The 144,179-nt window shown below is 46.5% G+C and overlaps 1 protein-coding gene and 1 long non-coding RNA gene across 8 annotated transcripts; one reads left to right on the top strand and one right to left on the bottom strand.

The window, feature by feature from the left end:
- Positions 1-29,354: 29,354 nt before the first annotated feature.
- Positions 29,355-132,561, bottom strand: ARHGDIB (Rho GDP dissociation inhibitor beta). Of its 7 annotated transcripts, none has more exons than XM_085601013.1 (6): positions 132,492-132,561; positions 117,423-117,608; positions 76,373-76,456; positions 75,495-75,571; positions 33,340-33,403; positions 29,355-30,762 (listed from the first exon to the last, which is right to left on the bottom strand). In XM_085601013.1, exons 2-6 carry the CDS (start codon positions 117,598-117,600, stop codon positions 30,563-30,565), a joined length of 603 nt encoding a protein of 200 aa, XP_085457139.1. In that variant the 5' UTR covers positions 117,601-117,608; positions 132,492-132,561; the 3' UTR covers positions 29,355-30,562. The 7 variants fall into 7 exon arrangements, with proteins under 7 accessions (XP_085457139.1, XP_085457138.1, XP_085457136.1 ...); XM_085601012.1 differs by lacking the exon at positions 132,492-132,561 and adding an exon at positions 131,815-132,229; XM_085601010.1 differs by lacking the exon at positions 132,492-132,561 and adding an exon at positions 131,453-131,537.
- Positions 52,370-64,846, top strand: LOC146833308 (uncharacterized). Its single transcript, XR_014960221.1, has 3 exons — positions 52,370-53,199; positions 60,437-61,133; positions 62,872-64,846. It is a non-coding gene; the product is annotated as an uncharacterized LOC146833308 (long non-coding RNA).
- Positions 132,562-144,179: the final 11,618 nt, after the last annotated feature.

Genomic DNA, 144,179 nt, shown 5'->3' with positions numbered 1-144,179 from the left:
GTACAGTATCACAGGCTGTTACTAGTTGTCCCTGTGGAGTTGTAAAGGGACCTCTATTAGTCACATGAGGTACAGAATCCTTAATGCATTTAAAAACAAAAAAAGATTGCAGTGAAGCATATGTTTTAATTTGTTTTTATTGGAAGTAAGATGCTAAATAAACAACAACGGTGCATTTTTAAAATGTAAGCTAACGAAAATCTCACTTCCAATAAAAACAAAAGGAAATGGATGCTCAGTTGCAAGCTTTTTCTTTATAAGTGCATTAATGGTGCTGTACATTATGTGGCTAATAGAGGTCCCTTCACAGCTCCACAAGGACACCTAGTAACAGCCTGGGGTACTGCACCCTTTTCTTGCTTTGTGACTTTTCTTTTATTACTTATGCTACTGCTGGGATATTGTTTGGAGAAAAAAAAACAATCTAAGAAACATTATCATTTGCACCAAAATCCACGTCACAGTAAATACCCTTTTAAATTTCAGCAGATTTGACCTGCCAAAATGTAATGAAGAGTGAGATCTGTATCGCACCCGGCAATTACCGGGGGCCATAAAACATCATCCCACTTATGATGGTGATCCCTGTGCCAACAGGTGTTTGCCCAGGGATCACAATTTGACAGGCCACTTAAAAACCAGGCCCAGTGTTTTATAGTCCTTTACTTATACATGTATCAAACATAGCAGACCGTATACATTTAAAGGGTGTAATGAACTTGCTATATTTCCTACTCATTGTTTAATACATCTTAAATAAACAGTTACAAGCATAGTTGTTCATAATGACTTGAATAGCTTCAAGTTATTGAAGTCATTTTGGTGCCCTTAAACTGGGTTCTCTTTTAGTGGGTGTGGTCTCCTTTCCTTTTCCTGCATTAATTCAAGATCAGTGAACCACCAAACTGTATTTAGTGCCTTACAAGCCCCATTCTGACTAACTGATGCCCAGCTGTCAACTGGACACCATCGCATTATTTTAACAGACCTTCGGTAGCCACCAAGAACTTTTTATAATTGAGTTTGTCCCCTGTGCCGTTTTAGGTCGCAGATTTTTGGGCTTTACTATTTTTTGGTCGATCTTGCCAACACTCACAGGGGCTCAACCCCACCGAGTCTGACACCCAGGGCCACCTGGAAATCAAGAAAGAGGAAAGGCATATCAAAGTAAATGTGCCACATTTTCTAAATAAAATATTGCAGTAAACTTGAAGACCTACAGAGGATACTGAGATCACGAAAAACCCTTCCAGATGGGAAAGTGTAAAAATGTTCTTAGCATTCATTTCTACGCAAGGTATTTCCCTTCCTCTCACCTTTCTGTCCATACAAATGGCTCCAATTGTGAGGAAACTGCAAGTGCACAAATCCTGGAACAGTGATCCAAGTATAAAAGTGAGTAAGTTGTGCCTGATTTTATCCGTATGCTGGTGTCTAGCATACATGTTTTTGGTACACTGTTCAATTGCTCCCTCGGCTCTGGCATTATGCCATTGCAACGGCAATCTGAGACTCTCTAATGTCTTAAAATACAGCTTTAAACCCCAATCATTTGAGCAACTATAGGCTTATTGTTAACTCTTTTTTGGGCAAAATCATTGAAAAAATAGCCTTTAACCAGCTGCAGGTATTCATTCGAGCAGCATGAGCTCCTGGAGAACTACCAGACTGGCTTCCGCCCTGGAAGAAGCACCGAATTGTTGATCGTGTGACAATCTTCCTAGGCTGGCTGATGATGGTGATGTAGGGTCCTTAATTTTATTAGACCACTCTACAGCCTTCCACACCATTGGCCATGCGCCACTCACCGGCATACTTTCGGATGCACCGAACTGGATTATATTTGTTTAGCAAACCGTCAACAATCTGTCAATGCTGTCCCAGAGCCAGAACTCTCAGTTATGGCATCCCTCAAGGGTCTATCTACCTCAGGATAAATTACTTCATCAAGCTGAGTCACATTTCCATAGGTTTGCCTGTGACACCGAATTGGTCTTTGGTTGGCTAATTCATCAGAATTACAAACATCCTCCTCCTTTTGTCTTTGATTCTCTTTGACTTGATGGTGGATGGCTGCCAACATCATGACACTGAACCCATTAAAACAGTACTTCTTTTAACATCCTCTTGCTCTTTCGGTCTTACACCATCTGAAATGGCTAACCTCCATTGGTGCTACACCTATACTGGTCTCCTCTGTTTGTAATGGGCATCCATATAGATGACACACTTTATCTTAATTGTCAGATGGCGAAAATTATTAGCACCTATTTTTAACAACTAAAACCTCAATGATTTCTTCTTACATTCATTGACAGTCTCCATCATCCTCCAGTCATCAATGCCCTAGTCCAGTCTAGGCTGGACTATAGCTTTAGAGCCATGTATAGTGGGCTCTACCGGCTATTAAAGGCCCACTCCAGCATTAAACAACAAGGGAGCAGGCCTTTAATGGCTGGTAGAGCCCACTACACGGGGCTCTAAGGCTATTAGAATATTCTGCTCCTAGGGGGCAGAATGTTCTAATTTGTAATGCAAAGGCCTCAAGGAGGCTGAGGAAGTTGAAATCCCTTCGGGCTCCATGAGTCCTTTGTTCACAGTAACAGCTGTGAACAAACATTGGAATGTTGATGCTCCGGGCTTCTACCAGCTATTAGAAGTCCGGAGTACGCCATTGTCTTCAATGGAGCGCTCAACATTACAATGTTCTAATATGTGCGCCATTCTTTCCCTTCTTCCCTGCTCTCTTAACTCCCCCCAGCGGTGATCAATGGAGCATTCAGAATGCTCCATTGTTCCATGATGACTGCTACAGATGAGGCTTGGGTGTCGGCCTGCCAAGAACTGCTGTAGCTCATCACTGCTTTATAATTATTTTCTACACTTCCTTGCCTGAGTGGTTACTACAAATATTGTTGACAAAGACCAGTGACCTTCTGTCACTGTACTGGACGTAACACAGGCCAGGATACAGCTAACCTCTTCCTGATGCAAGAACACCTTGGATAAAGCATGATTTTTGCGAAATAGTCTTGCTTGATCAAATCTGCCCATATGCGTGTTATTAACAAAAAACAAATGACTAATGTTGTGAAAACGTATTAATATGGGTGACTCATTACAAGTTTACGTGAAAAATGTGCAAGAACAAAGCACAGCGCGTGTAATAATGATAGTAGCATTAGACATGCAGAAAGCATGCATAAATAAAGTATTCTTTTATGTGGACTAAAATCATTATGAGATAAAAAGACTTAAAATAAAATGATGCATTATAAAAGCTTTCATGTAGAATTATGAAATAATAATAACAAGAACGTTTATGGAAAATGTAACGTGAAATTTCTTTTTTTTATAACGTGAGAGAGACATAATAATTATCAATGAGTCTAATTAGATTATCCTTATAAGTGTAATCAGAATAATGAATCTTTTGCCATAATTAATTTTCTTATGTATTTTCTTTGTACTTCCTTATAATGAAGTGTCTTTTATTTCCTAGAAAATTGCCGGTTTGCAGTTCATGGTTTTCCTATGAAGGCCTCAAAATCTTGCTGGAGTGATTTTCTTTCTTAAAATGTAGGTCGTGAAGAAATGTATTTTATCCATCACTAGTTCTGAAATGCCGTTTAATTTGTTTAGCTGTGCACAAGTAATCTTTAGGAATTTCCTCTCAGTGCTGAATATATTTCTGTGAATGATTTTGTCAACAAATGTTGCAAGCTATAGTGGAGTGTGCTTGAGGACGTGTATAAAGTTGCAAGATTCTTTTCCTGCTTCCGCGGAAGGATGACATCTTTCAAATTAAACAAAAGACTGCTTGAAAAGAACCTAGATGAACTGAATGGGAAGATGATCACCTTATTCTGAAAACCAACAAGACCGTGAAGAGGTCTTGAAAAGTAACATTAGGGGGTTGAACATTTGACATTAAGAGTATAATTATTTCTGCAAGAAAGAATTCTAGTAGTAGCTGTTTCTATGAGAGGAGAGCCTTGCTGCTATTTTTCTCTGTGCTACTCTGGCTGGCTGCTGTCTTTGCAAACCTGACTGAAGCTGTCCAGATTTACTTAGCACTTCACCGGCTGGTGATGTTGCCTTAAGCTGTACCTTTCCGGCCAAAAGGTTAGCTCTTCTAACTATTGCATGCTGTGCATTAGTTTTCATTGATCTAGGTTCATAAGTAAATAAAACTGCATTTGATATTGCAATGATCTATTTCTTTTGTCTCTTTTTCTCTCCACTCACGCCTGTTATTGATATTTTGATGAATTCATTATAAACTGTATATCTCTTTTTTGTGATTCTACCTGTCACATTGGACAAATGAAGAAATTTATGATGTTTTCTATTATATTTGTTTATTGACCATTGCATATTCTGAAATTTTTAGATAAAAGTAACGTGATAAGTATTCAGAGTTTGTCGTTATTGATGGGTTATAGACAGATTTGTAAATATTGACAAATGTTGTTAGATTAGGCATGTCTTTCATTTAGGGTCCTCATGAAGGGATTTACATCCGATTTCTTTATTATCAAGTCCCTATTAGCTCTACAAAAAGGTTCGTCGGAGGACCTGGTTTTGTAAATGTTTATTGAGTCCTTATAAGCCCGAACTCCTGGTTATAGAAGATCTAGTAATATTGAAATTAGTGATATCATATATGGTAATAAAAATACACAGTTTCTGCTGCATCAGTTTCTGGTAGTCGCATCAGATGGTTATTAAAGACTAATCATACTAGGTAATGAAGAAGACAGAACTTGTAGGGACAGACGTTTGTTAACTACGTATCTTTTTGTTATATGTTGTGGTTCATCGTGTACCTAAATGGAATTGAAGTAACAGGTCCGTCATTGACCTAAGATCCCGGGATAAGCCTAAGGGCGGACTTAGTGTGGCATACACGAAGGGAAGTGCGTTGTCTACTGTTGATGAAGTACTGAGAAATGGTCGTATTGTTGGTATTGCACAGGGAATCTTGAGGTAGGAATAGTGGAGATTTATTTGGGTACCTTCGAAAAGCACATCTGGAGAAGTCCCGAGAGTTTTCACTTGAGTAAGGGTAAAATCGTGCTGGTCGAGCTTTTGCTGGAAGTGAAAGAAAATCTTGGAGTGTAAGTTTCTATCGAATTATTTCTTTAGTTGAGCAGACAAGCTGGTATTTTATGTAGTCGGTTTGTTAAACACTATGAAAACCGCTGACGCTGATCTTGTGAAGGGAGGGTTAGTCGCAGTAGAGATACTGACGTCACAAAAGTGCAGCGCTGGTATTGGACAATTGATGTGAAATCGTCACCGAAAGTGCTGCGCTGGTATTGGTCAGTTGGTGTGAACCGCACTGGGATTGGACAGTGTGGTTGATTCTGGTTGGTAGTTGAGAATCATAATATGGAAGAAGAATAGTTGAAGAATAACTTATATAGTTTAGTGTTAGTGTAGAATAATCATGAAGGTATTACAATTGTTGAAGACTTTATTTAGTAAAGATGTGCTTATACCCATTAGAGAAGGAATTTCTGTACCTCCTGAAGGAACACCCGCTTCTTTTATGTCATTACAACGGGGTTACCCACACTTGGTTAGAAAATTGGAAGAAATACACTGAGCAAGACGGTATTTTAGCATTTCCAGAGAATGGTACTTTTAATACTAGAATTTTAGAGAATCTAAGGAGACAGATGAATGATTCGAGACCTACTCCTAGACCTATGCAGTATGAAGCTCTTGAAGAATGGGTACATTAAGCATACAAATAAGAAAAAAATAGAAATCAGATTAATTACAAGAATACTGTGAATAGATATTCAGGAGCAAAATGGGATACCCAAATAAAAAAATGCAGAAGAGATGTAGCAGAAAGAGCAAGAATGTTTCCAGTAATGGTAGCCGAATCTAAAGAATGAGAAAAATGTAAGGAGAAAAGAAGAATGCTGAGGAACAAAATTCTAAAAGTACTGATGTGATTGAAGGTAATGATGACATAGATGATGGATTTTTTAAATGAAATATTAAATAATAGACCTCCTCCATATGAAGAAGAACAGGACAGGATAGAGACAAATTATTTGCCAAGTGCTCCACTGATTCAGATAGAAGCCCTTCAAGAGAAGAATTCTGTAAATATAAGTCAGGATCAGAATTGAGTTAGACAAGATTTTGTATGGAAAATAACACAAATTTATTTGAATCCAGAAGTTTTGTCAGTTCTAGTAACTATTGGTCTGATAGTTCCATTATACAATGATGGACAAGGTATTTCTCAAGTGCATGCTCTAACAATAACTGATAGGAGTATGAATGAAGTTCCTACAGTATACAGAAAAATAAGCGAGACTAATCAAGGAATAACTGGTAATACTAGAACAAATGTGAGTGTAGGGTCAGGAGATTCAGAACAGTTGATTAATATCTCAGAAAGGATTATGGAAACTCCAAAGCGAGGTATAAATGTAGATCCAAAGAGGCTATTACAGATTGAGAAAAAACATAATAATGCCTACATCAGGATCAAAAAGTGGAGCAAGTGAAAATATTCAGAAATCATTAGGTCTTTCACCAAAAGAATTGAATGAATGGATAAGAGAAATAGCACCTTGTTGTAGTGTACAGAATGGAAATACTTCAGGTGTAGATGTGAGTAAATTAAAAGTAGATTTGGAAGAAATTATTCTTGGTACGATTAGCCCAGATAGATTAGGTAAATCTCAGGATGAGGCATTACTATTTATGTGTAAAAATATTACCAAGAAAGCGAAAGCTCTATATGAAAAATTTGCTGAAATTGCACAAATGTATGGAGGTGACATAGAGAAGTCTAATGCCTAACAAAAGACATATAGGTTAGATTTCAGTGATAAAGATTTGGAGAATTTGAATGCTCAGGGAAATGTTTGCAAAGAAAAGAATTAATTATTACACTAAAATGATGGGGAGAGTTAGATCGCTGGAAAGGAAAATGGACTAAAAAGAAGGAATATACAACGACTTCAGTGGCTTTACCATTGTATCCTGTGAGAGAGTCAAGGCCAGATCAGCTGATGCTACGGTATATCCGATGAGTGACGTACCAGGAGACGGGTTTGCTCATGTTTCATGGTCAAGGCAGGATATATTGTCATTTACAAATGATTTCCCAAGATTGAGAGAGAAACCAGTGGAATGGTACAAACAGGTAGGAGGTTTGTCAAAGTTTCAAAAGTATTGTGGAAGGATTTGGATGGCCTGTTTGATATTGTAGTTCTAGCTGATTTGTGGGCGGAGTGTAAAATTGATGTGGATTGGCCAAAAGAAGAATATCCAATAGATTCAAAAACAGGAGCACCATTTGTAGGGGTCATGAAAATATATAACCAGGTCATTACTTATTTGAAAGAGAAGATTTCACCAAAAGAAACAGATAGGGTGAAAATAGACAGAACTACTCAAGAATTGAAACAGTCAGTGCATGCTTACAAGTGTTTAAACGGTACAGTGGTATTGAGAACATCACTGATAAAGAGATGGGGCATTTTGTATATAGATTTGTGTATGGATTGAGACCAGAAATTAGTTTTATGATTCAGCAGCATTTAATTTGTTGGCAAAGCAAGACAATCGATGAAATTCTTTGTTATTCGAAATATTGTAGTGATGACATTGAAACCAGACACAAAAATTTAAAGGAAAAATTAATGTTATCTTGAATGAAAGCTGCAAAGAAAAGAGGATTTGTGAATGTAGATTACGTAGAAGATTACCAAGGGGTTGGTCAGACTACTACTGGTATGAGAGGTGTATTGAATGAAAATGCTGTGACACAAGTTATACTGATTTCGTAAGGGAGAGGGTCGAGATTTTGCTGGAGTTGAAAGAAAATTTTGGAGCATATTTTTTATCGCATTATTTCTTTAATGGAGCAGACAAAACTGGTATTTTATGTAGTCTGTTTGTTAAAGACTTTGAAAACCGCTGACGCTGATCTTGTGAAGGGAGGGTGAGTCGCTGGAGTGATACTGTTGTCAAAAAAGTGCTGTGCTGGTATTGGAAAGTTGATGTGAAATAGTCACAGAAAGTGCTACGCTGGTGTTGGTCGGTTGGTGTGAACCACCCTGGGATTGGACAGTTTGGTTGATTCTGGTTGGTAGTAGATAATTTCATTACTACAGGTGTTGTGCTTTGTCTTGCACTTTTTTCACGTTAACTTGTAAAGAATCACCCATATTAATACGTTTTCACACCATTAGTTATTTGTTAATAACACATATATGAGCAGAATTGATCAAGTAAGATTATTTCGCAAAAAATCATGCTTCATCAGCCCCCATTAGATGGCGACTCAAGCCATCACACAATCTACAAAATCAGATTACGATCTGATTTGTTTCAGAATGAGATTGTTTTCATCTGTTTCAACCTAACACCCTCTACATCTCTCATTACTTCATAATAAGCTCCTTTCCTGTCTTCCATTTCTATTGTGTCTTTCTTTCTTTTTCTTGTTCCATGCACATTTATATATCAAGATTACCATTAGTACGCCAGTAGCAAGTTCTTTACTTGGGTCACAAAATTGAAAAAGGAATCAGGAAAGTGTCTCAAAATCGGAATAATGCAATTTTGCAAATCCACCAAAAACGCAGAAAGAATTTTGAATGTTTGTGTGAATGTTTGGATATTGCAGACAGTGGATTAACAGTTTTTCCTTGATAGCAAAGCAATTACAAAGACTGGCACACAAAGACGTGTCAGATCCAATACATTTTGATTATGAATGCACAAAAGCGTTTGTGGAGTTGGGAGACAGTTTGTGTCGAGCACCCACATTTGGAATGTTGGATTTCAATAAGTATTTTGCATTATTTTGCAGCGAACGTGACGGATGTGCACTTTCAGTTCTAACGCAAATGCATGGAACAGCACTCCGTCCAGTGGCATATTTCTCTGCCACATTGGATCCTGTGGCTGCAGCTTCACCTGGTTGCTTAAAAGCAGTTGCTACTACTTGTATGAGCTTGGAACAAAGTGAGACGGTTGTGATGGGACATCCATTGAAGGTGTATGTGCCACATTCAGTTGAAATTTTGTTAACACGAACACGCACACAGCATCTTACAAGCAGTCGGTTAACAAAATATGAAAGAGTGATTTTGGGAGCTGAGAATGTGACAGTGACAAGATGTACAAATTTGAGCCCAGCTACCTTGTTGCGAAATACGTGTTGTGAAGTGTAGTGAATGAGGCAGACATGACGGTTTGGATGTTACTGAATTATGTACAAAACCGAGACCTGGCATACAGGACACCCCTTTGTCTGAATCAGATTTTGTATTGTTTGTAGATGGATCATGTTTGAGAGATCTAGAAGGTACTTTACAAGCTGCGTATGCAATTTGTACGGTGGCGAGTGTTATTGAAGAATCATGGTTGAAAGGAGTGAGTTCAACACAGGTAGCTGAATTGGTTGCGCTAACAAGGGCATGTTGTTTTGGAAAGCATATTTACAGATAGCCAATATGGTTTCGGAGTTGTGCATGACTTTGGGCAGTTGTGGTCCCAACACGGATTTTTAACCTCTTTGTGTTCACCAATACGAAATGGAAAGTGAGTGAAAGATCTGTTGATGGCATTACAATTGCCGGCACAGATTGGGGTGGTGAAATGTTCCGCACATAAATCCGGATGTGATTATGTTACCGTTGGCAATAGATATGCTGACAAAATTGCATGTTATTTTGCTCAAAATTCAATTACTATCAATAGGGAGCAATTGAAAGGACGATCTGATTAAGCAGAATGTAGTCTAATGTTTTCATCTGTTGTACACGGAAAGAAATTAGACAATTGCAAGATACAGCTAGTGATGAAGAAGGAGAAAATTGGATCAAAGCAGGTTGTACGTGCAGGGCAGATGATGAAGTGTGGATTCACACTGATGGAAGACCAATAATACCAGATAGTCTATTGTCCCAGATGGCACACGTTTGCCATGGTCCTACACCTGTGGGTAGAGATGCTATGATTAGACTATTCAAAACAAAACTGGTTTAATCCCAAGTTTAGAGTTATTGCAGAAAGTATCTGTCAAAGGTGCATAACTTGTCAGCAACAAAATGCAGGGAGGAAAACAATTGTCTGTTTGGGTCAAATTGGAAAAGCAGCAAGTCCATTTACATGCATGCAATTAGATTTCATTGAGATGCCTCCTTGAGATGACTAAGATATGTTCTAGTGATTGTATCTCTGTTTTCTCGTTGGGTTGAAGCGTATCCAACAAGACAAAATGACAGCTTAACAGTTGCTTAGAGAGAAAATTCCTAGATTTAGATTTCCAGTATCATTAGAATTTGATAGAGGAAGTCACTTTAATTCTAAAATAATTCTGATGATTTGTGCAGCATTGCAAACTGAACAAAAACTACATTGTGTTTATCGACAAGAAGTATCAGGTGTGGTCGAGCAAGTAAATGGCACAATAAAGTCTAGACTTGCTAAGGTTTGTGCATCCACAACACTAAAATGGCCAGATGCATTACCATTGGTCTTGATGAGTTTAAGAAGTATTCCTGGCAGAAGAACTGGACGCTCACCTCACAAAATTGTGATGGGAAAGGCTAGGAGACAGCCAACAGTCCCAGCAAATCAACTGAAGAATATAACTGATGATTTAGTGCTCGATTATTGCAAAGGATTGGCTGATGTAGTGTATTCTGTGTCTCATTAGGTTGGAGGAGTTGAAACAACAGCACGACAGGTTTAAGCACACGATTTGAGCCCTGGAGAGTGGGTGCTCATCAAGAAACACGAACGAAAGCCATGTTTGGAACACCGATGGTATGGGCCATATCAAGTGATCCTTGTGACAACAACAGCAGTTAAATGTGGTGGCTTGCCTAATTGGATACATGCAAATCATACAAAACGAGTCCCATGTCTGCCTGAAAGCACAGAGTCAGTTGAAGGTGAACAAGCAGAAAGAAAGAAGCCCGAACAGACTGAGAAACAAGTAAAGTGAGCACAAGCTCCTGGGTATCGTAACACTGTCTTGTTGATGCTGAAAGAGAGTTGGTCCCTAACAGAAAAAAAGAAGAAAAAAAAAAGGAATTAGCTAAGAGAAGTTTCGAATCAAATGAAATAGAGTGTTTCGGGGAATAGAGCAAGAAAGGGTGACAAATGGCCTAGAGGAGTCAAGAAAAGTGAAATACACCTTAAATGAAAAGGTTCTAGGAACAAAAATTGGAATATCTAGCCAATCTGAACGAAGTGATACTGAAGAAGAAAGCACAGTGCGCAGAACAAAAAGAGCAAAAATACCAAACAAGAAATATATAGCACCTGAATGTACGTATTTGGCTGCTGCAACAAACGTTTGGGAAAAAGAGACAATCGAATCATGTTACAAATACAACTCATCATATGAGCCACCCTAAACAAACCCTGTTAAAGAAAAAGGGTGCAGAAAAAGAGAGGAGATTTTCTGAATAAATCGAATAGTGGGCTGAAGCATGAAAAGTCTCGAAAAGTGTGAGGATACTCAAATCAAACAGAAAGTTTTGACTAAAGATTTTTAACTAGTTTTTAAAACTGAAAAGATTTGACTAAAGTTTTTTACTTGTGTTTTGATTTTTATAGTTTTTTTAATAAAATGGCTAGAAATGAGACTGGTAATCGAAGTCAGGGTTTAACTAGGCGAAGATGTTTTAATGCTTGCTTTATATGTATCCTTATAATGTTGTTCGTCTGGGTAACATTAATTCTAATAGTGCCTTATTTTATGTACTCTACTAGAGTTAATACTACTAATAATCATGTTGATATATGAATTAATGAAAAGAAAGATCTGAAAGAAGATCCAGAGACGAATATTGAAAAACTAACAGGGAATTACTTACATCAAGATAAATCCATTAATGATTTTTCGTTAAATGTCTTTACAAAATTGTTGTATGGATTTGTAGACACTATGGATGCAAGAGATTGTTATGTATGCATGCAATTACCATTGTCTGTGTCGGAAGGAGTGACCTATCACCACCTTCCTTTAACATATGGTATTTTGTGTAGTGTACTAACTAGCTTATTCTATGGGAAGGAACAGTTTTATTACTTTTACTCTAATTATGATCTAGTGTTTTCAGAAGTCCCTATTAAGAAGAACATGAATATAGTAAGTAACGCAATGAATGCAGAATACATGGGTGATTTTTGTCATACTACTAAATCAATAGATACTGTATATACGCATCAAAATAATTTGACCTGTAGCTTACATAGTCTAGATATAGAATTTATAAATACTGTAGAAGATAGGCAACAAGATTTTAAGACAAAAGCTGTAGAACAAAAGACTAATATACCTCCATGGGCTCATAGGGAGGGGAATTACAAGAAAGGTGAGACATATGCTGCAATGACTCTAGACTGGCATCACAAAGGGAAGCTAACAAATATTTCATTGGTTTTAGTGAATGTGAACATACCTTCCCAATTACAAGAGGTTGGGGATTAAGAGGTTGGACTGATTCTGTTTATCCTGAAGTTTATTATGAGTGTGGTAGAAATTCTTTTCATAGATTGCCACAATCTTACCATAGATTGCTATGGGTGTTGTTATCTGGGTGTAGTTTTCCCAAAGGTCTACCATGTGGATAAAATCATGGAACCAATGAAAGAAACTAACACAGAGTAATATTGGAATTAGTGCTGCTGAAATAGTGGGTGATATTTTTGGTGCATCAACAGACACTGCTGGTGGGTTTTTAATGATAGATACAGAAATGGTTGCCATAAGATCAATGGTTTTACAGAATCGACTTGCTCTTGATGTATTATTGGCAAAAGAGGGTGGAGTCTGGAGTATGTTGAAGATTCAACAATGCTGCACTTATATCCCTGACAAAAGCAACTACTTGGAGGGATATATCAGTAACATTACACATTTGCGTAATGATTTAACTGAACTGAAGGTTGATGGTGCATGGGAAAAACTTAGTACGGGATTTTCTTCAGTAGGTAATTGGTTTTTAACATTTAGTAATAGCTTGTTAGGGAGAATACTAACAACAATAATTACTATTGCTACTGACGTACTAAAGGTAATCTTGATATATAAATGTACAAGCAAAACACTAGAGACTAAACGTAGAGCAAGAAAAGGGAAGAGAGAAGAAATAGAAGACGGGAAAGGAGCTTATTATGAAGTAAAGATAGATGTAGGAGGTGTAAGGTTGAAACAGTTGAAAACAATCTCATTCTGAAACAAATCAGTTTGTAATCAGATTTTGTAGATCAATCAATCATGGTATTTGTAAAGTGCACTACTTACCAGTGACGGTCTCAAGGCGCTGGGGGGTGGGGAATGCTTCTACTGCTCAAAAAGCCAGGTCTTGAGGTGTCTTTTGAAGGTCAGTAGGTCTTGGGTCTGCCATAGGTGGGTGGGGAGGGTGTTCCATGTCTTGGCGGCAAGGTGGGAGAACGATCTGCTGCCGGAGGTCGCTCTTTGGATGCGGGGGACTGTGGCGAGGGCGTGGTCAGCAGAACGGAGCTGGCGGGTGGGGGTGTAGAAGCTGAGTCGTTTGTTGAGGTATGCTGGGCCGGTGTTTTTTAGAGCCTTGTGTGCGTGGGTGAGGAGCTTGAAGGTTATCCTCTTGTTGATGGGGAGCCAGTGCAGGTCTCTCAGGTGGGGTGTGATATGGCTGCGGTGAGGGGTGTCGAGGATCAGGTGTGCTGAGGCGTTCTGGATGCGTTGAAGCCGTTTCAGGAGTTTGGCCGAGGCTCCTGCGTAGAGTGCGTTTCCGTAGTCCAGTCTGCTGCTGACGAGGGCCTGGGTGACCGTTCTTCTTGTTTCTTTGGGGATCCACTTGTAGATCCTGCGGAGCATGCGAAGGGTGTTGAAGCAGGAGGAAGAGACAGCGTTGACCTGCTTCGTCATGGAGAGGGTGGAGTCGAGGATGACCCCTAGGTTGCTTGCTTGGTCGGTGGGTGTAGGAGCTGTTCCCAGTGCGGTGAGCCACCAGGAGTCGTCCCAGGCCGACGGGGTGGATCAGAGGATGAGGACCTCCGTCTTGTCCGAGTTCAGCTTCAGTCGGCTGTTCCTCATCCATTCAGCGGCAGCCTTCATTCTTTCGTGGAGGCTGGTTTTGGCAGTGTGGGAGAAGGTGTCCTTGGTGAGGGAGAAGATCAGCTGGGTGTCATTGGCGTAAGAGATGATGTTGAGGTCGTGCAGTCGGGTGACGTGGGCGAGCGGTGCCATGTAGATGTTGAACAGCTTTGGGCTGAGGGATGACCCCTGGGGTACACCGCAGATCTCGGACGCTCTGTGTTCTGCCTGAGAGGAAGGAGGTGGCCCAGTCCAGGGCCTTCTCTTGGATCCCAGCATCGTGGAGGCGTGTGTGTAGTGTGCGGTGGCAGACCGTGTCAAAGGCAGCTAATAGGTCCAGGAGGATCAGGGCCGCGGTTTCTCCGTTGTCTAGCATGGTCGTGATGTCATCGGTGGGGGCGATGAGGACAGTCTCGGTGCTGTGGTTGCTGCGGAACCCGGACTGGGACGGGTCCAGGATGCTGTTCTCCTCGAGGTAGCTGGTCAGTTGTTTGTTGATGGTCTTCTCGATGACCTTCACCGGGAACGGGAGCAGGGGATGGGCCGGAAGATCTTGAGGTCCGCCTTGGGTTTCTTGAGTAAGGCGTTGATCTCGGCGTCCTTCCAGCTCTCCGGGAAGGTTGGTGTCTCGAAGGAGATGTTGATGGCTTTCCGGAGATGGGGTGCGATGGTGGTGCTGGCTTTGTTGAAGATGTGGTGTGGGCATGGGTCTGACGGGGATCCGGAGTGGATGGTGTTCATGATCTTGATGGTGTAGTCGTCGTTAATGTTGGTCCAGGAGAGCAGGCGGTTAGTGCAGATGGTGGTCGTGGGGGCGGAGGTCTCAGTGGTTGTCGGGGCGGTCATGGCGTTGAAGCTGTTGTGGATGTCTTCGATATTGCGGTGGAAGAAGGTGGCCAGCGAGTCGCACAGGTCCTGTGAAGGTGGGATGTCGTTGGGGTTGGAGCTGGGGTTGGAGAGTTCCTTCACGATGTGGAAGAGCTCTTTGCTGTTTTGTGTGTTGTTGTCTAGGCGGTCTTTGAAAGAGGCCCTTTTGATGGATTTGCTGAGGTGATATTGTCTGCGGGTGGCGTTCTTGTGGGCTGCGTAGCTGTCTGGTGTTCGTTCACGGAGCTTGTTCCTCTCTAGCTTTTGGCAGGTTTGCTTGGAGGCCAGGAGGTCTTCAGTGAACCAGCTGGCTTTCTTGCTGGTGCTGCTGTTGGGAGCTTTCTTGAACGGGGCGAGGGTGTTGGCACAGTTGTCGATCCACTGTCTGAGGTTGCGGGTGGCGGTGTCAGGGTCGGTGGGGACGACGGGTGGGCTCTGGGCAAGTGTGGTGGTTAGCTGGTCTTCTGTGACTTTGCTCCAGCAGCGGCGAGGCATCTGTTGGGTGCGGTGGTGCGTGGTGGGTTTTTGGAAGGTGAAGTGGATGCAGCGATGGTCGGTCCAGTGGAGTTCAATGGTGTGGCTGAAGGTGACGTGGGGGCTTGCGGAGAAGATGGGATCAAGCGTGTGGCCGGTGGAGTGGGTGGGTGTTGTGACGAATTGTCTGAGTCCAAGGTTGGCTAGGTTGTCGATCAGGGTGGAGGAGTTGGTGTCGTTGTTCTCGAGGTGGAAGTTCAGGTCCCGAGGAGGATGTAGTCTGTGGAGGCGCGGGTGCTGATGAAGTCGGCGATGGAGTCGCTGAACTGTGGTCGGGGTCCCGGGGGTCTGTAGACGAGGGTTCCTCTGAGGGTGGTGTTGTGGTTAGTGTAGGTCTGGAAGTGCAGGTGTTAGGCGGTGCTGAGGGTGTCGTCGGTGTTGGTCGAGACTCTGAGAGTGTTCCTGTGGACGATGGCGATACCTCCTCCTACTCTGTTTGTGCGGTCCCTGCGGGTGATCTTGTAGCCTTCCGGGACAGCTATAGCGATATCGGGTGCCGAGGAGGGGTTCAGCCAGGTCTCCGTCAGGAAGGCGACGTCTGGGTGGTTGAGTCGAGTAGGTCCCAGAGTTCGACGGCATGTTTGCGGGCAGAGCGTGTGTTGAGAAGAAAGCATCTGAGGTGGTTGGCTTCTTTCCTGGTTGGTGGGTTGGCGGGCCGGATGCTGCTGAAGCTGCAGTTCCGGCAGGAGAAGGGGCCTTTGGTGCGCTTCGGGGCAGCCAGGAAGCAGGTGTGTGATCGTCCGGTGTTGAGTGCATGGAGGGTGCTGGCATCGTAGCAGTGTCGGGTGTCGTGGCGGTCAGGGGTTCTGGCGCTGGGCGTGGTCCAGCCGCGGACGAGCACAGACAGGCTTGCCTTAGGCGCGCCTCTGGCACGCCTCTGGCGCGGCCGTGCAACGACTGCCATGTAAGGGTAGGTGGGAGGGAGGAGCAGCTGGGAGGCGGGAGCGGTGAATGGGCGAGCGGGGGGGCTGGGCCACAGGGGACGCAGCGGCAGGAAAAAATGGGCAGAAGCAGAAAAAGCAGCAGTACCGGCCTACCAGACTACCGAGGTCGAGGAGCCTCGAACCTGCGGTAGTGGTGGAGACAGGCAGCGGGGGTCCATAGAGGCACTGGTGGAGCTGTGCGGCGTGGGGGGAGCGACCTGCCTTAAACAGGGTCAAGGGTCACTCTCCTCACCGCGCAGCGACTACCATTTAAGGGTAGGTGGGAGGGAGGAGCAGCTGGGAGGCAGGAGCGGCGAATGGGTGAGCGGAGGGGCGGTGTCGCAGGGGACGCAGCGGTGGGAAAAAAACGGGCGAAGCAAGGGGTAAAGAAGGCAAAAGACGGGCAGGGGGGCACAGTAAAAAGGGAAAACCAAAGAAATAAGATTACACAAGGCAAAATACACAGGCAATTTACAACAGGCAGAATTGTGTGATGGCTTGAGTTGCCATCAAATGGGGGATTGATGAAGCATGATTTTTGCTAAATAGTCTTGCTTGATCAATTCTGCCCATATGTGTGTTATTAATAAAAACAAATGATGAATGGTGTGAAAACGTATTAATATAGGTGACTCTTTATAAGTTTACATAAAAAATGTGCAACACAAAGCACAACACGTGTAGTACGGAAAGTAGCATTAGACATGCAGAAAGCATGAATAAATATTATTTTATGTGGACAAAAATCATTATGAGAGAAAGCGACTTGAAATAAAATGATGCGTTATATAAGGGTTCATGTAGAATTATGCAATAATAACAAGAATGTTTATGGAAAATGTTATGTGAAATGCCCATTTATTTTCTTTATAACATGAGGGAGACATAATAATTATCAATGAGTCTAATTAGATTATGCTTATTAGTGTAATCAGAATAATGAATCTTTTGCCATAATGAATTTTCTTTGTACTTCTTTATAATGAAGTGTGTTTTATTTCCTAGAAAATTGTCGGTTTGCAGTTCATGGTTTTCCTAAGAAGGCCTCAAAATCTTGCTGGAGTGATTTTCTTTCTTAAAATGTAGGCCATGAAGAAATGTATGTTGTCCTTCACTAGTTCTGAAATGCTGTTTAATTTGTTTAGCTGTGCACAAGTAATCTTTAGGAATTTACTCTCAGTGCTGAATATTATTCTTCTGTGAATGATTTTGTCAACACATGTTTCAAGCTGTAGTGGAGTGTGCGCGAGGACGTGGATAAAGTTGCAAGATTCTTTTCCTGCTACCCTATTTTGAAAACCAACAAGATCGTGAAGAGGTCTTGAAAAATAACATTAGGGGGTTGGACATTTGACATTCAGGGTAAAATTATTTCTGCAAGAAAGAATTCTAGTAGTAGCTGTTTCTGTGAGAGGAGAGCCTTGCTGCTATTTTACTCTGTGCTACTCTGGATGGCTGCTGTCTTTGCAAACCTGACTGAAGCTGTCCAGATTTACTTTGCACTTCACCGGCTGGTGATGTTGCCTTAAGCTATACCTTTCCGGCCAAAAGGTTAGCTCTTCTAACTATTGCACGCTGTGCATTAGTTTTCGTTGATCAACGTTCATAAGAAAATCAAACTGCATTTGATATTGCAATTATCTATTTCTTTTGTCTCTTCTTCTCTCCACTCACGACAGTTATTGATATTGTGATGAATTCATTATAAACTGTATATCTCTTGTTTATGATCCTACCTGTAACATTGGACAAATGAAGAAATTTATGATGTTTTCTATTATATTTATGTATTGACCATTTCATATTCAGAAATTTTTAGATAAAGGTAACTTGATAGGTATTCAGAGTTTGCCGTTATTGAAGAGTTAGTGACAGATTTGTAAATATTGACAAATGTTGTTAGTTTAGGCATTCCCTTCATTTAGGGTCCGCATGAAGGGAATTACATCAGTTTTCTTTATTGCCTAGTTCCTATTAGCTCTACAAAAAGGTTCATCAGAGGACCTAGTTTTGTAAATGTTTATTGAGTTCTTATGAGCAAGACATTCTTGTTATAAAAGATCTAGTAATATTGAAATTATTGATATCATATATGATAATAAAAATACACCGTTTCCGCTGCATCACCTTCAGCCAGCATGTGGTTGTCAAAAACCAGATACAGCTTCCAGTGAAATACATTGGTTTCACTAGAGCTGCTAACACACCTTGGAATGATCATGAACATATTACTCCTATCTCAGAACAGCAGCATTAACTTCCAATTTGTTGTAAAATTTTGGGAAAACCCATGGTAATTTCCCATCATACCATCTATCAACAGGTCTTAGATTTTATGGGCAACACATTTTCTTGGTACATGCCCTGCAGATCACCGTTCAGCTCTACACTGTCTACAAATAATTTTAAAATTCGTACAGTGACTCATAGTGACAGGGAGCTCTCTGTGGTTGCAGCCAAAATTTGCATTTCTTTGTCTCTCCAGACTTAGGGTCATATGTATGATGTATTTTACCACTCCCTAACAGCCCATCCGGCCGTTTGCGACCGATAAAATGCATTTTACTATGTACAAACCCTATTTTGTGAGTCGGTAACCTATTACTGACTTGCAAAATAGGGCTGGTGAGTCACTATTAGGAAGGCAGTGCCAAAGGCATCCCTTCCTATTAGCGAGTCACAGGGGGATGTACGATTGCATTACGGGCGCAAAACAGTCACAAAACAATCACAGTTTACAGCCAACTTCAAGTAGGTGGTAAGTCGGCGACAAACGGGAGGGGCAGCAAAACTGACTGGCAGCAAAAACGTTTAAGAGCACGTAGTGGTCCACGGATGACTGCTTACTCTTAAAAAATGAAACAGAAACATTTAATTTTTCTTTTTGAAATGCATCCCGTTTTCCTTTAAGGCAAATGGGCTGCACTTAAAAAAAAGTTGCTTTATTTAAAAGCAAACACAGACATGGTAGTCTGCTGTCCCCAGCAGGCCACCATCCCTGTGTTTTACCCATTCCCAATGGGCCTAAAATTGCGACCTGCCTCATGAATATGGATGAGGCAGGTCCATTGCAACCCTATTGGGAATCAATAAAGTGTCTGAGACACATTACTACATTTTAATTTGCGAGTCGGAAAAAAACGCCATTAGAGACTCGCAAAATGAAATGGTAATAACTAAATACATTTTGTAAATTGTTAAAAACTTTCTTATTCCCCAACAAGAAGCAAATGGCCTTTCCGTCAATAAGGCAATAGCTCTTTTTAGCGCTAATAAGTTTTACAGACTTAGGCCCTCATTACGTTTGGCCTGGAAAATGGGCAGGTATTTTCCCACCTACAGAGTTACTGATTGATGACAATCAGCTTTAGAGCTGGACTTTGAGGATTCTCTAAGAAATAAGGAATAATTGATAATTCTGAATCAGATTCCTCCAGCCATGCCTTATTTCACCCAGATATTTCGGCTGCTATTTGCAGTCAACCAAATCTGTGGTGCCACTCTGGATCGCATCATTCCCATGGGATCGGAACTGTTACAAGCCTCATCGGAATTAAGTAGTCACTAGTAATGAGAGCCTTATGGTGTCATTGCAAATACCCCGGACCACCGCCCTTTACGGCCAGACCCCTGGAGGTAATGTTACCAGGGTTCCCATTAACGATAGCGGCGTGAAGTTAGTGGGCATTCTGAGTGGAAGTGCGAGGTTCCACGCAGAAATGGAGAATTACTGGCTGAATTACAATCCAGGGTTAAATTCACCCAGTAAATCTCCATTACTCTCAGAGGTTTCCCCCCCCCCCGAGTTATCAGTTGATTTGAAAAGCTGAAAGATCTGGGGCAAACAAGACATGCTCATGGAGTTTCCGCAGACCTCATAATTTTGATGGTCTCATTAGAATTAATGGGACACTTGTAGTGAGATATCAAGAATGAAGCCATATGTTTTGTATTGATTATCTTGAGGTGTGGACCCTTAGCAACAGCACTGTGCTGAAGCGACAAAAGACAGTCTTTTGCCATCCAGAGGTAGTCGGCAGAAGTGCAGGGTTAGCCTTGCACTACATGTCATTCACTTCTATAGGACTTCCACTAAATTACAGTATACTTAACTATTTACTATGCATTGCAATTAAGTACTACACTGCGTAAACTCTTCACACACATTTAAAAACACACTGCCCCTTGAAGATTTCTGTCTAACGATTAGGCACTGGGATCAATGCAGATGCAGTGGGTATTCATATGGGACACCACGTCACTATCTGAACCCAGCAGCACATTGAGCATGGCACTGCACCACCCACACCAAGAACTTTACGATCATCATCAACAGGAAACTCAACATGACCGTCCAGGTCAATGCCATCACCGCCTCATGCTTCCATAACCTGAAGATGCTGATTTTTTTTTTGTATATAGCTCCCACTCGGCACCCAGAAAACTGTCATGCAGGCCCTGATCACAAGCAAGCTGGACTATGGGAACACCCTGCGGGGATCAACAAAAAACCCACCAGAAGGCTGTACAGCATTCATATCTCTGTGGCGGGAATCACTCTCAACCTCCCACACCACACTCACATCAAAACACATCTGAAGGAGCTCTACTGGCTCCCTAGTCACAGAAGTCCTCACCCACACTTTCAAGGCACTATATAACACTGGATTAGCATACCTTAACAATTGCATCTGCTTTTGCAAACTTTCCAGACGCCACCGCTTCAGGCCTCTGTAGTATTCTTGGTACCACACCGCTTCGCAAAACCCAGTGTAGAAGGTTAGTGTGGAGCTAACATTCAATAGAACACTAAGTATTTTGCTTCAATGTGGCAGACATATTAAATAATGAAACATTAGAAGTGAATACCACAACAAAGTCGGCATTTTGAACTGGGAGGCATTGTTGTAGATCTTGTAGCTCTACCATGACAGCCATTTCAGAAAATTGCCGACCGTAATGAACCACTTAATTTTCATATTCATGTTTTGAAGCAACAGTGACGTGCACACCTAACAACCGGTAGGACATACATTCTGGATATTACACATGATGATGTGCCTACCTTTACAGGTGTTATGAGATACAAGCTTTGAAGTACCTGTAAAGTTTCCTCTGGGACAGTGTTGGACTTGGCCCTTCTGGCAAGTTCACCCCTAAAACTTTTTGCATTTATCATAGCCTTTTTCCTATGTTGTATTAGTGGTTTTAGGCCTCTAGGCGCTTTTACACTGTGTCCCAGTGGAAAGTGCGTGCGCTATGTGTATGTTTTGGTGAGACTGACCTGCCCTCCCATAGGAATGCATGGGGGATCTGAGTGACCGTGTTAAGTCCTGATGTGAGAGGAGTACAGGGTCGAGTTTGGTATGTGCGAACTCCTGAGATTGAATGCTGCGCGATGATGTGTGCAGCGTTACTGTGTCTAGTGTAGAAGTGCCACTTCTAGAAGCTGGCATATCTGTGTAATAAATGTGAAGTGACTGTCTGGCTTGTGATTGGCTGGTGTGCCTGGCTCCAGGAGTCAGGATGGGTCTGCCCCGGTGGTGAATGGAGAGAGCTGCATGTTGATGGCAGGGAGGAGTACACCTGGGACCTGAATAGGGCTGGGCTTTCCCTCCACAATGCTGGTTCCACCCCCTGTGGTGCATCTAATGTCCGTGGCCTGTCCTGTGAATAGGAAGAGGGGCTGAGCAAAACAAAGTGCTCAGGAACCAGTTGCATCTGGTTCGCCCCTTCCCTGCACCTTTGGAGACAAAGGATTTTGTGTATAAAAGAGGGGCTGTGACCCCATGAAAATGTTCTTGGACTAGAAACTACCAGGGGCGTGCTGCTGCTGGGGCTCAGGGGAAGGCTTGCCTCCCTGGGCCCTGCCCAGCCCCTGGAAGCCCTGGATGCTGGAGGACTTCTTTTGGACCCTCCTGCCTGGCCTGAGGATGGCTGGGAGACTGCCTTGCCCTGAAAGCCTTGCCCCACAAAGACTGGCTGCTGTTTGACAGACCTGCTGCGTTTCTTTTATTTTCTGAAGATGAACTTGTGCTCACAGCGATCTCCAAGGGCCTGGAAGTGAGCTGCCCCCAAGTGCGTCCCGTATCGCTGGACTGCCGCGAAGCCGACCTGTGCCTGCCCGCACCCGTGTGACCCGCTCTGACCACGAGCCGTGCCCACACCGTGTCGCTGGGCTGCCCACACCCACTTCGCCCTCCTCTGAAGGGTGCACTGTTCTGGCTGCCCGCACCCGTGTGACCCACTCTGACCACGAGCCGTGCCCACACCGTGTCGCTGGGCTGCCCACCCCGCTTTGTGCTGTTGAGGATAGCGGGTGCCCACCACGCTTGGCGTTTGTATTCAAGGGCCGGTGCCCACCCCGCAATTGCTGGTGTACTACGCGGGAGCCTTCCCCGCTTATTTAATTATTTGGTTGTAAGCAGGAGCCCACCCTGCTTTATCGCCAAATTTGGAGGGAGCCTACCACTCATGGCTCTTTTCAACTTGTAACCGAAGCGGGTGCCCACCCCGCGTTTCCCCGCCGCGGCCTGAGCCGCATTCGAAGATTGCCGCCGAGCCCGCGGCCCGCCTGGTTGTGGGCGGGGCCGCTGGACGGAAGCAGAAGTGCGGCCGGTAGCTGTGCTGCATGTTGGGAAGAACGGGAGCCTACCCCGCCTCCCCGAGTACTGGTGACGAGTCCCGGGTCCCAGGTGAAGAGGTGACTGCCGCTACCCCAAGATGCTAGAGGTGGGACTCCCGGAGTGAAGAGGGAGCCCCGCGGTGCCAGCAGAAGAGAGAAGTCCTCCCCTCGTCAAGAGCCAGTGATTAGAGATGGCTACGGGGGAAGGCTGGGCGCATTGTTAGTGCTGATCGCAGTACTGTGCTGGACTATTTTCTGAGTGGCCCCCGCCTGATAGGGGGTCACTCCAACGAAGGGGGCATGTTTTGACTGTTGGTGCTATAAGGGCCCAGAGGGGCCCGTGCTGTTCCCCCGTGCCCCTACCAGTGGTGATGTTCCCAGCTGCCCCACCTGACAGTGGGCAGCTGTACCGATGGGGGTAATATAGTTTAAGAAACCCCAACGGGGCCCAGAAGGCACCGTTCGTCCTCCCCCTCCACAGTACTGGGGGACATGTTGTTTTTAGAGCCTAGGTGGCTCCCACGTTTTGACATTATTTCAAGGGCCATTGAGAGCCCATACCTCATATTTGACTTCCCCAGCTGCGCAGCACTTAGTGCCAGCTGCAGCGTTTAGGCCCTGTGCTTGTCCCCAGCTGCCCAGCAAGTAGTGGGTAGCTGCTACGTTTAGGTTCTGGCGCAACCAGGACCCTAATGTGATTGCAGTACTATTGTGGTTTAATGCTTATGGTGTTAGGAAATGTACTGGGTGTAGTATGTTTTGCGCACCCTGTGTTAATGCTTATGGTGTTAGGGAATGTACTGTGTGTAGTATGTTTTGCGCACCCTGTGTTTTATACCTCTAGGTATGATTTCTGCATAGGAGGTTGTTTTACCTGTTTAGGTTTATGTTAGGGAGATTATACTTCCCTGTGTGATATACGCCGCTAGTGTAATTATACTTAGGAGGTAAGGTCTAATGCGTTGACTTATAAGAAATTGCATAATGTGTTTATGCCCCTGTGATGTATACAGGATAGGTTTTATACCTGATTCTATTGTGATAATGCTGAGGTAATTATTGCGTCAGTAGTTACTGGTTGTGCTCTACAGTTATAATTTGTGTTACAGTTGGTATATGTTCTACATTTACAATTGGTGATTTGTGCTAATTCTGACAGTGGTCCATGTGGCGCTGTCTTGTGTAAATCGTCCCCTGTAAAACTCTGCCCAGTGCCAGTTGGCACAGTGTAAATTATGTGATTATCATCTAATGTGTTTATTATAATACAAAGGCTATTTTTTATATATAACCTTGTGTGGAGTTTCTTTTGTGGTGGGCCTAGGGTGTTGTTGCTGTGTGCGCGCGCAAACGCTTTACACATTGCCTCCGGGATAAGCCTGACTGCTCGTGCCAATCTACCAAGGGGGTGAGCAGGGGTTATCTTTGGTGTGTAACTCCCTAGCCCTGACTTAGAGTGGTGGTCTCTGCCTGGCTTTGGCGCAAGCCTTAGCTAATCAGAGATCCCATTTCTAACAGACAGCAACCTACAGAGGTTGTATTCTCTCCCATTTTTTATTTTACTGTGATTAGTCTTCACTTTGCAGTCAGTGACGCCCCCCCCCCCGATATTTTTGGGCAATCCAGGGGAGCCACCCACTCCCGGGAGGCAGTGGTTTGACGCTTATGAAATTCCTAGGCATACGTTTTTAAGAGAACACAAAACCCCATTGAGGATCTCTGCTTTATGCAAACTAGTTGTTGAATGTCAATTAAAAAAATTCCGTGGCCAACTCATTTGTTACCAATTCATCAGCCATTGTACTCATAGAAGTATATGGCAGAAATGTATTCCTTTAGGTAACCCCTTGTTGTTGGAGACCATTCGAATAGCTAAAAAAAATTGAAACATCTTTTAAATCTGCTAAAGAATTAAATGATAAAAGCAGTGAACATGTGAATCATGTTCATTGTAAGGAAAAAGCTGGAGAGGGAAAATACATCAGCAAACAAATTTGTTCAGTCAGTCGAATTCATTTTTTAAACAGACTTATATATGCTTCAGGTGTGGGAATCAATCTCACACAAAAAGTGCCAAACCATGTCCAGCTAAAAACAAGTGTTGCAGACTCTGTAATAAGTTGGGGCATTTTGCTAAGGTGTGCCAAGGCACCAAAAAGGAGGTCAAGGAAGCTGTGGTGTCTGAAGACAAGGAGAGTGAATCTGAAGATCTTAATAGTGAAATGCAAGATATGGTCATTGTGGTGTGTGACTGTGAAGTGAAAAGTGGTGATATGGCTGAGTGTGTAGATCCCTATGTAGATATTCAAGTTGGAGACAAAGACGTGTGTACTGGTTGACTCACGTGTGAGCATCACCATGATTATGCAAGAGTTGTTTCATTCCATATGGAAAAACAGACCATTCTTACCTCCAGACCGATCACCAGTGACTTATGAAGGACGTAGGATTGAGTTGCTAGGTTATTTAGAAGACATTTTGGTTTTTAATGAAAGGCACATTCAAGGTAAAATCCAGGTGGCAGTTAGAGGTCTAAACATACTTGGGTGGTTCCATCTGGGTATGTTTAGCATGGTTTTAAGGCCTGGAGCAAAGGAACAGGTTTTAGTGATCAGAAACACCAGCATAGTCAAAGAAATGCTGAATGTTGCCCCATGGGTTTCCTCATGGGAACTAGGAAAGAATATAGGTTTTAAAAAAACAGGATTAAAATCAAAGAGGGTGGTACACGTTAAACAAATTGAGAGGGGTACCTTTCAGTGTGAGGGATGACCTAGAAAAAGAACTGGAAACTTTGTGAAAGAGAGGCATCCGAGAGCCTGTGGAGTCATCACTCTGGCTCTCCCCATTGGGGGTGGCATGCAAGAAGATAGGGGAGTTGAGGGTATGCGTTGAACTTTGCGATCTCAACAAAAAGATATGGGTGGACTCTCATCCTCTTCGAAGATAAACAAAATACTGACCTCAGTCCCTGGTGCAAAGTTCTTTACCAAGCTTGATTTAGAATCTGCATACCACCAGATTGAGTTAGATCCGGAATCCCATAATTTTACTGCTTTCATCTCCCTGTGGGAAACGCATCAGTACTGTCATGCAATCTGGTCTGACGTCAGCTGCTTCAGTATTCCAATGGGTGATGTTTACTTTACTCAAGGGGACTAGAAATGTAGCCATCTTTCAGGATGATGTTTTGATATACGCCCATGATCGACAAACGCATGATGCAGTATTGAACCAATCGCTCAACATTTTTCAACAGTGGGCATTGTTTTGAAAAAGGGAGAAATGTGAATTTTTAAAAGAAAGGACAGTATTTTGGCCATGTGATTTCTAGTTCTGTTATTCAACCTAAACCTGGGATGGTCAGTGCTATTCTAATAGCACCACTTCCAACCTCACAAAGTTGATGTTAAGGATGTTCCTTCGACTGACAGTATTTATTATATTCACGTTTCATCCCAGACTACTCATCTATGGTTAGATCCATTTCTAATCTACTAAAAAAGAGCGTTCAGCTTTGTTAGGATGAGGAATGCAAGGCAGCGTTTGACTGGGTGAAGTCTCAGTTAACCATCATCAAGCCTCTCAAGCCGTATGAACCCCTACTCAAATGTATCTTGACGGTTGATGCCAGCAACCTAGAATTAGGGGTTGTAGTGACACAGTGATTGAGGAAGGAAGAACACACCATTGGGTTTGCTTCCAGAGTGCTTCATGATGTTGAATTACACTATTCAGTCACTGAAAAGGAGCTGTTGCCATGATGGTGGCTCACTGAGAAATTTCTGAGCTATCTGTAGGTAGGCGTTTTGTGTTGCAAATTGATAACAAGCTATTGGTGTTCATTGTTGGAGGTAAAACTTAAAAAAAAAACACATACGGCATTGCCAGGTTTTCCACAAGACTTTTACAGTTTAGATTTGTTGTTGAACACATTCCTGGGGGAGGAAGTGGGGGAACATCAAGGCAGACTGTTTGTCTCCTTTTCCCAGTAAGGTGCGCATGCATGAGCAGGAGGAACGTGAACTTGAATCTGTCAAAGATGGCGTTGAGGATGAAGGTTGTATTATCTCAGCAGTAGAGGTGGAGAAGTAATGTCCTTTCCAGAGGCAAAATGGAAGGCTGCCACTAGTCAAGATGCTATGCTTAGTATCCAAATATATCAAGGAGGGTTGGCCTAAGGATAAAACTCTTGCTTTCAGTATCCAGCCGTTTAATAAAGTGTCTGAAGAATTGTGTCTGGAGAATGGGTTACTTATGAGACTTGACAAATAGGTTACTCCCGAGAGATTCAGGATGTTGATAGTAAAAAGTGCCCATGAAGGTCATTTGGGAGCCACGTTTACCATTCTTAGCGCACGTTCTGCATTCTGATAGCCGCAGATGGACAGGGAGGTCGATCTGCTGGTCAAAGATTGCGTTGTATGCTCAACAAGTGACCAAAACTCTGAAAACGTCTAATCCCATTAAATGACCCGCTGGGCAATGGTTAAACTTTGGAATTGATTTAATGGGGCCATTCAATTCTCTTCTCAGTTAATCATCTGACACTTTAGTTCTCATTGATTACTACTTGAAGTGGCCAGAGATTCTAATTGTTGGAGAACCGGATTCCAAATCAGTGCTGAATTTTCTTAAAGATGTATGGAGAGAAGGTTTTCCCAGAAATCTTGTTTTTTGACAATGGAGTACAATTTGTTTAATCTGACACAAAAGAATTTCTGGAAATGAGCAATAGTAGGCATCTCACAAGCTCACTCTATTACCTTCAAACCAACGGTCTACTTGAGCATTTCAGCTGTGTGTTGGCAGTGAGTGTGTGCTGGGCTTTATATAACATGCATCTTGTTAACACAGCGGTGCAAACCATGTTGTGGTTCTACAGGACCATGTCTCAGGCATCAACCAACATTCTCCCCCTTCAGCCTGCTTAAGGGTAGGAAATCTACAACTCAATTCAGACCTGCATGGATGCGAAGATTGTTGAATCAGAATATGTCTATTGAAAGCAGCTGCAGTCCAAGCAGGTAACAGCGGTGGGGCCCTGTAAGGGGGGGGGGGGCATTTCGAGGGACGATTCAGAGGGAAAATTAAATAAATTATTACGTTTCCCTCTCCATCGTCCCTCGAAATCCCCACTTACCCCGCCCCACCGCTATTACCTGCACAGATCGTTGCTGATTGAAGTTTTGCCATGCTTGTGACAAATAATGTAACCAATGCCATACGCAAGCAAAAATTATGATATGAAAAAAGAAAGGGGATGCAAAGTTCTCCGAACCTGTGGTGGCTGACAAATATGTGGCAGTGCCTTTAGTGTTGAGGGTTGTCATTGGTGGAATCTTGCTAGAGTACTAAAGGTTTTACACAGACAGGATACGTTTCAACTTTCCATTGTTGGAAAAAACGTGTCTCCACAGGGTAATTCTGAACATGGTAACAGATTAAAAAAACAGTGAACAAAGATGCAGTGAACAGTACGATTCTCAAGCTGTGCGGAGGAGTGTACGAGAGCGTAGACTTCAGGTGAGGTGATCCGCTGTAATTCTTTTTTGATATTTATTGCAGATTTTGTTTCCAATAGGTTTTGCAATCAAGCTTCTTAGGTTTTTTACTATTGTCAATTGACTTGATTTGCTTTTATATGTCAGGCACTGTATTATCCATATTGTTTAATTTATTTGTACTTGGTCGCTTTTTTGGGTGAACTATAGTCTCCATGTTTGGTGCTTTTACATATATGTTGACATGTTTTATTAGTGTATTGAAAAGCTGTGCAGAAAATGTTTTGTTATGAAAGGAAAAGACCCATGTAGTAGTCTGGGCTCCTCACTGCCTCGTGACGTCCACTATACTACACTGGTGTGGGATAAAACAGGTGGGTTTTGAACAGATTAGGAGTTAAAAGAGCTGAGGCGTATGGTGTCTACATGGCTAGCAGCTCGGGTGGTTTCTACCCTTTGTACCTTACAATAAAACATTAACAATACAAACCTGGTTCCGTAAGGTTATTACTACAGACTCTTACTTTCACAAATACAAAAAATCAGATCTGGCGGTCGAGCCTTAACCTTAATCGCTCCTAAAGCATGAAACGACCCCGCCGCTACAAATTAGAGCCTCCTCCTCACTTCTTAAATAGCACAAGAAGTTGAAGACATGGCTTTTCAAGTAGTCCCACAAGGCACTAGGTGAGCCTAGACTCACACTTGGGCTGCAGCAGCAGGATACCCTCCAAGGTGATAGTGCGCTCATCAATTCTGTAAAACAATATAACATCATGGCCCTCGGGTTCTGATACTAAGAATACCACACCACATTGGTGGAAAATAGACAGCAATCTCTTTATTTTGGCGCACACTGTGCCATGTTGAGACAGGTATAGTAAAGACAGGGTAAGCAGACTAGTAGCAGACTAAAGTATCTGAAGCACTTAGTGAGTTTGGTGGACATCATGTAATTGACCGGTTCCTCCTATTGCAATAAAATCACGGTGGCAGAGGAAGTGCATGTTTAATCATGCCAAGTGGTTACATACTCAAAGGACTATTTGGAGGTGACTGCCTGGTGAAGAGATATGACAAATGGTAGGCAAGGGGTGCACTATCTTTAGCTATAATAATAGGCAGGATAAGTTAAGTTCCATTCCAAAGGCATTTTTGCATAACACAGTGTAATATTCAGGGGTGCAACTTCATATCGATATATATCTAACCCATGCAAATATTTATGCACATTAATACATAACTGGGGCAATCTATACCCAGCCTATTTGAACTAGGCTGATCCATAGGGTAGGTCAAGGGCACATAGATGGCCAACCGGCAGGTACTTGGATCCCACAGAGCTTCTTGGCACATTCCATCAGTGTACGGCACAGTCTATGGCTGCAGTATGGGTATGATCAGCAATGTCTTCGGGTGCACAGCATATACCAGGGGTGCACAGCACAGTCTCTGGAGTGCAATTGAGTGGAGTGCACTAATGCAGATCAAGTAGAGTTTCAACTTCACATGCCTTATATTACTGGGTGTGAAGAGAAATAAGGCATGAAGAGCCTATGTACCTCTGGAGGGTACTAATACCAGGAGACCGAGTCCTGGGAGTGACTAAGGATGTAAAAAAGGAGTCCTGAAAAAAGCGCCAGGACAATTAGCTGACCCTGGCTACTAGTCAGGATGGAATGGCCACTAGGACATAGAAAAAAACAGGATGCCTTAGGTGGGCAGGCAGGACATTGTCCTGATCACTGATCAACACAGAAGATTTGGTGGACAGACTGAAAAGAGTTCATGGATGGCCGACAAGACATAGCATCTTTGATGGATGGATGCGAATGCAATATCTCTGTTGGACCAACAAACAAGGTGCTGGACAGACAGGACACAGCATATTTGATTGATAGGCAGAATATATCATCTTTGATGGACAGACAGAAAACAGCATCTCTGGTACACAAACAGATATGGGGCCTTTGATGGACAGACAGAATGTGGTGTTCTTGCTGGGATGTCTGCGGTGGTGGGGCTGTACTCAGTCAGCCCATTCTTTGCGGATGGACAGGTTCCACTCCCAGGATAGGTGGTCATGCTTGTCATCGTCAGTGAAATAGGACTTGTTGAGGTAAGTTCCACGGGAGATCATGCCTTTGGGTGCCTCCTCCACTGGTGTCAGGAACTCATATTCCTCTGGTCGTGGGCCGTAACTGCCCACCATAAAGGTAGCTTTGTCCACTGTGGAAAGAAAGAAAGTAGAGGGATTGTCATTAACAGTTCTGCAGTACATCATGATCCAATCAGCATTAATACAACCTTCACACTACCAGCCTTAATGTAGCCGATCCCACCTGAACCACTGACCAATATGAAGATATTCTCCAACTCCTACTCCTCATGCTCAAGGCCACTGGGAAATTCTGATGACCTAGTACTAAGTCACGAAGCGGTCATGACTTGAGTCTTGGAGATGATCTCTTAATGCTTTTAAAACTCCTTTCTGAACTCTGTGGGATCCTTTCAACTGAGCTTACCTTCCTCCGATGACTGCTCACCAGATACTTTGGCATCCTGAGTTCATACTTGCACCATTACCACCCACCCATTACTGCCTACTCACTGTTCAAAATAAAAGCTGGTCCACCATACTCAGCCACTAATTAAAGGCATAATTTATGAAATAATGCCTCACAAGAATATTGTTCTTGGACATAAAAAGAGTCCTCTAAGGAAGTCTGAAATAAGAGCAGATTGGATGAAACATGTTGAAATATTTAGTGTACAAGCGTGGACGCAGGATGTAAGGTTAGAAGCTAGTAGTGTACGTAGATATTATGTTTACATGTTTTAGGTCTCAACTACAGACGGCTTCAGTAGTCTGTTGTCAAAGACTATGGGCCTGATTCACAAAGGTAAACGTACATTTTTGTGCAAGTTTACGATTTTTTTTACAATTTACAAAGTAATTTTATGAGTAGCACATAAAAATATGGACAGTCGCAAAGATACTTCTTATAAAACTGCTTTGCAAATTACAAAAAATCATAAACTTACACAAAAGTGTAAGTTTACCTTCGTGAATAAGGCTTCTAGAGTTTACAATATTCATAAAGCTGGCTTGGGTCTGCTTCTTACTGCTAATTGCATAGTTGATTCAGCTCCTGTTATTCATTTGATGGCTTTGCTGTCAGTTTTTGATCTCGCCTGCACTGTGGACTATTGCTTTCTTACCAATTTTCATTGGTGTAAATATCTATTCCTGCACTCGTCACATCAGGAACTTTTTTGGGTCCCATTTTACTGTGTTACTTTTTTCATGGTTTGATGGGAACAAATCTGTAGGAGAGCTCTGCCATTAGTATCTCACCCTTATCCATTTGTCTGACGCTCTACCAAACCTAATCGCCCCAACTTTCTCCCACTCTTCTGTTCACTCTCTCCCCTGCTTCCCTCTTGGCCAATACTTACCCACCCTTCCTGAGCTCTCCCTTGCGCTCTAGAATCTGCACGCTCTTTATCCTTTCCACTTCGCTGGCTCTTCCACCCCTCCCCTTCTTACCCCTGCACTTTCTACGTGGCAATTTCTTTTTTATAAAACCAGGGCATACATGGTCACACATGGGTGGCTGTCTTGGAATGTTTTTTGTCAAAGTAAAACAAAAATCATTCCAAGATGGTCGCCGATCCATGCAAATTCGTGTGGATGCACCGCTGGCCCTCTTGGAATGCTTTGTTATACTTATTGGCAAAACCCAATACATCTGGAGATGAAGTATCACAAGGCACATGAGCACATGAGCACTGGCAAAGCCAATGGGTTTGTGCCCACAAATTAAAGTTGAGACCTATTGGCTTTGGCAATGCTGGTTTGCCTATACTTTTCAGAACACTATTACCTCCATGCAAGGGCATGGGAATAGTATTAGTTTTTGTATCTTTCTATAACATTTTGTGGATATCATTAAAATCTACTTGTAGTAAAAAAGACTATTAAAAGAAAGTCATGAAATAATTTCCTGCTATGTCATGAACTAGTGAGTACAGCTTCATATTCATGTGATGTGTAAATAAAAGATGAAATTCCAGCCCAGTTGTGTTTATTCTTCATGACCTCTTCACCATACTGACCTACCTGGGCCTTGCCCCGACAGTGTCCTACTGCTCCAAGGACTCCACCTTTGGGTGGGTGGGAGGACGGTCAGTGTTAGTAGGTAGACCCATATGTTCAGCCTGTGCCTCATATGGGGCTTGCGGTGGTGGCCTGAATATGTATCGAGCCTTCTCATTGGCTGTGTTTTGCCCTGAGCCTCCATTGTGGATCTGAGGCATTCAACCCTTCACTTGTTTGACCAGCAGTCAGGAACAGTGACCACCATACACAGCCAGGAGATGGTACCGGGGCTACCAGACCAATCCCTAGCCCATCTGACTTCGGGTTGGTAGCTACTGTCCTGTTATCCCACCCTTCACTGATCTGTGACCACCTAGCACTCTTCACACTGAGCTGTGCATTCACCCTCCTATGCCAGAAAAAGCCCCAGCACCATTCTCATTTGCAACTCCAGTTCGCTATAATCCATGATCCCTGATCACATCCAACCAGTGGCGTAAACAGGGCACCATGGACCTGAGTAAAGGCAAGGAAAACAGGGCCCTGGCTGCTTGTTGGGTAGGCAAAGACAGCAATAAACTGGGTTCAGTTGCGCCCTCATGCCCCTGGGCCCCGGTGCCACTGTGTCTACTGTACTATTGAAAGTACAGTACAGTACATTCTTTCCTGGTCGGTCGTTAATGCTGCAACCCATTGGCACTCACCTTTGACTCCAGTCCGATAGGTGTGCTGTACATATTTCAGCCCCGACACGATCTCCTTATTGACCTGAAACCAGAAGTAAAGGTTAATCAGTGAGTAGAAAAGGGAGCCAGGCACATGAGAGATTCTAGGCACACCCCTTAGGCTTGACGGGTCGCCTCCCTTGCCCTTTTCCTCGTGTTCAGCCAGTAGTGTCCTGCTGGACACGTTCTAGTGTCTCAGCAGGCATAAGTTTACCAGCCACTCCCTTGACGGCTCGCCAAACACACACACCTCACACTCATCCAACACAGTGACGTGGGTCTGCTAACAAACGTGCCCAAGTGCATGCGCTCGTGGCCAGTTAATTAAGCATACTCATGGTGTCTGCGACAATTATTTCTATAGGATGCGGACCTAGGGCACACGATTTTACAATGGTGGCGAGAGGTCTGACCCCCACATGATGTGCCGCCTCGCTCATCAGCTGTGAAGGTGGAAGAGAACTACCGTAGACACTGCCCCAAGATGAGGTTGAACTCACTGCCTGCATTAAAGAGAAAATGGTGATCCCCCAGCACCTCACTGCATTTGCTACCGTTCGCCTGCTGAGGGACTGTGCAAAGCGAGCGGCACAGTCAAGCAGAAACAAGTGCCTTGGTCAAAACACCAACGAACGTGCACAGCAAGGTATGCCAGGTTCCACGCAACGCCCCTGCCTGGTGAAGAGCCCATAAGCTACCTCAACCTGCCACAGTTTGTCCCGGCGTGAGGGGGAGAAATGAGCAGCGCTCTCCCAACAAAGCCATGCATGCGTACCTCCAGGGAGGCAAGTACATCGGCACATGTAGACCCTGCAGAGTACTCTGTAAGTACCTGCCAGCCGCACCACTGATGCATGGAGCCTGAGGCAGGCACTGCCACGAGAAATGAGTGCCCCTTGCTCAGCATGGTTGGCGGTGAAGGGATGTTTGGGGGGCAGCCGAACGTAGTGAGGTCTTCTCCCCGGGCAGTTTGGGAGGGGTTAGGGATGGCCGGATCAGCCATTTTGTGGTTTTGGCCCTTTTTGGGCGTAGCCCAATTCTTATATAACCCTGAGGGGATTTGCCAGCCACCATTTTAGGTTTTGGTGACCTGGTGGCTGGCAGCAGGGTAGCTAGTAATAGTTTTCTTGGCTGTTTAATTAGCTGTTTTCTTGGCTGTTTGATTAGCTGCGTTTAGCGAGTTAGGCATAGTTATGCAGGATTATAAGGTCTTGGAGGCGGTGCGCCTGCTGAGCGAGGCAGGCCGCCCTTGATGTATTAACCCCTTCAGCTGTGGACCTTTTGCCCCTTTGCGACAGATGCGCTCCTCAGCCCTTGGGCCACACCCTCGCGCACTCTCGTCGGAGCCTCAGAATGCGCACGAGGTTCTGATGCGTCTGGGGACAAAGGGACTCACGTCAGGAAAGACATGGCTTGGCAGTTCGGGCTGGACTGTTTCCATGAGGCACAGGGTCAGACTGATTTGCATATGGCCATGTCTGAACTGGAGTGGCAGAGTGGGCTAAAAAACGGTGATGGATTAAATCCAGATCAGTTGACTGGGGGTGAGTGCTTGCAATGTTCAACACTCCGTCCATCATTTCCTTTGGTTTTGCTTTGTTCGCCATAAGTTGGCAGGGTATGCTCAGACGCGAGTCCCTTGCTCACTTTGCCACTGGATTCAAGCAAGCCTGGCTGAAGATGGCTCAAATGCCAGAAACCGGTCCTAGGAAGCTTGTTTACGGTCCAGGGGAGATATTGCTTGGCAGTTCGGGCTGGACTGTTCCCATGAGGCACAGGGTCAGACTGATTTGCATATGGCCATTTCTGAACTGGGGTGGCAGAGTGGGCTAAAGAACGGTGATGGATTAAACCCAGATCAGTTGACTGGGGGTGAGTGCTTGCAATCTTCAACACTCCGTCCATCATTTCCTTTGGTTTTGCTGCTTTCAAGGGAAACCTACCTGGGGAGGGGAGGGTAGGGAAATACCAGAAGGTGACAGGCAGGGGGTCCTGCTGGGATGTCAATAAAGGGCTGTGCACGTACAAACTTTGCGGATTTTGCCATAAGTGCTCAAAATGCAGGGGGAAACATCCCTTGGTCAACTGTTTTGGGGGAGGGGTGTTTCAGCAAATGAGGCAGCAGTGGCAGCGGGGTGGGGAACACAGGGGGGCGTCAGCAAAAGAACATTCACAGGTTGTACAAGAGAAATTAGACAAAAAGGTGAGGGAAGGGAAAATGGCGGGCCCTTTCCCAGATTGGCCTCTGGACAACTTGATTGGGGTGGTGCCCAAGAAAGAACCTGGACATTATCATGGCCAGAAGGGTGCTCGGTGAATGATTTTATTGATGAAAAGGAAGCTACTGTTTCTTACTCTTCAGTTGACGTAGCCATATCACTGGTAGTGACAGCGGGCGCAACGGCGGAAATGGCAAAATGCGACATAAAATTGGCTTTCCGTTTGGATCCAGTCCATCCAGATGAATGGGATCTTCTGTGTATCCATTTCAATGGTAAATGGTACGTGGACAAGGCATTACCGATGGGCTGTTCTATGTCATGCTCATTGTTTTAGCACCTTTCTGCAGTGGTTGTTTTCAAAAAGGACGGGGCACGTGCTTGTGACCCATCGCTTGGATGATTTTTTTCTTTATTGGAATCCCCGGCTCCACGGAGTGCCCAGGAGGCCCTGGAAAACTTCAAAGAGCTGACGGAGGAGTTGGTAGTGCCATTGGCACCCGAAAAGACGATGGGCCCCGGCACGGCACGGTCTTTTCTTGGAATTGAGATTGACTCCAGAAAAATGCAAGCCCGGTTGCCGGATGATAAAAGGATTAAAATGCCGGAATTGCTTAACGCCATGCTGGCACTGGAAAAAGTAACAGTCAAAGAGATACAGGCCTTGCTAGGGCATCTCAACTTTGCATGTAGGGTAGTAACAGTAGGGAGAACCTTTTTCAGGAGGCTTGGTAGGGCATTAGTAAGGAACAGATTGCCTCATCATCATGTGCGTCTCTCTGCAGGCGTAAAAGAAGATTTGAGAATGTAGCGAGTTTTTCTGTAAACTGACAATGGCATTCCACTGGCACGGGAGGGGGATCTCATTTGGGATGTGCAGATATTTGCAGATGCAGCAGAGGTTTTGGCCTCTACTGGCAGGGGAAGTAGAGGCCGACAGCATGGAAGGAAGGGGGTAGATCCATTGCATTTCTGGATTTCTTCCCCTTAGTTGTGGCAGTGACATTATGGAGTAGTCAGCTTGCACATTGGAAGGTGACTTTTAGAATTGATAATATGACGGTTGTAGAGATTGTGAACCGTCAGTCCGCAAGGGACGAACAAGTGTTACAGTTGCTGAGGGTATTTGTCCTAGGTTGTTGCGTCAGGATATAGAGTTCAGAACACTGCACGTCCCAGGTGTGGACAATGACATAGCAGATGCTTTGTATTGTTCGCAGTGGGGGAGATTCCGTGGTTTGCCAAGGACGCCAACAGGATCCCGACGTCCATGTTGCAGCAGTTGTGGTAAGTAGGCAAAACACAGGATGCTACAACTGGTGGTAGGATCACTGGATAAGTCTACTAGGATGGCCTATAACCTAACATGGAGGGAGTTTTCACTGTCAGGAGCCTAGCGGCACTCAAATGAGTTGCAACGAAGGGACAATGTGATTCAATTTATCCTGGATTGACCCCAGGGGGTCAATTGCAGGAAAATTAGCATTCATGGGTAAATTGCTCTGGGGTTACATGCTTTCAGCGGGTGAATTGGGCGCAAGGATGCTGGTAGGGTGGGCCAGGGAGCATGGCCAGCTGAATCTGGTCAGGGGCCCCTTGTCGTGGCAGTTGCTGAGAGGAGTACTACAGATTTGGCCAAGGATTTGCACGGACGCTTTCGAGTCATGCCTGTTGTCCACATTGATGGTGTGGATGTTTTTTGGTGCATATAGAGTGTCTGAGTTGTTCAGGTACAGAAGGGGTGGGAGGATCAGGTGGGAAGAGGTAGTCTTGCGCGATGCAGTGATAAATATATGCTTAAAAAAGCCCAAAACGGATAAGATGGGCAAGAGAACATGGTTGCTGTTGCAGGCTCCATTGCCTAAGCTTACTTGCCCTTATAGATGGGGGCTTCACTGGCGAACAGCATTCAAGGATATCGGGGAGTCCGTTTTAGTGAATGGGAAAAGAGTTACAGCCTTCCATCTGCTAGCGGTGCTGAGGAAGGCACTAAGGGAATTGGGCATAGTCAGTGCAGGTTTTGGGACACACTCTTTCCGGATTGGTGCAGCATCAGAGACAAGCAATAGAGGGTGGGGACAGGGTGTTATTATGCGCTTGGAGAGGTGGTCCTCGGATTGTTATAAGCGATACTTGCGCTGCAGGGATAAGGAATTTAGCGCGGTTGTTAACAATGCATAAGTTCACGCAATGTTTCTTGTTTCAGGTTCAGTGGCTGGCCCCCCTTTCGTTGGAATTATCAATCTGGGTTGTGGGACACTTCTTCGTGAAGTGGGCGTACGTAGAGGCATGAATAAGTTATTTCAGACTGTTGGAAAACCACTCCCACACTAGAAGGGGTGGTGGTGGACTTCCCGAACACACTGTGGTAGCTTGGCTCGAGTGGTCAGGAATCAGGCACCGTGCTAAGCATACAATATACCCATACAATAACCATGCGTGCATCCGTTCCAAAAACGACTCTACACCGTAAAAATTATGAAAATATCTCTCTTTATCTTTTTCTCTTAGTTGCTGATTGGAAAAATAAATAAGTCAATCACAATATACAAATTTTAAATAGTGCAGGTCAAATAAATACTGTCTGAAGATTCAATAAATAGGGGTGATCATAAATATAAAGGACATAAATATAAGTGCAGGTAATACAGGCAATTAAATATTCGGAGGCAATAAATACTGTACCAATAAATATTGTGCACCAACAAGTCCTGTGGACCAATAAATATAGTAAAGCAATAAATAGGTAAAACACAATAAATACAGTGCCCCCAATAAATAATTAAAAGTATACAGCAACACTCATGTAATCAGATCACTTTTCAATTCCTAAGGGCTGATTTGGCCCAGGCACAGCTTGTAGGGTTGTGGAAGGCTTGAGGGGGGCTACTCCCTGGCTGGGACAAGGCTGAGGCCTAAACTGAGGTAGATCAAGGGGGGAATACCAGTGCCCTGGCTTTCTCTCTCCACACAACCTCTCTAGGTTAGTCCCAGTTCACCCCTGGCACAGTCAGGTTGGTTTCAGCACCTCCCTAGCCCCTTAGAGTAGTCTCTCAGGTCTCCACAGGGCCTTAGGCGCCCTCTACTCCACTTACTGCCCTTTTTCTGATGCTCCGACGCCGCTGGAGTCGTGTCGATGCCGTGAGGCGGTTCCGGTTCGATCTCGGCGGCCTCGGCACAATGTCAGTTCTTTGACGACGCCGGTAGGCGGTTCCGGTCCGATGTCGGCGGCCTCGGTTCGATCTCGACCTCCGATTCGACGGCGTCGGGCAGTCTCTACTCGATGTCGACTTCGGGCGGCTCCGGTCCGATGGCGCTCTCGGCTTCGATGACGTCAGCCGGCCTGGCCTCGATGTCGACTTCCGGCGACTCCGGGGTGCGATCCTCACCCCCGACCTCCGGTGCTCCTCCTCTCAGGTTCCGGGCGACTCCGGAGTGCGATCCTCACTCCCGACCTCCGGTACACTTCACCTCGGTCTCCGACGACTCCGGAGGGCGGACTTCACTCCTCCGATGACGCCGCTCACTCGACCTCGGTTGACTTCCTCCTCGACCTCTGGTATTCCTCACGACCTCCGTCGGCGCCCTCTTACGACCTCAGGCGGCTCCGGGTACGACGTCTGCTTCTTCAGTCAGCGCCGCTTCTCCACCTCGGGCTCCAGGTCTCAGGCTACTCGACGCCGGACTCCAGGGAAACCAGTTTCCAGGTCAGGATCTTGCTGCTTTCTGTTTCTAAGGCCTGTTCCTGCTGTCCAGGTCCTTAGGATGAGTTTTTCTGGCTTCTTCCCACACAGGGCTACAGGCTGGGATCCATCAGTAGGGACTAGTATCAAGGGTGGGTTTATGGACCCCACTCCAGGCACAAGTTTCCACCCCTGCTGCTTCACTCCTTCCTCCTTCACTGTTGTGCTGCTCTCCCTTCACCAGTCAGGTGCCAACTGCCAGCTCCAACTGCCAACACTCTGTCTTAACCTCCCAACATTCTAAACCGCCTCCAACTGTCACAGAGTTCTGGAATGTTCTGGAAGGTGCTGGTAGGTTCCAGTGGATGCTGGTGATGTCACAGGTGGCCACCATTTTGTGCTCCAGGCCCTCAGACAGAAGTTTCAGGGTTAGCTAAAATGGCTCCCTGAATCTGTAGCAACACGAAAAAGTCTGGTGGTTCCCAAAAAGGAAAAATTCAAACAGGGTTTGAGGCAAAAGTGGGACAAAATAAATAATGATGAGGAGGGACCACCCAAAGGGCTGACAGGTCTAACACGCGTCCCCCCCAGCTGAAAGTGGGGAGAGCTACCCAACCCCTTGGGAGTTCTCATCACTAAGGCGGAAATACCTTGAGAGACCGTCTGCATTGGCGTGGTCCACTCCAGGCCGATGTTCCACCTGAAAGTCCATCCCCTGTAGGGAAATAGACCACCTCAACAACTTGGGATTCTCCCCCTTCATCTGCATCAGCCAGCGAAGGGGTCTGTGGTCGGTCTGAACCAGGAAGTGCGAGCCAAACAGGTATGGCCGCAACTTCTTCAGAGCCCATACCACTGCAAAGGCTTCACGCTCTATTGCACTCCACTTCTGTTCCCTGGGAAGTAGTCTCCTGGATAGGAAGACCACGGGTTGATCCAGGCCCTCTTCGTTGAGTTGCGATAACACTGCCCCAATGCCATGTTCCGATGCATCTGTCTGGACAATGAACTTCCTGGAAAAGTCTGGGGCCCTTAAGACCGGGGCCTCGCACATGGCTTTCTTCAATCTCTCAAAGGCTTGCTGACAAGCCTCCGTCCAGACTACCCGTCGAGGTTGTTTCTTGGACGTGAGCTCCGTGAGGGGGGCTACGATGGTACCGTACCCCTTCACGAAGCGGCGGTAATATCCCGTGAGGCCCAAAAATGCTCGGACCTCAGTCTGTGTCTTGGGGGGTTCCCAGGCCATGATGGCCTCGATCTTCGCCTGGAGGGGTTGCACCGCTCCCCTACCCACCAAGTGTCCAAGGTACACTACCGACCCCTGCCCGATCTGGCACTTGCTGGCCTTGATCGTCAATCCAGCTTGTCTCAGGGCCTGGAGAACAGCTTGCAGGTGACGCAAGTGATCCTCCCAGCTGTTACTGAAGACGGCTATGTCATCCAGATAAGCAGCAGAGAAACTCTCCATTCCGGTGAGGATCTGGTTTACCAGGCGCTGAAACGTGGCAGGTGCGTTCTTGAGCCCAAAGGGCATCACACAGAACTGGTAGTGGCCATTGGGCGTGGAGAAGGCTGACCTTTCCCTTGCTCCATCAGTCAAAGAGATCTGCCAGTACCCCGAAGTAAGGTCAAAGGTACTTAGATATTGGGCAGCTCCCAGCCGGTCAATCAATTCATCCGCCCTAGGGATCGGATGAGCATCAGTTTTTGTCACTGAATTCAGTCCCCGGTAGTCCACACAGAACCTCAGTTCTGGTTGGGCACCCGGTGGTGCAGCTTTTGGTACTAACACCACCGGACTGGACCAGGGGCTGCTAGAAGGTTCAATCACTCCTAGCTCCAGCATCTTAGTGACCTCACTATGAATGCTGGCCTTCACCTTGTCTGACATCCGGTAGATCTTGGACTTCACAGGTGGGCTGTCTCCTGTGTCCACGTCATGGACGCACAGGTGAGTCCTACCCGGGACAAGGGAGAACAACGAAGAGTACTGCCCCAGGACCTGGCGACAGTCCTCCTGCTGTTCAGGAGTTAGAGATGGGGAGAGAATCACTCCCTCCACCGACCCATCCTTTTCTTGAGACGCAAACAGATCAGGGAGAGGCTCGCTTTCCACGTCCTCTCCTCCGTCAGTCACCATCATCAAGATGACTTCGGGCCTCTCGTGGTGGGGTTTGAGGCGGTTGGCATGCAGCACCCGCAGGGGCTGACGAGGGGTCTTCAGGTCCACCAAGTAGGTAGCCTTACCCTTCTTCTCCAACACCTCAAAGGGTCCTGACCAGCGATCCTGGAGGGCACTAAGCTCTCCTGGTTCGATCACCCACACCTTCTGGCCCGGCTCCAACTCCACCGGGTGAGCGTTGTGGTCATACCACGCCTTCATCACTGCTTGGCTGGCTTCCAAGTTGTCAGAAGCTTGCTTCCACAACTTAGCCATTTGGCTCCGGAAGGCCAGCATGTAGCTCACCACATCCTGGGGGAGCTTTCTGGGAGTTCTTTCCCATCCGTCTCTCACCAGGTTAAGAGGTCCACGTACAGGGTGCCCATACAGAAGCTCGAAGGGGCTGAAGCCCACTCCCTTCTGTGGCACTTCCCTGTATGAAAAGAGTAAACAGGGTAGGAGGACGTCCCATTTCCTCCGCAGGCTTTCAGGCAGACTTCTGATCATGCCTTTTAAGGTTTTGTTAAACCTTTCCACCAGACCATTGGTCTGGGGGTGGTAAGGAGTTGTGAACCGGTAGGTCACTCCACACTCCTTCCACATTGCCCGCATATATGCTGACATGAAGTTGGTCCCCCTGTCGGACACAACTTCCTTGGGAAAACCCACTCGGGTAAAGATTCCCATCAGGGCCCTAGCCACAACAGGTGCTGTTATGGTCCTCAGAGGTATTGCCTCTGGGTACCGTGTGGCATGATCCACCAGAACCAGGATAAACCTGTGACCAGCTGTAGTTGGTGGATCTAATGGACCCACAATGTCGATGCCCACCCTTTCAAAGGGGGTGCTAACGACAGGAAGTGGTTCCAGGGGAGCTTTCAGCTTCACCCCTGTTTTCCCACTGGCTTGGCAAGACACACATGTCCGGCAGTAGGTATCGGACGACACTTTCATCTGAGGCCAATAAAAGTGTGGGACAAGACGGGCGAAGGTCTTGTCTTGCCCCAGGTGTCCTGCCAATGGTATCTCGTGAGCCAACTCCAAAAGGAAGGCTCGATAACGTTGAGGAACTACCAAGGCTCGTGACGATCCATGTAGGGGTGCCTTGGGTTCACTGTAGAGGAGGCCATCCTCCCAGTAAACACTGTAGTTCCCTTCAACGTTCCCTGCTGCCTGGGCTTCGGCCTGTCGCCTCAGCCCCTCAAGGGTAGGGCACTCCCTCTGGCCCTGGCAGAATTCCTCCCTGGACGGGCCTCCCTCCACGTGCCACTCGGCCGGGATGGGTAGGTCCTCCAGGTTGGTAACGTCCCCCTCCGCAGACTCCTGGTCCACCACCTCCGGTGGCCTATCCGTCCTATGGGGTGGAGACGCCGAGGCAGGCTCCTCCTGTCCTCGGTTCTTCCCTTGACTGGCAGCTGGCTGGGCCTTTGTTCCAGGCTCCAGCCGGAATGAACTCCCTCTTCGGGTAGTCGCGGACCTTGTGCTAACACAGGCCCAGTCAGGTGTACCCAGCATCTCGGTGTGAGTCCGGTATTCCACCTCCTTCCAAGCGTTGTGCTCCATGTCATTCCCCAGCAGACAATCGACTGGCACGGCAGGGCTTACGGCAACTCGAAGTGAACCTGCAACCCCCCCCCATTCAAAGGGAACCTCGGCCACGGGATAGTGGCCTGTTCTGCCGTCAGCCATCGCAGCTGGGTGGAGTACATCGGGAATTACCTGCTCTGGAGACACCAGCTGGCTACGCACCATAGTCATACTGGCTCCTGTGTCTCTCAGAGCCTCCCCTCTTTGGCCGTTGATGGTGATCCACTGCCCATACTTTGCGGTATTTGCGGGCACCTGGATCTTAGGAACCATCTCCCGTTCTCCCAGGGACACTAAAGTGACACCCGCCCACTCCCTTCCCTTAGTTAAGGGCATCTCCTCCCCGAGCACTACACTAGCTACTCCGGGGGTCTTTCCTCCAGTGGGAGGGGGTGATCGTTTCTGACACTTCGGATCTCCTTTATAGTGTCCAACGCCACCGCACTCGTAGCAATGGACAACACTTGGCTGCTGACTCTGGCCAGGATTAGGGTTTCTGGGTGGGTTAGCCCTAGGGGTGAATCCTGTTCCCTTTCCTTGGAAGCTATTTTGGGGGCTTTTGGAGAACTCCTTTTTCTTTTCCCCTCCCTCTTTCTTCTGGGGGGCGCCCTGTCCGGCCTTTTGAGTATCCCCTCCAGTCCCCCTTGTGGACACCCGGGTACTAGCCCAAATGTCCACCTCCTCAGCAAGCTTCCGGGGACTGGTCAGCTTGCTATCCACCAGGTGTTGCCGCAGTTCAGGGAAACATTTCTCGAGCAGGTGTTCCTTCAGTACTAGGTCAAACAACTCCTCGTAGTTCCTCACTTCACTGCCCTGAATCCAACCTTCCAGTGCCTTCTTTGCATAGTCCAGGAAGTCCACCCAATTCTGTGTGCCCAGTTTGTGACTACCCCTGAACTTCTGTCTGTACTTTTCAGGTGTTAGTCCAAACTTTCTGATGAGCGCCAGTTTCATGGTGGGGTAGTGGGTCTGCTCATCCTCTTCGAGGGCCAATAAAGCATCCCTACCAGCTGGAGGCATGTACTTATACAATCCCCCTCCCCAGTACTTCTCTGGAACCCCATGGGCCCTTAACGAGACCTCATAGGCCGCTAGCCACTTGGCGATATCATCACCCAACCCATAGCTAGCTACTATGTCCTTTGGCAGGTAGGGTTTGGATTCCCTGGTGATCTCTTGGTCTTTGCTGCCACCATTAGGAACAGTTGGTGCCCCAATTCTTAGGATCTGAAGCTCTATCTCTTTCAGTCTTATCTCATGAGCCATCTTCTGTTTCTCCGTCTCATGAGCCATCCTCTGTTCCTCCTTCTCCTTCTCCAGCTTTGCTAAGTCCCATGTGAGCTGTCTTTTCTCCCTCCGATCTGCTAACTCCACTTCGGATAAGCCCCCACTAGAGACAGTGCTGCCCTTCCTAGAAAGTGTCCTGGGCCCTGCTGACAGGTTCCCCACCTCAGGTTGGTACATCTCAGCCCCCTCGGGGTCAGGCTCTCCATCCCTGTCTTCCTCCTCAGCCTTGCTTTCCCTGCGTGCCTCCCCCCAAGCCCTTAAGCTGGTTTGGAGTGCACCCTTCTTTGCTCCTGGGGGACAGTACACCCCCTCCCGCTGGCAAAACTCCCTGAGTTGGGCCACAGTGTACGTTTCTAGATTTTCTAGTACAAACTCCATCTCGCCCACTCAGGTTAGAGGACAGGTTTTGTGCAGTAACAATGCAGGGGGGTACCTTTAATAATACCTCCTCCCACCACCAGAGTAAATTTGGAAAAAACTAAATCCCACAATTAGGAAGGCCGCTTTGAGAAAACTCCCGGTGTAGGCCTATGGACTACCCACAGTTATTGTTGAGTATATGTAGGCACAGCTCTATCCCACCACTGAACACCAATTTATGTTGGAAAACCACTCCCACACTAGAAGGGGTGGTGGTGGACTTCCCGAACACACTGTGGTAGCTTGGCTCGAGTGGTCAGGAATCAGGCACCGTGCTAAGCATACAATATACCCATACAATAACCATGCGTGCATCCGTTCCAAAAACGACTCTACACCGTAAAAATTATGAAAATATCTCTCTTTATCTTTTTCTCTTAGTTGCTGATTGGAAAAATAAATAAGTCAATCACAATATACAAATTTTAAATAGTGCAGGTCAAATAAATACTGTCTGAAGATTCAATAAATAGGGGTGATCATAAATATAAAGGACATAAATATAAGTGCAGATAATACAGGCAATTAAATATTCGGAGGCAATAAATACTGTACCAATAAATATTGTGCACCAACAAGTCCTGTGGACCAATAAATATAGTAAAGCAATAAATAGGTAAAACACAATAAATACAGTGCCCCCAATAAATAATTAAAAGTATACAGCAACACTCATGTAATCAGATCACTTTTCAATTCCTAAGGGCTGATTTGGCCCAGGCACAGCTTGTAGGGTTGTGGAAGGCTTGAGGGGGGCTACTCCCTGGCTGGGACAAGGCTGAGGCCTAAACTGAGGTAGATCAAGGGGGGAATACCAGTGCCCTGGCTTTCTCTCTCCACACAACCTCTCTAGGTTAGTCCCAGTTCACCCCTGGCACAGTCAGGTTGGTTTCAGCACCTCCCTAGCCCCTTAGAGTAGTCTCTCAGGTCTCCACAGGGCCTTAGGCGCCCTCTACTCCACTTACTGCCCTTTTTCTGATGCTCCGACGCCGCTGGAGTCGTGTCGATGCCGTGAGGCGGTTCCGGTTCGATCTCGGCGGCCTCGGCACAATGTCAGTTCTTTGACGACGCCGGTAGGCGGTTCCGGTCCGATGTCGGCGGCCTCGGTTCGATCTCGACCTCCGATTCGACGGCGTCGGGCAGTCTCTACTCGATGTCGACTTCGGGCGGCTCCGGTCCGATTGCGCTCTCGGCTTCGATGACGTCAGCCGGCCTGGCCTCGATGTCGACTTCCGGCGACTCCGGGGTGCGATCCTCACCCCCGACCTCCGGTGCTCCTCCTCTCAGGTTCCGGGCGACTCCGGAGTGCGATCCTCACTCCCGACCTCCGGTACACTTCACCTCGGTCTCCGACGACTCCGGAGGGCGGACTTCACTCCTCCGATGACGCCGCTCACTCGACCTCGGTTGACTTCCTCCTCGACCTCTGGTATTCCTCACGACCTCCGTCGGCGCCCTCTTACGACCTCAGGCGGCTCCGGGTACGACGTCTGCTTCTTCAGTCAGCGCCGCTTCTCCACCTCGGGCTCCAGGTCTCAGGCTACTCGACGCCGGACTCCAGGGAAACCAGTTTCCAGGTCAGGATCTTGCTGCTTTCTGTTTCTAAGGCCTGTTCCTGCTGTCCAGGTCCTTAGGATGAGTTTTTCTGGCTTCTTCCCACACAGGGCTACAGGCTGGGATCCATCAGTAGGGACTAGTATCAAGGGTGGGTTTATGGACCCCACTCCAGGCACAAGTTTCCACCCCTGCTGCTTCACTCCTTCCTCCTTCACTGTTGTGCTGCTCTCCCTTCACCATATTTTTACAGAACAAGGGAACCCAATAGGTAGTTGAGGACCTTGGGTAATTGATGATTTTAAACAAACAGTGGTCCTCAATTTGGTTTAAGGAATGGGGGGGATGAATATAGTACAGAATCGAAACTATATTTTTAGGAATGTCCAGCCGGACATCCAATTTAATTCTTCAATGAAAAAAATAACAATACTCAACAGTAAAACAGAGGTGGGACACAGTCCTGTATCCGTAGGGGGAAGAAAACAAATACAGAGCAAACAAACAATACAGGCAGGACAAGCAGAGCTTAATTACGAAATCCAATGTTTTAAGCTTTTCTTTCTACAAACAGTGCACTTTTTTTCATAATGGACTGATGTGCATGCTGTCTAGATTGGGGTCGACGACGTTTCGATCCTATTACAAGGATACAAGGATCATCATCAGGACGAGACAATGAACAAGCCTGGTGTTTAAAGGAATTGCCTGAGGAAAAACATGGAAAAATGAAAGGAAGGAAGAGAGAGAAGGGAAAATTTAAGACCAGAATATGGCAGCGCGGAATAAATTACCGTCATGGTGTTCAGTGCACATGCTACATGTGACTTCATGCAGTTGCTAGAATGCAAACGAGTGAGCTAGTGAACTAAAGTCAGGTGCCAACTGCCAGCTCCAACTGCCAACACTCTGTCTTAACCTCCCAACATTCTAAACCGCCTCCAACTGTCACAGAGTTCTGGAATGTTCTGGAAGGTGCTGGTAGGTTCCAGTGGATGCTGGTGATGTCACAGGTGGCCACCATTTTGTGCTCCAGGCCCTCAGACAGAAGTTTCAGGGTTAGCTAAAATGGCTCCCTGAATCTGTAGCAACACGAAAAAGTCTGGTGGTTCCCAAAAAGGAAAAATTCAAACAGGGTTTGAGGCAAAAGTGGGACAAAATAAATAATGATGAGGAGGGACCACCCAAAGGGCTGACAGGTCTAACACAAACGAATTCCTGGTTTTAATGATAAACTGTTTAAAGTGTCATGGGAAGGAAAAGGGGGCATGTTGTGGAAGGAGCCGACTCTGTGCCTTAACGGTCTGCTAGTTGGGGGGGGGGGGTCGGTGTCTGGACAATTTGGTCATACATTTGAGTGAAAACGATTTGTGTAAAGAGAAGGGCACCGGCCTGATGAGAAGTATGAAGGGGGACTTAGCACTTATTAAACAACAGTGGTCAGGATGTTTTGTGGTATGGACTGAGTTTGCACCTGGGTCTGGAGGAGCCAGGAGGAAGCTTAATACGGACAGGTCTTGTTTTTGTAGGGAATTGAGTTTTGGTAGATTGATTGGTGCACAGAGATATTCGTTTTGATTCAGTGGAATTTTTTGAAAGAAACGGGGTCCACTTGTCAAGGCTGGGGATGGACCTTTATTTGTTGGAAATTAGGGAGGTGTTAGCCAGAACGTTAGATGGTCAGAGCCACCCTAGAAAGTAAGAGGCCTACAGGACGGGGGGGGGGGCAGAAAAAAGGGGGCTAGGCAGTAGTGGTCGTCACCCCCTTTCTCCTGGGTGGCGGGGTTTTGAAAAGTTGGCCAGGGTTGGCACAGGTTTTTGGTTAAGTATTGGAAGTTTGTGAGCAGGGGCAGGAAAAGGGTAGGCAGGTAGTCTAAGTTTCAGTTGCAGGAAGGCAGGTAGGGAACGGGGTGTCATTAGGGGAAAAAGTTTTAACTGCAATACTGTGTAATGTTGTTGTTATGTTAATGCCAGGGTGGGGCAACTTTTGAGGGAATCATTGGGGCGGGAGGGGGAGAGTCAGGGGTCAGCTATTCGTTATATAGCGAGGCTTTAGTTTTGTAAGGCAGTTGCCAGTTGGTTATTTTGTAATAATCACCTGTTTCAATAAAGCGGCCTTTTTCACACACAAAATGGGTCTTGGTTTGGCATGCCCCCCTTTCTCCCAAGGGGGGTTTAGGGGACAGCCAAACGTAGTGAGGTCTGCCCCCCGGGTGGTTTGGGCTGGCCGGGTCGGCCATTTTGTGGTTTTGGGCTTTTTTGGGCGTGGCCCAATTATGGCCCATGTAGCCCAATGCTTATATAATCCTATGAGGGGATTTGCCAGCCACCATTTTAGGTTTTGGTGACCTGGTGGCTGGCAGCAGGGTAGCTAGTAATAGTTTTCTTGGCCCCGCCCTCCCATCCCTCTTTTTAAGAATTTTAGCTGGGTGGAGTCTTTGGGGTTTGTTCTTTAGTTTAGGCCAGGTTTGTGGAGACAGGTGCATAAGGGATCTTATGGAGGTTTTCGTTTGGAACAGGTGCTTGCGGGGTTTTGAAAAGAGGCCAGGGTTGGCACGGGTTTTTGGTTAAGTATTGGAAGTTTGTGAGCAGGGGCAGGAAAACGGTGGGCAGGTAGTCTAAGTTTCAGGATAGACGTTTGTTAGTTACAGTTGCAGGAAGGCAGGTAGGGAACCGGGTGTCATTGGGGGAAGAAGTTTTAACTGCAATACTGTGTACTGTTGTTGTTATGTTAATGCCAAGGAGGGGGAACTTTTGAGGGGATCGTAGGGGCAGGGGGGGGGGAAATCAGGGGTCAGCTATTCGATGTATAGCGAGGCTTTAGTTTTGTAAGGCAGTTGCCAGTTGGTTATTTTGTAATATGGATCTGTTTCAATTAAGCGGCCTTTTTCACACACAAAATGGGTCTCGGTTTGGCTTGCCCCCCTCCCTCCCAAAGGGCCTGCGACTGATTGTCACTGGTGGGAAAGGAGTGAGTGACCCCTCCCCACGCTTCCTGTCCCATTCCCAAGGCCCAACAAGCTGCCCTGCCTGCTTCCTGCCGTCCCAGAGAGAAAAGAAAGGGGGAGCGCCTTCCCAATGAGGCAGAACTGTGCACGGTGTACTGTTGCAGATCCCGCATGCAGGAGCTCATATTGCCCTCAACTACCCGTGAACAGTGCGGCACGAACAGCAGGACAGGACTGCACCTACCCAGCATGTAGGGAAGGATGAGCGCGGGGAGGTATACGCATCCATACCAGGCACCTCCTTGCCGACGCCAGGAAGTGCAGAGATCTCCCACAGCGGCCCACCTGCAGGAACAAGATTGGGCGCTCCTGCATGGAGCAAAACCTAGCACCTTCCTGCACAGAGCACTACATGAGCAGCAAAGGCCCACTGATTCTGTAACTGACGCAGTATATGAAACTGCAGCTGCAGGGCCACCTAGCTGCTGTTTCGCCACACCGCACCCGGCAATAGTGACAAACCTGAAGCAGCCCCCGGGATATAACTGTAAAAGAGACATACCACCTGGCATGTGTACAGAGCCTGCAATGCACGACCTCACCTGAAGCAGTGCATGCAGAGGCGACTCCAAGGAGGCCTACGGCACCATCAATCACGGCCCGCAGTAGAGGACAGCTGCCCTGGCCTGTCAGTAGTGGCTACAGTGCCACCTAGTGGACAATTGTGGTACCACACCAGAAAATGACAGCAATCTGCAATTGAACAGCCCCAACGAGGCAGCAGAGACTCATGCCATGCATAACCTGGTATTGCATGGTACAAACCCCACACCATCGCCTCCAATGCCCTGCACTCCCAAGCAGCAACAGAGAGTAGACTGGCCAAGTGGGCTGCCTATTTCCTGAAGAGGAGAAGGACTGTATACCACAGCAAAGAGGCTCTGCTAGACAGCTAGCAAGCCACAAAGAATACTGTGCGCTGCACATGCCCCCCTAGCGCAGTCAAGAAGACGGCGCTGCATGCCCCATTGTGATGAATTGCCACCACCACAAGAAGAGCAGGGGCAATCTCACAGAAACAAAGCAAGTTACAAAAAGAGCCTGGTTGCCCGCCAGGTGCCTGCAAATAAGATGCTGCACATGCACAGCGCACCCCGGAGAAAAGAGGGGAGTAAAGGCCTACTATTGCCTGAGTGCAGGATGAGCGTCTACATCATAACTGAAACACAGTCCTGCAGTAGGCCAGAGACTAAGCAGGGAGTGCCCCCAAAACTGCCTTAAGACTGTGTCGCACATCAGCCCATTACAGGCTTGTCGAGAGTCGCACATTCCCAAGTGGCAAACGGCTACCACCGCAATATGACGAAGAGAATGTGGCACAATGCCACATCATGAGGAAAAAAAGAGTGACATTCATGTCACCCTGAAGAACCGGACGACCACAGATGCGCTAGAAAGATCAACAAGGGGACAGTATGAGGACTCACTCAAAAGAGTGCACCCGCAGACACAAGACAGCCACCAAGGTGGAGCGATATCCCTGGAGACAGCTCAATGGGAGAACCACATGTAAGCAGCCAGCAAGCACAAACTGTGTCTCTCCCACTATGTCAGTTCCCGAGCGTTGGCAATTTGAGTCAGATGGCATCCCTGCTAGCAACCTCAAATGCCACAGGAGAGGAACAGCACCAGCAAGGACACCGAGCTACATGGCTGCAAAGCCCGCCAGTAATTTTCACTCCAGGCAAGTTCTCAACACCTGTCGACCAGGTGTAATGGCAACCACATCATCATTGCCATGTGCATCACCCAATCCAGCGAAGGAGCAACTCATTATCAGGGTGGAGCCTTGCACCTGCAAAGCACCAAGAGACTGAGGCGCCCCTGGCAAGACTTGTCATCACAGTGTGCAGATGCCCCAAGAGAAGACTCTGAAGCGGGTCTCCACCGATTAACCATGGTTAAACTGTTTGATACCAACAGTATCACGGCGAGAGCACACAGGCCTATCTAACAGTGCATAAGTGGACATTGATCCAACGGACAGGCTGCCAATGAATCCAGACTCTGTCTACACCGTGTTCGTGCCCAGTGGTAGCTGGTTAAATTAAGGACATGTGGCGAGATGCCCAGGTGCTCCCAGCTGCACCTGTCCACCATGTCCTGTGGATTGCCTCTCAAGACTGAGAGACTAAGTGGTGTCTTGTGTGCATAGTTTTATTTCCATAGGTTGGTCTTGTTTTGGTTTTAATAAAGTTTGAGAGGAATGTAGTGGCCTGCTGTGTTAGAATAGAAAGGATTTTGGTATTGTTCTATGTAAGTTAGCATTCGCTGCACCATTTTGTATTTTGGTGCCATTTTGAATCATGATCAAAACTAATCCTTTGCTATTTCCGAGAAATGGCCTTATCTAGGTTATGTTTCTTCAAAGCTCAGATTTGCTACACTAGTGAATGCACAGTTCTTATTAGCGCATACCTTTCCCTTTAGATAGAGGCCTTCTCCCACTTTAGTGGTGGGCACGGGCAGAATGAGCTTGACTGATAGTGTGTTCCCAGCGTCAGAATCGAAACTTACTCTTTGTATTTCTCTGTTCAGCTGCATCTGCCTGGAAAATTCCATGTTGGGTGTGCCTACATTGATCCTGAAATTTACATAATGTATCTTTATGCTTGCTGATGTCAGTTCCTCTGCATCACTCCTAACTGACTAGGCAGACTGGGCTCCACTGTGAATGTACCTGAATAAATTGATATTGGTTTGTATTCTCTACTGTCTGACCAACTCTTAATTTGGTATGGAAGGCTGAGAGGTGGTCGTGAGTGACCCGGGTGACCCTAATCAGGCCACTTCCTTCAGTTGGCACCCGAATAGGGACTCCTTCGGGTGAGTGAACCATCATCTACCGCGGACGGGGGAGGTCGAGGCCATCGTCGGGTCGGACTGACGGTTCAGGGATCCCTGTACGAGAAGCATTGATTGCTCGCAGCTCCCCCTTCTGTCTGCCGGATGGTGCCTCGCCCAGCGGTTATCCCAACTGGAGTCCTCAACGGTGAAACCCTTGGATCTGACCATTTGGTCTGAAGAGTTAGCAGTGGAGAATTAGTTGGTTTGACCTTCATAGATCAGGTGAGTTTTTTTTGGTTCTTTGTGGATATGGTACCATTTTGGTTTGCATTTGGTGCGGTCTGAAGACCGTCTTTGGGATAAAAGCTTTTGCAATTGTTTTTGCCAGGCATAAAAGACTGAACTTGTTTTCTTTTTTTTTTAAAAACCCTGGATTCAGCAAGTTGTTCTCATTGTGCTGTCGTTCTGCAGATGCTCGATTGGAAAAAGCTCAGCTGACGCCTCCAGAAGGCACTCCAAATTTTGATATGTATGTGAAGCATGGTCCTTGCCCTATTATGTTTAGTACATTATGGCACAAATATACAAGGGAAAATACCGAGTTGCAGTGGCCGTTAATGGGCACTTTCGATGAAAAAAAGATTGGTGGGTATTTACAGGAACAGTTATTTAAAAGACGAAGTAGACTGTCTATGTTTGATTCCCTCAGAACGTGGCAGAAGACAGCTAGGCAGAAATGACTGCAGTCCGAGAAAGAGGCCCGGTAAGGTAAAATGCAGACATTGACTCAGAAAGCTGTGGCATATGACCTAAAAACAAGGAAACTGAGTTGAGTGTGAAGACAGGAGGTTTTGATTACATATTGATAAATCGTATTTGGCTCAGGAGGAAACTGATACTTTTGTGGAAGAATTTTTGTACAACCGACCCCCACCCCCACATGCTCCGCAAAGGATATATCCTACTGTCCCTGTGCCATCACAGCCACCTGTTACAGCTGTCCTCTCTGTTCCTGTATCAACCGCTGTTGTTTCAATTGCTGTGGCTTCGGCTACTCCTCCTCCTCTTTCTTCTGTTTCTCTGCCGTCTGTGGCAACAGTGACTGTTAGTACTCTTGCCACTCCTATTGTCTCGTGGCAACAATAGGGGTTCTGGCTCCAACGCAGTAAGGCTGCGCCAATACAAGAGTCAACAAAAAAATGCCAGTACTGCACTTCAATTCAATAGTTTCTGCTAATTGAGTAACAATCCTCAATTCGGAAAGACCAATCTTTTAGTCTGGTTTCTTATGAACATTTCTTTTTATTTTGGATTTTATTCCTAAAGTTTTTTTCTATTTTTTGTTGGACCTTTTTTAAACAAAAATTATTTTTTCACAACAAATAGAGACTTGAAAGGTATATACAAAAAACATCCAATATATACAAAGACATCAAAAAATGTCACAACTCACATATAATGTATATCACTTTACAAAATATTTAGTGGACACATTAAACATTCAAAGGACAACATTAAGTGCACTTAGAGACATGAACATACAAGACTAAACAAATTGACGACACATTAACAAATACAGCCTGTTCAGAAACAAGTGTAAACGCCCTGTGTTAAATAATGTTTTTTGAGAACAGGTGCGGATACTAGTGATTAGTACAAAATTTGTTTGTTCATATTTTCATATAATAGACCATCAGATAATTCAATTTTTAAGTTGTAATCCTGGGGAGATTGGTCTATTTGAGAGAACGGAGGTAAAGAGAACAGGGGTCGACGCGTTTCGAATCCCTTATGTAGCAGGGATTCTCATCAGGACCGTGAGGATTCAATCTACAGAAAAAATAATAAAAACATTCTGTCAGTCATACTCACAACACTCGACTTCAATCAATCACGCACACTCTCAGATCATACCTGTATTTATGATTCAGTGGTCGGTCTCCCAACAAAGTGTCTAATCGTGTAGCTGTAATGTTAAGAATTCAATGGGCATAATTAGTGTTGGTTAGCCAGTAAAAGGGAAACAATGATGACGTTCGTTAATCTGGGTACTTACATAGAGATGCGGTATGACCGCGTGGTCAGTTACTTATTGTCAGTTTCTTCAAACAATTCTGTAATGAAAAAAAGAAGAAATGTCCTATTTACTTTGGCGAAAAAAGGGGGGCACGCAGATGCTCATATTTAAAATGACCGGCTTAGTGGGGCGGGTATAATCGAGCTCTTAAGTTTGTTAGCACGCAGCAAGCCTGATTTCTAGGTGAGGGTGTGCCAATAAATGGAGTGGTTTGGCGTTCGGTAGCGTTCATTTAGGAAGAATGTAGAATTCACTTAGGCACTTCTGCGTTCTGTAATTCGATGGTGTGTCTATGCTCGTGTTAAATGACAGATTTCGTCAGGCGGCATTCCAAGTGCACGGATGGGTTGAAGCTTTTCGGCTGCGCGCTAAGGAAATCTTACCGGTATTAGTTTCTCAAGTCTCCTCCATACGCGTCTACGTCCATCACTGAGGCGCGTTTGTGATTATCCCGGTTGACCCGGTTGTATAAGTGATTGGAGCCTGCTGCTAAGGCTTCTGGGAATCGTAGTTTTAAGTTTTGAACATGTTGTGCTGATTGCAATATTTGTTTAGGGGTATGTAAAAGTGTGGTCTGGAAGTTTTTTGAAAAAAGCTGTTACTTAGCAACCCGTGTAAGTGCATTGTAGATCGATTGTCTAGTGGTGGAATATGTCATTGCTGTCCAATGTATCCATGAATTCTTGCCACAGTAGATGTAAAATGGAGGGAGAGAGAAAAAACCACTATGTTCATAAGTTATAAAGTTCCGACATTTCGTTCAAGCCCTGAGTGGCCGAGTTGAATTTTAGGATCAGCATTGCTTCTCGTTGCTTTAGTTTGGTCTCTAGATCTCCGCCCCTCTGGTCATGCTCTAACTTCGAAATGACGGTCCATCTGAAGTCAAGGTCTCCGTGTGACTCGTCAATCCAATGTTGTACAAGGGGTGCTGTGGTGATTTTTTTCTTTATTCTTGATTTATGTTGAGAGATTCTCTGTCTGATTTCCTGATTTGTTTTCCCTATGTACAATTTGGGGCATGGACATAGGATGGCGTAGATCAAGTTTTTTGATTTACAATTCGTAAAGGTGTTGTGTTTCCATGAGATTCCTTCATGTTGGAATACATTCCCCTCAATTGTGGAATTACAACACATGCATGTTCCGCACTTCTTATGTCCTGTAACAGGAGGTAAATTGACAAATTCACGTATTGTGGGGGTCTTCTTGACAGGGACGGCTGCCCTAATGATTTGGTTCGCAATGCTCTTATCTTTTTTGAAGGCGAAGAGTGGTTTGGCGTTCAACTGTATGTCAATATCCTTTATTAGATGCCAGTTCTGGTGGATGACCTTTTTGAGAAAATTAGATGATGCCCCAAAGGTAGTGACACATACTGTGCGCTCGAGTTTTTTCTTTTCTTTCTTTCTCAGGAGTTCTTCTCGTGGTGTCCACCTCGCGCGTTTGATTGCTTGTTTAACCAATTTAGATGGATATCCCCGGTCTAAAAGTCTCTCCATGAGCAAGTTTGCATGGTACATATACTCGTCTTTAAATGAACAATTTCGACGTATACGGAGAAATTGGCCTATTGGTAAATTTTCTTTCAGACTGCGCGGGTGGTTACTTGAGAAATGCAAGGATTTGTTGCGGTCAGTCTCTTTTCTGTAGAGGGTGGTCACCAACTGTCCATCTGTGCAATAAACTTCCACATCTAGAAAGGAAAGTCTTGTGGGTGATGACTGGATACTGAATTTGATGTCCATTGTGCGACTGTTGAGCCATCCATGAAAGTCAGTTAATTGTTCCATTGTGCCGGACCATGTGAAAAAAATGTCGTCAATGAAACGGACCCAGCCCCCTATCCATTGTGAGAAGGGGTTGTTATTGTGTACGTATCTGTCCTCATATACACTCATAAAGAGTATAGCCAGCTCCGGGGCAAAGGGACAGCCCATGGCTACTCCCTTTATTTGGAGAAAGAAGTCCTCATGGAATTTAAAGTAGTTTTTAGTTAAAGCCATTCTAGGCAATTCCAAAATGAAGTCCGTAGGAATTCTTGCTGGACGATCTCTTTTATCCAAGAAGATTTCCACCACTTCCAAGGCCTGATCTTGGGGAATTTGGGTATATAGTGAAACTATATCCATGCTTACTAGTAAATCCTGTCCTTCGGTAAATGGTAATTGTTGTAATTTACACAGAAAATCTGAGGTGTCTCTCAAGAAAGATTGTACTGTCAATGTGAAAGGTTTAAGGAAGAAGTCAATAAACTTGGAGATGGGTTCAAAAAGTGAATCGCACCCAGATATTATGGGGCGGCCTGGTGGTGTTTTGGCATTCTTATGTACCTTCGGAAGTACATAGAACAATGGTGTTCTTGGGTGTTTGTTGACTAGATAATTGAATTCTTGTTTGCCCAAAAAACCTTGTTCAAACCCATTCTGTAGAATTTTTTCAAGTTCTCTCTGAAATTCAGTCGTTGGATCTGATCGTATTTTCCGATAGCATTCTATGTCAAGTAGCTGTCGATTGGCTTCCGCTATATATTCGTTGGTACCCCAAATAACAATCGAACCGCCTTTGTCGGCTTGCTTGACTATAATATTCTCATCATTTCTGAGAGAAAAAAGTGCATCTTTTTCCTTTTTAGACAAGTTATGTTTGGTAAAAGATTTGTTCTTTTTTTCTTCTGAGGCAATAGCTGACAACACAGTTTTCTCAAAGTATATCACTTCTTTATGTATTTTAAAAGCTGGTGGACAACCAGCTTTTAAAATACCTAAAGAAGTGATATACTTTTTTCTCTCAGAAATGATGAGAATATTATAGTCAAGCAAGCCGACAAAGGCGGTTCGATTGTTATTTGGGGTACCAACGAATATATAGCGGAAGCCAATCGACAGCTACTTGACATAGAATGCTATCGGAAAATACGATCAGATCCAACGACTGAATTTCAGAGAGAACTTGAAAAAATTCTACAGAATGGGTTTGAACAAGGTTTTTTGGGCAAACAAGAATTCAATTATCAAGTCAACAAACACCCAAGAACACCATTGTTCTATGTACTTCCGAAGGTACATAAGAATGCCAAAACACCACCAGGCCGCCCCATAATATCTGGGTGCGATTCACTTTTTGAACCCATCTCCAAGTTTATTGACTTCTTCCTTAAACCTTTCACATTGACAGTACAATCTTTCTTGAGAGACACCTCAGATTTTCTGTGTAAATTACAACAATTACCATTTACCGAAGGACAGGATTTACTAGTAAGCATGGATATAGTTTCACTATATACCCAAATTCCCCAAGATCAGGCCTTGGAAGTGGTGGAAATCTTCTTGGATAAAAGAGATCGTCCAGCAAGAATTCCTACGGACTTCATTTTGGAATTGGCTAGAATGGCTTTAACTAAAAACTACTTTAAATTCCATGAGGACTTCTTTCTCCAAATAAAGGGAGTAGCCATGGGCTGTCCCTTTGCCCCGGAGCTGGCTATACTCTTTATGAGTGTATATGAGGACAGATACGTACACAATAACAACCCCTTCTCACAATGGATAGGGGGCTGGGTCCGTTTCATTGACGACATTTTTTTCACATGGTCCGGCACAATGGAACAATTAACTGACTTTCATGGATGGCTCAACAGTTGCACAATGGACATCAAATTCAGTATCCAGTCATCACCCACAAGACTTTCCTTTCTAGATGTGGAAGTTTATTGCACAGATGGACAGTTGGTGACCACCCTCTACAGAAAAGAGACTGACCGCAACAAATCCTTGCATTTCTCAAGTAACCACCCGCGCAGTCTGAAAGAAAATTTACCAATAGGCCAATTTCTCCGTATACGTCGAAATTGTTCATTTAAAGACGAGTATATGTACCATGCAAACTTGCTCATGGAGAGACTTTTAGACCGGGGATATCCATCTAAATTGGTTAAACAAGCAATCAAACGCGCGAGGTGGACACCACGAGAAGAACTCCTGAGAAAGAAAGAAAAGAAAAAACTCGAGCGCACAGTATGTGTCACTACCTTTGGGGCATCATCTAATTTTCTCAAAAAGGTCATCCACCAGAACTGGCATCTAATAAAGGATATTGACATACAGTTGAACGCCAAACCACTCTTCGCCTTCAAAAAAGATAAGAGCATTGCGAACCAAATCATTAGGGCAGTTGTCCCTGTCAAGAAGACCCCCACAATACGTGAATTTGTCAATTTACCTCCTGTTACAGGACATAAGAAGTGCGGAACATGCATGTGTTGTAATTCCACAATTGAGGGGAATGTATTCCAACATGAAGGAATCTCATGGAAACACAACACCTTTACGAATTGTAAATCAAAAAACTTGATCTACGCCATCCTATGTCCATGCCCCAAATTGTACATAGGGAAAACAAATCAGGAAATCAGACAGAGAATCTCTCAACATAAATCAAGAATAAAGAAAAAAATCACCACAGCACCCCTTGTACAACATTGGATTGACGAGTCACACGGAGACCTTGACTTCAGATGGACCGTCATTTCGAAGTTAGAGCATGACCAGAGGGGCGGAGATCTAGAGACCAAACTAAAGCAACGAGAAGCAATGCTGATCCTAAAATTCAACTCGGCCACTCAGGGCTTGAACGAAATGTCGGAACTTTATAACTTATGAACATAGTGGTTTTTTCTCTCTCCCTCCATTTTACATCTACTGTGGCAAGAATTCATGGATACATTGGACAGCAATGACATATTCCACCACTAGACAATCGATCTACAATGCACTTACACGGGTTGCTAAGTAACAGCTTTTTTCAAAAAACTTCCAGACCACACTTTTACATACCCCTAAACAAATATTGCAATCAGCACAACATGTTCAAAACTTAAAACTACGATTCCCAGAAGCCTTAGCAGCAGGCTCCAATCACTTATACAACCGGGTCAACCGGGATAATCACAAACGCGCCTCAGTGATGGACGTAGACGCGTATGGAGGAGACTTGAGAAACTAATACCGGTAAGATTTCCTTAGCGCGCAGCCGAAAAGCTTCAACCCATCCGTGCACTTGGAATGCCGCCTGACGAAATCTGTCATTTAACACGAGCATAGACACACCATCGAATTACAGAACGCAGAAGTGCCTAAGTGAATTCTACATTCTTCCTAAATGAACGCTACCGAACGCCAAACCACTCCATTTATTGGCACACCCTCACCTAGAAATCAGGCTTGCTGCGTGCTAACAAACTTAAGAGCTCGATTATACCCGCCCCACTAAGCCGGTCATTTTAAATATGAGCATCTGCGTGCCCCCCTTTTTTCGCCAAAGTAAATAGGACATTTCTTCTTTTTTTCATTACAGAATTGTTTGAAGAAACTGACAATAAGTAACTGACCACGCGGTCATACCGCATCTCTATGTAAGTACCCAGATTAACGAACGTCATCATTGTTTCCCTTTTACTGGCTAACCAACACTAATTATGCCCATTGAATTCTTAACATTACAGCTACACGATTAGACACTTTGTTGGGAGACCGACCACTGAATCATAAATACAGGTATGATCTGAGAGTGTGCGTGATTGATTGAAGTCGAGTGTTGTGAGTATGACTGACAGAATGTTTTTATTATTTTTTCTGTAGATTGAATCCTCACGGTCCTGATGAGAATCCCTGCTACATAAGGGATTCGAAACGCGTCGACCCCTGTTCTCTTTACCTCCGTTCTCTCAAATAGACCAATCTCCCCAGGATTACAACTTAAAAATTGAATTATCTGATGGTCTATTATATGAAAATATGAACAAACAAATTTTGTACTAATCACTAGTATCCGCACCTGTTCTCAAAAAACATTATTTAACACAGGGCGTTTACACTTGTTTCTGAACAGGCTGTATTTGTTAATGTGTCGTCAATTTGTTTAGTCTTGTATGTTCATGTCTCTAAGTGCACTTAATGTTGTCCTTTGAATGTTTAATGTGTCCACTAAATATTTTGTAAAGTGATATACATTATATGTGAGTTGTGACATTTTTTGATGTCTTTGTATATATTGGATGTTTTTTGTATATACCTTTCAAGTCTCTATTTGTTGTGAAAAAATAATTTTTGTTTAAAAAAGGTCCAACAAAAAATAGAAAAAAACTTTAGGAATAAAATCCAAAATAAAAAGAAATGTTCATAAGAAACCAGACTAAAAGATTGGTCTTTCCGAATTGAGGATTGTTACTCAATTAGCAGAAACTATTGAATTGAAGTGCAGTACTGGCATTTTTTTGTTGACTCCTATTGTCTCAGCATCCCTGTCTCCAGCCCTTACTCCTGCGATGCAAACGCCAGCGACGATTGTTTGTGCCTGTTACTTCTGTTGCTTCTCCCTCATTTGTTCTTCATCCCCGACATTTGTAGGCACCGAGGCCAGTTTGTGGGTTTGAGGATAGAGACTTGGTAAAAATGTAAGGATCTTGTACGGTCTGTGGTGGGGGATGAAGAGAATAAGGTAGTAGCTAATCAGGCTGCACAGCTGGTCGTAATTCCATTTATAGTGTGGAGGATGTCTGGGATGTGTTGAAAGATTATGAGCCTTTTATACAGCAGCATGCTGTTAAGCATATGTCCTCTACATTAATTGGTCTTTGGAAGCAACACTTTGGGATGCTGTGCTGCATATTTTATTTGATATTAAAGAACGTGTGTATACTAACAGTATGGACCCAGCTCAAGTTTTCAGTGACATTACCACATTGGTTCTCTATAGGAGCAGGTTGCATGAGAAGAGTCCTACTACAGTGTCTCAGTTTCCAATACGAGAAGTCCATCCTACATATCACCCAGAGATACAGGAGTTGACGGACCGACTTGGTAATGTTACTCTAGCTGCAGTGGCGGCCAGGTTTCAGGAACAATTGGTTTATACTCCGTGGAAAAGAAGAGAGGTTTTGTCCCTTAAGACTCATTTGACCGATCCTAGAAAAAATCCTACTGCTTATTATAAGTAGGGCTCCCGGTTTTCCGTATTTACGGATTTCTACATATAAATACAGACGGAAATCTATATTTCCTTTGTCTGTATTTATATTTAGAAACGGCAAAATACTAGAAAACGTTGCCACACTGCTGTGCTCGAATCCAGCCATGCCCCCTTCCTGCTGCTGGAATTTCCATCCCAGGCGCGCACACAGCCGCACCCGAGTACTTCACAGGTCTTTTTAAAGACCATTTGCTTGTTAACGAGGCTTTATTGTTCTTTCACCCCATGATGTCACACGGCAGCGTGAGTGCTTCGGACCGACATAGCTGTGCATGCAATTCACGCTCAGAACCAGGCGTCTAAAGATAGGAGGAGGAGACAGAAGAAAGGTGCCACTTTAATGATTGTCCAGATCACCATGGTTGTCATTGTATAGCCGGGAGTTTGGTAGAAGGGGCATAGCTGCAGGGTGCTTGGTTTCACGGCTAGGTGTGAGGCGATAAGAATGCCGGCGGTACAATCTGAAACCTCGGCAGCTATTAGCAGAGAAGGAGCGGACGCTCCCCTCCCGGGGTTTTGAAAACAGGTTTTGGCAGCAGAGAGCTCCCAAGCGACATGCCACGTCCTTAAATGATATATATAAGTCTTTTGCAGGCATATTTGCGATTGTCCAGATGCATTATAGGAGGGGTAGTTCTGACACGGACACATACATTTGTTAGGTAACTGGCTTCCATGAAAGTAATCACCCGAGTAGAATGCTTATTGGGGTTCGAATTAGTGTTTGCTGCACTTTCATCTGGCTTTGTAAGTCATTATAGCTGCAGTATGAGTCAGCATTCAATTATCGGCAGAGCGCTTTTCATTTCAGAAATGCATTCCAGGTCTGAGGGGAGACAGAGGTTCTTTTCACTTTTATGACGATATAACTGCAGCGTGTTTTAAATGTCAAATAGTTTGTTAAAGACTTTATATTTTTATAAATGTTAAATATACAGGCGGCATATTTAGAGTGTTTGGCGTCTCATGTGTAATTTATGAGGTTTCTCAATTAGGCTGGCAACATATAGATGTTTTGGTTTTTTCATGTTTAAACTCTTCACCCACACAACATTTATTCATGTGACTATGTATATTTTGTATGTGCATTGCGCAGCATTTAATCCATTACCATAGCACTTGTGAAATGTAGAGGGTTTGAAGTGAGACACGTAGTAGGTTGTTTATGTTTACTAATGCCTTAAGTGGGAGTGACTATTTAATGTGACAATGACGTGGCATGTAGCTTGGGATCTATCTATCTGTCTGTCTATCTACACACAAACACACCACCACCAATATAGGTAACCTTACGTACTTTGTGTGAAAACCGTAGACACTTGAAGGCAGATTTCTACCTAGTTTTAGATGGAAATACAGAAGAGCTGGCACATGTTTGCTCCTGATAAGTGCTTGTACTCTATCCTAAAGTGTTTTTATAGCAAAACTGAGAAGCACAGGTACTCTCCTTTTGAAATTACTCAGTACCGGACCATTTATAGCACTGCTAAAGCCACAACAAATCACTAGTTTAAGTGAGCGCATGTGTGCATTGTTAATTTAAATAAATGTGGAAAAATACTAGCTGTAGCGTCGTTTTTTACTTACGGCAAAAATAAATGTGGATAAATACAGAAAAAATGCCCAAAAAATAAATATGGATAAATACAGACGGAAATGGCAAAAGAATAAATACCATGAAACCGGGAGCCCTAATTATAAGGAACTGACTGAAGCTGCTTCCTCAACGGTAATGACTCTCCCTGATATTGAAATATTTTTGGGTCTTCTTGTTCTGGTCGATATTTGGCGGGAGGTACATACTCAAGATAATGTTCCGGAGTTGGGTGGTACTTGGGATCAAATTAAAACATGGGACCAGGAGAGAAAACCAGGTGATAAGCCCCGAGTGGAAATTTTAGCGTTGCTAGGCCGCATATTAACTATATGCATTCCCTTCGTCCACCAAGAAAAGTGGTCTGGGATAAATTGTAGGCTTGTCGACAAAAGAAAGATGAGTGTGTGTCTGATATTTTCACTTGGTTTGAGGATACATTTTTGGATTACAGTGGGCAGGATTTGTCTATTGAGGGGGGTGCTTGGTTGTTAATAGATTTGTTTCTAATTTACTTTCTGAGATTGCGACTCGATTGCAGGCTTCTGAAAGTACCTGGTCCACCTAGTCCCCTTCTGTTATTTTAAATATGGCCCAATATTATGAACATCTAGACAATGAGGAGAAAGAAAGGACAGAGAAAAAGCAGAAGGATTTAAAGACAAAGGTGTTGTTGCAGCAGGATTTTAAAGGGCAGAGAACGTGGTGGTCCTGACAGCCAGCTTCCACGTACTAGTAGACAGCCGAAAACGACGCCTCTGTGACCGAATCAGTGTGCGTATTGTAAAGAGGAGGGTCATTGGCATAGCGAGTGCCCTGTGCTTTTGCAGAAGGTGGCGGTCCCTAGTGGACGAGATTCTCGTGGACGGGGTCGTGGAGCTGGTGGGGCTGACAGGGTTCAGAACGCTGCAGCCTCATAGGGTCGTTCTGATAATTACTTTGATGATCCTCGGGATGGACAGTACTATCATGATGATTATATGGATAAATCCACAGGAATGTCTTACAGCTAGCCAGGGACAGAGTGGGGGACCAGTTCCGATACCTGTAGACCAGCATGGTCCTTATGTGACAGCGGAAGTGCACGGCTCGACGAAGACATTTTTGGTGGATACAGGTGCGACAAAAAGTTCTGTTTCTCGAAATATGGTCCCTGGGGCGGCTGTCTGGCCAGAATGTTTTGGTAGGTTTTTCTGGTGTACCGGTTGTAAGCCCCATTTCAAGACCCCTTGCATTGACTATTGGTCCCTTTACTGTGGATTCGCCATTTTTGTTGAATTGCAATGAGAATTTGATGGGTTTGGACTTGCTGAAGAAATTGCATGCTACAATTTATTTTTCTCCGGCAGGTGTTTATATGATAATGGGCAAAGATGTAGTTGGTGCTAAACAGTGTTTGTCCAAGGATGCGCCTCTCCCTGCTGAATTTGTTGATGTGCCACCTACTTTGTGGGCGACAGGTGATACCGATATGGGACTGCTACACATACCACCGGTTTCGATAATAGTTAAGGACAATGCTATTTTGCCTCGTAGTCCTCAGAATAAAATACCACAGGCAGGAGAGCGAGCCTTATTGCAAATTATTCACGATTGGATCAAGAAGGGGGTGGTTGAAGAGACGTTTGCCAATATTTGTAATAGCTCCATTCTTCCAATTCTTTAACAGACACCCTCAGGTTCCCTTGATCATCATGAAGATGTTTATCGCTTTGTTATTGATTTGCACGAAGTTAATACAATAGTGGTTCACCAGTTTCCAGTGGTCCTAGACATTACTACACTTTTGACGATGATTCCTTACCCTGCTAAATTATTTTCTGTCATTGATTTGAAGAATGCATTTTTCAGTATTCCTATTCATCCAGATAGTTGCCATTTGTTTGGGTTTACGCTAGCTGGCAGGAACTTTAGGTTCTGTCGAGCTTCTCAGGGCTATACTAAGAGTCCAAGTATTTACAGTCAGGCTTTAAAGAGTCAGTTTGATTTCCTTTCGCTCCCTACAGGTTATGTATTGGTGCAGTATGTTGATGACTTGCTTATCACTTCCGATTCAGAGCAAGGTTGTAAAGATAGTACAGTCAAATTATTGTTACATTTGGCTCATCATGGACATAAGGTTTCTCTTTCTAAATTCCAGTATTGTCGACAGGAGATTACCTATTTAGGTCACCTACTGTCGAAGGAGGTTAGGAGACTAAACTCGGAGTGCATCAGTACCATTGTTAAAATGCCCATTCCACAAACTCAAAAAGATGTGCGCGCTTTTATAGGTATTACTTCTTACTGTCGCCTGTGGATACTCAACTATTCCTTACTAATCAAACCCTTGCTTGCACTAACGAGTAAAGAAGTGCATGAGCCCTTGCCTTGGATGCCAGAATGTCAGCAGTCTTTTGAGCAATGGAAAACTACGCTTTGTTCGGCTTCCGTACTTGGCACCCCGGAATATAATAAATCGTTTGTGTTGTACGTCCATGAGATGGCTGGTTGCGCGCTTTCTGTTTTAACACAAACATTTGGAGATCAGCAACAGCCGTGTGCTTATTTCTCTGCTGTTCTTGACCCTGTCGCAAAAGCCCTCCCGAGTTGTCAAAGAGCGGTCGCGGCCGTGGCCACTTCGATCAGACAATCGGCTGGACTTGTACTTGATACTGACCTCACAGTCATGGTACCCCATGCTGTGGATACACTTTTGAATAAGACTAAGATACAGCACCTCACCAGTGCACATCTGACTGGCTATGAATTGACTTTGTTTGCTAAACACATCACAATCAAAAGATGTGCAACTCAGAATCCAGCAATGTTATTGCCCCTCCCTTCTGAAAGTGATAAAGTCGACAAACATGACTATCTTCCGGACGGAAGAAGAGACGAAAGGACGAGTAGACTTGACTGATGTTCCCTTATCTGGCTCACAAGGGGAACTATATGTTGATGGCTCTTGTTTTAAATTACCAGATGGCACTACAACTGCTGCCTATGCTATCACCAAACTGCGCACAGTAGTAGAGACATCACGGGTTCCCTATCAATCGGCTCAAGCTGCTGCGCTTGTTGCCCTAATACGAGCTTGCGAATTGAGTGAGGGACTGGTTGTCAATATTTATACTGACAGTCAGTATGCATTCGGAGTTGTGCACAATTTTGGGCAACTCTGGGATGAGAGACAGTTTCTTACTTTGTATGGCACTAAAATTCAGCATGGGCACCTTATATTGAGGCTTTTGTCTGCTTTGGCACTCCCTAAGAAATTGGCCATAGTAAAGTGTAGCGCCAACCAGAAAAATCGCTGATGATGTAGGTAGGGGAAATGTTTTTGCAGATCAGACAGCGAAGGAAACGGCACAGACTAAAATGAAAATAATATTTGTAGGAGGTCCCGCTAGGTAGGTGCCTGAAGTTACCATGTTTGAGGACACATTTGAGAATGTGAAAGAGATACAAAGTGAGGCCACAATAGAGGAGTTAGAAGTGTGGCAAGAAAGTTCAGCACAATTGAACGATGAGGGATGTTGGGTTGATAAGTCAGGAAAGCAGAGATGGATGTTGCCTGATGCATATGCTCTTTCTGTAGTCACGATGACCCATGGCCCAGCCCATATTAGTGCTAAGGGTATTTGTAAGTTGTTAAACCCTGTATGGCAAAATGACAAAATTTTGAAGACAGCTGCACATTTGGTGAAGTGGTGTGCATGATGCACAATCCTGGAAAGGGTACCCCTACACCGCCTGGAAATTTTACACCACCCACTTTCCCTTTTGAGGTCCTTCAGATGGATTACATAGAGTTAGAAAGGTGCAATAATTTGAAGTATATTTTGGTGGTTGTCTGTGCATTCAGTAAATGGGTTGAGGCTTATCCCACTAAGGAAAATACGACTGCAAAGGTACTCCTGAAGGAGTTCTTTCCTCGTTTCAGTTGCCCCATTTGATTTGGAGTGATAACGGAAGTCATTTTAATGCCAAAGTGACATAGAATGCCCATGCACACGTTACGAGTAAGTACTGTATCAATACAGGAAGTAATGGTAAGAACAGCAGTATAGACACAAATTACAGAAATCCAACACGTTTCTTTTTCTTGGTTTAATATGATTCCGTTGCCCAGCCAACACGTGTTTCGTCCGGGTGTAAGACCCACGACTTCTTCAGGGCATCAGGCGCAACGTGAACAGTAAGTGGATCTCTCCGCCGGTTATAATTCCGTCCCGGCTGTACGGGAAAAAAACATGTAATGGTCACTAATTGGACGAGTTACACAGGGGTGAGTAGCCCAAGTGAGTAAGGACCTGTGAGACGAGTGCGTCTGGGAGTGTAGTTGGAGTCCGGTTCGAACCGGACACGACGATATGGAGTATCCATTGTTGATACTCCATACCCTCCTCACCCACGCACACAAAGCGCTACACGACCAAGGCCCGAGCTACCTCAACAGCCGAGTCAACTTCTACGCTCCCAAACGCCACCTCCGATCAGCCAACCTCGCTCTCGCCGCCGTCCCCCGCATCCGAAGAGCGACCACAGGAGGAAGGTCCTTCTCCTACCTGGCCGCCAAGACCTGGAACTCCCTCCCGACCGACCTGCGCCTGACCCAAGACCACCTCTCCTTCAGGAAGAAGCTGAAGACATGGCTGTTCGAGCAGTAGCGGCACCCCCCCACCCCCAGCGCCTTGAGACCCTACGGGTATGTAGTGCGCTCTATAAATGTCACTGATTGATTGATTGATTATCTTGTTCAGTTAACTGAAAGTTTGCGTTTTATTCACCAAAAGGTCTGGGAAGCCCTGCAAGTTACACCAAACCGGCCAGGACATGACATTAAGCCCGGGGACTATATCCTTGTAAAAATATTTCAGCGGAAGAAGTGATTGGAGCAGAATTGGAAAGGACCAGAGCAGGTCCTCCTAGTTACGCGTACAGCAGTCAAGGTCGCTGGCCGTAAGAACTGGGTACTGTCGCAGGATACCTTTACCTTTGCCCTATGACCAGTGGGTGAAGGATGGAATAGGGGACTCAGAGTGTGAGACGGTGCCTCGGTTCGTCCCCTTCAGCGAAGCCAGGTTGACTTGGACGCAAACGGATGAGGAAAATGATTAAGTGCTAAATGCAGCAGTTCCTATGGAAATATGAGCTATCCAGGAACCCCTTTTTGTTGATCCTTCTGTGCCTGGAGTCACTAGGTACAATCTGCACCCTCGGCTGAGGGGCCGTGAACCAAAAGAGAAGAAAGATTAGTTAGGGATAGACTGTGTAAGTTAGGGTGTACTTTGCTATAGTACCAACAGAGTTAGTTTGGGGTGATGAGAAATGTGTGCACTGTTTGAACACTGGACAGGATAGATCAAAAGTATCTCCTTGGAGGTAAATTATCCTGGTCGATGTGGGAACACAAGCTTATGACAGAGCAAGCTGCACCGCTGGTGCTCAAGAGCGCCAACTTTTTGATGGACAATAAAAGCCTGTACCAGTGAGGCTCCGATAGACACTGGGAACTTGTATATTTCTCTCGCTTACATTTTGCTCCCATTTTATTGTTTATTATGCATCCCTGTGGTAGACTGGTTGCTGCAGAAGAGCAGCCAGTGATTCCCCCTATTTATACACGTGTATTTTGGTCTACAAGGAAAATGATATTATGTGTTGTTCCTATGAGTTTACTCCTATTGATCTTAGGTAGGGAGTCAAGGGTTTTAGAACGTGATCAGACTGTATCGTCATGCATTAATGAGAAGCTTTTTTCTCAAGTTCGAGAAAAAAGGGCAGCCCCAATGAATATATTTTTAGATACACACAAGAGAATCTTCGGAGAAGGGACTGCTTGTTATCCTACTGAATCTGTCACAAGTTTATGGCCTGCTTACCCATTGTCACTTGTCAATTATACGTATACCCGCCCATCACAATTCGCAGAGGTATGGGTGAGTTTGGTATGGGGTATTCCGGCCCATGTCTATATTACAGAAAGTCGAGAGGGAAGGGGTATCTGGGGTGTGAAAATAATACGTATTGTGATCATTTATATATGAAAGAACAGAACGTTACCTTAGTGGGCTGGCATTACCAAGATTTAACTGTCACCCAAAAAGCTGGTTATTATCCTGCATGTTGTCCGATAGTGAATAGTACTGACGCATTTCTATATATCAATTGTTCCGGAATAGTATTGTTTAAAAATACGCTGTCCTTAGTGAAAGATAAGGATCCGAGTACCTTTGGAATGAACACTAGATATGCTCCAGTAGATTATGAAGGTCCACTTCATGCACACCCAGGTTTTTATTTTCTGTCTAATGGTACTTACTCAAATGTTTATAATGGTACAGATGATGTTGCTCCCCTAGATCTTTTGACTGGGGGAGAATGTTTGCATTGCCAGCATTCCGTCCATCATTGTTTGCTGTGACACTTTTCGCCCTAAGTGCACCAGGTATGCCCAGACGTGGGTCCTGGGCTCAATGTGCCACTGGAACCAAGCAATCCTGGCTGAAGAGGGGTGAAACCCCGAAACTGGTCCTAGGATGCTTGTTTCTGGTCCAGGGAGGACCTGGCTTGGCAGGTCAGGCTGAACTGTTCTCATGAGGCACAGGCTCAAGACTGATTTGAATATGGCCAGGTCTGAACTGGGGTGGCATGGTGAGCAAAAGAATGATGGATTTAACCCAGGTCTCTTGACTGGGGGTGAATGTTTTGATTTGTTCTGCATTCCGTCCATAAATTGTGTGTCTTTTGCTTGTAAGTATAGTAAGCCAAGTGTAAGATGGGTAAAAAGAACAGTGACTGCAGAGTTTTGTGATGGAGTGACCGATTTGGAAGTCAACAATTACAGTAATGGGATCACTTTCGGATACATTCTCTCCTCCATAATTACGTTTGGTGGTATTGCTATGGCCAGGGGTGAGAGAGCTAGAGAATACCTCGGATGTAAGCTGCAGATATTGTCTAATTCTACAGTAGCAGCTTTACATGACATCACCACCCAATTGGAAAGTATGCGAATATATATGCAGTTGATTTCATCCTAGCTAAGAGTGGTGGTGTGTGCGCAGTAGTAGGAGATCAGTGTGTAGTCGGGATCACCAATATGGAAAAGAATATTACCTAACACATTTTAGACATTCTAGAAAATATTAAAGGAATGGAAAGTGGGAAATGGAGTTGGTCACTTTTTGGCGGTAGGGGCTGGATCCTTGAAAAGGTGAATAATTTCATCATAATTTTGGTCTCTTGCTGTGTCCTTGTTCAGTGTCTTCCCTTTTGTTCCTCTCCTAAGAAAAGTATATGGATTCATGACACAAATGCTGTAATTATGTTGCAGAAGGAGGTAGATGATTTGATGCACATAGATGAGGGCATCTTCGAGACTGCTTCTCTCCTTTCAGCCTCCTCATGCTAAAAGGAGGGTCTGTTAGAATAGAAATTATTTTGTTTGTTTATTGCTCTATGTAAGTTTGAATTTGCTGCACCATTTTGTATTTGGGTGCCATTTTGAATCATAATCGAAACTAATCCTTTGCAATTGCTGAGAAACTGCCTTTTCTAGGTTGTTTCTGAATGCACCGTTCTTATTAGCACATACATTTCCCTTTAGATAGAGGCCTTCTCCCACTTGTCTAGTGGCGGGCACGGGTAGAATGACCTTGACTGATAGATAGTGTGTGCCTGACATCAGAATCGAAACTTACTCCTTGTATTTCTCTGTTCAGCTGCATCTGCTTGGAATATTCCATTGTGGGCATGCCTTCGTTGATCCTGGAATGTACATAATGTATCATTATGCTTGCTGATGTCAGTCCCTCTGCACCATTCCTAACCGATTGGACAGACTGGGCTCCACTCTGAGTGTACCAGAATAAACAGATATTGGTTTGTATTCCCTACTGTCTGACCGACTCTTCATTTGGTATGGAAGGCTGAGAGGTGGTCGTGAGTGACCCGCGTGACCCTAATCGGGCCACTTCCTTCAGCTGGACACGTTCTAGTGTCTCAGCAGGCAAAAGTTTACCAGCTACTACCTTGAGGGCTGGTCACACACACACATCTATCTGCCACAGGCATCACAAGTGATGTGGGTCTGCTAATAAAAGGGCCACAGTGCACGTGCTAGTGACGAGATAACTAAGCATACCCACAGTGTCTGTGTCAATCATTTCTATAGCATGTGGTGTAGGGCCCACGATTTTACACAGCCTCCCCACCCCCGCAGATCTGAGACTGAGGGTTCCAGGGTGCCTTGCAGTAAATCTCATCCAGTGAAGAGGGAGACTCAGGGCAATGGGACAGACTGTCAAACCTGGCTGCCTAAAGGGCAGACAGACTCCGATACAAGGACAGACAGACTGGGATAACAGGGATAGACAGACGGGAAAACGTAGGCGAATCAGACACGAATATAGGGAAGGGACACACCAACTCAGATGCAAGAGAGAGACAGACTCAAAATAAGGAGACAGGTGTGTTGGGGTACTGGGGAGAGGCAATCTCCAATACAAGGGACAGAGTCTGGGATATCGGAGAGAGACAGACTGGGATGCGGATGATACACGGACTAGAATGCAGGGGATAGATAGACTGAGATGCAGGGGAAAGACTGAATGGGATGCAGGGGATACATAGACTGACTGGGATGGAGGGGACACACAGGGATGCAGGGGATAAATAAACTGGGATGCAAAGAGGATAGACTGGGATGCAGGAGAGAGACAGACTGGGATGCAGGGGATAAATAGGCCGGGATGCAGGGGAGAGACTGACTTGGATGCAGGGGATAAATAAACTAGGATGCAGGAGAGAAATAAACTGGGATGCAAAGGGGATAAATAGACTGGAATGCGGGGAAAGACTAACTAGGATTCAGGGGATAAACAGACCAGGATGCAGGGGATAAATAGACTGGGATACAGGGGACAGACTGACTCGGATGCAGGGAACAGACTGGGATGCAGGGGGATACAAAGACTAGGATGCAGTGGAGAGAACGACTAAGATTCAGGGGATAAACAGACTGGGGTGCAGGGGATAAATAGACTGGGATGCAGAGGAGAGACTGACTAGGATGCAGGAAACAGACTGGGATGCAGGGGATAAATAAACTGGGATGCAGGGGATAAATAAACTGGGATTGCGGGGATAAATAGACAGATGCAGGGGAGAGACTGACTGGGATGCAGGGAACAAGACTACGATGCAGGGGATAATTAAACTTGGATGCAAAGGGGATAAATAGACTGGGATGCAGGAGAGAGACTGATTGGAATAACTGATGAGACATTCATTGTTACACACCTCAGAGGGGGATGAGCGCTGACTGGATTTAGGATTTGCATCTGTGAACACCTGGTGAAACACAGATTCCTGGAGTGGGTGCATTAGTCCACTGAGCAACCAGACACCTGGGATACTGCGGAGAGAAGAACTGGGATACCTGAGAGAAACAGAATGAGACACCGGAAGCGACAGATTGAGACTCCAGGGAGAGACAACTGCAATACCAGAGAGAGATAGGCTGAGAAACCACAGATAGCCCGACTGAGATACAGGAGAGACATAGACTAGGATACGAGAGAGAGAGACTGACAATTACCAGGTGCAACAGACTGACATACCTGAGAGAGCAGACTGTGATACCCGAGAGACTGGCATACAGAGGAGAGGCCAGTGTGTGAAAGACTGAGATACCTGGGGCAGACAGACTATGGTAAGGGGGAGAAGGGCTTGGGGACTTGGATTCTGGAGAGATGCAGCCTAAATACTAGAGAGACAGACTGAAATGCTAGGGAGAGACACCCCAGGATACCAGAGGTAGACTTGAGAATCATAGCAGAGATAGTGCACGATATAGGGAAGAGACAGACATATACTAGAAAGACAGGATCGGAATGGGAACACAATTAGGCCTGGGCACCCAAAGAGGAAGTTGCCCACATTTGTGGATAATGACTTGTCATGAAACATTGCTTAGTATTAGGAGTAATGTTGGAAGAAATCTCTGATAAATTAAGCTTTCTAAACTCATGGGGTCAGTAGCATTGGCCATAGATGCACCACTTGACACACCATTATTCCACTGCAACTCATCCACTGGTCTCCTCACCTGATCTTCAGTCCTATAAATTTCTCTACTTTGGGTGACTGAATGTGTTAGTCACCTATTGGTGCCTTAGTCTGTGATTCTCACCCCAAAGATCCGAGTATCCTGTATTATATCCAGATAAAAGGGAGAAACTGACTGGGATTCAGGGGCTTATGTTCAACCTCAAAGAACCAGGGGTCTTCCTCTTTTGGTTGTCACTGAGGAGCCTGTCCGCAAGCGATGTCCTTGGGGATTGCATACAATTTCGTACTTGATGTCTTATGTATTGTGGGTAGAGACTTGATCTGAATATGGAAAAGCTGCAGGAATTCACTCCAAATGACTTTCTTTCTCTTTGTCTCTGTACCCCTTTCTTACTTGCTGTGTGCATCTCTCGCATCCACTATCACTTTTTAGCCCTCTCTCTAGTTCTTTATCTCTCATACTCTAATCTTTTCCTCTCCTTGGTGTCTCTCATTCTATCTATGTACTTCACTGAGTCTCTCACAATTTCTCTCTCTTTTTTTGCTATCTTTCTCTCGGTCTACAAATTCCCATCTCTCTCCCACTCCTGTCTCCCCTGTGGGCTCTTTCTTCAGTTAATTGTATAGTTCTCAGGCCCTTAGTCCTCCTGTCATTTTGTATCTCCTTGAAGTTAAAGTACATTTTTCAGTCTTGCATACTTTTCCATTTTCTCCTGTCTTGCTCTCATGTCAGCCTCTTTCACGTCCCTCTGCCCCTTGAATTTCTTTGTACTATACTTAATGTTATATTCATATGTGTCCTCTTTATTGCTTTGCCGCAGACAGTAACAGAAAGTCCTCATGGGTCTGGAGGCAGCGTTTACACCAATGGAGAATCCACAGGGGAAATTTCGTTTACCATTCCATGATTAAGGAAATTCCACTGGTGGATTGTAATCTACATTTAGCACTACCTCCTGGAATGCCAACAACCTATAAACTAAGCCCTAGACTGAGGGAGAGAATTAGGATAGTGCATATGAGTAGTAACCATCCTTTCTTTTTTCTTGTAGACCAGGAAACGTTTGACACCCTCGTCTGCTTTCCTCTCCTCTCTATCATTTCCTTCGCCATTCACTTTTTTTGTAGTTTTATATAGCGCACACTCTACCCAAAGGTATTGAAGTGCTTTACAGGTATACATTAATTTTGTTTAGGCACTGGGATATTTAGTGATATGCCCAGAATCACAGAATGTTGAGCCGGTGCTGAGACTCAAACCTGGTTCTCAAGTTCCAAAGTCGGCAGCTCTGGTTATTATGTCACATCCTCTACCACTTTCCTGCCTCCCTCTTCTCCACTTTGGCTTTCCAGCTTTCTCTCTATCTTTAACAATTCATTAACATCTCTCCACTGTCTTTCATCACTTCTTCTCCCTAATCTCTTCCCCCTCACTCCCACCATCTGCCTGCATCTCTAGCACTCTTCACCTCTCTCCTCTACCTTTGCTTTGTTCCTCATTTGTTTTCCACATTCCCATATGTTTTTCATTCTTCTCCACTCTGCTGTCTCACTTTTCCTTTTGCCTCTCTGCACATTGCTATCCTCGCTCCGTCCATTTTGTTACTGTCCTGCCATTTCTATTCTCCCTTCCCTTTGTCATTTTGGCCCTCAATTAACGTTTTTAAGTTATGTTTAAAAAATATATATATTTTATGATGTCAGAAACACTTTTCTGTTCATTTTGGTTGCTTGCATTATTGTTTTATTTTCTTTCAGTGGCAAATCGGAGTCCCCCTCCCAGATAACAAGGTGGCAGAGGGCTGCTGCTGGAAACAAAAGTAGAGCCTGTTAGATGGCCATCACACTTAAATCTTTCTCCCTGCACAGGCCCCTTTCACTCCACCCCAGGTAACATTAGAGCTGGCTGTGATGCTCAAAAAGAGCCCAGCCACTCCCAGTGGCCTCCCTGTCATGGTGAGAGACTTGTGACAGGAGGAGACCCACCACATGCTGTGCCTGCTTAGCTTGGCCCATTGTCCTACTGCACAAGACAATGGGCCAGCCATTCTCTGTACTTGTTTATAATGAGTTCCGATCTTCGCTCTAAGGCGACAGAAGCCTTTGAGATCAAGCTCCAGTGGCCACGCCGGCCCAGGACAAAATGATTGTATCTATGGCAGAAAAAAACGGCCCATCAGCTGGCCTTTTCCCCGGGCCTTTCAGGCACTTCCCGATTGCCCGCCCTGCCAATTTGACGCTGAAGAAAGAGACAGGCTGATCGAACTACCGGGGAGAGAAAGTCTGGGATATCGAGCGGAGAGACAATGTGGTACCCGGTAGAGCTAATGTGGGGGCACAAGGAGATAAAGACTTGGTGGTAGTGTGAAATGGGCTGAAATGCCAGGGGAGATGTGCTAGGATACAGGGTAGAGACAGACCAGGATACTAGAGAAAGACAAACAGATGCCAGGGTGAGACAGACCGAGATACCAGAGACCGAGATATCGAGCGAAGACACTGGGGAGCGACAGACTGAGATACCAGCGACAGACATAAGATGGAGAGGCTAGGGTACCAGAGAGAGACATGAAGTTGGGATGCTTGAGAGAGACAGACTCGGATATTGGGGAGAGCCAGACTTCCGCACCAAGGAGCGACAGACTGATCTTGGTTCCACAGATAGTACTCACTCTGAAATTGATTTTGGCTCTGTACGAGACTCCCTCCTTCATGACGAATGTTTCTTTCTTGAGGGCTGCAAGGTCTCCTGCAGGGAGCAAAATAATCTGTAATCGTTGTTCTACCCAGAGGAAGAGAAACTTAGAGCATTGATCCATGTGGAAACAACAAGAGACACCGACACTCAATATGTGGTGGGGGAAGATAAAGTCCATATACGCAATGGAGAAACTCACTGCGCTATTACACAATAGGGCCACTAAATTCGATAGAACTTGGCATCTGTTCGCTACCTAGCTAACATGCATACAGCGAACAGGAGGCATACATATGACGATGTCCTAGACTTTGTGAGCATCTGGCAATGTGAAACGACTACCTTTGACACCAAAGGTCAGTTCTCCCAAACTACATACCCGTGCTAAAATTCCACCATCACAGGTGAACAACCCTGACAAGATCAGGAGATGCAGTTTCCATCTGGCCTGCCTCCTCACTGAACAATGCCAGGTTGGCCTCTTGGGGGGAAACATAATAATATCCTGTACATCTGTATCTATATACTGCACATGGAAGCAATGTCAATGTGTGGGTCTTACCTACGTTGAAACCCAAAACAAAGTATATGGAGAACCCTTTAGAACATTGATGTACCACACAGAGAGAACCCTCAGCACATGCATTCACCCCAAAAGTGAGATGTAGAAATTGGATCCACTCCAAAGAGAGAGATGAGAACCTTAGAACATGGACCCACCAAAGGAACAGACCTGTGAAAGATAAATCCACCCCTGAGGAAGATCTTCTGCACAAGGAAGCACCCAAGAGAACCTTCGAACACGGATCCAACCCTGATAGACTAACCTTAGAAAGTGTAGTCTTCACCTACCTGTCAGGTCCATGGTGATTGGCCCTGGAGCCTCGGCACAGACCAGTGTGAGCCGTGTGACTGTCACGTTCTTGACTGTGGGGTCTAAAGAGACAGGAAGAGATCGATTTATGTCCTGGTGCATAACCAACCCAGGGTGAAGGCACCATCCAAGCCTTCCTCCATAATACATAAAGCTTTTCACAATCTCTCCTGATATACAATATTCACCCAACCCTCCCTTTTACATAACACTATCCACAAAGACCCTCATTGAGTACGAGTAACAATCACCCAGACCCTCCATTTCCACAAGATCACCCACCCAACCTTACCCATAAGCCATGAAAATTCAATCAGTCTCTCCTGTTACACAGACGATTCACCCACCATTTGTTATACCAGTGAGCGACATGAATTGTTGTCTGTTTTTATCTTTGCTCTTTTTTTTTTTTTTTATGAATGAGAAATAGGTGTAAATATTTCTATAAGAATATATTTCTTGGAACTAAAGTACTTCTGGTCAGGAAATATAAAACAAAAATTGAGCGACATAACTCCATTGTGCTCCCATTATTCTGAAGTACAACCCACAGTTGTCTTCAAACAGGGCAACAATAAGCTACCCTTGGGTTCTCCATCGACCCTTGACACCTAAAGGCCCACACATCAACGCAGACGAACCATCCCCTACACCCTAATCACCAGCAGGCTAGAATATGGAAATGTGCCGGGATCACCAAACATCTCAACAGATGACTACTAACCAATCAAAATGCAGTGGCCAGTCTAATCCTCAGCCTCCCACACTGGACCACCATCACACCACACACGAGAGAGCTCCACTGGCTACTGATACAAAAACGCACAGTTCAAGCTTCTCACCCGCACTTTCAAAGCACTGCTCAACACAGGCCCAGCTTATCTGAACAGCTGCATCTCCTTCCACCAACCATTCAGGCACCAACACAGGATGGACAAGGATATCCATTAAATAAGAAGCAAGCAAATGAGAAAGACAGCAAAGCCAACCAGTAGTAAGCAATTGACGGGCTCTAAGCCCTTGCAAGTTCTTGGGAGTTTTGGTAAGCCCACATTAGGTCTTTTGCAACCTAAAATGCCTTGAGCTAAAAAGGAGAGTTGTGTAACATTTTTAATGCTCTGACAAGGAGATTGACTTTAGCTGACATAACTCGTTTCATCTCGAAAACTATCCAAGTTTAACTTATAAATTATATAACTTCAAACCGTGGCAGGGTTACAGCCTTGCGCACATCCAACGTTCTGTCAGTTCTATCGATCAGTATCTAACAGGTGCTCTAGGGAAATCAAGGGGAACAGCCACCTATGCCCCAAAGTTCCTCCGTCACACAAGTCACAAAGGAAAACCTGAGAAAAACAAAGAGATTCCCGAGCAAGAACAAGGCAATTTAGGCCTATAGTGAGCAGTTTTCAATAGCAATGAGGCAGGGACTGATTTAATGTCCAATGATTCAAAACAAAACAAACAGATTTCTTCTTTTATTTCTTTAATCTTCTCTGTTTCTTCTCAATTCTTCCATAGTGACATATTGGTATCGTTAGAAACGCCACAGCGAACTCAGTAGCCAACACGTGTTTCGTCTCGGGTAAATTGCCCGGCGACTTCCTCAGGGCTACAACAAGAACCATAAAAATTGTTCTGTTCAAAACATTTGTCACTTAACAAATCAAATTTTCACAAAACCTAAGTACACTAAAGGTCCACATAAATGGCACCAATATTACTCAGAAAGGAAACAAAGAGTGATCATAGGTCAGAAGATAGTAAGAAAATCCACCAAGTGAAAGCTAACCGAAAACAATAAAGTGCTACCCAGCACCCAACCAGCAGAAAAGGAAAAAGAAAAAACCCGCAAAGTCACACCTTGAGAGGATGAAAAAGCTCCATGTTAGGGCTTCAATTAATTCTCATCATAGTGGATGTAAAAAGGAAAATGTGAATATGGTAGTTCCAGTGTGTCAAGAACTATTAGCCCAAATATCTTCTCTTGAAGGAGTTATTGTTTTGGACTCACCATAAAACAAGTCTCAAACGGAATATATGTAGTTGATTATTCCGTCATATTTGTATCACAATCTGGGTATAGATCCTTATTCTTTTATCCATATATGCGTGAAATTGTCTAAGGGGAAGAGAATATGGGACAGGAAAATACCTTGTCACAAATCAAAGCCAGAAACATTAATCAACAAAACGCATGACTTTCTTAGGCATCATTCCAAACCAAAAAGGAATTTCTCTCCATGCCTGGAGCTTAAAGCAATTTTAAATAAATCAAAAGAGCTAAAAACAGATAAAAGTTAGACCAAAGTCAGTCTAGTTAGAACGATACCTGGTCTATATCAAAACATTTTCGTATCAAAACACACTCAAAAGAGAGTATCATTCAGATTAAGACAAGCGTAAAGTAAAAAAATACCTTTAACGAGTTACAATCCCGATCAAAAGCATCAGATGATAGGGAAGATTAGTATATCTGAAAATAAAAGACCAGATATGGGTCACACACATCTATCACAGGACCATATCGTCAGTAGTCTATCCATCAAACCTTAGGGATATATTTAAATTAATATATCAAAAGGACAGCCTCCACAAAACGTAATATATTTTCTAAAAACAGAGACTGCATGTCAACCGTGCTGGGAATGTGAATCGATGCGTACGACTATCCTACTATATCTCTCAGGAATGCTCCTAAGTTGTGTCCTACCTAGGAAATGACGCGTTCTTGTGAGGTGAGCTACCTGATGTGCATTTAATAACAATGCTGGGAACGTGACGAAATCTGATTTACTCTTTGGTAATATTTCTTTGTAAATGTCTCCAGGATGTGTTTTAATTAGACAATGACGCGCTTATGTGACGTGTCCCATTTGATATATATATAATAATCTGTACCTTTAATAAACCTCAATGCCCATTAGTCAGTTTTAGGACTTGGATGGATATTCGTTTGAGATTTTCTGCGGAGTTGACATGCAGTCTCTGTTTTTAGAAAATATATTGGACAACAGGACATATTACGTTTTGTGGAGGCTGTCCTTTTGATATATTAATTTAAATATATCCCTAAGGTTTGATGGATAGACTACTGACGATATGGTCCTGTGATAGATGTGTGTGACCCATATCTGGTCTTTTATTTTCAGATATACTAATCTTCCCTATCATCTGATGCTTTTGATCGGGATTGTAACTCGTTAAAGGTATTTTTTTACTTTACGCTTGTCTTAATCTGACTGATACTCTCTTTTCAGTGTGTTTTGATACGAAAATGTTTTGATATAGACCAGGTATCGTTCTAACTAGACTGACTTTGGTCTAACTTTTATCTGTTTTTAGCTCTTTTGATTTATTTAAAATTGCTTTAAGCTCCAGGCATGGAGAGAAATTCCTTTTTGGTTTGGAATGATGCCTAAGAAAGTCATGCGTTTTGTTGATTAATGTTTCTGGCTTTGATTTGTGACAAGGTATTTTCCTGTCCCATATTCTCTTCCCCTTAGACAATTTCACGCATATATGGATAAAAGAATAAGGATCTATACCCAGATTGTGATACAAATATGACGGAATAATCAACTACATATATTCCGTTTGAGACTTGTTTTATGGTGAGTCCAAAACAATAACTCCTTCAAGAGAAGATATTTGGGCTAATAGTTCTTGACACACTGGAACTACCATAGTCACATTTTCCTCTTTACATCCACTATGATGAGAATTAATTGAAGCCCTAACATGGAGCTTTTTCATCCTCTCAAGGTGTGACTTTGCGGGTTTTTTCCTTTTCTGCTGGTTGGGTGCTGGGTAGCACTTTATTGTTTTCGTTTAGCTTTCACTTGGTGGATTTTCTTACTATCTTCTGACCTATGATCACTCTTTGTTTCCTTTCCGAGTAATATTGGTGCCATTTATGTGGACCTTTAGTGTACTTAGGTTTTGTGAAAATTTGATTTGTTAAGTGACAAATGTTTTGAACAGAACAATTTTTATTGTTATTGTAGTAGCCCTGAGGAAGTCGCCGGGCAATTTACCCGAGACGAAACACGTGTTGGCTACTGAGTTCGCTGTGGCGTTTCTAAAGATACCAATATGTCACTATGGAAGAATTGAGAAGAAACAGAGAAGATTAAAGAAATAAAAGAAGAAATCTGTTTGTTTTGTTTTGAATCATTGGACATTAAATCAGTCCCTGCCTCATTGCTATTGAAAACTGCTCACTATAGGCCTAAATTGCCTTGTTCTTGCTCGGGAATCTCTTTGTTTTTCTCAGGTTTTCCTTTGTGACTTGTGTGACGGAGGAACTTTGGGGCATAGGTAGCTGTTCCCCTTGATTTCCCTAGAGCACCTGTTAGATACTGATCGATAGAACTGACAGAACGTTGGATGTGCGCAAGGCTGTAACCCTGCCACGGTTTGAAGTTATATTGTTATTATTGGGTTCTTGCAGCAGTTCTAATCCTTCTGTCTCTAATAATTAAAGGTATAATGAGTTCTAGATCTGACCGGGAAAAAGTGGCAGAGGACCTGTTCAATAATCTTCATGCTGGATTACCTATAAATAAAGCAGTAACCCAGGGTGTTCCAAGACCAAATGAGGGCCTTAAAGCCAAATTTATAAGATTAGAGAGATTAAGGAAGTTTGAAATCTCCAAATGGTGGGATGGCGCAACCCTCAAGCAATACATTAAGCTGAATAGGGTCCCACGAGGGTTGCGCTCACAGATCTTCCCAACGTATGACGATCTGGAAGAAGATCTGCTCCTTACATGGGAAAAAGAACTTAACGACAATAGTTTCAGATTAATGAATATCTTGATTGAGAATGCTGAACGTAAGGTAAAGAAAACATCCTTAGAGGTTGACTCATTGGAAAAGGAGATTGCAGATCTCAATATGGCTGAACCTACCAAAAAGAATTATGCTATCTTAGATGGTATACTGACCAGATATGAGGAGATATCAAACAACGCAAAGCTCGCAAATTGAGACGTGATGAGATTGATTACGCCAATGGCAGTGTCTTTACTTTTGCGAAAAAGTTTGACGATATCATCAGAAAAGATCAACCCAGGTTGGGCAATAAGACACCTACTGTTAGTGGCATCAGTGCCAGCTCATCTGGGAATATTTCTAGTAGTGGGGAGGAGGGTTCCGGTAGAGGACCTCTGGTAGCCCTGCCTGACAATTCTTTTTTAAAGGAGGTTCAAAGAATCAGAATGGGAAACAAGGGGAACGAGATGAGAATGAACCAGGATATCAGGGGAAAACAAGGAGAGGAAAAAGGGGTGGAAGAAGAAACAAGAGAAAGAGAGAGGGTACATACGAGGTCATGGAACAAGAACAGATGATGAATGATGGGCCTAGGGAGGATGTATAGGTAGTCAATTTGTCTAGTAAGAGCCTATCCAAGGATTTGGTTTCGGCTTTACAAAAAGGGATGAATTACTGTCCCACTTGGATTTATGATGTGACGGATGTTAAAATCGATGTATTCAAATTTGTCAGACACTTGAAATTAAAAAAGTATTTTGAGAATAATCCCAAACCTGTTGTACATAAGAGATGTGATCTAATTACTGGTGATATGTCAATTCATGATGTAAATAATGTGACCATGCTATTGTCATTGGATGAGGACATAAATGCACCGGTTAGTGTTCTCGATGTAGCTTCTGACTTACAACATCACACAAATCTGAGCATGGATAGTGGACTTAAGAATAAGTCCCGTTGGACTCCCCAACTGACATCGGGTAATAACATCGATCTTTTTCACAAAATGGTTAACATAGAGATAGACAAGTGGGATAAACACATGATCACTAATAAATTTACCCCGGGGTCACGGAACTTGACTTTTAAAGAACGAGAGGCCCTCAATGACCTAGCTAAGGACTTTGACCTTATAGTAAGAGAGGCTGACAAGGGGGGCAACATGGTTGTGATGGATAAATCCAAATACGACTTGGAAATTCTCTCACAACTCAATAACCCTGTTTGGTATAGGAAGCTTGACAATAATCCTATGTTTGCCATAGTGAAACTCATTAATTCCAAACTGGCTATTTGGCACGACCAAGGCCTGTTATCACCAGATGAATATTCCTACCTAAAGATAGACAAACCAAGATACCCATGCATGTACACTCTCCCAAAGGTCCATAAAAGCATGACGGCACCTCCAGGCAGGCCCATAATATCTGGGATTGGGGGACCCACAGAAAGAGTCGCTGAATTCGTGGACAAATTCCTACAAACTTATGTTAACAACCTTCCTTCCTACATCAAGGATACAAAACATGTGCTTAATATCCTTAATGATCTCACTTGGGACCATGGCATGAGATTTGTCACGATGGACGTGGTCTCATTGTATACAAATATTTTGCACGAACACGGTATAAAAGCTCTGAAACACTTTCTATATCGACGACCCATAGAACTGTTGGAACACTCTGAAATGTTGATTGAGATGTCACTCCTGATTTTAAAGAACAATGCCTTTCTCTTCAATGAGGAGTGGTACCTACAGATCTGCGGTACTGCGATGGGTTCCAGATTTGCTCCATCTTTTGCCTGTCTTTTTATGGGATGGTTTGAGGCGGAGCATGTCTGGGGCCCATCGGGAGCTAAGTGGCATGAATATATTCTTTACTTTGGACGATACATTGATGACTGTCTACTTATATGGACATGCAGCAACGAGGAACTTGGGGAATTCTTTTTATATATGAACAACAATACCCATAATATGTCATTCACAATGATGTCGGATCTGGATAAGATCATCTTTCTAGACTTAGAACTATTCCATCATGAAGGCAAAATACAGAGTACAATGTACAGGAAATCTACGGCGTGCAACTCTTTACTGCACGCTAGGAGTGCACATCCAAAGAGCTAAATTAATGCAATACCGTTTGGTGAGATGTTGAGAGCACGTAGAAATTGTAGCAGGGAGGAGGATTTTGACAAAAACTTGAGGGACATTGAGACCAGGTTCCTTGTAAGGGGATACCCAAGAGATACGATACACAAGGCAAAAAAGAGAGCCATGCGACTCCATAGACCAGACACTTTAAAAAGTATTCCTAAAAAAACAAAGAATCAAGATATGAATATAAGGCTGGTGACCAATTACCACCCCTGGTCCCACAAACTATATGAAATATTCAAGAAAAACTGGCCATTACTAACTGCTGACAGTACTTTGGAACAGTATATTACCAAATCACCTAACATTGTTTACAGGAAAGGTAGAACCATTCAGAGTCTCATTAGCCCTAGCTATCCGAGACAACAGCCAAATAAGATTTCCTGGCTGAGACAAATGAATATCGGTTTCTTTGCTTGTGGTGCCTGTAATATGTGCAGATTGACCGTAAGAGGCATAAAGACATTTGAGTATAATGGCTCCCGTAAATACCAGATATATGACCACATAGATTGCTTGACAAAATATGTGGTTTATGTCATCCAATGCAAGTGTAAGAAAATATATGTGGGCAGCACCATTCGCCCTCTTAAAGAACGGATAGCTGAACATTTCCGTGTGCTAAAGAACCTAGATGTCAGATACCCTTTGGGCTATCATGCGTCCATTTGTTCCAATCAGGACAAAACGTTAGGTTTTCACTTTCATGGTATAGAGGTTGTCAAGTTTGACTCCCGGGGCGGCAATAGGGAGCTGAGACTACGCCAGTGTGAGGCCAGATGGATTCTTAAATTACGTGCGGTGGAGTGTGGGATTAACGTGGATCATGAACTACATTATTTCCTTCATGATTAAATAAATGTCCTGCTGTGCCTTTTCACATTTTTCTTGTTTGCCATGACATGTCTTACCCATTTTTGCCTGTATATATATACAAGTATGTTAATCTTGTTAACTGTAACAAACTATTGGTCTCAATTGATGCTTAAAGATCCCCTTTTGCCCCGCTTTTTATGAAAGCAATTTTCTAAACCACCCCCTCCCGTATGACTATGTACAATCCAATGCACTGTTGTATGGCATAGAGTCTGGCCTTTCCTTAATGCACCATTTGGGTCTCTGGTCCTTTCCTCCCTTTCTGTTTTGCTCTTTTCTTTCATTCTACTATCAATAATAATTTTTCTCTTTTATGTTATGTGTTTTATTTTATTTTATAGGCTGACAAGAAACAGAGCTCGTCCCCTTTCTTTTTTCCCTCTCCTACCTAACGATAGCGCAACTATTTCATATTTCTGCCTTTGGTCTTCCCTGATTTTCGTCTTTGCTCGTTTTTTCCCGATATCAGTGGTACAAAACAACAATGGTGTCTGATTTATGGTACCATTACGTTCATCTGACACTGCTACTTATTACCCATAACGAAATCGTTTTGAACTCACCTATATGGTATAGGGGGAGCTGGGCTTTCCTCACTGCCCGATTAGAGACATTATTCCTTTCTTGGTACCATATGGGGATTTACCTCTCATGTTTAGGTTTCAGGTCTGTAAGATTTTTTAGTCGACAAGCCTAGTACTGTTTTCCGTTTAGCAGGGGTAAACTTGAATACTAAAGTTTCGGCAGTTTGCGGAAACATACCTATCCAAGATGGCGGTGCCGATACGTGGTATCTTTATATGAGTATATCATCAAACAGGCTGATTTGTGATCGGGTACACAATACAAACAATAAAATATAAAAAAAAGGGGGAAGAAAAAGACTTTTCTGTGGCTAGAGAATGTATTTGGTATTGATACTGCCTAGGGTCCATAATTTTTGTGACATATATACATATTCTTGGGTTGATATACAGGGGATTTGCACATCTTAAGATGGCGGCCGCTTCCGACACCATAACGATTAGTCCTGCGTTTAAACGTCTGTCGGAACCACGACTCTTAATTGACAAGCACACGTATAAATTTGCTTACGGGGGTGAGCTCGTCTTGATACACAGGATACGTGACTGGTGACGCTGGGAGTACTCTCCTTTCCTTCTCTCCGTTATTTCAGGTAATTCTCTCTTTTAAAACGAAATGTTATTGCTGGCGCTTATGTGAACCGTGCTGGGAATGTGAATCGATGCGTACGACTATCCTACTATATCTCTCAGGAATGCTCCTAGGTTGTGTCCTACCTAGGAAATGACGCGTTCTTGTGAGGTGAGCTACCTGATATGCATTTAATAACAATGCTGGGAACGTGACGAAATCTGATTTACTCTTTGGTAATATTTCTTTGTAAATGTCTCCAGGATGTGTTTTAATTAGACAATGACGCGCTTATGTGACGTGTCCCATTTGATATATATATAATAATCTGTACCTTTAATAAACCTCAATGCCCATTAGTCAGTTTTAGGACTTGGATGGATATTCGTTTGAGATTTTCTGCTGAGTTGACATGCAGTCTCTGTTTTTAGAAAATATATTGGACAACAGGACATATTACGTTTTGTGGAGGCTGTCCTTTTGATATATTAATTTAAATATATCCCTAAGGTTTGATGGATAGACTACTGACGATATGGTCCTGTGATAGATGTGTGTGACCCATATCTGGTCTTTTATTTTCAGATATACTAATCTTCCCTATCATCTGATGCTTTTGATCGGGATTGTAACTCGTTAAAGGTATTTTTTTACTTTACGCTGGTCTTAATCTGACTGATACTCTCTTTTGAGTGTGTTTTGATACGAAAATGTTTTGATATAGACCAGGTATCGTTCTAACTAGACTGACTTTGGTCTAACTTTTATCTGTTTTTAGCTCTTTTGATTTATTTAAAATTGCTTTAAGCTCCAGGCATGGAGAGAAATTCCTTTTTGGTTTGGAATGATGCCTAAGAAAGTCATGCGTTTTGTTGATTAATGTTTCTGGCTTTGATTTGTGACAAGGTATTTTCCTGTCCCATATTCTCTTCCCCTTAGACAATTTCACGCATATATGGATAAAAGAATAAGGATCTATACCCAGATTGTGATACAAATATGACGGAATAATCAACTACATATATTCCGTTTGAGACTTGTTTTATGGTGAGTCCAAAACAATAACTCCTTCAAGAGAAGATATTTGGGCTAATAGTTCTTGACACACTGGAACTACCATATTCACATTTTCCTCTTTACATCCACTATGATGAGAATTAATTGAAGCCCTAACATGGAGCTTTTTCATCCTCTCAAGGTGTGACTTTGCGGGTTTTTTCCTTTTCTGCTGGTTGGGTGCTGGGTAGCACTTTATTGTTTTCGGTTAGCTTTCACTTGGTGGATTTTCTTACTATCTTCTGACCTATGATCACTCTTTGTTTCCTTTCTGAGTAATATTGGTGCCATTTATGTGGACCTTTAGTGTACTTAGGTTTTGTGAAAATTTGATTTGTTAAGTGACAAATGTTTTGAACAGAACAATTTTTATTGTTATTGTTGTAGCCCTGAGGAAGTCGCCGGACAATTTACCCGAGACGAAACACGTGTTGGCTACTGAGTTCGCTGTGGCGTTTCTAAAGATACCAATATGTCACTATGGAAGGAGAAGAAACAGAGAAGATTAAAGAAATAAAAGAAGAAATCTGTTTGTTTTGTTTTGAATCATTGGACATTAAATCAGTCCCTGCCTCATTGCTATTGAAAACTGCTCACTATAGGCCTAAATTGCCTTGTTCTTGCTCGGGAATCTCTTTGTTTTTCTAACTTATAAATTAAACAGGATTTTGCCCACCAACAAATGAAACGTGTAATGTCTTTTTGTTACTAACTTTGATAGTGTAAGGATTACAACTCTGGTGCTGCTGCAGCGTGGTTTTAATATTATGTTTCTGTCTTATTTTTCTTATAATACTAAACTATTTAAAAAAAAAAAAATAATTAAACAATAAAGGTGAAAAGTAGTTATCAAGATGAGATGCCAGAATGTGGTATGGATTCTGAGTGAGCCGTTATTTCCATCAGAAAGAACATTAACAAAACGTAACTTGTCCTTTTTTAGGTCTCACCTAGGCAGCGCATGCACGGTCTCTCGAGACATGCTGAATCTACTGTATGGGCTTTCAGCACACTCATCCGTTATGATCTGTTCCTTCACATGCCTTTCAAAATTCCTAAGTTTTTGTTGGTCAATAGTTTACATTTGTTTCTCCTTTTGCTGTTTTGTTCGTACCCAGGAGACTGGCCCCGTTACATGGAGCACTTTAGTATCGGCCATTTAATTTAGTTTTGGTGCACTATTTTTTCTTTTGCCTGGGTCTGTTTTGGCTTTCAGAACGTGCTCCGCTGACAGATTTTCTTATTCTTAGTAGGAACACCATTAACTAGAATGACTAGTGGCTCATTTTCTGCATGATCTACACCAATACTTTCAACATTTTTCCTTAACTCTAATGGTTTCAAATCATGTCCTTATCTTGATGTATGCAGTCTTTGGTTTCACAAGAGCTTTTTCAGCCAGGAGCTATGTTGATTTTCATCCTATAACATTTTTGGTTTCATTAGCTCAAATGTCCAAACCTTACTTAATATACTTACTTAATGGATGTGTAGTTTAAGAAGATGGCTGACAGTAGGATCAACCTATTTACAATGTGCTTTTGACAGCCTGATTATTTTGACACAATTAAAGAGGTTAACATGCTGTTAGTGCTCCGTTTTATGAAAATGGAAGCAGCTTTAAGTTGCGCGCTTTCAACTTTTGATGCTTTCTTTTAGGTTTCAATCATTGCCAAAATAAAACCAATATCATGGGATACCTCCTTGTGCTCTCCAAACACAGCATGTAATGTGAGGTTACTTAACAATATATCCTGCAAGTAGACAAGGCAACACCACCACAGCATCAGTGAATCACCACTTCAGCCCCAGTCAGCATCACTCAGCACCACTTCAGCAGCACCACCTGAACATCACTCAGCAGCACCTGAGCACCACCACAACTTCAGCACAGGACCACCTCTGCATCACTCAGCCCCAGCGCAGCACTACCTCAGCCCAGGCACAGCACCACCTCAGCACCAGCGCATCACTTCAGCACCAGCGCATCACTTCAGCATCACCTCACTACCAGTGCTGACCTACCTCAGCATCAGTGCAGTATCACCACCTCAGCGCCACCACAGCATCACTCAGCACCAGCGCAGCATCTCCTAAGGGTCACTGAAACACAACCACTGCATCACCTCCGCAGTACCAACTCAGCATCAGTGCAGCCCCACCTCAGCACCAGCGCACCACCTCACTAACAGTGCAGACCTACCTCAGCATCAGTGCAGTATCACCACCTCAGCATCAGTACAGTATCACTCAACACCACCTGGGCACCAGCACAGCACCACCAAAGCATTACTCAGCACCATCTCTGCACATGCACACCACCTCAGTATCACTCAGCACCACCTCAGCACAGAACCATCTCAGCATCAGAGCAGCACCACCTGTGTACTACCACAGAATCATCTCCGCATCAGCACAGCACCACCTAATCATTACATCACCACAACTGCAGCACCAACTCAGCATCAGTGCAGCACCACCTCAGCATCAGCACAGCACCACCTCCGCATCAGTGCACCACCACCAGCGTGGCCCACTTCAGTAGCAACTCAGCACGACTTCAGCATCAGCGCAGCATCACCTCAGCACAGTTCCAACTCAGCACCACCAGAGCAGCACCACCGCCTCAGCAGGACTCTGCAGCATCACAACATCATTCAGCACCAGCGCAGCATGTCCTCAGGATCACTCAAAACAACCACAGCACCACATCAGCACAGCACCACTTCCGCATCAGTAAACCACCACCAGTGCAGTACCAACTCAGCATTAGCGCAGCCCCACCACAGCATCAATGTAGCACCACTTCAGCCTTAGCACAGCACCAGTGCAGCATTACCTAAGCACCAGCACAGCACCAACTCAGCACCACCAGAGCACCAGCTTAGCATCACTCAGCACCACATTAGCGCAGCACCACCTAAGTATCAGCAAAGCACCACCTCAGCATCAGTGCACCACAACCAGCGCATCCCCACCTCAGCACTAGCGCAGCTCCACCTCAGCACCAGCGCTGCCAAACCTCAACACCACTTCAGCATCAGTGCACCACTTCAGCATCAGCCCAGCACCATCTCAGGATCAGTGAGCATCCCTTCAACACAGCACCAACTCAGCACCAGAGCAGCGCCACCACCTCAGCATGACTCAGGTCCACCTCAGCATGACTCAGCACTACCCCAGTATCACTCAGCATCACTTGAGCATCACCTCTGCACCAGTACACCACATCCTCAGCATCACTCAGCACCACCTCAGTCTGCCCTCGGAATCTGGCATCTGTTGAGTTTTCCCTAGTGCCAACCTGCTGCTCATGTTGTAATTCAGGTACTATTTACCAACCTACACCTACCCCAACCAAAAAAAGGCTATAACAAACAAGCATTAGAACAGGCAGGAAGTATTTGCCAGCATTGCAAAGACAAAAAAACAAGAAGATATTTTATATGTTCTTTTTTTTTTTAATAGGGTCGTTCAGTTGTACATCGTGTCTTTTTGGTTATGTACAAGGTAACGAAAATGCTTGCAACACATTTTTATTATAACTTTTCTACATGCTACACAGTAGTCACAACGCTCTACAGTGGGAAACAGCCTTTACGACAAGGTTTTTACCTTGTTAAGCCTTCACAATGCATTTTTAGCGCAGATATTTTTACCGTGAATATGCATTTAAAACACATGCCAATACAACGCATTGAAGGTAAGTTGGGGGGCTCCCCCCACAGATACATTGTTTTTAAATATAAAAACAATGCGTGGTATTGGCATGCGTTTTAAATGCATTTTTGCTGTAAAAACATGAGCGCTATAAAATGCGTGAAAAAGGCATGCAAAGTACTTGCATGCAATGTACCGTCGTACAACCCTCTACAATATAGCTTTAAGACATTGGCAAAGCCAATAGCTCTGGCTAATCACTTATTAAGTCCCAAAGGCGAGACCTATTGACTGTGCCAATGCGTGTTATGGATAGTCATTCTTACAGATTCCTTACATGAACGTCTTCAATAGTATCAATGAAAGAAGTGGGTGTAGGATATTCCTGTTGTTAATTATACCACTAAGGAATGAAGTGTTACTCTTCTGCTTAGATGTTAGGAGCGAACAAAATGGCTGTCTAGCATATCATTTTGCCTGGCACAATGACACTAGTAGAATGGACCTAAAATCCATCAGGTATAGACTTTACTGTAAGCTTGTAAATGCGTTTCACTAATGAGGCAGCCATCTTTAGATAGTCCGCTTCCTGAATACTTGGATCTCGGAACTTTTCAAATCTACGTCAGAGTCAGAACCAAAGAGACCACGGGGACATAGCAAAATGTCCTCTCTGTTAGGGGATACGGGAGGGATCTCTCTTTCATTAATATATGCCTCAGTTTTGGATCTGGCTGTGCTTAGAACATTCTCAGCGACAGACTTCAAAGTCGAGACAGCTTCATCTTTAATGCTGATGAACCCTGAGGCCTCGAGGGAGCCGAGACTTTAGTGTCTCAGGAGGTGCGCCAGAGGGATGTGATGCAAAACTTGCAAACACACCCGTTGGAAGCTTTGAGTCTCCTCTGAGGAAGCAGGAATAAATCATACCTATTGTACAGGCTGTAGCTCTGTGGTATGCTCTGAAGTCGAGGGCTCTTTACATTTCATGTGCCTTGTCTGGTGTAAAGATCTGTGTGCTTTCTTTTGCTTCCTACATTTGTGTTTTTAAAGACAGCTCCTGGAATGGAGTAGGAATGGGTTCTGGGAACAGAACAGGACCGTGGTATGCCCTTCAAGGAAGCCTTCAACAGTTTGGCCTTTGTGGTGTGTATGTGGGAACACAGGTACCAGGCGCCAGAGGCAGTCAGAGTGTGGGCCTGTAAAGTGCTATTCCTTTAGCACACAAAGCTTACATGGCCTTAGTTGCAGTCATGGAATATAGGAATATCTGTCACAGGGCAACGACTCCTTGTCTACACAATGACTAACAAGGAAGTCTAGGGCTCATTAAGATTACCCGGAAGTAATGTGCACGTGCCTCTTCCAAAATCATTAGGCTTGAAACCCTGTGCAGCATGGCGACATCCAATGTCTGTTAACCCCACAGCCATCGTCCTTGTACCCAGTGCTTAAATGGGCCGGTAGTCACAGGTACTGAGTACCAGCACTTCTTATTATTACCGATCAGAGTGCCGGCACTTCTCTGCTTCCAAGGAGAATATCGGTACTGAAGAAATGTAATCTCATTGCTGCTAGTGCTGCGGAGCTCGAGGCAGTCAGAGTGAAGCAGATCTGTAGGGCACTCTTACAGCCCACGCGCCTCTCTAGCTCGTAGGTAACTGATGAACCATTCAGCAGCGGCTCATGTGCGGTATGCAAGGGATCAAGCGCGCAGCGCCCATTGGCCTCAAAGGGCTTCAGCCCCCCACCCCCCGTCATGTGTGTCAGCCCGGGCTGAGACAGCTTCCCGGGAACACACACAGCCGCACCCAAGTACTTCACAGGTCTTTAAAAGACCATTTGTTTGTTAACGAGGCTTTGCTGTTCTTTCACCCCTTCTAAGAGCCCCTGCATCTCCACTCTGCCTATTGCTGGAAGAATTACTCCCCACCCCTCCCCCCGAAATATTTTCGTACCACCCCGCGAAATTGACGCTCTACTTGCGCCTCTGCAAGGGATGTACCTGTTTTGGAAATGTCACGTCCTGCTGTGTTTGCTAGGCCCTGCTCTTTCAATCACATTCACAATGTTGCTTGCTGTGCAGTAACAATCCCAAGTGAACCATTTTTTTGGGGGGGGGGTGTATGTTTGAGTGTAAGAGAGAAAGCGAGTTCAGAGAGAGGAAGAGAATCGGGACACTCTCAGGAGGTAGTTTTAAAGAAATGCGTGGAATGCTTTTGTGTGGGCATGTCTACTTGTTTCTGTGTGTATTGGAAGTATTGTGCCAAAAGCAACCAAGTAGGAACAGAATGACAGTGAGAAGCTGCAAACATTGCAAAGCAAGGAAGCCTTAACATATCTGTTAGGTCTTTATTTTGTGTAATGAGTTAATACGTTTTGTTTATATTGATAATTTTCCTACATGTTTTGGTATGTCCCGCAACTGGCGCAGTACTCATTATTAATGATGCTATTCCAAAAATCTATTTTGTTCTTAATTGCATTCATTTAAAAGTTCCTTCTATTGTGATTTAGGGCCTGCTCCCAGTAGGTATTCACACCACTCTTTATCATCATATGCAGCTGTTAATTCGCAAATGTGGGAAGTTTGAAACTACTATCATATGAAATGCAGGGGCAAAATGAATACTCGATAGAAATGTCTTACTATCATCATGTCTCGCCCCGCCTCTAACCCCGCCCACTAGCCACGCCGTCAGCTCCATTTAATGAGTACCAACACTTATTTTTTTCCCATTTAAAGCACTGCTTGTACCAGTCCTTATGTACGTTAGGGTATAAGAAACCCAGCAACCTGACTGTAGACACCCTAACAACTGACAGTATGTTGTGCAATGGAAAGTGGCAGCAGAGAAGAAGGGGAAAAAAAGCGACCATCCTGCAAAAATCCAGTCAAACGGAAACATAAAACAAGGACCTAACCAGCAGCCTTAAAACCCCTTCCAGGACATATCAGAACACATTCAATCCAGGGCATAAGTAGAAGCCCGAGAAACCCTGCAAGGGCGCGCCAAAAGATACTCACCCGTGCCCTAGGAAGCGCTCCTACAAATAACCAAAACTAGGCGTACTATTAAAATCAGTCCAGGAATACAATACCCAAAACGCAGTAGGGGGTTGCTTATAAACCCCGGGGTGGAAACAGTAACTGCAAAGCGGGAAGGGGTCGCCCCAGCCAAAGAAATTCCAAGGGCAGACAACATAACCTAAAAATCCACATGTAAACACATTTGAATCCAGCGCAGCGCCTTGGTACTCAGGGCCTCAACCTAATGCAAGGCTGCCCGGGGGGGGGGGGGGGGGGTTGCGCAGCAGCCCCCCTTCAAAGGGCGGCCGCCTTAGTGCCACAGGAAGGCACTGGAGGCACCGGTCTAGTCCCTGGGCCACGGCTAGGCAGGACGTCCGGCTAACCCACTTCCGGGAAAAGGGGAGGGGACAAGGGTATTTAGGCTGCCCCTGCGCGATGTTCGCCCTCTTGTCCCTCGACGTCTCGCCTTGGTTACATCTTGTCGTCGGTCGTGTCTCGTCGCGTTCCCGGGCCCGCTATGGCGTTCATTGTTCGGCGAGTTGGGCCTCTGGGGGCCGGTTGTCACTGATGCTGTGGTTCCTGTATCAGCGCTGCTAGGGCATTTTGGCGCCATGTAGCACAGTTGCCTTGTGCCTGTAAGGCAAGTCTTAACCACACCCCCGTGTGAGGCAGCTGCTCGGCCTTCAGTCTGGCTCAATATGTTGGAGCGAGATCGGGGAACAGGGGAGTGGCGGAGTAGGGCGCCTCACGTTTGGTATATTGCCGGTTTTGGTGACCTTTATTTAGCTCGGAAGGGGGAGCACTCAGGGCAAGAGAACAGGAATGGCCTCAGTGTTTTCTGTGCGGTTGCGGGCTGGTTGCACTGCTGTGGATTCACGGCCGTCGGGTTGTGGGGTTATTGGCGTGATTGCAGGATGTGCCCCAGTGTAGATGGTCTAAGCGAGACTCTAGCCTCACGTGGCAGGGGGTGGGGGAGAGCGACGTGTGCATTAGTGTATGGTTTGTTGTTGTTCCTGGTGAGGTGTTGCGGGTCAGCAGGGGCCAGGGCCCGCGGCGGGGGCGGGCACCGCTTTCTAGCGGGGCGCATGGGGGGGGGGCGGTCGGGGAGCGAGAGTGATTTTGGGCAGTGTGGGTGCTCTTTTTCCCTTCATTCTCGTGGGTTCCCCGCGGCTCCTCGCCAGTTGGTTGCGGCCCAGGAGTGCCAAGCTGTGCTAACAGGCAGTCGGACATGATCCTAGGAAAGGATGAGACGAATGTGCGTCGGCACCGGGTCTCCGGCCCGCGCAGGCCTGAGGTCATGGGGGGGCAGTGGCCGCGTGCTCCTCCTCCCCCTTCCGACAAGGCGCTTCTCTGGAGACCACATGCCCGCAGGAATTGTTGTGGCAGAGAGTGTCGCGGGGCTCCCTCCCCTGTTCAGTCAGGCATCCCCATATCAGGCGGGGTTGGGGTAGCGAGCATCCCGTGGCTCCTCCTCCCTCCCTCCACGTTTGGCATTCCTCGGGCCCCTTGGTGCCCGGCACTATCGGGAGGAACCATTAAGTTTGTCAGCAGGGTCCCGCTGCATTGTGGAGTGGTGTCCACAGGCGGCGTTGTGGCCGGTAAAAGAGTAGAGCCACGTGCTTTGGGCCCGGGATGGGGGCGACCTCCGGGGATCATCAGCTTGCCTTTGCGATGCTACCCGCCCAACTCCATTGTATCGGAAGCCCTAATTTTGGTACGGATACATAGCGCAAACACGTTTTAGAGGAAACAGTCCTCGCCCCCCCCCCCCAGGCCAGGCAAGATGACGGTGCCCTCACGGGTCCCTCCTTACTACCTTGCTGGGGGCCGGGCCACATGAGACACGCTTGGGCGGCACGGGTATTTCCTCAGGGAGGGCTGTGGTGTAGTGATCCGCGGCAGGCGCCTCAGGGTCGCGCACAAATTGTTGATTCAGGTGGGAGAGGATGTGGTCCGGCGGCCAGTGCTGCAGAAGCCGAGCCCCGAGGTCGCGTCCACACCCTGCGATTCCGGAGTGCAATTCCTTTAGCTCCCCGCACCTGAAGGTGTTAGGTAAACAAGGCACCATTTAAGCGCGCCAATCCTTCGTGTCGTGTTCGCGCCACATCAAATACGCAGCATATTCAACAGCACATTCATTGCATCTATTCTTTCATTCTCCTGGGCCTGGTGGCGCTCTGCTTATCAGTGCCCTGACAGGCGCTCCAATACCTTCGGGTCGCCTGTGCGACCGTTGGTTTGCCCACTATAGTGCCTCGCGGGCGAGTCCACATCCTGATAATCTGATGGGCAATTAACTGTAACGCCCCGCACCTGTATGCGGAATGTAAATAAGGGCTATGTCTGCGCTCCTTACCTTCTGGTCGTGTTCGCGTCACACTAATTAGGAAACATAATTGAGCGGCTCGTTCATTCCTCCTGCCTAGATATCTTATTTCCTGTGCCGAATGTGCAATATTCAAGGGTGCTTTGCCAGGCGTTTCAACTCCTCCGGGCCGGCTGTGCGTCATTTTGATGGGCACACGTCAGTGCTGCATTCAGTTGTTTTATCGTGTGGCAAAGTGGATAGTTCGGGATGTTTACAGAGCAGGGTAGCAAGCGTCCTGTTACAATTCATGTAACCCTCCTGACACGACCGGGAGTGCTGCCCAGTGCCTTAAAGGGTCGGCGCTGGTCTCTGGTGGTTGGGCGCTGAATCTTCTGCGGCCCTCCTTACTGTGGTTGGGCGCGCCGCGTAACTGCATTGTTGATCAGGGCGGGTTACACGAGTTTAAAATCACAGGGCACCCTGGGTCTCTTTGTTCCACACAGCGCGGCTCACCCTGGGGCGGCGCTGACTCAGGGGGCGCATTGGCACTGGTCTTATGGTGTCCTGATGCTGCACTTTAAGTCTCTCAGTCCGACACACGCTGTGTGCTGCACCATTGGATACATCGCGACAGAGCGCTAGGGCATCCCTGCACGGAGGGGTAGGCGCTGGACGAAGTGTGGGGCTGGGAGCATAGCGCGTTTGGAGCTGGTCCTTCTCGTATGCGCTGGGGGATCCTGCCACGAGCTAAGGGTACTGCTGAGGGAAGGGCCTCGTACTTAGCCTACCGAGTGTGCTGGGCACAGAGGGGGGGGGGGGGGGTGCCCCCCCCACCCACCTCCAGCTTCCTGGTGCCAGTAACCCGGCCTTTGCATGGCGCTTCTTATCTCAGTGAAGGGTGCTTCAGTGCATTTCTGGTGGGCAGTGCCACAATACTTTGGGAATGCTCAGTTGGTAGTGTCGTTTTGGTTGGCTACAGTTGGGAAGTTGCCACGGGATGAAAGATTACGCCCTTGGAATGGCATCGAGATGGGCATTCCGCACCCCTAGACGTTGAAATTAGGTACTCGTCCAGAATGGAAAAAGGAAATGATTGGATGCTCGCTATGCTTTATGAGATGCAGACAAGGCAACCCCTGGTGGCCACCTCATACATCTGGATTGTGCGGTTTAAAGTTAGGAGGACACAGCTCCCTCACTTACAGCCCGCCTGTATTCCACCGCTCTGCAGGCTGGTGGGGGCGATCATGGAGGGAGCCAGTGGAAGGTATTAGGGGTAGTTTCTTTGGTTCACCTTATGGTCGGGTCCTGTGAAGGGTTTGACCCAGGGGTGCATTACAGAGGAGCTCAGGCATCTCGGGGGAGCTCAACTGACTTGGCTGATAGGAGGAATCACACAAGTTTCAGGTTGCAGGGGACCATTCAGTAGCCTGGCACGCTCCTGAGGCCAGTTTTGGGGGCGTTGATAGCCTCAATTGCTGTCAATATTTTTCCCCTGCAATTTTGTGCGTTGGGCAGCCAAGGTGGGTCCACGGGACCAGCGCATCTGCAGCCCCAACTCGTGGGGTTGCCCGGCCTCAGTAGGGGATGTCGAGTGATTGTGTTTCGTGCCGCAGCGGATGAATGGATCTGGTGTTGGGGCCTTGGTTGCAATGGCAACTGAGGCGGAGTGGCCTTTTTCCTGTCTTATTTGGTGGTTTTGGACTCTGGGTGGAGCGTAAGAGCCAAGGGTGGGGGCAGCTAGCCCTCGGATGGCTATGCAACTGAGCTATAATGGTGGCCGATCTCACATCAGGAAATAGAAGCCCGGATTACCCAATAGATGGCCTTGTTGTAGGTAGTGCTCCTCTTGTAGTAAATATAGGGATGCAATGACATGTGCACAGTATGTCATGCAACTGGAGCTCATGTTTAACGTTTCTACACCTTTACGTTCACATAAATTTACATTTGTATAATCGAGAGGTATTTCTCCATGCGTGTTAGATTAACGCTAGGAATGGTGATCAGTTAGGCTTCACAGTATCGGGACATCAAGTATATGCGCGTGTGCTGCTGGTCGGTCCGAATACTATAGTCTTTGCCTGAGCAAGCTGGGTAGCTCTGCAGATCAGTTTTAACTTTTTAGCATTCCTTGAAGCTTGCGTAGGGCTCGCTCGGCTCTGTTGGTGTCTGTTATATTAGCCGGGTCCTCCTGGGACTTCGCACCACAGTGTACGGGATCAGTTGGAAGGTGTGCACACCGCCTTTGGACCAAGGCTAAGCATCAATCTTTAAGCTCAAGTGTTGAGGGTGATGTTAAGTTCCTGGGTCCTTCGGAAGGGCTCCATAGGGTAGCATGCCCCAGCGGCAAGGAGCAGCTAGGGTAGTTCACGTGTGCTTTTTCGACCATGAAGAAAGTAGGCATCACGGGCCCTGGCTCACACTAAAATGGGCAAAGATATCACACACCACAGGTGCCGAGGCCTGCACCGAGGCCTTGCCCTTGGGGTCCCAGGTCACTTCTGAAATGGCTATGGCTTCAGATGCTGACTGGATGTCCGTTGTTATTTATTCGATCATTAAACGATTGGTTATTTGCTGGGTTATCCGCGGGTGTAGAGTGTTAGGCTCTTTTTGTCTTTCCATCGGGTCTGTTTGATACAGGAGGGTGGTTTTTGTGCACAGCCGCGTGGTGGGTCTTTCTTTGTCAGATTGGGGTTAGCCTGACGTTAATCTCCCTGTTTGTCACAGATGGTTTTTAGACGGGGGTGTGAACTAGCCCTGTGCGGTGGGGCAAATGGACGGCATGCAGTTTCGGATTGAGTTGTTAAACCTGCTATCAGTATTAAACACACCAGGTACTTGAGGTACTGACATTTGTACACAAACTACAGGTACTCTAGGACACATGCCCTCCTATACACACATCTCCAGACACGACTGCCCCTCCCTGCCCCCCCCGGGTGCAAAATGAGACTAAATACTTGTGGGGTGGGCAGGCTTTGATAGAGGTTGGTGGCGAGTTCGCACATCATCCGGCTCATACGATGATTCCGTAGAGTTTTGGCGCAGGGCACAGGCCGTATCTTCTCGCTGTGTGGGTTTTTGAAGTGTGGTCGGGTCAAGCGACGGAGGAGAGCATTATCGCTTGGTAGATCTGGGCATGCAGGAATGCCAGGCAAGATTGTAGAGTAGGCAGGTAGTGGTACGTATTGGGGATTGGATGTTTGTCTCACTGGCAGGCCGCCATGCAAAGGAAACATGTACCTAGGTCAGGCAGTGCCAGGTTAACAGGGACCACTTGTACTAGAAGAGTGGTTCCCACCACGGTTGGTCAGATGGGATGCTGTCTTATCTTTATTTTCTCGGGATCCCCTTACTCCAACACTCCTATTGTAAACTGAGGATGCCTGTTGATGCTGTTAGAACTGCTTTAGTTTAAAATCACCATGGCCTATGAACTTTCAGGTACTCAATTCGTAGACACTTGCAGGATGCATTGGTGAAGTCATACTCCTTGGACAGGACTGCCCCATCTCGATCAAGGGGAAGTAAGCATTATATGGATTGGCAAACGTTGCAGACATCGGTGGTCAGCTCGCACACATGGGGGTGCTGGGAGTTGGGGGCAGGTTAGCAGGCATCTTCTTGTCACTTCTCCGCCAGAGTCAGCAGACCCCTATGGTTACAGCACGCTCAACTACACGCCATGTTGGAGATAGGGCCAGGATGAAAGGTTGTGCTGACTGAGGTGCAAATCCAAAGCGACTTTGGTACCTGTCCAAGGGGTACATCTATTTGGCCAGCATGTAATTTCAAGTACAACCAAGGACCCCTCTACCTTTCGTCGTATCCTGCCTCCTGCTTATTCGTTGTTTCTGCTGAGCTTGGAGGCAGATTTGGCAGAGTAAACCTTACCGATTCACAGGCGGGGTATAGGGGTGGTGGTGGTTCAACATCTTCTACAGGACCACTCCCTGTCTAGTTTAGCGGGGCTAGTTGTCCATCTTCGGCTCCTGCAGCGGCTCACAGGGTAGCAGGAAAGCTTCCTTTATTTCACCGGGGAGGGGAGCTGGCAAGGTCTAAAGCCTTGTGGCCAGAATCTGATTAGGCGAAGACGTACCAGTTATGGTGCAACGGGCACTAAGCTGTTGAACCAGTTAAGTTTCAACTTAATCCTGGTATACCGTCAGTTATCATCACAGGCCGTTGGCGTCACGTGAACAGGCACTTTCTGTCAGCTGGAGCGGGTGCAAGCTATTCCCAAGAGAGTGCGGGTTGCCTTGTTGTGCTGGGATGGGGGGGATGGAGCACTTATGCGGACATCTACCAGAGCACATTTTGCAGCCATAGTTAGGTTACATTGATTTTATGGCTGGCAGGTTACGAGTTGCTTCAGTAAGCCAAGTCACTTTGGAAGTTGTCAGCGAATTGCCGGACTGCAACGTTAGGGGTTAGCCGGTTGGCAGACCGTTTAGAGGTGTGCTCCTCCTCCAGCATGGCCAGGCATGGGTCCTGGTGCCTATAGCCGGCCCTGTGATACAAGTTCACAGGCAGGTGGAGTGTCAGAACGGAATGGGGCTTGGGTCCGACCGCGGGTCACAGGTGCAGATCCGGGCCGGTCCACTTAGCAGTTCAGTTTTGCGGTCATAGAAACAAGTACCATGGAGTCGAGTAACAACAACAGGTGCTATTTGTCACGCCTTATCGCCTTGGTTGGCAGCGATGCAGGTCGTGGAAGTTGTCTTCCAACCGGGGCGATATGGTCCAGGTGTCTGGGGGAAACGCCTGGGTTAAACTCAAGGGGGCTACAATGTGTTGGAAGAACACTTGGCATTCCCAGTATTCAAAGAAGAGAGGTATTTATACTTTGGTTCCTCTCTGGTTCACTCTGTCCAGTGTGCTTTCTGGTAAACTAGTGGAAGTTTGGGGAGGGCAAGGCTTCACTCAGGGAGTTGACTAACGGAATGCGACGACACACTCCGACTAGTGTGAGACTCAGAGAACTGAGTGAATGAGGAAGCAAGGCGGGCTTGTCAACTCTTGCCTCCACCCGCATTGGCATTTCCTGGCAGGAGTGGCTTGTCATAGGTTTGCTCTGCTGCCAGGCTATATTAACACTGACTCAACACCTAAGCATTGGTTTCAGGCAGATCAGTCAAAAATCCACGGGGAGGTAAAAAGGATGGGGGCACCTGTCCAGAAGCGGCATGCTGGCCCTCGGTCCTGTTTGGGACAAGACTTGTTTTGGCGGTACCTGGGAGAGGCCCGGTATTTAGCATGTTGTAAGTGATAAGGCCTACCTTGGTGGGGGGCCCTGGTTGTGACGGTGGCCACCCCCAGAGCTGTGGAGGAGTTACAGGGCGATCCAGAGTCTGCAGATACCAAGGGGTACTTCATGCAGCAGCACAGCGTGGTGCTCAGCCAGGATACCCAGGGATGTCTTACCGTTGTCCCCTGGAAGAACGACGGCGCCCCGTTAGTCCTACGGGCGGTTGTGGGTCTGAGCAACCGGGGGCTGCCATGAACGCTCCACCCACCTCTTTCGGGGGGGGGGGCGTGAGTATGCAAGTGGACTGGTGGTCCACGAATGGGAGGGGTGGCCCCTCCCAATATTTGGTATGCACCAATTGGCGTCTGCCACGGTGTAATTTAGGCTTATCAGACGGGCAGGCAGCATAGGGGTTGGCCTGCCCTGGGATCGCCCGTAAGATAACCCACCATGTTTGCATATTGGTTATGCTAATAAACCTGCAGCAATATTTCTCCACTTACAAAAGTGTTGTGTGGTTTATTGATGTATGATATGTGTTATGTGACTATATTTGCCGATATTGGCACTATGCAAAGCTGCCCGGGGGGTTGCGCAGCAGCCCCCCTTCAAAGGGCGGCCGCCTTAGTGCCACAGGAAGGCACTGGAGGCACCGGTCTAGTCCCTGGGCCACGGCCAGGGAGGACGTCTGGTTAACCCACTTCCGGGAAAGGGGGAGGGGACAAGGGTATTTAGGCTGCCCCTGCGGGATGTTCGCCCTCTTGTCCCTCGACGTCTCGCCTTGCCCACCCCTCCGCTTACCCGGCAGCAGGAGGTACAAGGAGTGAGGGGGGGTTAGGTTTTCTAACTTGTTATTTTGTGTTGCAGGAGGAGTTACAGGGCGATCCAGAGTCTGCAGATACCAAGGGGTACTTCATGCAGCAGCACAGCGTGGTGCTAAGCCAGGATACCCAGGCATGTCTTAGCGTTGTCCCCTGGAAGAACGACGGCGCCCCGTTAGTCCTACGGGCGGTTGTGGGTCTGAGCAACCGGGGGCTGCCATGAACGCTCCGCCCACCTCTTTCGGGGGGGGGGGCGTGAGTATGCAAGTGGACTGGTGGTCCACGAATGGGAGGGGTGGCCCCTCCCAATATTTGGTATGCACCAATTGGCGTCTGCCACGGTGTAATTTAGGCTTATCAGACGGGCAGGCGGCATAGGGGTTGGCCTGCCCTGGGATCGCCCGTAAGATAACCCACCATGTTTGCATATTGGTTATGCTAATAAACCTGCAGCAATATTTCTCCACTTACAAAAGTGTTGTGTGGTTTATTGATGAATGATATGTGTTATGTGACTACATTTGCCGATATTGGCACTATGGTACAGTTTACCAAACACAGAGGGGTGAAAGTAAGCTGAATGCCACAATCAGGGCTTTAAGTAGGCCGGGTCTCACCGGTGCTGAGCACCGGCAGTTTTTTAAAGGGGACCTCGAAACGGGTCTCTATTGGGCTCGGTTTTGTGCGCTGGCACAGGCGGTCCATTTTTTTCTCGACTGCAGTGACAGTCTGCTGTCACTGCAGTCCGGAAAAAAAGTGCCAGGGCACAAAACAGAGCCCACTAGAGACCCGTTTCGAGACAGAAGGCACACCGATGTGCGCGTGCTCACACTGCTCACTTCTCACTAGTGGAGAAGTTACGGCATGATGTCATGCCAGCTGAGCGTTGTAGGGGAAGGGAAATCCTTGAGAGTCATGTTCTCTCTGGATTTCTGTTGTAACATGAATAAAGGATGGAATCTGGGTGCGTTACAACTTATGTTTATTGAATACAGAGGCCCACGATCCGCTAACCGCAGCAGCGCGGGCTTAATGAACAAACCCTCGTAACTCCCCCTTTGCTGACGTAACCGCCACTTGTGATTGGCTGGACATAACACGTGACCCAGCTAACATTGAAGACAGTCTGCATCTGCTCTAACGAGCGCACCTATATGTCTAACACATGTACAACAATTTCCCTTCTCTTTTTGAAACGCAAGAGCAGCAACAATGTGGTGGTGTCACCAGGCTTTAAGTGGAAGCTTTTTCAATATTCTATAAAAGCCATAGTTGATGCTTATGTATCTTATGTAACTAACAACCATTGACAAAGCCAATAGTCCTCACCTGTTGTAGGTATGATGTTACTTGTATCACAAATCTGGATGCAATGACAGAAACAATAAAATACATGTCGGGCGGCACACTATGCTAAACAGAGATTTTTAACGTACTGTTTTAATTCACGCCCTTAATTACATTGGCCACGCCCCTTTGAGACACTCCCCGGTTTTTTTCATCCCACTAAAAGTCCTGGTCACAATCGATATTGTGGCAATCCACCCAAAATGCTGAGCGGACTTGCTGTCTGAACCTTGAGAGGAGACAGACTCAGAGCCGAGGCACGCCTGCCGATGAAGCGTCAGACCAAGCCAAAGCTATCACGGGGAGTGGCCATCGGGCCCCAGGTGCGGTGTTTTTCACGGCCCCACACTACTAAAGCAATTTTAATTGATGTTTACCTTCATTGATAACAAGAGAGCCTACGTAACTATACCACTAGATGGTGCTAGATGCCTTTTTTTCTCTTCGCCTGGATTACATTTGTTAATACCTACAACAGGTTCTTCAGGATCCTGGCCAAAATGGAAGAAGGGCCCAGGCGACCTCCATTAAGTGTTTGTAAAGCCGAATATGGCAGGCCGCCATGCCATGGCCATGCAATGCAGCACAAATCACCCCCCCCCCTGCATTTGCTTGGAACACACGGAGACGGTATGCTGAGATGGAGCCTGCTCAAATGAAGAACTTCCAAACACATAGGCCTGTAACACCAAGCTGGAAGGCATAAATGAGACGGGCTCAGGGCTTTAAGTGGGCCGGGTCTGTCCGGGTCTGAGCACCGGCAGTTTTTTTTGGGGGCCCTCGAAACGGGTCTCTATCGGGCTCTATTTTCGTGGCTACTAAAGGTAGTCCGTTCTTAATTTTTTTTTTTTCGGACCCGTTTTGAGGGCCCAAAAAAAAAACTGCCGGTGCTCAGACAATGCCCACTGTTGCTGCACTGTTAGGTAACCTGACCCCGTCTCCCTTGCCATCCTCCACTTTGCTGAACTTGTGTGGGTGTATGATAGTGGCTTTGTGGATGTGTGATGATGGGTCATTGTTGGATGCGATATGTTGGCATAACATGTTGGTTCTCTGGATGTATGATGGTATAGTTGTATGATGGGAATGTGTTTGTGTACGATGTTGGTAGTGTTGATATAAGATGGTGAATGCATGGATGGAATGACAGGTACATTTGTGTTGGATAGTAATCATGTGTTGGTGGATGTTTTTCTGTATATATGTGGGTGGGTGGTCACCTGATCGTGGGTGTGTGGGCAAGTGCTGGCAGCTGAACTGATGTATGAAAAGGTTGTGTAGTCTTTTGAGATGGTGGGTAGGTATGATCTGAATTTGTTGGCATATGATGTTGGTTGTGCAGGTCTATGATGTTGGTGTGTTTTCATATGATGAAGGTTGTGTGTCTGTGTATTAGGGTAGGTATGTGGTCTCCTAATGGTGATTGCCCGGGTTCATATGCTGGAATCTGATGTACTCCCGACATTATCATTGGGGGTGATGTCAGGAATCTTTTTTTGTTTTAAATGTATTCCACTGTTAGCAAACAACGGCAAAGATTTTAACAAACACATTCTTTTTTCTCTCCCAAAATGTTTGGCATGGAATGTATCAAATTAACAACTCATACTTTGGCTAAGGGCACCTGCCTGTTGTATTACTGAGGGGTGTGTGTAGCTACCTCTTTCTTCAGTGGATCTGTCTGTCCACTATGTGTTAGATAGGTCACTTACATGGTGTAATACTTTTATCCTGACCTCATTAGACTCTAAATGATGATTAGATAAAGGTCACAAATGCCGGGGCGTAGCTACCAGCGATGCAGCGGGTGCAATGCACAGGGCCCTGAAGTGGGAGAAGCCCAGTCTGGACTGCACCAACTGAAGTTATTTCAGAGACTGCCAGGGTCCAGGAGGAGGCGCGCTGGTCTTATATGGCCCACTAAAGCTGCAGTCCAGCTTAGGGACCACTACAACACCGGTAAAACAATGTAGGAAGGCACCGCTGAGCTCTAATGATGCACCTCTCCCTGACAGCTGCAAACTGTCTCCCGGCGCAGTCCAATAAACCTGCAATGTGTATTTCACTAATTCCAGGCCATCAGCACATTTCCACACCACTGCCTGCACTGCGCTCTCCTGACCCGCAGTTCCCAATGGCTGGCCCTTCCCTCCGTTCTGCTGAGCCGCCTCAGCCCTGACCTGAGGGCCTTTATTGATCTGTTCCTCTAACGTATATTAGTCCAGCCGCATAGGGCCTCCCTTACTTTGGCCTAGTCACATCAAACCGAACAGGTGATGCACCTTGCACCACTATCTTGACCTGCATGGCCTTTGATCCTGATGTAATTCTTCCAGATGCAGGCCTCTATATGAGTTATTCGCATCACTACACAAACTTCACTGATGCACCTTTGTCCTGAAGGACCTTTACTACCCGCACCAGATCTACACGCAGCTCCCTCTAAGCTCATCACTTATGACGAGTAGCACTCGCTGGTGTTCCCGCCCTCGAGCACTAAGTACACAGGCTCAGCTCTGCCATTGCATCTCAGCCTTAATATACAGCCAGCAGGCGAAGGTGGTCCTCCACACATTTCATTCCCAAGACACATTAGATTTTGATTGCAGGCCTCCCTAGTATGTTAGTTTGGAGCACCTAGCACAGCCATGTACGACTCTACAGTGCACCTCGATCCCACCGCAGATTTCACAGGTATTTTAGGTTTTTTACGTGCATGCGCAGAGCCCCAGTCCACTGATGCTCTTCCATCCCAACACATGCACGCCTAAGTGGTATTTCTGTACTGACCCCTTGCCTCACACCTCCACCAACTGAAGAGGCAGAGGACCCCAGCACGAAAACCCGACCTTCAGCATTTTCACCTGTGGAGCCCCATCCTTTCTCGGTAAGTGCAGTTTATGGCAGGTTGTGCACTATATAAATGCTAATTATAGCCCTCTGACAGTCTGTCCAAGTATTTGTTGACTCCAAGCCCTCTTCATCACCCAGAGATGGTATCCGTTGAGAGTGCTTTATGCATGCAGTCACGTGTTACTTCATCTTGCATTCCCTAAGAGGAATTGTCGTCGTCGTCGCCCCCCCCCCCCCCCAACCAGGAAGTAGTTTTTGTTTCGTGCAACACACAACTGTTGTGTACTGCATACTTTGAACTGAGTGATCTGTGGGCGTCGGAGTTTAAATTAGGGATCGGTGTTTATGATGTGGCAAGGTTGAGATAGTTGAAGCCGAGGCAGAATGCAGTGTGAGATTCTCAGTGTGTCAGTAGTTCATAGAGGCGTGCAGACTGCATGCACACCCAATCCGTGGCCTCTTTGTAGGCCACACGGAGTGACAGTCTCATATATGCCTATGGGAATAGTTGGATGATGTGAGATATGCAGATATGCACAACCTGATACATCCTGCCAATGCAAAGCAGGTGAAACAAGGAAAACATACTGCAAGAAAAACGTGACAAACATTATAAACAGGAAATAAAAGCTGTGAAATGTCAGGTTTTCATCCATGGATGAAAAAAAAAGATCCGGCATGTGGTGAGGGGCTGTGTTAAGGGTAGAGGGGGCTAGGACTGGAGTGCAGGAAGAGAAGAAGGGCAAGCCACTAAATTCAAAAGGGTTAAAACAGGACAGCCTTACTCCCACTTATGGAAAAGGTTGCCTTACTCGGAGTCAGGACTCGCATTCAAATCCACTGGGACGACGAAGACGCAAAAGGGGGTATTGGTCTTCAAATATGGAACGTTACATATACAAGAAACGGTGGAATGTGGCCCCCGGGGGAAGTGAAGGTCGCAGACCAGTCTTCCCCCGGGGTATTCGCGCAACGACCGGAAGGACAAGGTGGGGGTGGGATCATAGGAAGGAAGGAGGGGGGCGGGAGTTGGGAGGGTATATAGGTGTCAGGAGAGGAGGATCCGGCCTCTTCCTGACACCTGAGCAGCACCGGGGGGAAATAAAAGTTTGTGTAGTTAGGCAGTGTTAGGCCACCTGCCGATTGGTCGATCGGCGGCGGGGGGGGGGGGGGGGGTCTGGCACTGGTAGGCATGGTTGAGAAAAGGGAATTTGCCACAGCGGGCGGGGAGACACGGTGTCATCTATGCGGCGGAGGTTTGCGCGGCATGAGGTCTTGGATGGCCCGGCCGGGTGGATATCTTACGTCCTGGGGCGTTATCAGGCGTGTGGGCCGGGATGGCCTCGCGTGCCCTGGAGGGTGGATTACGTGTGCTGGATGGCAGACGCGACCGGCCGTTTCAGGTAGGGGACTGCCATGTCATGGTTGTCCGGGCTGCTCGGGGGCAGGGGGGGCTCTGAAGGCGGGCACAGCTGCCGTGTGTCGCGTGCGTGCTGTCAGGGTTCATGCGGGAGGGGGCGGGCTCGGGGACGGCACTCACAGCGGCGCGATCTTGTCAGGCGGCCCAGGGCGGGAGTGAGACGGGGTATGCAGGTGTCGCCCGGCTTGGTGGGAGCGCTCCGGTTTCTTCACGCGGGGGTATGACGGGGTCTGGGGGGCAGAGGCGGGACCCCTCCTCTTTCTGCTTCCCGGAAAGGGGATCTGGTTTTTCCGTCGGTCTGCTGCACTGCCGCCTCAGGTGCAGTAAGCCCGGGTTTGAGCCTCGTGGTCACGCCCTCACCCTGTGATTCTGGGCAAATCTCTTAATCTCCCCGTGCCTGAATGTGTAATGCAGATAAGGTGCTATGGAAAGCGCTCCAATACCTTGGGGGCGAGTTCGCGCGATATAAATATGCAAAACGGGCTCTGCACATTGCCCAAGTGGGTTCAGAGGTACGGGGTTTTGGGTGGGGGGGTGGCATTGATAGTTGATTGCGGCTTACCCCAGCAGGTGTGGAGCCTACTCATGGTAGTGGGCAATGGGCCCACCCCGGCGGCTTTCCCACGGCTAGGCCCAGGGTCCAGCATAGGTTTTTTGGGGGGGGCGGGAGTCAGGTGGCAGTGTAGGAGCAGCGAGGCAGGGCATGGCATAGGTGCCGCTGCTAGGGAAGGAGGTGTAGGGGGTGGGCCTAGGGGGAGGCGGGGAGCTGCAGGCAGTAGGGGATGGGGTTATCAGAGTCCGGGTGAGGGACTGGCAGCACGGCACGAGGCCCGGTGGTGCTGGGGACCCACTTAGTTGGCGCGACCGAGTGGGGGGGGGGGATCCATGACCGGCGAATAAGGCCGGCAGATAAGGGGTGATGCCAGCGGGACGCACAACGGCCTCGAGACGCTGGCCAGAAGCAGTAGGGGGGTCCGCGGCGGCCTGCCCTCCTTCGAGAGATTTGCGCATGCAGCAATACAACCTTGTAAATATTACTAAGTTCTGAGTATGTGCTGTGTGAAGGGTGGCAAGGATGGTGTTGGGGGTGAAGATGGAGGAATGTGACGGTGTGCGACGGAGGGGAATTTGGCGTGCCAGATACAGTGCGATGGAAGGAGGATGTCCGATGGGGCCTTGGAGTGGGGGTGTTGCCTGGGGGGTGCGGCGGGGGGGGGGGCGAGTTTCAGGTAACCAGTCCATTTTGTTATTTGTTTCAGGCGAGTGCGGCTTAAGACAGAGCTCCAAGGGGGATGGCAGCTTCGTTCTGGAAGAGGAGGTCCCGGACGGACACTCAGGTACATGAATTGGGGGTTAAAGTCTTGGAGTTGTACGTGGAAGATTAGGTGTTCACGCCCTGGTTGTCACCGGGTGCTCATGTATAAGTGTATGCAATGGTATTTCCTTCAGTAAGGTTGGGACAATGCTGGGGGCCTGGGGAACCCAGGGCCCAAATGACGCACAGCTGGTCAGCTGGGGAGTTCGGGGGTGTTACGCGCAAGGAGGCGGCGTACGTCAGACGATGGGAACCTTGGGGCCACGCGAGGAAAAGGTTTTGGGTTTCGAACGGCCGATGGTGATATCAGGCGAACAGACGGCTGGCAAACGAAGGGTGGCTTGTCCCTATTTGCTGTGTTTAACGGCTCTTTGCCATGCTTGAAGGGTGACTTTTGAGCCGGGGGTGCCAATTGACGCAGGTTGTGGATATCGGTTTCGAACACAGGGGGGAGCATATGGAGGTGTGAGGCCCGGGGACGGCTGGGGGTATTATAAGACGGATGGGGTTGTGCGCTGGGCTGGAACGGTGGGAGAAGGGTTAAGGTAAGCCCGACCGTAGCAACTGGGGGTGGTCTTTTCTTCAACGCAATATTCAGCCGCTACCCACAGCTGGGAAGGCAGGCAGGAGAATTTTTTCTCGCCACTTACGTGGCTGGGCAAGTGATCAGACGAGGGGTGGACCAGGAGGGGGGGGGGTGCAGGATTTTTCGGGGGAATTTTTTCTAACGGACAGGTCACGGGGGAAGGGGGCGACTGGTGAGGGCTCCCGTGTCGGTTGGACAACGACGTGGAAAGGACAGAGTCATTCCCGGGGCGGGCTGGGCCGCACTGGTAGAAGGGGGGAGAAGCCTTGGGGGTAGGCAGGGGCCTGGAGGTCCTTCTCGATTAGTTGGAGGCCATGGGTCCATGGCACTAGTTGACTCACAAGAGGAATCAGTGGCTGCGGCAAGCAGGAGCACTGAGAGTCGTGGGTGGCCGTCATAGATGCCCCCCCCCTCTTTTTAGTATGAGAGACCTGGGGGCAAAAGTCCACCTGCACAGGGAGCATTTGAGGACTGGGAGTAAGGGTAGGTCTCCGGGTGGGGGGGGATGTTGCTGGGTGCGAGGGCAGCTGTTAGACAGAGCAAATATGCAGAGGTAGCGGGATGGCCTGACTGAATGTGCACACTGGGTGGGGGCTGAGGTCTTGGAGAACTGTGGGGGCTGGGGTCTCAATACCAGGAGCGTGAGCGTCGCGAGGCTTGATGGGGGCGGTGTTTTTACAGGCAGGGACTTGCCTGGGGAGTGGGGACTGGTAGAAGTAGTTTGTCGGCTGCTTGATAAGATAATCACCTTTCGGTAGGCATCGCAGTAAAGGGGGCTGAGGGGTTGCGCCGGACGGGGAGCTGACGAGATGGAGAAGGCTTGGGCCACTGCTTGGGGGAACCAGACAGGGTCAGGGGCCTTCGGGCACTGCAAGATGCGTTTGGGTATGAGATGGTCACCTGGGTTGTAGCAGGCAATAATTTGGAAGCAGGGATTCTGGCTTACAGGACGCAGTTTAGTTATGGGGGGGAAGATGTGTTGCGTGTCTGGAGTAAGGAGCCAGCACACGGTGGTCGTGTCGTAACACCACTGATAATAGGGCGATTTCTTCAGGGTCATCTGGGAGTATGGTAGTGCAGGACGCAGGAGACGCGATGACATGGTGCCGGTGGGGGCAGCAGACGCGGGTGCAGTGGCTGTGGTGACGGTCGGTTAGTGCCTGGCTTGTCTGGGTGGAAACAGGGGCTCGACGTTTTTTCGAAATGGGGCAGCGTTGGAGCTTGAGGCGTAGTTGAGAATGAGGGTAGTAGCCCGGGAAAGGGCAATTGGGAGGTTTTGAGTTGTTGTCGGCTACAGCGGTGGGGAGGGGGGGAAGTAGAGCGGGTGGCAACGGAGCTGGGGAAAGCGAGGAGGGGGAATGAGGCACTAGTGATTGGGGCAAGAGAAGGGAGGCCTATGGCTGGGGAATTGGGGTTGCCATATGCGGAAGGTAGTGTAATGGTGCTACAGGCTATTTAAGTTTCGTTTGAGGGCTGGGCCGACAGGGAGCGGCTCCTTTAAGGAGAGGTACGATTTTTACGCCGGAGGGCTGGCACAGGAGGGCTGTTTGGGGGTGGGGGGGGGGGGGGAGGGAGTCGGAGAGTGGGGAGTTGGCAGTATAGTAGGGTGGTGCCGTTATAGGTAAAGAAGGGGTTTAGGCGGGGTTTTGGAGAGACTGGTGATGGAAGGGAAAGGGACTTGCTCCTTACGGGGCTAATCATTTTTTTTCTACTGCAGGTAGTGAGAGTGGCCTGGGATCCAATGTGGTCGCCTGGACAGGCGGACATTCTCCAGAACGTTGGGCAGCAACGGGGGCGACATAGCGGGTGTACGGATGTCATCAGGCAGGGAACGCAGTCATGGGGATGTTTGATGATGGAAGGGGGAACAGTAGAATTGACTCAGGGTGAGCGTTTGCGGCCAGTGAGAGTGACTGGGTCATACGATATGGGAACTTGCTCAAATACAAGCAAATGCGTTGGAGAGAAGGTGCTCAGGAAAATGGCAGGTCTGGTTTTAATCCAAGATGCATGGCAGGGGATATGGTTCAATGACCAGGAATTGGGAAAGTTGGTTATGGGGTAGCACTGTGCCTTGCAATGAATGGTCTCTGGGGACGTCTAGCATGCTTACAAGGAAATGGTCTGCAGTGAATAAGACGGTTCGAGGGGAAACTGGTGGCCTGGTTGGGGATGGGGCACTCATGGATGGGGATGGTCCTGGAAATGTTACTTGTTTACATGGGACACTGGAGTAAGGGTGGATGGTCATCCACCGATGGTGCCTTGCAGAGGAGGGAATTTTTGGGGGGCTGTTGAGCATACTTAACAACTAATAGCCCACAGGTAATGGGGACTGTTGAGGGGACATGGGGCGGTTTTGGTTTGGTTTGGGGATGGAGCATTTTTCAGGGATGGGGATTGCCCTGGAAATGTAACTTGTTTGCAAGGGACACGGGCTTTATGGGTGGATGGTCGGCCACCGATGGGGCCTTGCAGAGGATGGACTTTGAGGGCTGTCGAACATGCTGACAGGGGAATGGCCCGCAGGTAATGGGACTATTGGAAGAGACACAGGTGGTCTTGTTTGGGGCTGGGACGCTTTTCATGGATGGGGGATTGGCTTGGTAGGTTACTGGATTACAACGGACACTGGCTGTACGGGTGGATGGTCATCCACCGATGGGGCCTTGCCAAGAAGGGAGTTTGAGGGTGATGGAGCAGGATTACAAGGGGGACGGTGCGCAGTTACGGAGATGGAGGGAAGGGAGACAAGTGGTGGTTTGCAATGGTACATTTTTGTCACGGACTGGGTTTGTCCGGTAAATGCTGCTTATTGACACCGGTTTCAAGGGTGGATGGTCCTCCACCTGGTGTCTTGAGGGGTGGGGGAGGCGTTGGGTGCACGCAACCTGGAGGGACAGGTAGTCCTACTTAGATAAGGTGCATCTTTCGCAGTCTGGGGTGTCCCGGCAAAAGCGAACTTTATACGGGACGCAGGTTTAGGGGATGGTGGGTCGTCCACAGGGTGCCGCAAGGTAGACTGGTTGGAGGCGAAAGGTGCACTAGAACTTGGGGTGGGGCAGGGAACCGCCCTTCGGGGGTTTCCCTGGTTGGCGATACTTTGGAGGGGTGGGTAGTCACATACCGGCGGATCCACCCCTCAGGGGGGAGAACGGTACACAGGTGACTGATAGCGGGCGCGGGAAGCAATGACCAATGAAAGTAATTACACAGAGGATGCTTGGAGGGCAAGTGAAGGTGAGAATGGGGAGAGGAAGGAGGTCACAGAGTGAATGGGGGAAGAGTCTAACAGGTGAGATGGTTTTGAGAATGGATGAAAGGAGAATGAGTCGGTATGGGATGGGTGAAAGTATATTTATTGCAGTTATGTACTGTCGAATAAAGTCTAAGGATTGCAACCTTGTCCTAATAAAATGGCCTTTTACGCTTCAAGTAACAGCGTGGAGTGTGGTTCTTGCGCGAAATAACAGAGAAAATGCCACGTCTTTTTTATTCTGGATCTGTGGAAGCGCTCAAAATTACGACAGTGACGCGGCTGCTTTACATGACGCTGCTGTGTCGTTTCTGGTGAAGATGCCAGGCACGAGCCCTGGTGCCGGACAGAGCCACCAGTGACTCCATGAGGCTGAAAAAGGTTTCAAAACCCAGAGGCGCCTGTGCAGGGTTCAAGGAAGGAGTCTGTTGAATCGAGTTTCCTTTAGAATGTTGCTTTTGGGAAACATAGCTGAAGAGAACCTGGTTAGTTCGATAGAGAGAGGGTTGAACTAATTAACCTCCCACTCTGCCACAAAACTGTTACAAAATAAAATGGCGTGCCCTTGACATTTATTTCTAAGGGGTACCGACGGCTGCAGCTGGGGTCGGTGAAGCAGATGGCTAACGGGGGGCAAAGGTAAGTGTTGTACCCCATTGGGTAACATCGCTGGGACTTTCCTCTTTTCTGTTATAGTATGCATACGTTTGTCTTGTGTCTTACCTCAATCAGACCATCTGTCATGGCATTAGATCTTATGCTGCCAGGCCTACACTCTATAGGAGAAATCACTAAGGGGTAACTGTTCCTTTAAGAAAGGCGAACCTATGAGCGGTGGGGCAGGTAATGGGCTGTAATGAAGGACGAGAATAGTGAGTATTTTCTTGCCGACTATGACGGACCCCGGATTTGACAAGCGTGCGCTTTTTGCCTTGCGAGCTGACCACTATTAATTAATTTGCAGGTATACTTCTTCACATCCACCGGCAATGCCAATCCTTTCAAATAGAGGTATGATACTACATATGTTTGCTACTGTTGTATGTGCCACACCGCGTCTTATAACGATTTTCATGCAATTTCGTGCACTTGCTAGACACTCGAGAGAGGTAATTCTTATCTTTTAAGGTTAAAGGACTGCCACAAGCACCATGGGAGCGATGCCGTGACTTGATGAACACGTTATAGACATCGTCTCAAACGCCATGGGGCTCACCTGAATGGTAACACATGCATGATACCAGTCACCTCCGGCTTTGCCTAACCAGGTATAGGTGACACACCACCTGTGAATGTGATACTGCACAGGCCATTAGTAGTGCAGTTATTTTGCCACGCACGGTTATGTTGAAAAATGATGGCAGGGGCACGTTACACCCAGCATGCCTCAATGAATTTCCGTCTATGTGAACGCCTAAAAGTTGACAGCATTCCATCTGAAGTGAATGACTCTATTCACAACATCTCTACATGTTTGTCTCTACTTGATGGTCTCTTCACCAGGTTGGAAACAGGAACGCGATTCAGAAGTTCCATTAGGCGCTCAGACGCACACACACCTAACTCTAGGTACCATAGGAATATAGGGCGTCGCCTTCTCTAATTCCTATTTTAAATTTCTTTTTCACAGCACGGTCCTGAAGAAGCGCACCGGGATCCATTAGGGACCAACACTAAGCGCGAAACATGTCGACCTAATTTCACCTTCACTCACACTCACAGATAAGAGAGCAGCAGGATAATACTCATCCCTCTACTACATTTGTTTGAAAGTGGTTCTCCTTATCCTTTGTTTTTTAATCTTACCATCTGGACCCCTGAATAAACCGTGGAGGTAATTTTAACTAATTCACACACTTTTTATGCCCACACACCAACATGCACAACTGCGGCGTCTCTCCTAAAAGATCTCCGACAAAGAGCCCTCTTGCGGGGCCCGTGGGGGACAGCAGCGCCACCCCCACAAAGAGAAAACCCCCGATGATGAAGCATGACACCCGCAAGGGTGTGTGAGGGCACTATTTCGAAAAGGAGAAATTCCTCCACCTTCATCTAGATCCAACCGCGATTGCAAAACGAGACCACACTCTAGTATCTTTAGCTACGCAACCAGAATAGGTTGCCTCCTCTCTCATAGGAACAGTTACCCCTTATTGATTTCTACGTGATTCTCTGGGAGCATCGGTACTGGACCTTCCATTTCTAATTAGCTCCCGGTCCCCCCCTCTCTACATTGTGTTGTGACTTAGTACGGCATCTAGCCATGGGTCATTACTACTCTCTATTTCCCCCCCCCCCTTTTTTCTACTGAACCTTTCTAGTGACATTGCATACCCCTACACAATTACTAGAGGGTATCCCTATAGACACGAACAAACATCAGAAAATGGACAACCCGGGCCTTAGCTTTGATGACAATACGCTGGCAGAAATTCTAAGGGGCACCTTCACTCCTGTCAGTGGATGGGAGTATAGAAACAGGGAGTAAGAACGAAGACTGGAAAGCCCTACAAGCAACAGATAAAAACGTGCCTACACGGGACAATAAGGACCGAATACTTACGGGCTAACATAGCCCCCTGGGGCTCTTGGTTAAACTCACACCAAGGATCTTCTTATAAGATATAAACTTCCGCAGAAAATGGTCTAAAATAACGTGGAAATGTACACAAGATTGGCTTGTACTTATAATCAATACGGCCAAACGCTTGTCAGACGAACTTTTGATTCAGATCACTATAGCAGAGAATGGATTGAAAGCCGGCATCTCAGTCTCAGCGTTCAAATGCCGACTGGCAGAGATAAATGAGGAGATGAACAAACATAAGGAGTTCCTCAGCAAACAAAAGATCACCAAACTCCAGAAGGATGTCAAACGATTCGATCAGAAGAAGATGTATCCCTACACTAAAGATGACTACGTCTTCCAGAATCACAAGACCTCATCAGATGACGGCAGCAGCGATCTCTCCAGAAGGTCAGGCTCTATGAGCAGCGATTCCAGCTATGAGGGCAGGAATTACACACCACATTCTAGAGGGGCTCGGGGACATCAACCACCACCCCCTATTTCAGAACTTCCCACCCCATCCATTTCAACCACAACTATAACCAGGACAGTGGATGGGACCCCAGCCGATGTGGAATGTACCACCAGGACATATTCTTCAGACACAACAATACCACCAATTCCCAAATGCCCCTTTTTACAACAGAGAGAGGAGCAGAGGAAGAGGTGGAGGACCCAAGAATGTGCACTGGCAGGAGCCAGAACCGATGACACTACAGAGCAAGACATCAGGACAGAAACACTAGTGGTCAACCTGTCCTCCAGACCCCTGGCCGAGGACGAATCTAGGCTCTTGGAGAAGGGCCTGGGTTTCGTTCCGACCCCTGTGAGGACTCGTTTAGACTACATCAAGAATTACATCAGTTCCTTGCAGAAGGTCAGACTGAGAGCTTTCTTCCAAGACAAACAAGAGATCCCCACCACCACACACCTAACTCTAGGTACCATAAGAATATAGGGTGTCGCCTTCTCTAATTCCTATTTTAAAATTTCTATTTCAATTCACGGTCCTGAAGAAGCACACCGGGATCCATTAGGGACCAACACTAAGCGTGAAACATGTTGACCTAATTTCACCTTCACTCACACCCACGGATAAGAGAGCAGCAGGATAATACTCATCACTCTACTACATTTGTTTGAAAGATGTTCTCCTTATCCTTTGTTTTTTAATCTTACCATCTGGACCCCTGAATAAACCGTGGAGGTAATTTTAACTAATTCACACACTTTTTAGGCCCGCACACCCACATGCACAACTGCGGCGTCTCTCCTAAAAGATCTCCGACAAAGAGCACTCTTGCGGGGACAGTGGGGGACAGCAGCGCCACCCCCACAAGGAGCAAACGCCCGATGATGAAGCATGACACCCGCAAGGGTGTGCGAGGGCACTATTTCTAAAAGGAGAAATTCCCCCACCTTCATCTAGATCCAACCGCGATTGCAAAACAAGACCACACTCTAGTATCTTTAGCTACGCAACCAGAATAGGTAGCCTCCTTTCTCATAGGAACAGTTAACCCGTAGTGATTTCTATGTGATTCTTTGGGAGCATCGGTATTGGACCTTCCATTTCTAATTAGCTCCTGGTCCCCCCCCCCCCCCCTCTATACTGTGTTGTTGCTACACTCTATAGTACCAGAATACTGTAAACAAAATATTCGCTGACAGAAACACAGTGTCCTAAATATCTTATACAAAATGATTGACCCATTGTAGTTAAAAATGCTATATTGACTTCTTAGAGTAAAATGCAATTTACCTGGCATCTAATTGTAATTTGTGTGCATGTCAATGGAGGGATCAGATAATGAACTGGTTTGCATCTGGTACTTGGGGCTGCTTCCCTAACGTCCTTTCCTTTGTTTCTAGGGTTTCAACTCCCTCTTCCTCCATACCCAGGATTCCATTCCAATGCTGCTCACTCACTTCAACAGACGGATTGCCCAGGGGCGTGTCCTTGCAATTGGCCAACCCCTCGCCCTGCATGTTCCTCTTATTATGGCCCTGGGACCCCACCCTCACTCCCATGCATCATACCCAAGGACTTCCATACCAGTTTCCACGGCCACCTCCTTAACACCACAGGTGCATTACAGAACAGCACCTTTTGTACTTGGCCTGCACTTCTGAGACGCACTTCCCTCTTGCAGAGGAACTGAAACCCCTATGTGGGGGCCCACAAAGTGGGTCATAGCTGCTTACCGGCCTACGGGGTCTTCTTGTACTTGGCCTGCCCGTCCCAAAACTCTTCCCCTGGTATTTAGGGCCTAGTCCCCTTCATTCATACCCAGGACCTTATTCCAATGCCCTCACTGCATACCAAGTGTCCTAGGTAGCATTCTACCAGAATATTGTCATTTAAAGGTCAGCCTGCAAAAATATCATAGACAGAGTATCTACTACTACAAAGTTGCACCCACTTACACTTACTTTTAGAATATTGTGGTAGTCAATATTTTGGCTACAATATTTTTATAGGGCAATATTTTCGTACACCCACTATTCTCACATCCAGGGCCCCAGTCCCCTTCCTTCCTTCACACCCAAAGGCCTCACCCCTAAGGCCACAATCACGTACCAACTGCCACAGGTCCGTCACCCAGCAGCGTCTTCTTGTACTTGGCCAGACTCTCATCATCCTTGTCCAGCTCTTGAATCTCCTGCAAAGACTTCGGTGGTGGGGGCTTATAATTCAGCTTCCCGTCCAACTCATCTTCCTCTGCCAATGCGGGAGTCTCGGGTTCTGGTTCCGTCATGGCGGCCTCTGGTAGGAGCAAACAGACTGTAAGCATGGTGCGTGGGCAGAGATAGAGCTATGGTAACACACTAGGCATGAAACTGGGCAGAGTAGATACCTAAGGTGCATCACCTCACTTAACAAGGCTTTCTCCAGACCTCAAAATGAGGAGTATCACAGAGACCTGCAAGAAATTCGGAAACCAATAAAACCGTCTCACAACAACTGGAGGAAATTCTCAGAGACATCCAAAAAGTTAAGTGACCTACAAGAACTTTTCAGATGTCTGCAAGATGCTCAGTGGCTCACAAAAAGTTCTCAAAGACTTTCAAGAGGTTCTCACAGCCTTCCAAGAACTTCAGGAACATGTAAGTAGTTTTCAGAGACCTGCAAAACCTTCTTGAAGATCTGGTAGAGATAAGGGGACATGCAAGAACTTCAGAGCCTTTCAAAAAGTTCCGAAACCAGCAAAAACATCTCATAAGTATGTAACACGTTCACAAACCTCCAAGAAGGTTTAGAAACCTGATAAAAGATCAAAGACATGTAAGAGATTCGGAGATTTGCAAACGTTTCTGAAATCTGAATGTTCTCAGAGACCTGTATGAACTTTAAAGGCCTGCCACAAGTTCATAGACCTACAAGGGAAACAGAGTCCTGCAAGAACTCATCAGAAGCCCAGAATAACTTCTTAAGAGAACCACAAGATCTTCTAAAAAAGCTGTAAAATCTTCTTAAATATCAGCAAGTGATTTTAGAGACCTGTGAGAGGTTCTCAGACACCCAAACAAACTTCTCAGAGACACAAGGAATTCACCTGCAAAAGGTCATCAGAGATCATGAAGAAGTTGAAAACGTTGCACGAACTTCAGACCTGGAAAACGTTCAGAGACCTGCATGGACTTCATCTAACTTTTCAGGGCCTACAAAAACTTTGCAGAAGTTCATAGAACCATCCAGGAAGCTGCAAGGTCTTAGACTTGCTATAATTTCGGAGCCTTGCAAAAAGTTCCTACTTGGGAAAAATTCGGGTATCTGCAAGAACTGTTCAGAAACCTGCAAAAACTTTTCAGAGACCTGCAAGACGTTTCCTGGGACCTGCAGTAAGTCCTGACAATTTAAAATGCTTCAATTTAAAAACTTCCGAACACAACAGCTCTGAGAGAACTTTCCAAGATCCCGTTAGAGAAATTAGAATACTCTCAGACGTTCTTAACATTCTGGAAAAAGAGCCTGTAGCAAGGTAAGACTGACCTGTATGGCAATCTGCCAGTGACCTATGGGCTAGTCTCACAGATCAGTGTCTGGGCTGTTTCTTGCTGTTTGTGGGCCTGTTTTAAGGTCTGGTGGGCCAGTTTTTATTGATTTGTCTGATATTACTACAAACATTGACTGCAGTAAGCACAAATGCATGTAGTCACTCAACCTTGTAAAACACTTTTACAGTGTGTCTTTAAACGTTTATAATTGACCTGATTGGCAAATGTGTAGCACTTTTCTTCTATCTGATTTGCTAATGTGGGCCACTTTTAATCCGGTGCCCCGGCCAATTTTCACTGGCAGTACAACCATGGCATGTAGGCTTCACAAAAGCTCAAGTTCTGGAAAAACTTCTACCCGTTTTTGGAGCATTGCATTTCGAAAGAAGTTCAGTGGTGCAAGACCCAAGAGAGGAAAGGAGCTAGAAACAGGAAGTGGTGGAGAAACTCAGAAAATCTTAACCACCAAAAGACACACCATCTGATCCGTGGCCTCTTATCGCTTGCTCAAACACCGATGCAATTTCGCTCATTTCCCTTCTAGAGCCCCATGGCTCCTCCACTGGAAGAAGCTTAGCTGCATGTCTCACCCACTGCAAGGCGTGATCACACCTTCTGCATGCCGGTGGTTAATGTCAACAGGGAAGAGAGCTGGGTCAGGATGACGCAAGGCTGTCATGAAGCCACGAGATATGTGGCACTGCCATCCAGTCCTGACCAGGGCCAGACTGGCCGTAGCGGGTATCAGGCATTTCCCCGGGAGACTGGAAGGAAGTGTCGGTTTTGTAGTGGAGTTGGGTGGTTTTGTTATTTAGGGCCGGTTTTGCAGTGGTGCTGCAATATCAGCCCTCAGTAACAACAGCAGCAGGCAAGCATTTCCTGCCTCTGGGGCCCAGACAGTTCTTCTTCAGGGGCCAGTCCGAGAATATTGCCAGGGCTGCTTTGGGTTCCCAGTCCAGCCCTGGGCCTGACCTACCAACAGCACTTTGCACTTGGGACTTGTAGTCTAATTTTTTCTAATTGATTTTATTATAAGTAAAACGTCACCAGTGCTAGCATGAGACGTATCAGGACGGGATCAAAGTATCACATGTGAATAGGTCTCACTTGGCAGCAGCGAGTGAGTGCTTCTAAGTTCCTCCGTACCCGGATTCGCCACCCCTCACCAAAGGCTTGCACATAGCTGCCACGGTTTCAGATTGTTTATGTGTGACATTTTCATATTTTTTGTGCAATTATGAGAGACATTCAATGACTACGAGTGACAATTTCTTGTGAGCCAAATCAACTAATGAGGACGAGGGAATCATAAATATCAGAAATTATATCCATTTGAGAAATAAGAAACTAAGATCTTAAAACTGCTGCAAAGCACCAAAAATGGAAGGGCACTAGGATGTGAGAGAGGCCCCACCACGGAGCCTAAGCCTGCCTCACTGACACTGAACTCAACTTTGTGCAGACAGTGACTGCAATGCAGAGCTCAGCTCGGGCGCTGTAACTTTACTTACAGTCCATAGCTGTCACGTTTTCAGATTGCCTATGTTTCCATACACTTACGAGTGACATTGACCTGTCACATGTGTGACCCTTTGAGTGATACTTTCTTGTGAGTAAAACCAAGTAAAGAGTGCATGGAAAGAGATAAATAATAGAAATTATACACTTTTGAGCAATGAGAAGCTCTAAAAATATCTTTACTGCTACAAACCCCCTGAAATGGATGCCTGTACAGTGCAATTCCTCTTGTATGCTGTGTGCAATAACATTTTAAAACAATAACCTGCATTTTCACAGTGGTTTCAGTTACAGGCTGGGAGGTCACAGCACTGTAATGCAGAAGTCATTATTCCCCTTGTGCCAGGACTGAATTCTATTTCTCTCTGATTACACACAATACATGTTATGTTAGAGTGTCTTATATAGCGCAACAGCTGCCCCAGCAAAAGGGCGTCCCGGCGCTGAAAGAAAGACTGACAGACAAATCGCAGAGCGGCACCAGCTAGTTAGTGGGGAAAAGAAGCGTCTTAATGGCCTTCCTGAAATCCAGATAGTTATTAAGACCCCGAATCTGCACAGGAAGTGTGTTCCAAAGCGTGGCAGCTCTATAACAAAATGAGCGGCCACCAGCCCGGACTCTTCTTATCCGAGGGACCACCACCAAATGCTGGCCCTCTGACCGAAGGGGGCTTGATGGAACATACAGAGAGAGACGATTGGCCAGAATAGGCAGGTGGCAGATTTCAAAACCTTAAAGGAGATACATAGAGCCTTAAATTCAATGCGCCTAGCCACCGGAAGCCAATGGAGGCGGCGGATGGCACTGGACACAGAGCAGGACTTGCGCAAGCCTAGAAGTGTTCTGGCTGCAGCGTTTTGTATCCTTTGCAGCCTCTGAACCTCTGCTTTATTAGACCCTAAATAGAGGGAACAGGCTTAATCAAGTCTAGACAAGACCATAGCTTGAATGATGACCCGACGTATCGAGGCATCAAAGAAGCTCATCAAAGGCCTGAGCCCCCGTAGAAGTCCAAAGCAAATCCCTGCTGTTTTTTCGGTATGGGCTCGATAGTTTAGAGAGGAGTCCAACCAAACCCCTAAGTTCTTAACCACATGCTTGGGGCAGGGGGGGCGTGCCCAGACTTGCTGGCCAGCAGAGGTCACTCCACAGACCATGGTCTCTGCCTACCACCAATACATCCAACTTGTTGGAATGCAGTTGGAGGCAGTTAGCAGTCATCCACTCGGCCACTGCCGCAAGATCGCCCTGAAACTTAAGGGCCTCTTGCTCGGTGTTATTAGAGAGTGCCACCACTAACTGAGTGTCATCAGCATAAGAGACCATGGTCAGGCCCCTACTCAAGGCTACAGCAGCCAAAGGTTGAACAGAAATGTTGAACAACAGGGGGCTAAGGGAGGAGCCCTGTGGCACCCCTTGTTTGATACAGTGTTCACTGGACACAAACGGGGGGATGAAACTGAGAATGACCTCTCGTGAAGGAATCAGGCAATCCACTCCAATGCCTGATCATTAATACCTACTTCCGCCAGGCGTCTCAACAGAATGTTATGTGATACCGTGTCAAACTCAGCGCTTAAGTCCAACAGGATCAGCACCGACGTTTGCCCCGCATCCATGGCAGACCACAGCCAGGAGAGCCAACTCTGTGCTGTGACCTGGCCTGAAGCCATTTTGTGAGGGGTCCAGTATGTTGTTGAGGGTAAGAAAGTCCGACAGGAGAGAGTTCACGTATGCCTCTGTGAGCTTAGCTGCCCAAGGAAGCAGAGAAATGGGCAGATAGCTTTCTGCTTTAGTTGGATCAAGAGCAGGCTTTTTAAGCAGCAGAATTACTTTAGCCTGTTTCCAGACCCTGGGCACCGTAGCAGTACTAAGAGATTTATTAATCACCTGAATCAGAGAGGGTAGAATGGTTGGAAATACCTTCTTGAATTGGTCAGGTTTAAGAGGGTCAGCAGCAGAACCCGACTTAATCCTGCTACCCAGCAATTGCAGCTGATCCACTGAAATCGGTGGAAAAGAGTGGAGAGTATTTAGCTGCTGATAGCAAAATGCTGCCGATGGATTGCTGGGTGCGGTTGGGAAGGAGCTGTAGATATCGTCCACCTTTTTAACAAAAAAGGTGGCCAGCTCCTCACACTGCCGATTAGACGTGATAGTAGACCCAACGCCATTTTGTTGAGATTGCAAACTGGCAAGTATAGAGAACATGCTCTTAGCGGGATTAGCGCTTTCGCGGATTTGCTTAGAAAAGAAAGACGCTCGTGCCTGGTAGATTGTTTTATGATATTTTTTAATAGCTGCCCTCTAAATGTCCTTAGCTACCGTGCAGAAATCCCTTCTCCAAATCCACTCCAGCTTCTTACATCCCTTACGCATGTCAGCGAGATCCGAGTTATACCAGGGTCTTGTTTTAGTTTCACGACTACCTGACCATTTCTTGGGAATGAGGCTATCTAATGGACGCCTAATACAATCTGAGAATAGCCCGTATGCCTCACTGATGTCCTCCGGCCGATCGGGCCGAGTATCCAGGAGGCCAACCTCAAATTGATCCCAGTCCAGCTTATACCAGGGTCGCTTCAACACAGTCGGCCGACCCTTGGACTGGGCGGGAGTGACTTCATGCAGGAACACAGAGACCAAAAAATGGTCCGTCCAACCCATCTTAGCCGGCGCACGTATAGTAATATGGGACATATTAGTGTAGACCGGGTCTAATAAGTGACCCACGGTGTGCGTAGCGCCTACGACCAACTGCAGCAGCTGGCACGCTGCAAGGTCAGCTACGAAACTCGCTATATTGGTGTCCTCAGTGTTATCTAAATGGAGGTTCAAATCTCCCAGCACCGTAAAATTGGCGGTATCAACTGCTAGTATGTTAATCATATCTACAAGGGCCTCTCTAAAACATGGGGAAGGTCACAGAGGTCGGTACACAAGGAGTCCATAAATAATGTAGTTTGGGCTCAAGTTGATCTTAAAATAGGCACTCTCACAGCCGATAATCGACTGTTTAGTGAAGGAGCAAGAATAACAGGATTTATAAATTATCGCTATACCCCGCCCTCTGGATGCTCTATTCTACGACAGAACCCTATAGCCTGCAGGAAGCGCCAAGCCGGGTTCAACTGTCGTGACATCGGAGAGCCATGTCTCAGTAAGAAAAAGAGCATCCGGAGAGGCCTCCTCTAGTAGGTCAAATACATGAGCATAATGTTTGACTAATGAACGACAGTTCAGACTAAGAATGCTCGCATGCAACCTTGGCTTAAGCGAGCGGTGGCACCTGGGGAAGGTATATGTGGCTTGAAGGCCACACCTTAAAAAGCAGAAAGGGCCTTCAACAGTAAGCTCATCAGCCTGCTTACACCCACTTACAGAGGTCGTCAGCTCAAGCAGGTCCTCCCGAGTATAGGTGGTAATACCCCTCTTAGGAAAGGCAGCATGTCTGGCGCGGGTGGGCGCAGATGGGCTTGCCTTTGGCGCGTCTGCTGCGTGCGCGCGTCGGCGCGTGCCTAAGTAGCGTCGGGGGCATGGGAGCTGGCCCGCTGACCTACTACCTTCAAGATGGCTGCCTCAGCGTCTGAAGTCCTGCGAAAACCTTACGGTAGACTTCTAGCTGAGCGTGGGAAGTGTGCAAAGTAAGCAAAAGTGCAAGGATTAAAAATAGTTTGGTTTCTTTTAAAAAAAATAGCAGCACAGAATATGTGCAAGATCGCAATTTCAATTTACCATGAACTAGCGTGGGTCACTCCCGGCTGAGCCTCAGGAGGACTTCTCTATGAGTGCTCGCGTCGGTGCATGCCTAGGTAGCATCGGGGGCATGGGAGCTGGCCCGCTGACCTACTACCTTCAAGATGACCGCCTCAGCGTCTGAAGTCCTGCGAAACCCTTCTGCAGTGATTGCATTAACCAATTTAGATTTTATCATGTAAAAGAGTGCATTTTCCCTGTTATTTCCTTGTTTCTGTTCTTCTGTGAGATCTAGGCTGCATTGTTCGAGCTCTCAAAGCTAAAGCCCATTTATTGCCGTATGACCTCGACAAATTGCGCCAGATATGTATTTGAAGACTGGCTTTAGTGCAGGGCTTCAGAGCAGCACCATAGACCATGGCATACTGACAGCTTAGGTTTTACGACTGAAAGGAGTTAGAAATTGACACACACAGTTCATCTCAAATTATTTCACGCGATTCATTCGCCGTTTGTGGATGGAGCAAGTTAACCTAAAACCCATGACATCTATGTGAGTTTCATATGTCTGAAATACAAATGATGAAAAATCTGCCTTACTTTGATGTAAACTATTTGGAATTACGGCCTACTATTATTAAAAGATATGCGATCAGCGCCAGCGGTCAGAGTGAACTTCAGTGAAGAGTCAGAGAGAGTGGGTGACTCACCCAGGATGTCTGTTCACAAATGGCTGCCGGGCAGAGAGCTTCACTGGTGACAGTCTTAGTGAAGCTTGTGCAAGCAAAAACAAGCAATTAAGACCAGGGAAACGTCTTAAAATCAGAAAGGACACCCATTTGAGCAACGAGAACCTCTAAGATTTTGAAACTCCTGCAAAGCACCAGAAATGGAAGGGCACTAACCTATTGATCCTTTATTAACCATAATCAGCTCACACTTGGCTCAGCTGCTGTAGAGATTAGACGCTGGCTGTCTCAGGCACGACGGACGCAGTGAGAGGAGCTCTCAGCTGCTTAGTTAAACCTGTAGCTCTGCTGTTATGAGAGCCATGGTCCCGTGTGCCTTTTAAAGTCACTCAGCATCTCCCTGGTCTTTGACTCACTCGGCTCATGCTTGTTCTGTTGCCGGGCGGCAGTGCACTGTTGCAATAAAGTCCTGTGGACCCGGGCACAGGAAGGAAATTAAGCATCCCGATCCTGCCACGCTCCCTCGGCCGGACAGGTGTTCTGTTGCTGGACGGCATAGCAGCAAATATAGGGGGCGTGGCCAGGACAATTGTTGAATCAGATCCTACCAATAGCCGGCCTGCGCCGGACTGGAAGTAGCCCCTGGCAATCAATCTTAAATGCATGAATACTTGACACACAGAGTCTGCCCAGGCTCTGCCCCACGTGGTTTCCGGCACATAGAATCAATTCATTACTGAGTCAGCAGCTGAGTGGTCCGAGCGCTGCCCGCCGCAGCACCAGTCTGAGGACTGAGCAGGGAGCAGAGCTACAGGCTCAGTGTCTGTCTGGAACTATTAACACCTCAGTGAGCCACGCGGCAGCCTCTCTGCGGTGACAGTCTAAACCACCTCTGGTCACAGACCCTGGTCTGGTCGCAAAGCGAGCCTTGGCTGCCGCCCAAGTGGAATCAAAATCCGTAACTGCCGTGCGGCACCCGCTCGCCGATGGACACATTGCTTTTGCAGTCATGTGAAAGCAGCCGCCACAGTGAATGCACCAGAAAAGCTATTAAGGCGTTGCAGCTGAGACCCCAGGCAGGCTGCATATATTTTTTTCATTCTCAGCAGCCAGTCATCACTGCACAGTGAGTGTGCAAAGTACTGCACTGTCATCTACACTGTCTCTGCCAGAGCGACGTCAACAAGCATACGGTCGCGCCGCTACTGCTTGCTCAAATAGGACTGCTAGTTAACTAGTATTATAGCACGGCGCTATAAGGCCTGACTTTGCATTTTAGTGTGGTGATGCGGACCACCACACTAAAATGCGTTAGTCTAACGCCTGATGCGTTTTACTTGGCAGGGCTGCTTGCAGACGGCCAGGGGTACACTGCAGACTAATGGCGCAACATACAGCCACTCTCGGCTAAAAGAATCTGATGGAAACTGCATATCTAATTGTGGCTGCCTGGGCGCCACTCCCTGGTGGGATGCCCCCTCTGCAAGGGGTATTTTCTCTCTTGGAATCTATGTGGCACTTTATGGTGGGATGCCCTCCTTCTGTGACAGAGGGGGGCCTAACTCTCTGGCAGGTATTAGGAGTTCACTAGTGGAATCCCCCCCCTTTCTGTGGAAGGCGGTCCCTGGTCTCTGCCAGGTATTAGAGCTCATGGGGCACTTCCTTGTGGGATGGCGTCTCTCGCAGGAGATCTCTGCTCTGGTATCAGAATCCACAGGACACTTCTCTCTTCCTTCTGCAACAGGCGGTCTCTTATCTGTAGGAGGGGTATCCTCCCTCCTGGAGGTATCAAAATCCATAGGGCATTTTCAGGTAGGACGCCCCTCTCTGGGGCAGGCGGGCTCTGCTCAGTGGCATAGCCAGTGTGTCACGAGCCCTAGAGCAAGGATGGAAATGGGTCCTGTGGCTGCTGTCTGAATGGTAAGATACAGCAATAACCAGGGTTCAGCGGCAGTGGTTAATTTTTAAAAAATAAATAAATAGGAGCCAGGGCTCTCCTCAGGAGGCAGCTTGGACCAGCCCATTTCTCCTGTTAGCGCCACCTAAAACAGAACCATCTACTAACCATGAAAGAGGGGCGAGGATGTGGCGTGAAGGCCGGAGCTGCAGACTTCAGTGCTGGGGAACCAGGTTCGAGCCTCAGCGTCGACTCAAAATCCTATGATTCTGTGAGAATAACTGAATTTCCTCATGCCCCCAAAAAAGAATTTGACCATGTGTAATGTAACTGATGCTCATACCATCCTCAGTAACATTTGCGTTACATAAAACTGCAAAAAAACACGTCTGTGATATGATAGTAATCAGCACGTGCGACTCAGGCCTTACAGTGCTGATTTTGTAATTCAGCCTGGCCAGACAGTCTCTTCGGCACTCAATCCCATTCCCTTAGCCCAAAGCCAGCCAAAAACGACCGAAATCTAACTCAAAAGCGCTACTCAGATGATGGACGCAATACAGCGCTGTGATGCAGCCACTAATGAAGCTTAATGGCTGAACCAGCACAGGGCAGTGGTGCAGAAAGGGCCGCCCTTCTCCTGCTGACCACCTCTTCTGTGTGAGACTGACAGTGGATCTGTGCTCCCCTTCTCCTGCGCTGTGGTCTTGTCACAGGCAGGTGGGAAGCAGGGATTTAGCCGGTCCAAGAAATTACTCTTCGGATTAAGTTTAAACAGTGGCAAAACGTGTGACTCACAGCAGCACTTGTAGTTGGGGACGATGAGTTGTTACGGCTAGAGCTGCTGACTTCGGAACTGGAAGTCTGAAAGCGCCGGTGTTGATGATTAAGTGCCAGTGCTGAGTACCGGAAACCACCGGCTCAAATTAAGCACTGTTCAGTGGGAACCTCAGGCCTCTGTGCCCCAGTGCCACTGCTCCTGCTGCACCAATGGACGCTATGCCCCCTGGCTCTGCTTCCCTCAGGGTGTGCGTGCGAGAGTTTTAGAAGGAGCTCGATCTGTGAGTACTGGGCACACAGCGAAAGAGGTAGAGGGGCTTCCCTGATGGAAATTTCCTATAGACCAAATGCAAATTGTTCATAGATTTGGTTACTGCAATATCATTTTAGATATCTTCAGAACTGTAATGGAGAAAACCCCAGCGAGTAAAGTGAATTCATTGAAACTACTTTGGGGTTAGTGCTGTATTTTCCACTACTGCAGCTAAGAAACTGTGAGCTAGGTCTGCCTTGTTCAGTTCATAAGCTGTGCTCTCTAAAATAATGCACTAACTCAGAGAAATATCAGGTTAAATTAAATGCATGTGCATAAAACAGGAGTTCATCTCTGTACTGCAGCAACAAAACAATATATTGTTTTTGGCATCACGCCAACGCAGAATGGACCTGTGCAGTCCTTTGAGTTCATGCACGTTCTGCTGACAGTATTCAGTAAGGAGTGGGATGAGGAGGACTACGAATGAGGTAAGGACACACTGAAGGAGGCAAGGCACAGCGGAGATCAGATAGGACAGTGATATTCAAAGTATGGACTGGGGGTCGCTAGTGGGCCTCGTGGCAAAAAGCAGCACTGGGCAGCTCTTACCATGACTGCACACTAGCATTCAGAACAAGCATTGGCATAGCCAATAGGTCTCGCCTTTGGGACCTTATAAGTGTTTAGCCATGCAACAGTTGCATAACTAAACACTTATAAGGTCCCAAAAGCGAGACCTATTGGCTATGCCAATGCTTGTTTTAACTGCTGCAATCTATTGAAGCCTCACGGAGAACATCAAAGTGGCCGCGAAAGTGATCGCGATCAAACATCAAAGCGGCCGCGCAAGTAATCGCGGTAAAGCGCGACTCGCGCGCCCGCGCACATACACTGTAGCTCTAGGCTGGCCTGGTAGCACTTTTTGGAGCCCTCACAAAATGTCTTGCCAGACCAGCGCATGTGCTGGGTCAGGCGAGACCTAAAAACGTAGACGAACAGGCAAACATTTACTTACAGGTTAACTGAAGTTATAGAAAGGAAGTAACTAAGGTGTTCGGCACCACTTAACTTTAGTAGCGCCTTCATTCTAAAAGTATATTTCATTAACACACAAAAGCTTATCACCTTGATACCACGGATTATATGAGCACATTGCAAAATATTTTTGTAAGTGACAGTTCCCAACATGAATTTAGAAACATTTGTGCTTCCCCCTACCATGACACCACTACAAATAAAAAACTAAGGGGCAAGTCAGTTCTTATGTGTACCCTCTGGGTGTGTTGGATTGCTATTATACATGAACAAACCCAAGAGAAGTCTTTGTATAGCACACATACTAACGTCCTGTATATTTCGAGATCATCTTATATGTGATAACGGAGAAAAAGGAGGCGAAGTGGAATTAAACAGTTACCCAGGATCACACAATTTAGTCAAGTGGGGAAGCTGGGATTGATCCCAGATTCTGTTGAGTGGGGGTTAATGGTCCGAGGCCTCAGGGAACCTTTTATAATAGAGTTTGTCTGAAGGAGTATCTACTCTCTAACAATGGGAAACCCCTTCCCCATTCTGGTTAGAAAGACTAGGTCAAGGTGTCCGAGCGAGTATAAAAATCACTTTCTCTTTGGAGTAAATTCCAATTTATTAAGGTTTAGGCTTTGTGGCATAGCATGAACCGTGATAGCCAACATGTGTTTCGCCCCCTTACAATGGCCATCCGGCCTGGGGCTTCTTCAGGGCGTTTCAAGATGTTCAGCTGTATGAAGGGAAAAGACCTATCAATTCCCAGGGGCCAGGTACGGCTTCTAGTTAGTAAGTAGGTTGCTCTGTGTTCGGTCCTATCTCATCCGTCGTCGAAGTATAAAGTCTAAACGGCTATCACGGTTCTTGCTATGCCACAAAGCCTAAACCTTTTACTCCAAAGAGAAAGTGATTTTTGTACTCACTCGGACACATTGACCTAGTCTTTCTAACCAGAATGGGGAAGGGGTTTCCCATTGTCGTGAGCGAGTAGATACTCCTTCAGACAAACTTTATTATAAAAGGTTCCCCGAGGCCTCGGACCATTAACCCCCACCCAACAGGGTACTCGCTCTGACACATTGACCTGATTGATCCCAGATTGTCTGGTTTCATACTGTGCACAATTCAGCCACTAGATGTTCTTGCTTCGCTCCTCCTATGCTACCTTACAACCCCCTAAGAACCCTCTACCCACGACTGCAACCCTGCTGGCATCATTGTGGCCCTCGGTCACACCACAGACCAAACTTTTTGGCCCCTGGGAGAATGTTTGTGAGTACTCATGTTTGTCTGAAAGCAAAGCCTGGAACCACAAGCAGGCAATTATTGCCCTTTGTTCATACATATCAATCCTCCCGATTCAGGCGGGAGACTACAGATTTCATGGCTAGTCTCCCGATTCCTGCATCCAAAAACCTGATTTTTCTGCGGGCTTCAGACTGCAGGGACCGGTCTTGTGTGACTCGGATTCTGCACTACCAGTAAGTAACCTGCTGCTCCTGCAAGCAGGGATACAGGATTTTTGTCACGCTTTCTCTTCCTGCCATAGCGCTTTCACTCTACTCCAGAGAGCTATGGAAACAATTTATATTTGAATTTCTGATTTCCGATCCTGCAGCAGCACACTAGCAAGTCCCATACGATAGACCCGATGCAGGCCGTAATATTAGTCAATGGGAGAAATACATTCATAAGATTATTATTATTTTTTAAATCTCCTACTTTCCTCTTCCAAATTGTTGACATGTATGTTTGTTTTCAAACTCTGCTTTCAGCAAAAACTGCAGTAAATAGAGGCGCTCCAGACAGCAAAAAAGTGCACAGATCCCTTTGAACTGGTGAAGCCACAATACGCTGTAGTATATATGCTATACTTTATCGAGAAGGACAAAGGTCAGAGGTCACCCATAATGGGACAGCAGATTGCTGGGTTCACCATAACTCGAGCTCAATCCCTGTGAGACACGCCCCCCTCAGAATAGGAAGTACATACAGTGGCTGGTGCTCTGCCCACGCCCTACGACCTCCCATCCCCCAAACGCTGCACCTGGTTCCTGATAATCCCATTAGGGAAAAGTACACGGGACAGAGAGGATTAGTGGGGTGAAATTAGCCCCCGCCCCTCGCAGTCAGGCACGTGGATGCCTGCCCAGCCCCACGAGGGAACAGACTTCAGTCTGTATCTTTAAGAACAGTGGCCCTCGGAGGCCTCATTCCCCCACCCACACAGCAGGGAATTTCCAAATCAGATACACTGTTTCGCTACCTGCTACCACACACCCACCTTGGTTGTACCTGCACCGCGCCACGCCCTCGTATTTAACCAACCGCAGCTGCCTGTATCTTGTATTCCACCTTTGACCACTCCGGTTCCCCCCGCCTATAACCAAGTACCCCCCCCCCCCCGCCACACCTACCAGTAACTTCCTGGTTGCACTTGGCCAGCCGGCTGTCGGTAACACCCACTTTTCCCACACTTCCGTGTATTGAGCAACCCACGGGCCGCCCCCACCTGGCTATTTATGTGTTTGTTAATTTATATATGCGCGAAGTTGGGGGGGGTCGGAGAGCTTTATACTAGATGGTAACCTTACAATCTGTCTCTAGTTACTGCACGCTCCCCTCAAATCCTGCAACCGCCACCAAACTGCCCCCTTCTACGCCTGGCTGTAACCTCCCACCTTCAGTGTATATAGATATTTGGAAACGGGAAGTTTAGATGCAGTCTGCATTATATCCAAAAACGGACCTCGAAACGACAGGCGCATGACGGCAAATCTCTGGGGGACCAGGCCCCCTCCCATGAGCGCCTTCATGAAACCACACCCGGTGAGAAGAGACAGAACTCCCTGGGCTGGCACGGTTATAACTCTTACTGCGACAGAGGACGGGGCCGTAGTAGGTGCGCCACGCCCCTCACATTCGACCGCACTCTACATATCCTCGCCCATTTCTGAACTTTATTCCAGATTTTCTCATATCACAGCGCCTAGTTTCAAAGCGGGACTTGTCTGCACTATACAAAACGCCTGTAAAAATAAACGCTTTTGGATGTAGGGTCCGTTTCCCGCGAACGGGCAATACACGACGCAGTGTGTCCGCTGTACATACCCACTAGTGCCTGTCTGAGTTTACGCTCTTGGGCGGTACTCTCTGGGTCGAAGGCGCTCTCCTAGGTCAGGTCGGGTCTTCGCAGCACACTCGCGCTCCCCTCGTTGTCCGGATCCTCTCAGCACCCTGTTCCCCTCGGTGTCACTGGTGCTCTCCTCTCGCAATCGGCAGTTGAAAGAGGAAGGAAGTTGGCTGAGAAAAAAAGCAGAGCCTTGGGGGGGCCGGTGCAGGCAGGAAGCGCGACTCGTGCTCAGAAGAAGCGCACTCGGTGATCGTCGGCGAAGACTTCCCGCCACTAGAAGCAGCAAGCTCGGTGTGGAGGAGAGGGGCCACCCCAGGGGTGCACCTGTGCAGGCAGCCCCATCCCAAATCCCCCAATGTACTCCATTCGCAAAAACGTCATACCATGAGTGGCAAAGCAAAGAACCAACGTGCCACGTAACTATTGAACAGATTTCCAGCACGCCTCTTAACTTGGGGGCAACATACCCAAATGCACACAATTGACAATGCAAATAACCTCTCACAATAATAGCATCAAATAGCACGACAAAAATAACACGTAACTAGTGAATAACCAACATTTCCATTAACAACTGATTTAGTAAGTGACCCACGCAGGCAACATAACGTGTAAACAACCAAAAAGAAACATCATGCCGCATGACTTTACTAACTTATGTTGTAATGTGCCTTGTTCCGACCCTATGTCATCACATTCCAATCTTGCTTCGACGAATGGAATGTGATGACATGGGAAGGACTGAGATAGTGATTGGCTAAGAGAGCTTGTTGGAGAAGCCACTATGCGCTGCATACTGGAGCAGCATTATTTAGGCTCCACCCTTACACGTCACGGAAGTGGATTTCTATATGTGCACTTGACATTATATTTACTGTGTGACTGGTGACGAGTGCAGAGCCACTGCTTTTAGAGGTGTTGCACTCTATACAGGCACCTGAGTCAGAAGGATTCAACTGCTGAAAAGGCAGAAATATGTCTTACGTATCTCAGCTTTTGCTCTTGGTGTGTGTGGTGGTAGCAAATCCCACATCAGGTGAAGCGGTAGTCTGCTCTCATATTGGTGACTCTATCTTATAAATTAGAGCTGTGTTTGCTAAGAAGGCAAATATCAGTATCTACAAGCAACTTTAAAGAGCCTATGTGGTAAATGCTGATACCAGCCAAGCGTCCTCATTTCCTGGCTCTTTAACTTAACAGAACTTCGCACCCTCAGTTTTCTTTTAACCATACTTTGTGTTAAAGGTGAAACTACAAGTCCCACAATGCAGTGCTCTGTTGGCTCAGAAGGCAGGCTGACTCAATATATACGGAGCCACTTGCCAGCTGTGCCCCTCTCCCTCCCACTGTTTTATCTAGGCAGGTCGGCTAAGTTATTTTGAGAGAGGTGGTGGTTGTGGGTGTCACAGTGGAAATATATAGTAAGAACAAGCGAAATCCCTGCACACATATTGTTTGTATTTATGCTTGTTATCAATATTAAAAATGTACCAGTTTTCAGATGGAATGGTATGTCTCGGGGTACAGAAGGTTTACCCAGTATAACCTTTCAGGGACCCGCACGCAGTGGGCAAGCTTCCATAGTTCTATTAGAGAACCCTCTGGCTCTCTCAGGCTCTGATGAAACATTTCCGTTGTGCCAGTGGGTGTTTTTGTTGGCCTGAGGCATTGTGACAAATGCCTCCTTATATGAACGTAGAATGTGGTGTTGCAATCCAGGTGCTCCATGAAGTGTGCACAATGGAGGGACTTAAGGGGGAGAAGCACTACGTACATGTTTGAATTGCAGGACAGGCACTGACTTTTTTTGGAAGGGGCACCTTCACTGAGCATGCACACAAGGGGCAGAATGCTGGCTAACAGTTCTGAAGTGCCTTTCAGTTTGCTGGTGGTGGAGGGGAGGGCGGTGCTTGAGCACGAAGAGGCGTGTGAAGAGTGACACGCTGTTATATGACCACCTATGTTTTCACAGGGGTCATCACATGCCTTTCCTTTCTGCTGTTACCCATGCTGCACTTTTTTTCCCCCTAGGGAAACTTTGTTCTCAAGTCTCAAAATAAGCATTTGCAATGCAATAGGCCTCGCATTTGCAAGAGTTGGGGCTATTGGCATTGTAAATTGCAATGCCTTTTCCTTATGCGTTTCAAAAACACTTTTGTATTTATAGTCCTTGCTTACGAGAAGCAAGGCTGGCGGTAAAAGAGGCGCAGTCACTGCCAGCCTTGCTTCTCGTAAGCAATGACTATAACTATAAAGTCCATGTCCACGCAGTACTTGCAGGTTTTCAAAACACATGAATAAACGGCATTGTCATTTACAATGTGTTAGAAATGGGGGTCTCTAGTTGGCAATGGCTGGCCACTGTCCAAGTAGGGACCCTTCTTCCTAAGTCAGAGTAAGGGGGCTACACCCTTTGATAACCCCTGCTCAACCCTGTGGTAACGTAGCACGAGCAGCTAGGCTTATTTCAGTGTGTGAAGACTTTATGACCATACACAGTAACACAGTGAAGAACACTACAAAGGGGCACCACACAAGTAGTTATAAAAAATAGGTATCTTTATATAGAGACTTAACACAAGATCAATTACGGTAAAAAGCCAAATACTTTAAAATAGGATTATTCTTGAAATGCTGCAAAAATAGTTCAAAGTGTGCAAAAAGGGGTTCAGTTCAAAGCAGTGGTCTCTGCGACCCGTTTACTTACAAAGTACCTGGATTTCGGAGCAAAACAAACAAAATGTCGCAATGAAGCTGTAGCAATGATTTTCTGCACGCGAGGCCGGTGATGTGATGAATCCTTGCTGCGAGGGAGGAGACGATGCGCCGATCTGTGGATGCGTGCGGAGACTAGGCGACTTCTTCACGCTAGGCCACTGATGCAATGAATCCTTGTCGCGAGGGAGGAGACGAGGTGACGATCCTGTTGCGTGTGCGAGTTGGTTGCGATGCGAAGAAATGGCGCTCCGCTCGGGAGCGATGGTCCTGGTACGATGCAATGGAACTGATGTTGCGAGCACTCAGTGGCAGCAGCGCGATGGTTCTTGGTGGCGCTCTCGGCTGCACCGGCCCGCAAACGTGTGTTAGCGATGATCTCAATGTTGCGAGCACTCTGTGGCAGCAGCGCGTTTCCCAAAGTGGCGCTCTCGGCTGCTGCGGCTCGCAAACGTGCATAGCGATGATTTCAGCACTCTCTTCTCTGTAGTAGAACTAGAGGTCCTGGAACTCACAGGAGCCTCACCTGCAGATATAAATCCTTGCTGGGAGGAATCATGAGGCTGTTGGCGAAGTCTGATGGGCCTGAGACTTCAGCAGGAGGCTAGCTCGCTTCTAGCCCTTGGGTGATTGCTTTGCAAGATCTGTGAAAGTTTTCTCAAAGTCCTTTCCCCTCTTCTTCCAAGTCCACTGGTAACCACTGCAGGCCAACCCAAGAAACAGCACACAAGCACAAGGGCAGTCCAACTCCTGCAGATTCCTTAGTTACACGGACAGAGGTTCGTCTTGACATCCAGGAGCAATACAAATTGTAGGGGTTTGGGCACAGGTATTTATACCCCAAAAGTCTTTGTTCTAAAGAGTCACATGTCACTGAACCCCGCCAGAACCAGTTCTGCTCAGTCCTGGAGCACTTTGTTTACCAGGCTGCATCCTTCCTTTCAGAGAGAGGGGGTCTGCCATCAGACACACAGTAGGAGGTGGAGCCAGCATTCACCTTGCCAGGCACAGCCCTATTCAGGTCAAGGAGCTACCCCTCCCCATACTCCAAATGCAGATCTCTCTATTCAACCCAGGTCTGACTCAGCTTGCCCTGTTCCTCCAAAACCAGACAGCCAATCCACATAACAGCAGAGCACACTGGAAGGCTTAGGCAAGACAATACCTACTTTCTAAAAGTGGTATTTTCAAACACAGAATAGAAAAATAAACTTGACTAAAAGATGTGTTTTAATATTCTGAGCTCAGGCATACTAAATTAGTTTTTCTACCATGTTCCTTGGGTCAGTTAGGATTCTAGAATGTAATAGTCAAACTGCCCATTCTGGCCTATGGAGAACAGGTAGCCTTACAGTAGTGAAAAACGAAATTGGGTGTAATTCACTACCAGGACATGCTACACACACCAAGGTGTGTCCTACCTTACACATACAATGCACCCTACCATAGGGGTGACTTACATGATGCCAAGGGAAGGTTCAGGGGCTGGGAAGTGTGTGCACTTCACAGCCAAGATGGCAGTTCTGGACTGCACGCAGACTCTGCAGTGGCAGGTCTGAGACATGCTTTACTGCTGCTTCTGTGGGTGGCGCAAAACAGCGCTGCAGGCCAACAAGCAGTATTTGGTTTACCAGCCCTGGGCACACACAGGCCACACTACTAGGGACTAACCGGCAAACCAAATGAGCCAATCATGGACATACCAATTCCCATAGACATATTTACACAGGGAGCATTCGCACTGTGGCACTGAATGGCAGTGGCACAGCCCTCAGAGCACCTAACACCAGCAAAAACAGAGGAGACAAAAGCGAAAAATGGAAGGGAGACCCACGCTAATGGTGCCAGGTCTAACACAATGGCAATAGCTCAAACTCTCGCTAATGCAAGACCTATTGCATGGCAAATGCTTGTTAATGTTCATGCTGTTAGGAGTTAGGGGAGATTTCCTTGGGACTTTGAGGGGTACAGACCTCTCAGCTTCCTTCATTCTTGCAAGTGTAAAGCTTTAGGCTGAACACATTTGTGAGAAGTTGGCTTGGTATATGCTGTCCACTAGTTATAGTGGGCACCCTGTACCAGCCCAAACAACCCCTTATTGGTTATAGTTTAAAGACAAGCTTTATTGAAAGCTATCCTAGTGGTAGCTATGGAGAGCAGCCTTCAGGCTAAGTCTTGAAGGAATGTAAAGCAGCTTGTTTTACCAGTCTATAATCTCTTGAGTGCCTAAATGAAAGACAATCATACCAGGTATATATATCAAATATATGTATTTATTTCTAAACACACCCTCTAGACTCTTTATGAGGCTAGAGGTCAAAACACATAAATTACACTTCAAATATCACAGTAATAAGCACAAATACACGTCAGGCCCTAGGGGCGAACCAAACCATATACTAAAATAGTGGTATAAGGACCACAACCTAACTAGACACAAGGCCTAGAGCCTGTATAATCTCTGGGACCCCAAGGAACCACCGAAGGTAGTGAAACAGGGGACCCATGGGGGCCGTGTGCAGTGTGTGAACACAGCCGCGAGCTCCCGTTAGCTTCTATGGGGAAAGTCACGGTTAGATTTTTAAAGATTAGGGACACTTAGAAATGAGTCAGGACCAAACCCTTTGGGACTTAGGAAGTTCTAGGGCCAACACACACGGGAGCACCGGAGTACTGTGAGGCCTTCGGGTAGTCATTGTGCTTTATAAATTCTACTTTATTCATTCACCTCACCCAGGGAAGCTGGGTGCATAGGTGTCAAATGGTGTTGGGTCGCGTCGGTGATTTCAGTGGGAGCTGGCAAAGAAGTGCTGCTGCCGGGAAGATGCGAAGTGTCCAAAGAGATCCAAGCCTGGATGGAAGTCGAGATGAACCTGAAAGCAGAGGGGACAGAGTCGCGGTCACTAGCCAGTGACCAGGAAGGCAATAGGCTGATTCCCACCTTGTCGGGTGATTTCAGTCGAAGGAGGTGAAGCTTGACTCTTCAGCCACGAGGATCAGGAGGCGTCGAGGATGACCAGGAGCTGGTTTCGAGCTGTCCCACAAAGGATGTTGAGTGCTGCAGTATCGGTGCCTGGATTGGACACAAGAAGCCTTGGCAACAGCAACCCACGCAGAAAAGAGAAAGATGCTTCGGTGCAGACCAGCAAGGTCTGAGGGACACACCACTTGGTAGGGAGTTGGGGTACATCTGGAGCAACCAGGGAAGCCCAAGGAAAATCAAAGTTACCCCCTCTGGGACCCACCAGTCAACGGACCAGGGATCGCGTCGGGACCTCGAGACGAAACACAAAATGGTGAATCACGGGTCACTCGGGGTGACTAGGCCGACAATCTTCAGTGGATTCTGTGCTTGAGGTGAGGGCTACAAGTGAGCCCAAGCACGACTTCAAGAGACGTTGAGAAGTCAATGCACTTGCAAAAGTGCCCGGTGACCAGGAGTTCCGGTTCCACACTACTCACGAGGGCTGCGGGTCTCAGCTTTGCTGGGGACTCAGGTCGGCCTCTGAGATGTCTGGAAATTCTCTTCCTGGACTGCAAATACTTCGGAGTCTGGCGGGAGCTTCAGAGATGCAGACCGGCAAAATGCTTCGCTGGTGCCTGCCAAGCAGGGGAGTCACTCCTTCAGCCCAAGGGAGATTTCTTCAGTCCTCTAGTCGTTAGTAGAGCATTGAAGTTCCAGGATTCAGCTTCAGAGTTTCGTCCAGGGATATCTAAAGTTCTGGTTACAGAGGTTCCTTATACCTAAGGAAGGGGTTGGACTAGCTCTGGGGACCCACCTATGGGAGGGTTTGGAAAGAGGGGTGGCTACACCCATTTCATTTGTCCAGTTTCATGCCAAAGCAGGGGCTGGAAACCCCTGAACCGGTTTGAGTTGGACTAGGCACAGGGACACCAAATGTGCCCCAAGTGCAGGACTTCAAAGCACTCAGAGAGTGCTCCCACCCAGCCCCAATACACATAAGCCTGTCTGTGACAGGAAACCTACTGTCCAGGCCACCCCTGCCGGAGTTTCGGTCAGCATCAGGAGGCCAAACCCGTGTCTGTGGCTGCAGCATCCATTTTGTGATGCCAGGGCTCTATTAGATTTCTACCGGGTATACTAGTATTGCCATGTCTCTCCCTCTAGAAAGGTGGGATCATATCCTTACATCAAGAACTGATGTGGGGGTATGATTCCACGGTGTTTGACACCAAACACGACATGTTTCCGTGCAGCCAGTCCAAAGATAGCATTAACTGTTTTAGATATAATGCACTTAAGAGTATATGGTCAGGTTGCACCACTGACAACCCCGGAGATGAGATTCCTAAAGATGCAGATGGGCTCAGCTCATGCCTGGGCACCCTCTCACATATAACCAAGCACCCTGCCTTCAGGATTGATAAGGCTTACCATAGGGGTGACTGAGAGGTTACTATGTGCAGTGATAGGTGAGGTATAGTGAACCTATACCTCAGTAAGGGGTGCATGCACCGCCTTACTCAGGCTGCAGTAGCAGACCTGTGGTGTCATTTTGGGTGGCTTTCCAGGGGTGGCATAATACATGCTTCAGCCCCTGGTAGGCCTCTGGGGTACCTATGCCCTGGGTACATAGTATACCATACGCTTGGGACTCACAAGGGTACCCCAGAATCAAATCTGGAGTGTACCTAAAGTACTTGCAATCAATTTAGAGAGGAAGCAGCTAGGCTGGGGCCCCTAATAGCAGTGTCCCAGCCAGACTAAAGTAAAAAGAACAGTGAAACATCAGCAAAATGTGGGGGTAAACATGTGAAGCAGATATTACTCTCCTACACAGCCCCCCCAAACACAGGGACATTAAACTAACCATGACCAGTTGAGTCTTCATGTTCTAAGTGGAAATATCTGAAGAGTCCATCTGCATTGGCATGGTTACTCCCAGGTCTATGTTCCACTGTACAGTCCATCCCCTGTACGGAAATGGACCACACAAGAAGTTTGGGGTTTTCCACCCTTCTTCTGTTTTAGCCATAAGAGGGGCTTATGGTCTGTCTGAACAATGAAGTGAGTACCAAACAAGTGTGGCCTTAACTTCTTCAGAGCCCAAACCACAGCAAAGACCTCCCTCAATGGCTGACCAACGTTTCTCTCTGGGGGTAAACCTTCTGCTTATGAAAGCTACTGGTTGATCCTGACCTTCATCATTCAACTGTGACAGTACATCCCCTACCCCCAACTCAGATGCATCTGTTTGGACAATTAACTTTTTGGAGTAGTCAGGACTTTGCAGAATGGGAGCAGTGCTCGTGGCCTGCTTCAGGTCATCAAATGCCTTTTGACAGCTAACTGTCCACTGAACCTTTTTGGGCATTTACTTAGAGGTTAAGTCATTCAGGGGTGTCACTATTGATCCATACCCTTTGACAAATCTTCTGTAGTACCCAGTCAGGCCTAAGAAGGCTCTCACCTGAGTCTGGGTAGTGGGAGCAACCCAGTCCATTATGGTCTGGATGTTGCTCTGCAATGGTTGAACCTGGCCTCCACCTACAAGGTGTCCCAGGTATACAACCTGACTCTGCCCTATCTGGCACTTAGTAGCCTTGATAGTTAGGCCTGCTTTTTGCAGGGACTCCAACTCATTCCGCAGGTGGACCAGGTGATCCTCCCTGGTGGAGCTAAAGACGGCAATATCGTCTAGATATGCTGCACTATAGTTTTCCAGGCCTGTAAGGACTTGACTCACCAACCTTTGGAAAGTGGCAGGTGCATTCTTCAAACCAAAGGGCATTACCACAAATTGATAGTGCCCACTAGGGGTAGAAAATGCTGTCTTTGGCTTTGCATCATCAGCTAGTCTGATCTGCCAGTAGCCAGCTGTCAGGTCAAATATGCTTAGAAACTTGGCTGAGGCCAAAGTATCTATCAGCTCATCTGCCCTGGGGATGGGATGGGCATCAGTCCTAGTGACTGCATTGAGACCCCTGTAGTCCACACAAAACCTCATCTCTCTCTTGCCATCTTTGATGTGGGGTTTAGGTACCAGGACTACTGGACTAGCCCAAGGGCTATCTGAGGGTTCAATAACTTCCAAATCCAACATCTTTTGGACTTCTGTCCCTGACATGGTCAGGTTGCCTGTAGATTTTATTCTTCACAGGCAGACTGTCCTCCGTGTCCACTTCATGAGTGCACCAGGTGGTCTGACTTGGGGTCAGAGAAAACATATATCTGTACTGACTGAGAAGGTTTCTGCAGTCAGTTTGCTGCTAGACAGCGAGGCTGCCTGCCAAGGCTACACCATCAACTGATCCATCATCAGGGTTCTGAGAAAGCAGGTCAGGGAGTGGTTCACTCTCTTCCTCCTGTCCTTCATCAGTAGCCATGAGCAAGCCCATGTCTGCCCTGTCAACATATGGTTTAAGTCTGTTGACATGAAGTACCCTGTGGGGACTCCGTGGGGTTCCAAGGTCTACCAAGTAGGTGACCTCCCCTTTCTGTTCAACAATTGTATGGGGGCCACTCCATTTGTCCTGTAGGGCTGCTGGGGCCACTGGCTCCTAAACCCACACTTTCTGTCCTGGCTGTTAAACAGTCAGTACAGCCTTTTGGTCATGCAGGCCTTTTGTAATTCCTGGCTAGCCTCAAGGTTTTTGGCTGCCTTTTTCATATACTCAGCCATCCTGGAGCGGAGACCAAGTACATAGTCTACTATGTACTGTTTAGGGGGTTTGAGAGGTAACTCCCATCCCTCCTTTACCAGACACAAAGGACCCCTAACAGGATGGCCAAACAAAAGTTCAAAAGGGCTGTAACCAACCCCCTTTTGTGGCACCTCCCTGTAGGCAAACAAAAGGCAGGGCAAAAGGATGTCCCATGTGCGCCTAAGCTTTTTTGGGAGACCTTTGATCATGCCCTTTAAGGTTTTGTTGAATCTTTCAACTAAACCTTTGCATTGTGGGTGATAGGGTGTGGTGAATTTGTAATTCACTCCACACTCCTTCCACATAGCAGTTAAGTAACTTGACATAAAGTTTGCATCTCTGTCAGAAACTACCTCCTTTGAAAATATACCCAAGAGAGCTCTTGCCACCACAGGTGCTGTAGTGGTCGTAAGTGGGATTGCCTCTGGGTACCTAGTGGCATGGTCCACCACCACTAGGATGAATCTGTGCCCAAATGCAGTTTGAGGATCCATGGGACCAACAATGTCAATCTCAACCCTCTCAAAGGGAACCCCCACCACAGGTAGTGGTATCAGGGGGGCCTTTGTGTTTCCACCTGCCTTGACACTGGCATGGCAGATCACACAGGAGCAACAAAACTCCTTAGTGTCTTCAGACATGTGGGGCCAGTAAAAGTGAGGGACAATTCTGTGCCAAATCTTGTTCTGGCCCAGGTTTCCTGCTAGAGGAATATCATGGGCTAGTGTCAATAGGAAGCCCCTTCACTTCAGAGGTATAACCAACCTCTTGGATGCACCAGGCTTGGGGTCTCTACTCTCTGAGTAAAGAAGTCCATCATCCCAATATATTTTATGGGTGCCACTAGCATTCCCAGTAGCCTCATCAGCAGCTTGCTTTCTGAGGGGTTCAAGAGAGGGGCAAGTTTTCTGCTCCTGGCTCAGATCAGACCTGGAAGGGCCCCCTGTCCCCAAGAACTCAACCTGTCCAGGTTTAAGCTCCTCTGGGACAGTTGCTTCTTCAGGCTCAAGATCATCTCCCTCAGGAGGCTGATCTGTATTCTGAGTCAGGTGGGAAGGCACTGCCTTAACCCTACTGCTCCTCCTCCTGGGAGGCACCTGGTCCATTATTCCAGACTCCAGGACCTGTCCAGTGTTAGACATTTTGGCCTGTGACCTAGTCACAGCAAAGACATGAGCAGGGATCCCTAACATTTCTGCATGTGTCCTGAGCTCCACTTCAGCCCAAGCTGAAGTTTCCAGATCATTGCCAAGCAAGCACTGTACTGGTAGGTCTGCACTTACCACAACCTTCTTAAGGCCAGTTACCCCTCCCCAGGAGAAGTTAACAACTGCCAGAGAATGGTCTATTCCGACATTGTGTAGTATCTTTATGTAAGGTTATTACTGTTCTCCTGTATCTTGTAACTAGCTGCTCAGCCAGTGTGAGAGTTCCATGTGGAATGTTGACGTGACTGGAATGTTGGAGGTTGGTGTGGTGTAAGACAGTTGAGAGGATGGGCTGAGCAGCTAGCAGGCTGCTCCTGGTGGGGCTATTCTATGGACTTTACTAACTTAATAAATACGCTCAAGATCTATCCTGGCTACTTCTGCTGTGTCACATCAACCTATGGAACCAGGTCACTTCAATTGGCGACGAGTTGGACTAAAGAAACCGTGTGTGTAACCTAAAAAGACTGGTGTGTAACTAAACTGGTGTGACTTGAAGAAATTTGACTTAAAGAAAAGTAACTCCTCATTTGGCAGAACTACCTGGCACCGTGAGCCCCACCAGTGACCACAACACTGGTCGCCCAAACCTTTGTGTGCCAGGTGGAGTGAGGAGTGGAGCTGCAAGTTGTTCCCTAGTGCAGCACAGAGGTTTGCCTCAGTCTTGTGTCTACTTCGAGGTGTTGTGTCCCTGAGCCGTTTGCTGGATGTCTTCGCTACCAAGATCGGTGTCTTTGGAAGGATGCTGGCCTCTGTGACAGTCGCGTAAGAGAAGTGCTAGCTGTCTCTTTGTGTTGGATCTTGGAGGGACACTTGACGGTCGTGAGGTGAGCGTTTGGGAGCTGTCACCGGAAGAGGGGTCTGGCGATATTTGTAATTTCAGCCAAGGCGTGCTGTATCTTCATCTTGGTATCTTATACATCTTTACATACGTTAAGAAAGGCTACCTACATCTTTCAGATGGTCTTGTGCCACAACAAATATCTCCAGGGCATCAAACAGCGACTGTGCCACAGGAAGCTGATTTTTTTTTGTCTGAAGAAGCATGGTACACTGATGCTGTTTCTTTCATCTCCTGGATATGTGATACTAAGGCTGTTTACATTTTTAATAGACATCTTATGCTACGTGAAATATCTACAGTGCTTCAGGGAGAAAGTTAACCTGTTGCGGCCTTCAGTTTTTGTCTCCAGTGCGAAGTGGAGCGTTTCTAGTGACAGTAAGGCTCATTCGTGACTGTTTTACGGTGTTATATTTTGCCTTGCTGAGGGATTGGATTTGTGACATTTTTAACGTTTCTCCTGCCAGCGCTGCACCGTTGGGTATGCTGATTTAATTTTTGAAATTCGGGCACTTTTCCTGCTTTCAGTGTGAGAACTACACGGTGAGGAAACAGTGTGTTAAAATTTGTTTCTAGTGGTGTTATTGTTCCTACTTCGTGGCAAGTTAAAAAAATGACAGTAGCGCTTCGTTTAAAGATTCAAAATTGACACGCGCAACTTACCTTGAGGACGATGTCGCGCGGAGCAGCTCAGGAGCCTCTTGTGACGTCTTGATTTATGCTGGTCATCTATGCTGCCTATGGAAGCTCTGCAATCGGAGCGCACCGTGAGCCATCCAGCATTCACGTCGTTTGCGTGCCTCCATTTTGAAGTTTGACTTTATCCATATGGTTTCAAGTGTTCTTTCTTCCACATGTTCCTCATCATTGGAGCGATATTTATTGTCACGAGTGGGAGTTTAATTTTCATTCG

The sequence above is a fragment of the Triturus cristatus genome, chromosome 4_2 (genome assembly GCF_964204655.1).
Source record: "Triturus cristatus chromosome 4_2, aTriCri1.1, whole genome shotgun sequence".
Classification (NCBI taxonomy): Eukaryota; Metazoa; Chordata; class Amphibia; order Caudata; family Salamandridae; genus Triturus; species Triturus cristatus.
Note: the sequence above shows the minus strand (reverse complement) of the source record. Positions and strands in the feature narration are given on the sequence as shown.

Excerpts from the sequence above, each read along its gene's own strand:
- ARHGDIB (XM_085601010.1), bottom strand. The coding sequence starts at position 131,519 with ATGAAGGCGCTCATGGGAGGGGGCCTGGTCCCCCAGAGATTTGCCGTC. Across the intron at positions 75,572-76,372 it reads AATCACCATGGACCTGACAG|GAGACCTTGCAGCCCTCAAG; the intron begins GTAGGTGAAGAC and ends TGCTCCCTGCAG. Across the intron at positions 30,763-33,339 it reads CTATCGGACTGGAGTCAAAG|TGGACAAAGCTACCTTTATG; the intron begins GTGAGTGCCAAT and ends TTCTTTCCACAG.